This window comes from Ambystoma mexicanum, chromosome 1p, assembly GCF_040938575.1.
Source record: "Ambystoma mexicanum isolate Mex_15411 chromosome 1p, UKY_AmexF1_1, whole genome shotgun sequence".
NCBI classification, from domain to species: domain Eukaryota; kingdom Metazoa; phylum Chordata; class Amphibia; order Caudata; family Ambystomatidae; genus Ambystoma; species Ambystoma mexicanum.
The window spans coordinates 724773199-724917377 of NC_090921.1; positions in this window are offsets into that span (position 1 = coordinate 724773199).

The following is a 144179-nucleotide window of genomic DNA, read 5'->3' on the forward strand; positions in this document are numbered from 1 at the left end:
ATTTTGCAAGGCCCTTACCCCATTCCACTAGTGAAAAAAAAACAGTGTTCCTCTTCCCACAATAACCAGTTTAGATGAGATTTTAAAGGGACTTCATAGTAGGTGTGACTTATAGTTTTATTAACCCCCCCCAAAAATGTTATTCACATGCCGATGACGACAAAGAGGAGTCTTGTTAATGGTCAACATTGATTGACGCTCCCGTGGATGCAGAGTCGTAGTTCCCTTTTCATCAATGGGTGCAATCAGTTCTCACATAAAAACAGAAGGATATTTATTGAAGTTCCATTGAGCATAATGCAGTCTGCAATCTGCAACCACCTCTAACGAGTCCTCATTGCAATCGAGATAAACAACCATTGGCAAACGCAGTATATGTTGACTGTCATGTGTTTTATTATGGTATACATGTTTTCTGGCAAGCATTGTCTCAAGTTCCAAAGTAAACTGCATGACTAAGGGACAGAAATAAGGTGCACACCATTACAAGTGATAACAAATATTAAAGTACTTAATAATTGGCTCGGGAACTAAGCCATGCATGCACAAGTCTGACTTTGCGAAATGCAGCCGAGACCGTCCCTTACACCCCTGCCACCACCCTCACACCCCTGCCACCACCCTCACCCCGCAAGGTCTGTCCTTTGCCTCCTTCCTCCACATTCCTGTCAAATTTCAGGGGCAGCAGCATCTTGTTCCCTCTGTGCGGCGACACAGTCCCCTTCCCCCAAATCACCCAAACACCCTCCACCTACCTCGACCGGCCGCCAAAGTCTTCTGCTTTCCTGTAGGCCACGCCCCCTACCGGTCTGCATACAGGACACTGCCTTCTGCATGCAGCCTTGTATATGTTGGCCTGTAGGGAGGTACGGCCTACAGACCGTGAACTTATTAATTGGGTGCATCCCCTTTATACAGCGCTCTGATGCTGTCCAGCTAGTTTGGCACTTTATACACTCCTTACATATATACATGATCTGGTCCATCATGTTGTGTGGGTCTTTTTGCCACATTACTAAGGACAAAACGGGTGCACTTAAAACAAAAAAAAAAATAAACAAAACAAAGACTGTTCCAGCAAGCCTCAAACATGTGTGACTCTTTCCATTAAATAACAGCATGGAACCCCATGGCAAAGGCATACACAGAATGTTCACTTATCACCATATCAGACTGGCAGATCGTGGCACATCCCTAAGGGAGATGTGTTTTTGCACCCACTTGCTATCTACCACTATCAATACTAATCATTTGTGTTCCACTAGGTGTCACTAAAACATAAAAGCCAATACTTGAAAAGGTGCTTGCAAACAAATGTCGTCTCTATTGTGTAAAATCTAATGTGCAAAATTAACATCTGAGTGTGCGACTTATCGTCAGTTGCAAACGTTATTCAGGCAGAAGGACAGACTGCAAAGTGGACAACTTTCCAGCACACCCAGTCAAACTATGCACCTCTACCCTCACCCCTATTATCACCAACTTCCTGAATGCTTCATTCAAAACTAACACAGTACCAGCTAGTATAAAAGCAGCCTGGGTGACCCTTCTGCTAAAACAAACACTTGCTGTACCCCACAATACCCACAAACTATCGACCAATAACCACAGTCCCATTCCTGCTCAAGGTCACAGATAAATAGCATACACCTAAATTCAAAACCATCTAGAGCAAAACCAACTCTTAGGTGCTAGACAATCTGGTTTTAGGCCTAATCATAGCACTGAAACAGTACTCTTGGATCTGAAAATCCAGATGGACACCATCAGGGACACTGGCAAACTATGCATTCTGCTATTGTTAGATCTCTCAGCAGCTTTCGGTCTGGTGAACCATGATAAACTCTGCGCAACATTAGCCAGTGACTTCAGCTTCTCTAAAGATGCCACTCTGTGGGTGAAATCCTTTCTAGCTGATCGCACATCCAGAGTGTCTATTGGTAAAGAGGCAGCTGATCCCATCCCATTCCCAATTGGGGTTCCCCAGGGATCATGCGTTTCACCCACTCTGTACAACGCATACACTGAGCTACTCTTTTCTGCTTTGGATGCTCTGGGTGTCATCTACACTAATTTTGCAGATGACACTCAGATCCTCATCCCTATTACAGGGAACTATGACCAAGACATTATGATAATAAATAAAATATACAGACTTATTGAAAACTGGATGGCTCTAAACAGCCTATGGGCCTCATTATGAACCAGGCGCTAAGTGTTTAACGGCGCCGTAAAAGGCTGCGGCGCCGCTAAACACCTAGGGCCTAATTACGAGGTCCCTTTGCGGGACCCAACCTTAACGGCTGGTTTTACCAGCCGTTAAAGTAGGGGCCCGCAAAGGGACCTTGGTGCTAATTACGGTACCACAATTTGCGGTACCGTAATTAGCGCCTTCCCCATTCCCATTGAGCCCTATGGGGCAAAAATGGGAATGGGGAAGGGCCATGGCGGCATGGGGAATTACCGCTCCACCAACCTCGGAATGGGAGGGTAATTCCCCATTCCGCCATGGCGGACTCCGGCATGGACCATGGTGCTAATAGCACCATGGTTTAGCGCCGGAGTCCTAATGAGGCCCTATGTCTCAATGATGAGAAAACCGGAATCTAAAATCAATTCCCTACACGCAGACTACACAGCCATTAACATTGATGGTTCCTTGATTCCTATCTCTAAACAAGTAAAAACCTTAGGAATATACTTAGATGCCAAGCTCACCATGACGAAAACATATGAATGCATTATCTTCATCTACCTCTTATACATCTAAGTTAATTGCCCTCAGTCATCAGTTTCTCTCACTTACCAACTTTATCACCCTAGCCAGGGCTCTGATACTTTCTAAGTTGGACTACGGTAATATACTCCTACTAGGGACATACAAGGCCAACTTAGACAAACTGCAACTCATGCAAAATAAAGCCCTACGAGCTGCTCTAGGAGTAAGAAAATCAGACCACATTTCCAATATCTGAAGAGAAAACTACTGGCTACCTATCAAATCTAGAATCATTTTAAAATCTCTGTGCATCACAGACAAAGCACTGGACAAAAAAGCCCCTATCTATATCAACAATTCAATAATGAAAGAAACATCCAACAGAATGCTTAGATAAAACAAATAAAATCAAAAACGCTATTAGCTGTCCCCTGCTTCAAAAGCTCCAGAGCTGGCAGAAGCAGCTTCTTAGTCATGGCCCCCAAACACTGGAATGCCCTACCTTTAAGTATCAAAAATGTAGAATCCTTCCAGTGCTTCAAAAAATGCCTAAAAACCTGGCTGTTTAATCAAAGCTAGACAAGAAACTACTAATACAAGAAACAGGGCCTCATTACGAGTCCGGCGGTAACCGAGGCGGTAAAACCGCCTGGTTCCCGCTGGACTCGTATTAAAATCAATTCCCTACACGCAGACTACACAGCCATTAACATTGTCCTCTGGGACTCAATGGGAATGGGGATCATGGAAACACTGGCAGCATCTCGTAATGCTGCCGGTGTTTCCTCGTCCGCCTGCAGGCGGGTGGTGTTAAACCCGCCAGGTCAAACCTGGCGGGAACATCACCTCCCGCCTGCAGGAGTCGGGATCAGGCGGTCCGGAAACAACGGTGGCGGCGGGTTTACCGCCACCGTTATTTCCGGACCGCCTGATTTGTAATGAGGCCCACTCTTCCTTAGCCTAAATATTTTGTAAATTGTGAATTATGTATGCTTGTATTTAGCAGAGTAGAGTCTGCAATTTAGTAGAGTACTGAAGTACCGTTAGCATTGTAATTATTGTACTGTGCATGAGCCTTTTGAATAATGTCCAAATCATATTGAAGATGTCTGTAACTACGCCGTGATACCTATTGGTCTGTGGCGTATAACAAATGCAATAAATAAATAAATAGGCCCTTTGCCTCAAAGCGAGTGGAATACCCCTCAATAGGGCAATGGGCCTCACTATGAGTTTGGTGACATTTCTCTTGCAAATTTGGGTCATCATTATCTGATGAAGTCTTTCAGATTATGAGTAGCTGTACTGAGGATTTAGTCCCCATTCTTGGAGTCCATTGCACTCCATTGGGGATTTGGAGGATTTACCAAGGTGATAGTTTGGGCAGTGGTAAATCATCTATTTTTTAGAATTAAAGTGGCGCAGGCCTTCTTTCACTTAAGGTTACTTTTTGGCAGTGCTGTAAAAGTTATGGTAAATAATGAGTCCATATGTCTCTGAAAGAATTTACTCAACTAGGTTAGGAGCCGTTCCAAAATCAAACATACCTTTCACCTTGCGCCATACCATGTTCACATGAATAGTAAGGTATGCAATGACATTTATGAGGTTACTCATTAGTTTGGTGGCGTCAAAGTTCAACTATTTCTGAGATCTCCATTAATGGTGACAAACAGACTGGATATGGTATTTACGCTCTGCAAAACCCAGTTTACAGCCTGAACAGTGTATATTAACCGAAGAAACCCTCTCATAAAAAGTTGGGTGGACAGCTAGGGGTTGGTTGAAATTAATCCTCAGCCGCTGGCACGATTATTGATTATTGCCGCATTGACCGCGAAAGGTTATTGAACCAATATTTAATGTCTGAAATGTCAACTAACACCGGACCAAGTAAAGCCAAAGGGCCCAGCAATGATTGCAGCTAGTCTGGCATCACCAGTTAGGCACCGTGATTCCCTTGCAGAACATGTAGAGACCGCGCCACACACGCTCTATAGTTCCCACTAGCTGTGAATGCCCAGGATTTTTGTCAAACTGCGAAACCTGGAGATGGTTGACAAATGTAATTCACACTTTGCAATGCTTTGGAAATGTAAAACTAAGGTCTTCCATCGAGTACAACAATTAATAAATCCTTTAATGTGCACATTCATGAAATTGACTATTTTATGTAATCATCCTTTGTGATGGTGGATTGTTATATTATTTTGTATGTCAAGTTACCCAGCCCAAATAAATACATTTGACTGCTGGAAACTCTCTTTCAATTGTTTAGTTTCTACGGAATGAGTTATCGTATAAGGAGATGCAAGGTATAGATGGCTGCGGACTACGGCTCTCCTCCTAAAGAGTGTTTTCATAGTATCAACACAAAATAAATTTGAATACAGAAAATCTGAATAGTCGGGGGTTACCCCAAGGCCTGGCATGATTGCAGCTCTTGAGGACCGAATGTGGAGGCCTCATTTTAAGGCACTTTTTCCAGGATTGCCTCCTGGATCGGATCACAAATCACCAATTTACTTTGCCGCGTGTGCTCTGAAAAGATCAATTGGAATTAAATGCAGTCTACTGGATCATTTTTGGTTGCTTTTTCATATAAACGTGGGAATTACTTCGGCTCCTACAACAGTGATAGTTATTATTTTTGTAAGTCGCAAGGTTCATCCAGGCAGAAATGTTTTGAAACAGAATTTCAGCACATGATGGATCCAAGGGAAGACAAGTAATATTCAAAAGTGATAGTTTTTCAAAATAAGACATCTTAACAACTTTCAAGCCATGCAAAGTTGTTGGAGACCGCTGGCAGCTTGTTCTTTTTTCAAATAAAGTAGCCAAGCACCTTTATGTGGACTACATTCTTAATCACAGCTTACTTAAACTAGTGCGTTCTAGAAACTATTTTAGTTTTAGAAACTATCAAGAACAGTAACATTAAATTACATGAATGCAAATAATGCAAATTAGGTTGCATTAAAAAAATAGAAGAAATAATCAAAGAATGGATATGCAGATTATATTTTACTGGTGCAGATAAGGGCCAGAGGGCCTCATTACAACGAGTGCGGCCGCGGAATGAAAGGTGCCGGTAAAGGACCAGCACCGTTTATTCCGGGCCGCCATATTACGAGGTCTCCACGCGGGTGCAGCTAAGGACGTCTGGTCAGACCAGACGCCCTTAGCGGCACCCGCGAGCCGACCAGGATGCTAACTGGCCCTTCATTAACGGGCCCGTTGTTAGCATCCTCCCCATTCCCATTGAGTCCTATGGGGGCTCAAATGGGAATGGGGATGTATCGGGTCCTGGTCCCAAGAATGGGAATTATTGGGCCCGGCAAAGTCGGCATGGCCCGGTAATTCCCTATTTCCGGGACCCGGTACCCAGTTTGGGGGTAGCCATGCCGCTAAAACGGCGTGGGTACCTCCAAACTCGTAATGAGGCCCAGAGTGTTGGAGAATTAGAGCTCCATCTCAGCCAATCAGGAAACTTGGAATGAGGGCTCTCACCACCCGCGAAACCCTCCAATCCAAGCTTCCCTTTGTTCACTGTGCTCCTCTCCTCCATCCCATTATTCTACCTTTGTAGTCCTTACCTGTGTCCTCTTTCGGATTGGGCAATGTGGTTTGAAACTCCTCTGAATTTCCATCTATGTCTCCATCCCTGTGCTGGCTCCCTCTCCGTTTCATCTTTTTTACCCAAAATACGCACCATGATGTTCCGTAGTGGTCTAGTTTTCCATGTACCATGTGGCGATCTTGGTTATTCTGTGCCGATGCGCTGACTTGGGCAGGAAGTCCATGTGCCAGTAACATGGACCACCTCTGTGATGGGTAGCCCCAAGTAGGGTTTCACTTTTTAACTTCTGCAAACTCTCTAATAGCGTTATATTCTGCACCAGTAAGGCTCTAACGCAGAGGTCTTTATACTGTGGGGTGCGTGAGAGTCCAGCATGAAATGTTAAAAAACATATTTTTTTTAGATTGGAGGAAATGGGCAGGGGCGGCTCACATGGTCGGATTGGAGCATAAAACTGCCTCAGGCACAATGAAAAAGTGGCCTGAAGTTGCAAATGGAAATTAATTCCTTTAGTCACAGACTGTTTGAATCATACCCAAGGGTTTTTTGGTTTTGTTCAAATGTTAGCAAATTGTGATATTTATTCAGCAACGATGGTCAAAACTACTAGCTGCATAGTGAAGTAACTCATCAAAATGGCACATCTTGGCCAGAAAAGTGGCCCATTTTGACTGACCCACACTAGCATTTTGCATTATTGTTATGGGCATTGCCCTATTGCCCTATGGGTCAGTCCGAGCCTGGTGGCTCTTCCATAATGGGTGAGGGGCATCCACGCAGTGGACCCCTCACCCATTATAGAGGAGCCAAGGAGCCAGCCCTTGGAAACACTGAGCACTCCCTCAGCTGCTTTTTCCAGCTGAGGGAGTGCTCCTGGGCTGGCTGAACCGTCAAAGGGAAACACTGTTTCCCTTTGACAGTTCAGTTCCCCAGGTGCACATGGTCACTGGGCCATGCAAGGCTGAGAGTGTTTTGCTTCGCCAGCCTTGCAAAGCTCATTGGAAATGCTGGCTGGGGCATTGCATGTCAGTATGTGCGAGGGGGACGTCTTGCGCATCCTCGCACATACAGACAGAGCAGCCTGGAGCGGGGCATTTCAGCACCCATGCACAGGACCCTGAGAAGGTATGTTTATGTTCATTTATTTTTATTTCAATATGTCTATGGATGCTTGGGGTTATGATGATTGGTGCTCGTGTGAATGATAGAGTGATTGCTGTGTGAATGTGCGTGTGTGTCTGTGTGTGTTTGTTTTATTGAGCTGATTTTGGTGAGAGGGGGAAGAGAGGGGAAGGAGAGTTGTACAACAAAGGCATTTAAAAAATGCCTTTGTTGCACAATCCCCCTACCCACTTGCCAAAATAATCTCTCCTCTGAGGGGCTCTGGAGCCCAGGGGACAGGGATGGTATTTGTTTACTGGATATCTATCATAGATATCCAGTCAAAAATACCATGCTTTCTCCTTTGGGCCCCCAGCGCCTGGCATATACACATAATCACGTTAATTGTGTAAGGCACTGTGGGGCCCAGGGGACAGGGATGGTATAGTTTTACTCGACTTCTATCATAGGAAATCGAGTCCCTCTGACCTTCCGGAATGAGGAAAAGTGGCAACATATTAATATAGCAATAATACCCAAGAAGGCGGGCTGGACTGGGTGGTATAGACCTGAGGACCAAGCTAAAGGCAAGAGCGAAGAAAGGCCCTAACGATGGGGCAGTGCCTCTACCACCCCATCCATCCCACCGCCTCGAGTACTATTGTATTAGCATCCCAGGTTTTTAATCTGGCGTGCTGATAGCAATCTGTTTGAATGAACGGGTTGCACTGTCACAATGTCCCATTCATTCAAATAAATACTCCCCTAATATGGCCACCATGGCAATGGAAGGCGGGGCATCCAGCTATGGTGGTACAGGATGCAGGAGAAATCAAGAAAGTGGGATGGGGTGGGAAGGCAGGATGGAATATGTACCTGATAAACAGTGGTGTAGCAGGAAATCTGGGCCCCTCCACCCGAGCCATGCTGAGCCCACTGCCCAGGTCACGTCACACTCTGGGCGGGCTAGACTACCATCCTTGTGCAATACAAATGATCATGCTGCAGGGGCATGCGCCACACTGCAATAGGAGAAATATATACATATGTGTTTTAATGCATTAAACACCACACTTTTTAAAAAATTGACTAAAAACCCAATGTGTTTGAAATTGTTTTGTAGGATAACACCAATCCAAAAATCCAATATATACAAGTTATCAACAGTGCACAGGAACATTAATGTTTTAATTAATGTAATGCTTTGCTATTAAAAATGCCATGCTACAATGAAAACATGTCCAACTGGCTGCACAATGTAGACCAGTCTAGAAACGTAATAACATATTACAGTAAAACATGCCATGCCACATTAAGACATGCATAAACTGGTTTCACCAAAGTGCCAGTTTAAGCTATTACACTTATCATGTTATGTTATCACAGAGGGACAGAAAAATATGCAATGGCATAGTAAGAAGCGGCTAGACTGGCAGCAGTCAAATGCTTTATCAAAGATGGCCAGTCAACAAAAAGTCAAACCAAAGTAAGAAACTACTAGACTGGCTGCACCAAAATGTCTGTCTACCCAATAATAACACATATCATGCCTGCTTAGCCTGGACATGGATGACCATTAGGATTTAGCACACAACTCCTGCCCCAACACAATACATCTCCTCTGCCTCCCATCCCCAGCCATAACCCCACAATCAGCTCCTCTGCCCAAAATGACCTCCCTGTCACTCTTCCTCATCCCTGTGCTTACGTATGAGGCACTTGGCCTCATAGGTCAGTAATGGGACGAGGAAGAGTGGGACTAGGAGCAAAGAGGATTACGGGAAACTAAGCCAGGCATTACCTCCATGTCCCTCTACCTCATCCCAGTACTTGTGTATGAGCCAACGTGCATCATAGAGAACTTCTGGGACGAGAAAGAGTAGGGCTAGGAGTAATGAAGATTACAGATAAGTAATCCAGACATTAAACACAAGCACACACAGCATTCACCATACACGCACACACACCCCCACACATTTCCATGTGCACCCTTTCAACATACACTCACACACCCATACATCATAGACTCACACACATTATATGATATACATACACGCAGACATTTAAACAAAATACATTTTCTGAACTTTTTGAATATGTTGGTCCAGGGAACGAGGCCTCAGCTACCTGCAGCAGGCAGGAACACTTGTTCCTGTCATGTGCAGAGGGTCTGGTGGCATCCATGTCATTGGGTGGAGGAGAGCTCCTATGACTTCAATAAGAAATAGTTCGGTTTTGAAGTTACTCTGACTTCATAAAGAAATTATTTCCGTTACAGGACCAAACCTTAACGGATATAATTTATTTATGAATGCAGTGTGACTTCAAAAATAAACTATTTCTTTTTGATGTCCGACCGGGCCCCCTTCCAGGACATGTGACAGCAGGGCACCGCACAGCATGGGGGCTGCGAGGGTCCCGCCTATGCCAGTGCTGATGCAGGGGAAGGTTGGAGGAAGATGGTGGGGTGGGCACTCTCAGCTACCAGGTTGCTTGGAATGCAGGCTTGGATCATGGAATTCAGCTGTGAAGAGCAAGCTGTTTGGCTATCGCTGACACCCCGTTTGCTAATCAAAGATCGCTGCCTTTCTCAGGTTTATGTCGTCAATATTCATGCTATCAATAGACACTCCTGCTAAAGGTACATTATGACGCACTGTGCTGTGCATTTCTATGCTACGCTGTCCCACGTGATGTCATGTTATTTCTTTAGACGCCTGTTGACGCCCTGTGATCCCTATTGATGCTGGGTTGGCTTTGATGCCCTTCATGCTGTGATGTCTTGTGATGTCTCATTATTCCTTTCAATACCTTCCTTTTAATCACTTTGCTTCCTTTCAACACCCTGTGATATCTTGGCATGTCCTGCTATTTATTGCGATACTCATAGACCTCTTGTGATATTTATAGATCCCTGGATTGCAGTCTTGTCCATTTTATATTTTCTTGGGCTATTTTATGCAATTATTTAGCTATGTCATGGTATGTTAGGTTACACTATGACAGGACACAAACTAGGACCTGCTATTTGATGGTAATTTGCAAGGACTTCCCTCTGACTGCCAAATGACAGCTCACATCAAACAATACAGTCTGACAAACAAAATGCATTAGTAACTGACTTAGCCAACCACACTCTACACGCCAACCTCACTCATCATAACTTAGCATTATCTTGCAAACAAGGAGCAATACATGATATTCTACTGTGCTCTGCCAATTTGTTAAGCTATTTTGCAATGTCTTCTGCAATGGCATTTATCCAGCAATGTCAGACATCAGTCCGCCGAATACATTGGGCCTCATTACGACCCAGGAGGAGGATCATGGTGCTATTAGCACCATGGTCCATGCTGGTGTCCGCCATGGCGGAATGGGGGATTACCACCCCATTCCAAGGTTGGTGGGGCGGTAATTCCCCATGCCGCCATGGCCCTTCCCCATTCACATTTTTGCCCCATAGGGCTCAATGGGAATGTGGAAGGCGCTAATAACGGTACCGCAAATTGCGGTACTGTTTTTAGCACCAAAGTCCCTTTGCGGGTCCCAACTTTAACGGCTGGAAAAACCAGCCATTAAGGTCGGGTCCCGCAAAGGGACCTCGTTATCAGGCGTTAAGGATTTAACGGCGCCGACACCTTTTACAGCGCCGTTAAACCCTTAACGCCAGGGTCGTAATGAGGCCTATTGCCTGGTACTCCCAGGCTTCCTGAGAGCAATGGAAGATGAGTGCAGCCAAAGTGACGCGCAACTTAACATAACATTTCTGCATCATCAAATCCCAGACCTTCTGATGAATAAGCCTTGTGTTTATAGCATAAAATATCATTACAATAATGTCACAAATTGCATTGATCATAAAGGTGAGACTGCACAGGTAAACTAAAATCAGTGGAAACTATAACTTTTGTAAAGGTGAAACATTAGGTGATGAGTGATATTATGCCCCTTAAATAAAACTGTATAAACCCGCCTTCAGCACCGCCTATCAGTGTTCCAAGACTACCACTACTCATAGCAGATTTTAAGGTTTGTTTTTGCTTTTCAGAGTTCTGCTTAAAGTCCTGCATAGCCAGTATCGATTTTCAGTCAGTCAGTCGTCAGATTTATTTCGGTAAAAGACTGTTACCATAAAATCAAACCAAAAAATCAATCATCAAAAATAATATGTCCCCAGCTGATGGTGCATTACAATTGATAACACTACCTTAAAATCACATTGCATCTCATTAAACGCTCAAAAACCTATATATAAAGTTAAAATCAATGTTTTGTGTTCATAACATGTGTATACAGTCTTTATAACGAAAAATAAATAAATGGAAATTATAAATAAAAATAAATAACGAAATAAATTACGAAAATACATGTGGGGGTGGGGTAAAGGTTTGAATCATGCAGGGAAGCAGCAGGGGTGGGTTTATAGCCAGGGTAAATGGAGGTTTGGCGGGGACCCCTAAAAAATATGTTATTTGTTGTTGTTATTTATTTAGTTATAGATTTATTCATTATTAATGGATTCCTTAAGACATGTAACCATCTACATGGAACATTCCCATTAAGCTTATCCAGGGCTGTTAGTTCTTTTCGATTTGTATCCAGGAGCTCTTTAGGAATTGTGGTATACCCCATAGTGATAGTTCAGAGTTAGATTGATAACAGTACCTCAGCGCTTGCTCAATTGTTCTAATGATATTAGATATAAACATTGGAAAGAGATATTTGGTCCAGAGTGGACTATAAAGAGGGCAGAAGAAGAGTAAATGCACACATTTTCATCAGCATGTTGAAAAAAAGGGTCTACTTCCTCTTCTCATCACTTTTCCAACTACTCACAAAAGCCTCCAAGAGCAGAATCCCTTGACAGAACCTACGATAGAGTAATCTTGTTTCACCATCCTCTATTAAGGATAGGTACAATTCTTGACCCATCGATATACCTACTTATAAGACCTGCATTAGAGACTGCCACCAACTGGCACGCTATAAACTCTGCAGGCTACCTTCATAGCCATTCTAGATGGCAACCAAACACATCTGCTGGTATATGCACATTCCCAAAAAATATTCATATCAAGATCTATTGTTAAATTGTGAAGATATTTAAACCTAGGGAGGTTCAAAGAACCGTATTGCGTCAATAGATCATGGCAAGCTTTCCGGAATGGTCTTAAACAATCTCTCGCCCATGCCTTGTGCCAGAGGAGCAATGGGCGCACCTTAGCATTGTGTGCTATTGCATTAACCCTGAGTTCGGGTCAGAGAGGTAAGCTGGGCGTACTCACTGAGAGAGTTATCAATGTTTTCAACAATTTAATTATTTTCTTTCTAAAGAATGGATGTTGTTATGACCCCATCTCTCTGCCCCATAAACGTGCAGCAGATTGAACGTTGGCATGATCCAGGTCTATATTGCAGTTTTACCTTCATAGAGTTTGGAGAACGTATTAAGTGTCTCCTCCATATCTTGAAAGGGTTGTCTCACTTTTGGAGATGTGCTTGTTTCAAAGGCTTTTCTCATCAATTCACACCCCAATATATTCAGAATGATCGGCTCTATCTAGCCTCCTCACTCTAAGTTGAATATTGATAATATTGATTTTCTAGAGCTTACATTTGGACCATATTACAAACTTGGTTTGGGAGATATTTAGTTCTAATCCCAGCCTGTTACAAAAGGTTTCGAAGGTTAGCAGGCCTTTCTAGAGGCCTGTTGGTGGTTTTACTGATTAGTACTGTGTCATCCACGAAAATCAGCATACCAACTAGCCCCCCTCCGAGATGTGGTGCAGCCATGTCTAAATCTTTAAGGATATTGGCTATTTTGTTGATATATTAACACAATAGAAGTGGAGCCAGTGCACAGACCTGTCTAATGCCCCTTGTTACAAGAAAGGTTGGGGTACATTTGCCTCTAATTCCATATCTCACCAGGGCATAATTGTCACTGTAAAGAATATCTATTGCTATGATCAAGTTTGTCGGAACTCACAAATCCTGGAGGCTGAGCCATAGCTCCTTTCTCTGTACAATATCAAATGCTGTGTGAAGTGTTGTCAGTGTGTGCACCACTAGCCATTGTTGGGAGAGGCTTCTGCTAGGTTGTCCATAGCTATATGTAATGAACTATTGAATTGCTAATGCAAAGTGTCAAGATGTAGTTGTAACATCTTACAAACTCTGCACCTTCTTCTTAAAATACATTTGCCTTTCCTTTCTTTCCAATGTTCATTCAAGATGGGTTGGCAAGCATCCTTGCAGCTTAGTAAGTACTGGTAGTTCTTCATGTGGGTTTCAGTAGTAGGTGTTCTTGCCTTCAGTACATAACTGTTGATTTCTGAACGCTTTGCTTGGATGGGTTGAAAAACCCAAGTATTATAATGGATGTTGTTAGAGCTCAGCCACCACTGGGTAGACATATGATAAGAGAGATGTCAAGAAATAAAGGCAGAGAGCTCAAAGAATGGTACTGTACTACCTATCTGTAATTCTAGTTTTTGTTTAAGACTGTAAGAGGATTCAATTCAGCACTACAGCTAAATTAACGCCTAGTCTAGAATACTGAATGAAAACCCTTATTGATATATCTTTATGTCCAGTTCATGCGTTCTGGATGACTACCCCTATATAACACCCCTCTCTTGGAATCCCCCTGACCCCACTGAGCCAAGAAGTAGTTCTGTTTTGCAAGTTAAAAGGTTTATTTGAAACTTTAAACAATATAGATATATATATCACACTTTATAATAAATTAATAATTGAATATCACACTTAATCTGATATGATAAAGATTAACAACGGAGAATCTGGCACTAGCACACTTCTTTATAATCAATGATGAGTGGTTATAGGATGGATAAGATAGCAACAATACTTTTATGGTTTCCAATGGATGCAAGGTGGAATGAAATGCAGTACAGAAAATACTCAATATGATTTCAACAAAACAATGTAATCACTTTTCTCTGGCAATCCCCTCCCCCCTTTTATGCAATGCAAGGAAGTGGAAGGAAGGCACACAATTCTCAGAAATGCAATTCAATGTAATTCAGTTCAATCCCCAGCAAGCTTACACTACAGAAAACAGATAGGAGTTTTGAAAACACAGGCAAAATGCTTTGATATGTGCTAGCAATGGATGAGAAATATGCTGGAAATGCTTTTAATTCCCTTTCAGAGGTTCAGGGTGAGTGGTATCTAGTTAATATTAGTCCAGGCTCACACTAGCAATGATGCAGGGATAGTTAGCAGGTTAAACGAATTTCTGGCAAATGGAAGGCAAGCAGCAGCAGTTTTTACATGTGAAGAAATTTGCAAATCGTGGTAAAATTCGCGAATGCGTGTTCCGCGATTGCGGTAAAACTATAAGGGGTAGGAATGCAGTTCTAGGTTCACAGGAAAGCCACGATTCTAACCTTTCAGATGAAAGTTATTGCAAGTCTCTAGCACAAACGGTTGCGGTGATATGAGCGATTTTGTGAAGGTCGTTTTTCAGATTTGAAATGTTAAAGTTCAAAAAGACAAGTGCAGCTTGCAACTAGGAAATGACAAGTGACAAATTTTGCAGCTAGAATGACAGGTGACAGATTCGGAGCTATCAGGCAGTTCTACTTAGGTTAAATAGATTGAATTAGATGAATTTAAACTAAGAGATTGGTTCTACACAGTTCAGCTGGGTACTCACACTATATTCTTGAATTAAATGGGCCTCATCACGGATCTGGTCAGGGTTTTAGACTGGGCTCGGGTCTCTCTCTGGGCACAGCACTGCTTTCTCTCTGGGTACAGCACTGCTTTCTCTCTGGGTACAGCACTGCTTTCTCTCTCTGGTCTGGTCTCTAGTTTGGCTTTCTGGAGGTTGATGAATTTGAAGTCTGGATCTCTGGATGTTGTATGGTCCGGCAGAGCTTCCAGCGGCAGATGGATTTGAAAGTCCCTATCTGTCCTGTCTGTCTGCTTTTATGTGTTTAGAATGTGGGTGTGTTCTAGCATCACTGACCCTACCTCTCTCTCCGCTTCTAATTGGTCAAACTTCCATTTATCATTTGATTGGGGAATGAACTGTGAGTCAGAGGGATGTCATTTTATGGCTTGCAGATAGGACACTCCTCTGTCAGATTGCACACATTCTATATTTGATAATAAAAGACATATTTCACAGTTACACAGTTGCTTGAAATTACATATACATGGTGTGGCTGAATTTAGCCATGTCTCTGTCCAAATCTGCTGTTTCTAAGAGCTTGCATTCAGAAATGGCACATAATTGACTTTTTAACTGATTTTTCAATTTCTGACATTGACCCAACTTTACATACATGTGCGCAGGGAGTATGGACATTAACTGATGAAGTTTCAGATTTTTAACATGCATACATTTAGAGTAATATCCACTTTTCCGCTAACACCCCCCTGAACATGCCACCGGGTCGAAAAACCTCTTAAAATGTGGGCAGAAAAATCACAAGAATTATGGTATCATTTATAAAATTTTCACATGTCCGCTCTATGAATGATCCATCTTTTTAAAGTTATGTTCTGGCTCCAAAGGGGTGTGGTTTCCTCTCAGCACAAGGTAGAAATACTGGTTTATCCAGTTCTGCCAAGCCAGCTTGCTCTCACAGGCAGTGCTCCTCCCAGCTTCTGCCAAGAGGAAGCTACATTTTACGACTGCTGTAATAAAACCTTTGCCTGAGTCAGGAGAGGCTCATTGTTCAAGAGGAAGCCATTTATGATCCTCTCAATAAACCCTCTGCCTGGGTGAAGGGAGTTGCATTGTTCACTCTCCTGCAGAGCACAGGTAATTCAATTATCAGATAGATGGCATATCCTTAGTGTGAGCAGCAAAAGGGCAGCTAGGCCTGGGAACACAGCTGTGACTCAAGTTTCACTCCTGATGGGGGTAGTTGCCAGGCAAATTGGAATCTCTTTAAGCTGTCATTTCTGTTCCCCAGTTTCTGCATTCAAATAAAACTAAACATTTTCACATATGCAGCTAGAAGGCTGCTTCTAAGTTTAAAACTATGACATTTAAACAGTTACAAAGGCATGTGACACCAAACATAGGTCACTCATTTAATCTAAACATTTTCGATTTTAGTGTCTTTAAATCCAGTGCAACTTAAACTGCTGACTCCATAGCTCAGCCAGTTTTGTTATAAGCATTGTTCTGGGCTCTTCATTTCCCAGATTTTGTAGGCACACAAAACTCCATTCTACCAAATGTCTGCTGGTGTCCAGTGAGTTTTTAGATGTGTTGCAATGTTTAAAATAGACAGTTTGAGCCTGCCTTCAGAGAAACACAGGGTGGTTTTAAACTGCCGGCTTTTGGATAGTGGTGAGTACTGGTACTGCACCCATTTTTGGGATTTAAGAAAATGAATTCCCAACAATTCTAGGTTGCATTTGGCAATCAGCATTGCCATTCCCAATGGTTTCAGACTACTGTGCGGGTAGTCCAATGGTGATTTTAAAGCGCTTTGAAGCTAACCGGCGCTACTGTTTTTCCTTTGGCAACCCATTTCCCTCATGGCAACCCGGCCTTTCATTCTCGCACTGGTGGGTGGCAAGTGAGGCAACCCTTTTGGTGTGCGCACAAACTGCGCAGCTTTCCTGGATTTCGGCGCACATGTGGGTTTTCCGCCATCTTGAATTTTCTAAGCCCACAGCACCAAATGTTGTGGCATGATAGCTTAAACGTGGGTCAGGACACCCAACAAGCCCCCCCACGCGACTGCACTTTGAATTTGAGTCGATGGGGAGTCGCGTGCCCAAGGGTTTTGACCCACGCACCGGTCTGTCCGCATAATCTTCTTCCTACTCTGTAGATGGCACAGTTCAGCATCTTCTTCTCCATCCGGTACTGATCGATCGGTTCTCCTCGCCGGTCCTGATGGGAATATTGGGCGGTACACTGGGCCCATTGGATCTTCGTTCCCGGTCTCCGGATCGTCCTCCTTGGCCAGTCTCAAGGTCTTCTTTCTCCTAGGACGACAAAGGAAGAGCGGCAATACCTACTCATAGACGTTTTTCCACCACTGTTGAGATGGTGGGACAGCATATGCATTTCATCATGACGAAACATTACATTCTTATTTTGATAAAAAAACAGTATAACTAAGAGACAGTTTCATGCAAATCACAATATTTTAGAGACTAGATGTGGTATGTTTTATGATTGGAACTGAATTAGTCTGAGACAGTACCCGCTAGGATTCCAGAGGATTCCTCCAGTTGTTGCAGAGTGTGCCTGGGATGGCAACATTTCAACTGGTTTATGTGGACCCACTTGTCTTCCCCCTCTGCCGAACCGCCTTTGGGGATGTGGATTTTGTAGGCCACAGGTGAGATCTTGTCGATGATCTCAAAGGGTCCTTTCCATGTAGGCAAAAATTTGCGCTGCTTGGCCTGGTTCCTTTGGAAGTTGTATAGATAGACCCGGTCCCCCACCTGATATTCCTTCCTGGAAGTTTTCAGGTCATAGTGGGTCTTCATGCTATCAGCTGATCTTTCTAGATTCCGCTGAGCATAAGCAAAAGCATGTTGGAGGTGTTTCCTTAAATTCTCCACATACTCATGAGTAGTGGAGGCATTTATCAGTGTCTGCTCTTGGGTCCTGTAGAGTAAATGCTGAGGAAGCACCATCTTGCGCCCAGTCATCAACTCAAATGGTGACATTTTGGTTGCAGATGAAGGGGTAGATCTGATAGCCATTAGGACCAGAGGTAATCGGATATCCCAACTTGGCCCAGAATCTGCCACAAACTTTTTTAAGATGCTCACAATTGTCCGGTTATATCTCTCTACTGCCCCAGAAGAAGCTGGTCTATAAGCAATATGCAGCTTTCTCTTGACCCCCAGTATCTCCCACATCTTTGTCATTACTTCACTGGTGAAGTGGCTACCTCTGTCTGACTCAATCCTTTGAGGTAGACCAAAACGGGAAAAGATGTGGTTAATCATCAAGGCAGCTGCAGTTTCTGCCTTGCAGTTTGGGGCTGGGAGACATTCCACCCACTTGGTAAACAAGCATGTCACAGTCAACATGTACTTATTCCCCCTAGCCGAGCGAATCACAGGGCCTACAAAGTCGATTTGTAAATCTGACCATGGCAGTGTCATCCCCCGCTTTTGTAAAGGTGCCCGGTGTGTGAGGGATGTCGGCTGAAATTGTGCACACACAAGACAACCCTTCAAATATTGGTTGAGGTCCTGGCCCATGTGTGGCCAGTATGCAACCTCTCTTAAGATTTCCAGTGTTGTGTGAAACCCCCTATGACCGGCGGTGGCCGCATCATGGGCGTGACTTAACATCAGGCTTTGGAATGAGGTAGGAACCACCCACTGATCGTGGCCAGCTTTGGATTTCCTTACCAGCAAACCGTCTTGGATCCGGAACATTTTTGGACATTTCATCAACACTCTTAGGTCCTCTTTCCCAATGTAATCGGTATCCGTCAGGGGAAAGTTCTCAGGGTCCTCAAGGTGCTGGTAAAATTTACCAATAATTGGATCCCCCTTCTGAGCAGTAATCAAATCAGCATCAGGGGTCTCCTTACTCCATTGTGCAATTGAAAGGTCGTTGTGAGCATTTGTCTGGGACCTAGTGATGGCAGTGACCTGGATTTCCCCCAACAGGCACTCAATCTCAATTAGATCCCCTTGGATGGCCCCGGTTTTGGCCAGCTGATCAGCTAAGTCATTTCCCGTTTTGTCTGGTCCCTCTACTTTGGAATGACCCTTGATCTTTTTCCAATAGATGGTCATCTCATTCGATGTGACCAGATCATCAATGTTTTGGATCAACTTCCCATGTTTCAAGGGTTTGTTGTTAGCACATAACATGCCTCTGGTTTTCCAATTAACCAGGTGCTCCACGAACCCGTTCCGTACATAATCCGAATCTGTGATTATGACCAGTTCGTGGAGTTGATGCTGGACAGCAGTGAGGATGGCCTGATGCACAGCCATCAATTCTGCCACCTGACTACTTCGGGGACCAATTTTGTATCCAGCGGAGGGTTCTGGGGACTCATTCACCCATGCATTCCCTACGCCAGCCACCAGTTCTTTCTCCCCGTTGTTGTCAACATGGTAAGAGCATCCATCCACATAGACAGTGGGCATTCCCTCACACTTGTCCTCTTCAAAGACTTTGTGTGGGGAATTAAGGTATGCCTCCGTGTTGTCCTTGATTTTTAGACTTTCGTCCTCGAGACAGTTTTCTCTAGCACAATCATGCAAGTCAGCCAGACCTTGCGCGAGTGGACTTTTCTTGTTTTGGCCATATCTGACCTCCACAGGAAAGCCTTGCATTGACAGAATCCAGGAAGTAATTCGGGAATTACTCACATTTCCGGCCCGGATTCTGTCACTTTGGAGATATTGCAGAGGCTGGTGTGGAGTCTCCACTATTATGTGTTCCCCCTGGATAAACGGGCGGTAATTCTTCAATGCCCACACCGTTGCCAGGAGTGCCTTCTCACAATCGTTGAATTTTTCCTCCACAGAGGATAAAGTTTTGCTCGCATAGGAGATTACTTTATTGACCTTGTCATGCTTTTGGTATAATACTGCCGTCAAGCACGTATTAGAGAACCCCGTCTCCAGGAAGAACTCCTTGTTTCTGACAGGGTAAGCTAGGCAAGGCGCTTGTGAGAGGCTTCTTTTGAGTTGTTTTACTGCCTCGGCTTGTTCTGGACCCCATTCCCACTTGACCCCCCCCTTCAGGAGATGAATCAGGGGTCTGGTAATCTCTGCGTAGCCCTCAATGAACTTTCTGCTGTAATTAGTCAGTCCAAGGAGGCTCCTTAGTTCCCGCAGAGTTGTGGGGTCTTTCAGTTTCTGAAGTGCTTCCACTTTCTTTTCCTGGGGACAGAGGCCCTGAGGAGTAATCTCATGCCCCAAGAAATTAACACGGGTTCTACACCACTGTGCTTTCTGAAAGGAAAGTTTTGCTCCGGCGGCCCTCAACTGTGTCAGAACATAACGGATCTCCGCTATGTGTTCCTCCACAGATGAACTTTTGATGAGGACATCATCTACATAAGCCAGGTTACCCCTTGCACCCAAGTCAGGCATGGCCTTGTGTAGAAAAATGTTGAATTCATTGCCGGAGTTGAGGTATCCGAAGGGAGTCCGGGTCCAGGTGTACTGCTGGCCCCCAAAGGTAAAAGCCAGCTTGTATTGGTCCTCCCTACTGACAGGCACAGTCCAGTATCCATTGGTCAGGTCTATTGCAGTGAATACCTGTGACCCCTGGATCTGGGCCAGCCCTTGGTCAATGTAGGGCAGAGGCCATCGGGAAGTATGGACCCGTTTGTTGAGCTCCCTGAGGTCGGCACAGAGTCTCCACTGGCCGTTTGGCTTCAATATTCCCAGCACCGGATTATTGAAGGTGCTGTGGACTGAACTGATTATTCCCCGGGACTCAAGGTTCTTAATTATTTCAGTAAGGGACTCCATTGATGCGAGAGGCAAACGATATTGCTTCACAAATACAGGAGTCATGCCAGGGTCCGTGGGGATTGTTGTTGTGTGGATGTCAGTGCGACCACAGTCATATGAGTCTACCGCAAAGAGATCTTGGAAATCCAAGAAAACTTGTTTCAACTTTTGCTTCTGTTCCAGAGTCACACAGGCATCAGCTAGGTTTACTCTCTCTTCCACCATCTGCCTGAAGCCTGGAAAGACTTCTGGTTTGGCTATCTCAGCGGCCTCCTCCAGCTGGGTGGAGAAGTCCCTGGTCAGAGTGCTGATCTGGACCGGAGGCTTCAGGTGGGAAAGGCAGCCCTCAAGGACCTGGAAAATCACCTCATCCCTCCTGAAGTCACAAGTCACATCTTCCTTACCATAGGGGCAGGAAGTGTACACCAGGAAGTTCCCCCCATGCCGGGTAAAAATCCTGTCTGGTGTTGCGTGGTCCTCACTGTCACTGTCAACGCAGTCCTTGGGGATTGGTCCTAACAGTTCGTTACCTAAATCAATGGAAAAATGTCGGTCATCAACCGCCATTCCAATAATGGTGCCTGCGGCTAGAGTAATACTCTTTAAGTCGCTGTTATCCACCTCTATTGGAATGGTGTCATGTTCTATGTTGACTAATGGAGTTGGGTTTACCCCCAACCCTTGCTGTTGGAGAGAAGCATTTAGATGTATGTAAGCATCAGGGTTTTTCAACTCTTGTCCCCTTTTAGCTTTCACTTCCAGGGAGAATTGTCGGATCCTTTCTGGGATGGTGACTTCCTCTTTAACCTGAATTTCAACCGCATAAGGTAGCAATTGAGCTGACCTAAATGCTTTTTCTGGATCATCAAAGCCCATGGGATTATCCGCTAATCGGGACCAAGCTTTGAAGTTTATTAGGTCCAAACTAATGGCAAAGCGATTGAGAATGTCACTGCCTAAGTAAAAGGCGGCAGTGACGTCTCGCACGACCCAACAATTATGGACTATGCTCTTGTTGCCAATGGAGATTTTGAGCATACACCTGCTTGGCAGGAGATGTTTGGAATTAGGTGCTTCCAGGTCCATTTCCCATTTGTCTATCAGTTTGAAGGTGGGAATGGCTGGATCTTTTGGGAGTTGGCGGAACATGGCTTCGCTGATGAAGCTCTTACCGTTGTTCACACATACTCGAGCGAGAACAGAGTCCTTCCCATCATTTAACTGAACAGGGATGAACAACTGCTCTCCAATTTGCTGAATATCAGCCAGGCTCTGAGCTGATTTCACCTCTTTCTGGACTATAGGAGTGGGAGTTTCAGATTGTGGATTGGTATAGAATTTCAGAGTGTTTCCTTCCAGCGTGGAATACCACTTTAGACTGGAAGGAAGGTTGATTTTCAGAAATAGAGAGGACCCCCCATCACCAGTCTGTTGTCCTACTGCTATTACTGTCACGTCTGGAATCTGGTTGTTCTGGAAGTGAAATTCTACTTGGTCAGATTTTTGTTCAACCATGTGGCAGGTGCCGTTTAAACTAACATGGTTGACACTCTGTTTTAATTTTATTGGTCGGCTAGTCTGGGTCCAGAGGACCTTGTTTACGCAATCTATTAGGGGTGACAACCTTCTCAGGAGGTCATTCCCTAGTAAACAAGGGGTGCCCTCTGGGGTCACAACTATGACCGGGTGCTTCAACTTATGTCGCCCAATTTTTATGTCCAAATCTGCGGTCCCCTCAACGGGAATTTCCTTCCCGTCAAAGTTCTGCAGTTGTCCAGGAAGAGAGGTGAGAGGAATTTGGTAATTCTCTCCCCTTCCTGCATTCAGTTCGTCAAAGGCCCTTCTGGGCAGAAGGGTAGCTTGAGATCCAGTGTCCACCAGTGCCGAGATTGTACCCTGCCCCTGTACTTGTACCGGGGCATAATATCTTCCCTCCTTCTCCTCAAGGGGGCACAGATAATGTACATTTTTGGACAACTGGTGGGCTAATTTTCTGGTTTTGGACATCGCGAGAGAAGAATTTTGGGCAGAATTCTGTGGAGAGCCTTGGGAATCTGAAAGAAAAAGTTGGCAACTGGAGATCAGAGCCATTGTGGGTTCCCCTGGCTCCGGTTCCGGGCCGCCCCCCCCTTTTTGGAGGCAGTCACCAGGATGGGTTTGAACCAGGGGATTTTCTTGCTGTTGGTTCTGGGATGAGATGGTGGGCGGCGGTAGCTCAGTCTCCACATCTCCCCAGTCTGGATTTGCATCCCTAGGGACCCATTTTTCTTTGGGAGGAGTTCCCCCCTCTCTGAAGGAGAAGATCCTTTTCCCAGGATCCTCTGAGGATCCCTCTCCCTCAAATTGGAAGATCTGTACCTCCTCCTCAAACTGAGTCTGTTTGGGTCTTTTGTTTCTCCTACCCCCCCTCTGCTCCTTAGGGGGCAGACTTTCAGGGGCAAGAGATTTCGTTTCCGGTTCCTGGGTTTCCAGGGGCTGTTTACAAGTGAGGAAGGAAGCTTCCTCCAAGGCTTTACACCCCCCTTCCCTTTGTGCCTCCTCCCTGGGAACCGGTGTGTTATCGGGGTGCTGCCCCCGTCATTGTTCTGGAGCACCAGGTCCAGAGTTGGGTGCGTTCTGCGCCGGCACGCCCATCTGAGGGTTCTGCTGAGCCCTCAGTATGTGACCCAGGTCCCGCGCCATGTTTTGAACCTGGCGCTCTAACTGGGAAACCCGCTCAGGCTGATACGGGGCCCTGTTTTCTCCCCTGGGCTGATCCCGGGAAGGGTAGCTGTCCCTCCTCTGGTAATACCCCGGGTTGGGAAGATTTGGGTACCCCTCCACCCTTGGCCTCCCCTCTCCCGGATTCAGTGGTCTGGGCTCAGGGAATTGGGGAAAGAAGGATGGATGGTTTTGGGGCTGAAAGTCGGGTGGATATCTGGGGAAAAAGTTCTGCCCAGGGTTTGGTAAATTTCTGCCCTCCTGTGGGAAGTTTGGAGGGAAGTTCCCTGGGTTAGGTGCTTGTCTGGATCCCCCCCCTTGGGCTGGAGGAGTCCACACATAACCCAGGATGGGTCGATTTCCCTTGTAACGGGGACTTACATAATCAGGAGAGCGAGGGACCCCATTTGTGGGGCTGCCTCCTTGGCTCCCTGTCTGTGACTGACCCGAGGACCTCCTGGGCCTAGCATTATTAGGTGCAGGCAGGTTTTTAGGCCCCCCCATCTCCAGATCCAAAACGGGGGTGACCTTTACCTCTGCCACCTTGGCAGCAGCAGGGGTGCTGTTGGCTTTGGGGTTTTTCTGGGCATTACTTTTGCTATCTATCGGTTTCTGCACCTCATAGATCCGGGTAGCCTGTTCAATGACCCAGTCTAAAGATCTTTTCTCGTGAAAATCCCTCACGAGCTGGGTCATGATATATTTGGGCAAGGCATGGAAAAACGTATTTATAAATTCCCTGCTATCCGTGCGCACCCTTCTTGTGGTCTGTGCAAAAGCCCGCTTTAACTCCTGCACAAATTCTTGTGGGGCCTGATCCTCCCCACATTGCAAATTGTAGGCTGCCTTGCGAGCCTCTTGAGGATTTCTGTGAACAGAAAAATGTTTCAAGATGGCCGCCTTATAGGTGGACCATCTTAAATGATTTTGGTCCTCCAGCCCCGCAAAGAAACTGGAGTATTCCGGGGAGAAGGTCCACTTTACATATTGAATACAGATTTGGCTGTCCTTCAAATGGAAAGTCTCCATCATTTGTTCAAACAACTCTAAGTGCTCCCAAACAGAATACTTAGCGTTCTTATGGTAAGGCGTGATGACGCTCCTGATCGCCTTAATCTGCTTTAAGGGGTCCTTAAGCAAGGCCCTTTTTGCCTTATTGGCCTTTTTGGTTCGGTAACCCTTGTCCATTCATCCTCGGACTCAGAGGCACTGCTCCCAGAGGTTCCCGTCTGTTCTTCCAGGTTTTCCCGGATTCTGCGAGCCTGGGAATGGCTGGCAGAATGTGGGGACCTGGTCTCCTGTGTCCTGCGCAGTTCAGAGGAGTCTTCAGATTCCTCCTTGCTGCCAGGATTTGATGGGTACCCCCTCCACTGACCTAACTGGGCAGAGGTTTTCAGGATGCCCTTAATGGGCCTACTCTCCTGGGGTTCCCCATCGAACTGTACTGTACTTGGGTGCCCATACCCGGATGCCCACCCCTCCATTCCTGAGTGGTACTGGCCTATGAGCCCCATACTCTTAGCTGGATAGTAATCTGCCATCCCTGCAGCCCTGTGCTCATGTGCGCCAGGGGACATGGGGGTGGCAGAGTCCAGGGACTGAGAGGTATGAGGGCCTCTGGTACTAGGGCTCCTGAGGTTATGCTCCGGAGTTTCCCTTTCCCAGCGAACCTCATCTCTATCCGCCCCTGCTCCCTGTTGCAATGCAAGAGCCTGCATTTGTGCTTTCAGTTCCTCTGTTAAGGCCTTACTCGACTCTATCAGTCTCTCCTGCATCGCTACCTGTTGTTGGAGCCTATCATTGTGTTGGCAGAGAGCCTCATTCTCTCTCTGTGCTTCCTGATTGGTCCTGGAGTACTGGGCCAGTCTTTGCTGCAGGAGGGTTACCTCCTGGGCAATGTCCCTATTGGCCTGCTCCTTTCTTGCCAAAGCCTCTTCCACCCTCCTGGTGTGCTCTAACAAGTTCTGGTTTTCTTTTTGGAGGTCACCCAGCCCCTGGAGGGACAGGTGATTTTCTTCCATTTTCCTTTTTAAATGGCAGACTTCCTGGCCTATGGCGTCTCTTTCCTGACTAAGAGCCTGCATTTGTGCCGCCAGGTCGTCCCTCTGCCTTTGGAAGGCACCAGCATTCTGGCGCTCCTGATCAAACTCTGCCTGGGTATCCAGGTCTTTCAGAATTAGTTTGTTGCTCTCTGCCTTCACTCTATCTAGGTGGCCTTGCAGGGTGACTACCTGCTCAGCACATACCCTGTTGAAGTCCAGTTGTTGCTCCAGCTTTTTCTGGTTTTGCAGTAGGGAGTCCAAACCTTCTTGGTATTCCTTCTGCAAGGCCAGAAATCTGGTATCCTGTTCTACCTTTTCCTGTTGCAGCACATCCATATCCTTCTTTATTTTAATGATGTGCTGCCTACTATCATCTTCTGACTCCTGGCTCCTCTGCAGCCTCTGCTCAGAAGAGACCAGGTCAGATTGGACCTTCTCTAACGCCATCTGTTGCCTATTTGCCAGATTTTGGCTTTCAGCACATCTATCCTGCATGTCTCCCATATATAGGTACAGGTATGCCGCTATCCTAACAATCTTGTCGTGTTCATCTTTGGCCTTAGGAGCCATATATTGTTCACTCAGGGCCACATGTAATGGACCCTGATCTCTCCATAAGTCTGACCCTGTTTCAGTGACCTGTCGCGTGATGGCCTGCAACCAGGCATCCTGGCCCTGTTCGGTCCATTCACCTCTCACAAATAGCTTATGCAAGAGGTGCTCTCTGGCTATTTTCATATCTACCAAGGTCGTCATTCTAGTGATTGGTCTCTGTCCTGACTTACAGAAGTTTGTATTTTATTTTTGCAGAACAGAACTTTTCTTGGAGTGTCCCTTTTGAGGAATGCTTCACAGCGTAATGCAGCGTGGTGATCCGACTGGATATGTGTATCTGGTCAGCTGGCACGCTGTATTAAGCTGCACAAGTGGTAAATCTAACCCAACGTCTCGGCTCGAGCCCCCAATTTGTAAGAGGATTCAATTCAGCACTACAGCTAAGTTAACGCCTAGTCTAGAATACTGAATGAAAACCCTTATTGATATATCTTTATGTCCAGTTCATGCGTTCTGGATGACTACCCCTATATAACACCCCTCTCTTGGAATCCCCCTGACCCCACTGAGCCAAGAAGTAGTTCTGTTTTGCAAGTTAAAAGGTTTATTTGAAACTTTAAACAATATAGATATATATATCACACTTTATAATAAATTAATAATTGAATATCACACTTAATCTGATATGATAAAGATTAACAACGGAGAATCTGGCACTAGCACACTTCTTTATAATCAATGATGAGTGGTTATAGGATGGATAAGATAGCAACAATACTTTTATGGTTTCCAATGGATGCAAGGTGGAATGAAATGCAGTACAGAAAATACTCAATATGATTTCAACAAAACAATGTAATCACTTTTCTCTGGCAATCCCCTCCCCCCTTTTATGCAATGCAAGGAAGTGGAAGGAAGGCACACAATTCTCAGAAATGCAATTCAATGTAATTCAGTTCAATCCCCAGCAAGCTTACACTACAGAAAACAGATAGGAGTTTTGAAAACACAGGCAAAATGCTTTGATATGTGCTAGCAATGGATGAGAAATATGCTGGAAATGCTTTTAATTCCCTTTCAGAGGTTCAGGGTGAGTGGTATCTAGTTAATATTAGTCCAGGCTCACACTAGCAATGATGCAGGGATAGTTAGCAGGTTAAACGAATTTCTGGCAAATGGAAGGCAAGCAGCAGCAGTTTTTACATGTGAAGAAATTTGCAAATCGCGGTAAAATTCGCGAATGCGTGTTCCGCGATCGCGGTAAAACTATAAGGGGTAGGAATGCGGCTCTAGGTTCGTAGGAAAGCCACGATTCTAACCTTTCAGATGAAAGTTATTGCAAGTCTCTAGCACAAACGGTTGCGGAGATATGAGCGATTTTGTGAAGGTCGTTTTTCAGATTTGAAATTTTAAAGTTCAAAAAGACAAGTGCAGCTTGCAACTAGGAAATGACAAGTGACAAATTTTGCAGCTAGAATGACAGGTGACAGATTCGGAGCTATCAGGCAGTTCTACTTAGGTTAAATAGATTGAATTAGATGAATTTAAACTAAGAGATTGGTTCTACACAGTTCAGCTGGGTACTCACACTATATTCTTGAATTAAATGGGCCTCATCACGGATCTGGTCAGGGTTTTAGACTGGGCTCGGGTCTCTCTCTGGGCACAGCACTGCTTTCTCTCTGGGTACAGCACTGCTTTCTCTCTGGGTACAGCACTGCTTTCTCTCTCTGGTCTGGTCTCTAGTTTGGCTTTCTGGAGGTTGATGAATTTGAAGTCTGGATCTCTGGATGTTGTATGGTCCGGCAGAGCTTCCAGCGGCAGATGGATTTGAAAGTCCCTATCTGTCCTGTCTGTCTGCTTTTATGTGTTTAGAATGTGGGTGTGTTCTAGCATCACTGACCCTACCTCTCTCTCCGCTTCTAATTGGTCAAACTTCCATTTATCATTTGATTGGGGAATGAACTGTGAGTCAGAGGGATGTCATTTTATGGCTTGCAGATAGGACACTCCTCTGTCAGATTGCACACATTCTATATTTGATAATAAAAGACATATTTCACAGTTACACAGTTGCTTGAAATTACATATACATGGTGTGGCTGAATTTAGCCATGTCTCTGTCCAAATCTGCTGTTTCTAAGAGCTTGCATTCAGAAATGGCACATAATTGACTTTTTAACTGATTTTTCAATTTCTGACATTGACCCAACTTTACATACATGTGCGCAGGGAGTATGGACATTAACTGATGAAGTTTCAGATTTTTAACATGCATACATTTAGAGTAATATCCACTTTTCCGCTAACACCCCCCTGAACATGCCACCGGGTCGAAAAACCTCTTAAAATGTGGGCAGAAAAATCACAAGAATTATGGTATCATTTATAAAATTTTCACATGTCCGCTCTATGAATGATCCATCTTTTTAAAGTTATGTTCTGGCTCCAAAGGGGTGTGGTTTCCTCTCAGCACAAGGTAGAAATACTGGTTTATCCAGTTCTGCCAAGCCAGCTTGCTCTCACAGGCAGTGCTCCTCCCAGCTTCTGCCAAGAGGAAGCTACATTTTACGACTGCTGTAATAAAACCTTTGCCTGAGTCAGGAGAGGCTCATTGTTCAAGAGGAAGCCATTTATGATCCTCTCAATAAACCCTCTGCCTGGGTGAAGGGAGTTGCATTGTTCACTCTCCTGCAGAGCACAGGTAATTCAATTATCAGATAGATGGCATATCCTTAGTGTGAGCAGCAAAAGGGCAGCTAGGCCTGGGAACACAGCTGTGACTCAAGTTTCACTCCTGATGGGGGTAGTTGCCAGGCAAATTGGAATCTCTTTAAGCTGTCATTTCTGTTCCCCAGTTTCTGCATTCAAATAAAACTAAACATTTTCACATATGCAGCTAGAAGGCTGCTTCTAAGTTTAAAACTATGACATTTAAACAGTTACAAAGGCATGTGACACCAAACATAGGTCACTCATTTAATCTAAACATTTTCGATTTCAGTGTCTTTAAATCCAGTGCAACTTAAACTGCTGACTCCATAGCTCAGCCAGTTTTGTTATAAGCATTGTTCTGGGCTCTTCATTTTCCAGATTTTGTAGGCACACAAAACTCCATTCTACCAAATGTCTGCTGGTGTCCAGTGAGTTTTTAGATGTGTTGCAATGTTTAAAATAGACAGTTTGAGCCTGCCTTCAGAGAAACACAGGGTGGTTTTAAACTGCCGGCTTTTGGATAGTGGTGAGTACTGGTACTGCACCCATTTTTGGGATTTAAGAAAATGAATTCCCAACAATTCTAGGTTGCATTTGGCAATCAGCATTGCCATTCCCAATGGTTTCAGACTACTGTGCGGGTAGTCCAATGGTGATTTTAAAGCGCTTTGAAGCTAACCGGCGCTACTGTTTTTCCTTTGGCAACCCATTTCCCTCATGGCAACCCGGCCTTTCATTCTCGCACTGGTGGGTGGCAAGTGAGGCAACCATTTTGGTGTGCGCACAAACTGTGCAGCTTTCCTGGATTTCGGCGCACATGTGGGTTTTCCGCCATCTTGAATTTTCTAAGCCCACAGCACCAAATGTTGTGGCATGATAGCTTAAACGTGGGTCAGGACACCCAACAAGCCCCCCCACGTGACTGCACTTTGAATTTGAGTCGATGGGGAGTCGCGTGCCCAAGGGTTTAGACCCACGCACCGGTCTGTCCGCATAATCTTCTTCCTACTCTGTAGATGGCACAGTTCAGCATCTTCTTCTCCATCCGGTACTGATCGATCGGTTCTCCTCGCCGGTCCTGATGGGAATATTGGGCGGTACACTGGGCCCATTGGATCTTCGTTCCCGGTCTCCGGATCGTCCTCCTTGGCCAGTCTCAAGGTCTTCTTTCTCCTAGGACGACAAAGGAAGAGCGGCAATACCTACTCATAGACGTTTTTCCACCACTGTTGAGATGGTGGGACAGCATATGCATTTCATCATGACGAAACATTACATTCTTATTTTGATAAAAAAACAGTATAACTAAGAGACAGTTTCATGCAAATCACAATATTTTAGAGACTAGATGTGGTATGTTTTATGATTGGAACTGAATTAGTCTGAGACAGTACCCGCTAGGATTCCAGAGGATTCCTCCAGTTGTTGCAGAGTGTGCCTGGGATGGCAACATTTCAACTGGTTTATGTGGACCCACTTGTCTTCCCCCTCTGCCGAACCGCCTTTGGGGATGTGGATTTTGTAGGCCACAGGTGAGATCTTGTCGATGATCTCAAAGGGTCCTTTCCATGTAGGCAAAAATTTGCGCTGCTTGGCCTGGTTCCTTTGGAAGTTGTATAGATAGACCCGGTCCCCCACCTGATATTCCTTCCTGGAAGTTTTCAGGTCATAGTGGGTCTTCATGCTATCAGCTGATCTTTCTAGATTCCGCTGAGCATAAGCAAAAGCATGTTGGAGGTGTTTCCTTAAATTCTCCACATACTCATGAGTAGTGGAGGCATTTATCAGTGTCTGCTCTTGGGTCCTGTAGAGTAAATGCTGAGGAAGCACCATCTTGCGCCCAGTCATCAACTCAAATGGTGACATTTTGGTTGCAGATGAAGGGGTAGATCTGATAGCCATTAGGACCAGAGGTAATCGGATATCCCAACTTGGCCCAGAATCTGCCACAAACTTTTTTAAGATGCTCACAATTGTCCGGTTATATCTCTCTACTGCCCCAGAAGAAGCTGGTCTATAAGCAATATGCAGCTTTCTCTTGACCCCCAGTATCTCCCACATCTTTGTCATTACTTCACTGGTGAAGTGGCTACCTCTGTCTGACTCAATCCTTTGAGGTAGACCAAAACGGGAAAAGATGTGGTTAATCATCAAGGCAGCTGCAGTTTCTGCCTTGCAGTTTGGGGCTGGGAGACATTCCACCCACTTGGTAAACAAGCATGTCACAGTCAACATGTACTTATTCCCCCTAGCCGAGCGAATCACAGGGCCTACAAAGTCGATTTGTAAATCTGACCATGGCAGTGTCATCCCCCGCTTTTGTAAAGGTGCCCGGTGTGTGAGGGATGTCGGCTGAAATTGTGCACACACAGGACAACCCTTCAAATATTGGTTGAGGTCCTGGCCCATGTGTGGCCAGTATGCAACCTCTCTTAAGATTTCCAGTGTTGTGTGAAACCCCCTATGACCGGCGGTGGCCGCATCATGGGCGTGACTTAACATCAGGCTTTGGAATGAGGTAGGAACCACCCACTGATCGTGGCCAGCTTTGGATTTCCTTACCAGCAAACCGTCTTGGATCCGGAACATTTTTGGACATTTCATCAACACTCTTAGGTCCTCTTTCCCAATGTATTCGGTATCCGTCAGGGGAAAGTTCTCAGGGTCCTCAAGGTGCTGGTAAAATTTACCAATAATTGGATCCCCCTTCTGAGCAGTAATCAAATCAGCATCAGGGGTCTCCTTACTCCATTGTGCAATTGAAAGGTCGTTGTGAGCATTTGTCTGGGACCTAGTGATGGCAGTGACCTGGATTTCCCCCAACAGGGACTCAATCTCAATTAGATCCCCTTGGATGGCCCCGGTTTTGGCCAGCTGATCAGCTAAGTCATTTCCCGTTTTGTCTGGTCCCTCTACTTTGGAATGACCCTTGATCTTTTTCCAATAGATGGTCATCTCATTCGATGTGACCAGATCATCAATGTTTTGGATCAACTTCCCATGTTTCAAGGGTTTGTTGTTAGCACATAACATGCCTCTGGTTTTCCAATTAACCAGGTGCTCCACGAACCCGTTCCGTACATAATCCGAATCTGTGATTATGACCAGTTCGTGGAGTTGATGCTGGACAGCAGTGAGGATGGCCTGATGCACAGCCATCAATTCTGCCACCTGACTACTTCGGGGACCAATTTTGTATCCAGCGGAGGGTTCTGGGGACTCATTCACCCATGCATTCCCTACGCCAGCCACCAGTTCTTTCTCCCCGTTGTTGTCAACATGGTAAGAGCATCCATCCACATAGACAGTGGGCATTCCCTCACACTTGTCCTCTTCAAAGACTTTGTGTGGGGAATTAAGGTATGCCTCCGTGTTGTCCTTGATTTTTAGACTTTCGTCCTCGAGACAGTTTTCTCTGGCACAATCATGCAAGTCAGCCAGACCTTGCGCGAGTGGACTTTTCTTGTTTTGGCCATATCTGACCTCCACAGGAAAGCCTTGCATTGACAGAATCCAGGAAGTAATTCGGGAATTACTCACATTTCCGGCCCGGATTCTGTCACTTTGGAGATATTGCAGAGGCTGGTGTGGAGTCTCCACTATTATGTGTTCCCCCTGGATAAACGGGCGGTAATTCTTCAATGCCCACACCGTTGCCAGGAGTGCCTTCTCACAATCGTTGAATTTTTCCTCCACAGAGGATAAAGTTTTGCTCGCATAGGAGATTACTTTATTGACCTTGTCATGCTTTTGGTATAATACTGCCGTCAAGCACGTATTAGAGAACCCCGTCTCCAGGAAGAACTCCTTGTTTCTGACAGGGTAAGCTAGGCAAGGCGCTTGTGAGAGGTTTCTTTTGAGTTGTTTTACTGCCTCGGCTTGTTCTGGACCCCATTCCCACTTGACCCCCCCCTTCAGGAGATGAATCAGGGGTCTGGTAATCTCTGCGTAGCCCTCAATGAACTTTCTGCTGTAATTAGTCAGTCCAAGGAGGCTCCTTAGTTCCCACAGAGTTGTGGGGTCTTTCAGTTTCTGAAGTGCTTCCACTTTCTTTTCCTGGGGACAGAGGCCCTGAGGAGTAATCTCATGCCCCAAGAAATTAACACGGGTTCTACACCACTGTGCTTTCTGAAAGGAAAGTTTTGCTCCGGCGGCCCTCAACTGTGTCAGAACATAACGGATCTCCGCTATGTGTTCCTCCACAGATGAACTTTTGATGAGGACATCATCTACATAAGCCAGGTTACCCCTTGCACCCAAGTCAGGCATGGCCTTGTGTAGAAAAATGTTGAATTCATTGCCGTAGTTGAGGTATCCGAAGGGAGTCCGGGTCCAGGTGTACTGCTGGCCCCCAAAGGTAAAAGCCAGCTTGTATTGGTCCTCCCTACTGACAGGCACAGTCCAGTATCCATTGGTCAGGTCTATTGCAGTGAATACCTGTGACCCCTGGATCTGGGCCAGCCCTTGGTCAATGTAGGGCAGAGGCCATCGGGAAGTATGGACCCGTTTGTTGAGCTCCCTGAGGTCGGCACAGAGTCTCCACTGGCGGTTTGGCTTCAATATTCCCATCACCGGATTATTGAAGGTGCTGTGGACTGAACGGATTATTCCCCGGGACTCAAGGTTCTTAATTATTTCAGTAAGGGACTCCATTGATGCGAGAGGCAAACGATATTGCTTCACAAATACAGGAGTCATGCCAGGGTCAGTGGGGATTGTTGTTGTGTGGATGTCAGTGCGACCACAGTCATATGAGTCTACCGCAAAGAGATCTTGGAAATCCAAGAAAACTTGTTTCAACTTTTGCTTCTGTTCCAGAGTCACACAGGCATCAGCTAGGTTGACTCTCTCTTCCACCATCTGCCTGAAGCCTGGAAAGACTTCTGGTTTGGCTATCTCAGCGGCCTCCTCCAGCTGGGTGGAGAAGTCCCTGGTCAGAGTGCTGATCTGGACCGGAGGCTTCAGGTGGGAAAGGCAGCCCTCATGGACCTGGAAAATCACCTCATCCCTCCTGAAGTCACAAGTCACATCTTCCTTACCATAGGGGCAGGAAGTGTACACCAGGAAGTTCCCCCCATGCCGGGTAAAAATCCTGTCTGGTGTTGCGTGGTCCTCACTGTCACTGTCAACGCAGTCCTTGGGGATTGGTCCTAACAGTTCGTTACCTAAATCAATGGAAAAATGTCAGTCATCAACCGCCATTCCAATAATGGTGCCTGCGGCTAGAGTAATACTCTTTAAGTCGCTGTTATCCACCTCTATTGGAATGGTGTCATGTTCTATGTTGACTAATGGAGTTGGGTTTACCCCCAACCCTTGCTGTTGGAGAGAAGCATTTAGATGTATGTAAGCATCAGGGTTTTTCAACTCTTGTCCCCTTTTAGCTTTCACTTCCAGGGAGAATTGTCGGATCCTTTCTGGGATGGTGACTTCCTCTTTAACCTGAATTTCAACCGCATAAGGTAGCAATTGAGCTGACCTAAATGCTTTTTCTGGATCATCAAAGCCCATGGGATTATCCGCTAATCGGGACCAAGCTTTGAAGTTTATTAGGTCCAAACTAATGGCAAAGCGATTGAGAATGTCACTGCCTAAGTAAAAGGCGGCAGTGACGTCTCGCACGACCCAACAATTATGGACTATGCTCTTGTTGCCAATGGAGATTTTGAGCATACACCTGCTTGGCAGGAGATGTTTGGAATTAGGTGCTTCCAGGTCCATTTCCCATTTGTCTATCAGTTTGAAGGTGGGAATGGCTGGATCTTTTGGGAGTTGGCGGAACATGGCTTCGCTGATGAAGCTCTTACCGTTGTTCACACACACTCGAGCGAGAACAGAGTCCTTCCCATCATTTAACTGAACAGGGATGAACAACTGCTCTCCAATTTGCTGAATATCAGCCAGGCTCTGAGCTGATTTCACCTCTTTCTGGACTATAGGAGTGGGAGTTTCAGATTGTGGATTGGTATAGAATTTCAGAGTGTTTCCTTCCAGCGTGGAATACCACTTTAGACTGGAAGGAAGGTTGATTTTCAGAAATAGAGAGGACCCCCCATCACCAGTCTGTTGTCCTACTGCTATTACTGTCACGTCTGGAATCTGGTTGTTCTGGAAGTGAAATTCTACTTGGTCAGATTTTTGTTCAACCATGTGGCAGGTGCCGTTTAAACTAACATGGTTGACACTCTGTTTTAATTTTATTGGTCGGCTAGTCTGGGTCCAGAGGACCTTGTTTACGCAATCTATTAGGGGTGACAACCTTCTCAGGAGGTCATTCCCTAGTAAACAAGGGGTGCCCCCTGGGGTCACAACTATGACCGGGTGCTTCAACTTATGTCGCCCAATTTTTATGTCCAAATCTGCGGTCCCCTCAACGGGAATTTCCTTCCCGTCAAAGTTCTGCAGTTGTCCAGGAAGAGAGGTGAGAGGAATTTGGTAATTCTCTCCCCTTCCTGCATTCAGTTCGTCAAAGGCCCTTCTGGGCAGAAGGGTAGCTTGAGATCCAGTGTCCACCAGTGCCGAGATTGTACCCTGCCCCTGTACTTGTACCGGGGCATAATATCTTCCCTCCTTCTCCTCAAGGGGGCACAGATAATGTACATTTTTGGACAACTGGTGGGCTAATTTTCTGGTTTTGGACATCGCGAGAGAAGAATTTTGGGCAGAATTCTGTGGAGAGCCTTGGGAATCTGAAAGAAAAAGTTGGCAACTGGAGATCAGAGCCATTGTGGGTTCCCCTGGCTCCGGTTCCGGGCCGCCCCCCCCTTTTTGGAGGCAGTCACCAGGATGGGTTTGAACCAGGGGATTTTCTTGCTGTTGGTTCTGGGATGAGATGGTGGGCGGCGGTAGCTCAGTCTCCACATCTCCCCAGTCTGGATTTGCATCCCTAGGGACCCATTTTTCTTTGGGAGGAGTTCCCCCCTCTCTGAAGGAGAAGATCCTTTTCCCAGGATCCTCTGAGGATCCCTCGCCCTCAAATTGGAAGATCTGTACCTCCTCCTCAAACTGAGTCTGTTTGGGTCTTTTGTTTCTCCTACCCCCCCTCTGCTCCTTAGGGGGCAGACTTTCAGGGGCAAGAGATTTCGTTTCCGGTTCCTGGGTTTCCAGGGGCTGTTTACAAGTGAGGAAGGAAGCTTCCTCCAAGGCTTTACACCCCCCTTCCCTTTGTGCCTCCTCCCTGGGAACCGGTGTGTTATCGGGGTGCTGCCCCCGTCATTGTTCTGGAGCACCAGGTCCAGAGTTGGGTGCGTTCTGCGCCGGCACGCCCATCTGAGGGTTCTGCTGAGCCCTCAGTATGTGACCCAGGTCCCGCGCCATGTTTTGAACCTGGCGCTCTAACTGGGAAACCCGCTCAGGCTGATACGGGGCCCTGTTTTCTCCCCTGGGCTGATCCCGGGAAGGGTAGCTGTCCCTCCTCTGGTAATACCCCGGGTTGGGAAGATTTGGGTACCCCTCCACCCTTGGCCTCCCCTCTCCCGGATTCAGTGGTCTGGGCTCAGGGAATTGGGGAAAGAAGGATGGATGGTTTTGGGGCTGAAAGTCGGGTGGATATCTGGGGAAAAAGTTCTGCCCAGGGTTTGGTAAATTTCTGCCCTCCTGTGGGAAGTTTGGAGGGAAGTTCCTTGGGTTAGGTGCTTGTCTGGATCCCCCCCCTTGGGCTGGAGGAGTCCACACATAACCCAGGATGGGTCGATTTCCCTTGTAACGGGGACTTACATAATCAGGAGAGCGAGGGACCCCATTTGTGGGGCTGCCTCCTTGGCTCCCTGTCTGTGACTGACCCGAGGACCTCCTGGGCCTAGCATTATTAGGTGCAGGCAGGTTTTTAGGCCCCCCCATCTCCAGATCCAAAACGGGGGTGACCTTTACCTCTGCCACCTTGGCAGCAGCAGGGGTGCTGTTGGCTTTGGGGTTTTTCTGGGCATTACTTTTGCTATCTATCGGTTTCTGCACCTCATAGATCCGGGTAGCCTGTTCAATGACCCAGTCTAAAGATCTTTTCTCGTGAAAATCCCTCACGAGCTGGGTCATGATATATTTGGGCAAGGCATGGAAAAACGTATTTATAAATTCCCTGCTATCCGTGCGCACCCTTCTTGTGGTCTGTGCAAAAGCCCGCTTTAACTCCTGCACAAATTCTTGTGGGGCCTGATCCTCCCCACATTGCAAATTGTAGGCTGCCTTGTGAGCCTCTTGAGGATTTCTGTGAACAGAAAAATGTTTCAAGATGGCCGCCTTATAGGTGGATTATCTTAAATGATTTTGGTCCTCCAGCCCCGCAAAGAAACTGGAGTATTCCGGGGAGAAGGTCCACTTTACATATTGAATACAGCTTTGGCTGTCCTTCAAATGGAAAGTCTCCATCATTTGTTCAAACAACTCTAAGTGCTCCCAAACAGAATACTTAGCGTTCTTATGGTAAGGCGTGATGACGCTCCTGATCGCCTTAATCTGCTTTAAGGGGTCCTTAAGCAAGGCCCTTTTTGCCTTATTGGCCTTTTTGGTTCGGTAACCCTTGTCCATTCATCCTCGGACTCAGAGGCACTGCTCCCAGAGGTTCCCGTCTGTTCTTCCAGGTTTTCCCGGATTCTGCGAGCCTGGGAATGGCTGGCAGAATGTGGGGACCTGGTCTCCTGTGTCCTGCGCAGTTCAGAGGAGTCTTCAGATTCCTCCTTGCTGCCAGGATTTGATGGGTACCCCCTCCACTGACCTAACTGGGCAGAGGTTTTCAGGATGCCCTTAATGGGCCTACTCTCCTGGGGTTCCCCATCGAACTGTACTGTACTTGGGTGCCCATACCCGGATGCCCACCCCTCCATTCCTGAGTGGTACTGGCCTATGAGCCCCATACTCTTAGCTGGATAGTAATCTGCCATCCCTGCAGCCCTGTGCTCATGTGCGCCAGGGGACATGGGGGTGGCAGAGTCCAGGGACTGAGAGGTATGAGGGCCTCTGGTACTAGGGCTCCTGAGGTTATGCTCCGGAGTTTCCCTTTCCCAGCGAACCTCATCTCTATCCGCCCCTGCTCCCTGTTGCAATGCAAGAGCCTGCATTTGTGCTTTCAGTTCCTCTGTTAAGGCCTTACTCGACTCTATCAGTCTCTCCTGCATCGCTACCTGTTGTTGGAGCCTATCATTGTGTTGGCAGAGAGCCTCATTCTCTCTCTGTGCTTCCTGATTGGTCCTGGAGTACTGGGCCAGTCTTTGCTGCAGGAGGGTTACCTCCTGGGCAATGTCCCTATTGGCCTGCTCCTTTCTTGCCAAAGCCTCTTCCACCCTCCTGGTGTGCTCTAACAAGTTCTGGTTTTCTTTTTGGAGGTCACCCAGCCCCTGGAGGGACAGGTGATTTTCTTCCATTTTCCTTTTTAAATGGCAGACTTCCTGGCCTATGGCGTCTCTTTCCTGACTAAGAGCCTGCATTTGTGCCGCCAGGTCGTCCCTCTGCCTTTGGAAGGCACCAGCATTCTGGCGCTCCTGATCAAACTCTGCCTGGGTATCCAGGTCTTTCAGAATTAGTTTGTTGCTCTCTGCCTTCACTCTATCTAGGTGGCCTTGCAGGGTGACTACCTGCTCAGCACATACCCTGTTGAAGTCCAGTTGTTGCTCCAGCTTTTTCTGGTTTTGCAGTAGGGAGTCCAAACCTTCTTGGTATTCCTTCTGCAAGGCCAGAAATCTGGTATCCTGTTCTACCTTTTCCTGTTGCAGCACATCCATATCCTTCTTTATTTTAATGATGTGCTGCCTACTATCATCTTCTGACTCCTGGCTCCTCTGCAGCCTCTGCTCAGAAGAGACCAGGTCAGATTGGACCTTCTCTAACGCCATCTGTTGCCTATTTGCCAGATTTTGGCTTTCAGCACATCTATCCTGCATGTCTCCCATATATAGGTACAGGTATGCCGCTATCCTAACAATCTTGTCGTGTTCATCTTTGGCCTTAGGAGCCATATATTGTTCACTCAGGGCCACATGTAATAGACCCTGATCTCTCCATTAGTCTGACCCTGTTTCAGTGACCTGTCGCGTGATGGCCTGCAACCAGGCATCCTGGCCCTGTTCGGTCCATTCACCTCTCACAAATAGCTTATGCAAGAGGTGCTCTCTGGCTATTTTCATATCTACCAAGGTCGTCATTCTAGAGATTGGTCTCTGTCCTGACTTACAGAAGTTTGTATTTTATTTTTGCAGAACAGAACTTTTCTTGGAGTGTCCCTTTTGAGGAATGCTTCACAGCGTAATGCAGCGTGGTGATCCGACTGGATATGTGTATCTGGTCAGCTGGCACGCTGTATTAAGCTGCACAAGTGGTAAATCTAACCCAACGTCTCGGCTCGAGCCCCCAATTTGTAAGAGGATTCAATTCAGCACTACAGCTAAGTTAACGCCTAGTCTAGAATACTGAATGAAAACCCTTATTGATATATCTTTATGTCCAGTTCATGCGTTCTGGATGACTACCCCTATATAACACCCCTCTCTTGGAATCCCCCTGACCCCACTGAGCCAAGAAGTAGTTCTGTTTTGCAAGTTAAAAGGTTTATTTGAAACTTTAAACAATATAGATATATATATCACACTTTATAATAAATTAATAATTGAATATCACACTTAATCTGATATGATAAAGATTAACAACGGAGAATCTGGCACTAGCACACTTCTTTATAATCAATGATGAGTGGTTATAGGATGGATAAGATAGCAACAATACTTTTATGGTTTCCAATGGATGCAAGGTGGAATGAAATGCAGTACAGAAAATACTCAATATGATTTCAACAAAACAATGTAATCACTTTTCTCTGGCAATCCCCTCCCCCCTTTTATGCAATGCAAGGAAGTGGAAGGAAGGCACACAATTCTCAGAAATGCAATTCAATGTAATTCAGTTCAATCCCCAGCAAGCTTACACTACAGAAAACAGATAGGAGTTTTGAAAACACAGGCAAAATGCTTTGATATGTGCTAGCAATGGATGAGAAATATGCTGGAAATGCTTTTAATTCCCTTTCAGAGGTTCAGGGTGAGTGGTATCTAGTTAATATTAGTCCAGGCTCACACTAGCAATGATGCAGGTATAGTTAGCAGGTTAAACGAATTTCTGGCAAATGGAAGGCAAGCAGCAGCAGTTTTTACATGTGAAGAAATTTGCAAATCGCGGTAAAATTCGCGAATGCGTGTTCCGCGATCGCGGTAAAACTATAAGGGGTAGGAATGCGGTTCTAGGTTCGTAGGAAAGCCACGATTCTAACCTTTCAGATGAAAGTTATTGCAAGTCTCTAGCACAAACGGTTGCGGAGATATGAGCGATTTTGTGAAGGTCGTTTTTCAGATTTGAAATTTTAAAGTTCAAAAAGACAAGTGCAGCTTGCAACTAGGAAATGACAAGTGACAAATTTTGCAGCTAGAATGACAGGTGACAGATTCGGAGCTATCAGGCAGTTCTACTTAGGTTAAATAGATTGAATTAGATGAATTTAAACTAAGAGATTGGTTCTACACAGTTCAGCTGGGTACTCACACTATATTCTTGAATTAAATGGGCCTCATCACGGATCTGGTCAGGGTTTTAGACTGGGCTCGGGTCTCTCTCTGGGCACAGCACTGCTTTCTCTCTGGGTACAGCACTGCTTTCTCTCTGGGTACAGCACTGCTTTCTCTCTCTGGTCTGGTCTCTAGTTTGGCTTTCTGGAGGTTGATGAATTTGAAGTCTGGATCTCTGGATGTTGTATGGTCCGGCAGAGCTTCCAGCGGCAGATGGATTTGAAAGTCCCTATCTGTCCTGTCTGTCTGCTTTTATGTGTTTAGAATGTGGGTGTGTTCTAGCATCACTGACCCTACCTCTCTCTCCGCTTCTAATTGGTCAAACTTCCATTTATCATTTGATTGGGGAATGAACTGTGAGTCAGAGGGATGTCATTTTATGGCTTGCAGATAGGACACTCCTCTGTCAGATTGCACACATTCTATATTTGATAATAAAAGACATATTTCACAGTTACACAGTTGCTTGAAGTTACATATACATGGTGTGGCTGAATTTAGCCATGTCTCTGTCCAAATCTGCTGTTTCTAAGAGCTTGCATTCAGAAATGGCACATAATTGACTTTTTAACTGATTTTTCAATTTCTGACATTGACCCAACTTTACATACATGTGCGCAGGGAGTATGGACATTAACTGATGAAGTTTCAGATTTTTAACATGCATACATTTAGAGTAATATCCACTTTTCCGCTAACACCCCCCTGAACATGCCACCGGGTCGAAAAACCTCTTAAAATGTGGGCAGAAAAATCACAAGAATTATGGTATCATTTATAAAATTTTCACATGTCCGCTCTATGAATGATCCATCTTTTTAAAGTTATGTTCTGGCTCCAAAGGGGTGTGGTTTCCTCTCAGCACAAGGTAGAAATACTGGTTTATCCAGTTCTGCCAAGCCAGCTTGCTCTCACAGGCAGTGCTCCTCCCAGCTTCTGCCAAGAGGAAGCTACATTTTACGACTGCTGTAATAAAACCTTTGCCTGAGTCAGGAGAGGCTCATTGTTCAAGAGGAAGCCATTTATGATCCTCTCAATAAACCCTCTGCCTGGGTGAAGGGAGTTGCATTGTTCACTCTCCTGCAGAGCACAGGTAATTCAATTATCAGATAGATGGCATATCCTTAGTGTGAGCAGCAAAAGGGCAGCTAGGCCTGGGAACACAGCTGTGACTCAAGTTTCACTCCTGATGGGGGTAGTTGCCAGGCAAATTGGAATCTCTTTAAGCTGTCATTTCTGTTCCCCAGTTTCTGCATTCAAATAAAACTAAACATTTTCACATATGCAGCTAGAAGGCTGCTCTTAAGTTTAAAACTATGACATTTAAACAGTTACAAAGGCATGTGACACCAAACATAGGTCACTCATTTAATCTAAACATTTTCGATTTTAGTGTCTTTAAATCCAGTGCAACTTAAACTGCTGACTCCATAGCTCAGCCAGTTTTGTTATAAGCATTGTTCTGGGCTCTTCATTTCCCAGATTTTGTAGGCACACAAAACTCCATTCTACCAAATGTCTGCTGGTGTCCAGTGAGTTTTTAGATGTGTTGCAATGTTTAAAATAGACAGTTTGAGCCTGCCTTCAGAGAAACACAGGGTGGTTTTAAACTGCCGGCTTTTGGATAGTGGTGAGTACTGGTACTGCACCCATTTTTGGGATTTAAGAAAATGAATTCCCAACAATTCTAGGTTGCATTTGGCAATCAGCATTGCCATTCCCAATGGTTTCAGACTACTGTGCGGGTAGTCCAATGGTGATTTTAAAGCGCTTTGAAGCTAACCGGCGCTACTGTTTTTCCTTTGGCAACCCATTTCCCTCATGGCAACCCGGCCTTTCATTCTCGCACTGGTGGGTGGCAAGTGAGGCAACCATTTTGGTGTGCGCACAAACTGCGCAGCTTTCCTGGATTTCGGCGCACATGTGGGTTTTCCGCCATCTTGAATTTTCTAAGCCCACATCACCAAATGTTGTGGCATGATAGCTTAAACGTGGGTCAGGACACCCAACAAGCCCCCCCACGCGACTGCACTTTGAATTTGAGTCGATGGGGAGTCGCGTGCCCAAGGGTTTTGACCCACGCACCAGTCTGTCCGCATAATCTTCTTCCTACTCTGTAGATGGCACAGTTCAGCATCTTCTTCTCCATCCGGTACTGATCGATCGGTTCTCCTCGCCGGTCCTGATGGGAATATTGGGCGGTACACTGGGCCCATTGGATCTTCGTTCCCGGTCTCCGGATCGTCCTCCTTGGCCAGTCTCAAGGTCTTCTTTCTCCTAGGACGACAAAGGAAGAGCGGCAATACCTACTCATAGACGTTTTTCCACCACTGTTGAGATGGTGGGACAGCATATGCATTTCATCATGACGAAACATTACATTCTTATTTTGATAAAAAAACAGTATAACTAAGAGACAGTTTCATGCAAATCACAATATTTTAGAGACTAGATGTGGTATGTTTTATGATTGGAACTGAATTAGTCTGAGACAGTACCCGCTAGGATTCCAGAGGATTCCTCCAGTTGTTGCAGAGTGTGCCTGGGATGGCAACATTTCAACTGGTTTATGTGGACCCACTTGTCTTCCCCCTCTGCCGAACCGCCTTTGGGGATGTGGATTTTGTAGGCCACAGGTGAGATCTTCTCGATGATCTCAAAGGGTCCTTTCCATGTAGGCAAAAATTTGCGCTGCTTGGCCTGGTTCCTTTGGAAGTTGTATAGATAGACCCGGTCCCCCACCTGATATTCCTTCCTGGAAGTTTTCAGGTCATAGTGGGTCTTCATGCTATCAGCTGATCTTTCTAGATTCCGCTGAGCATAAGCAAAAGCATGTTGGAGGTGTTTCCTTAAATTCTCCACATACTCATGAGTAGTGGAGGCATTTATCAGTGTCTGCTCTTGGGTCCTGTAGAGTAAATGCTGAGGAAGCACCATCTTGCGCCCAGTCATCAACTCAAATGGTGACATTTTGGTTGCAGATGAAGGGGTAGATCTGATAGCCATTAGGACCAGAGGTAATCGGATATCCCAACTTGGCCCAGAATCTGCCACAAACTTTTTTAAGATGCTCACAATTGTCCGGTTATATCTCTCTACTGCCCCAGAAGAAGCTGGTCTATAAGCAATATGCAGCTTTCTCTTGACCCCCAGTATCTCCCACATCTTTGTCATTACTTCACTGGTGAAGTGGCTACCTCTGTCTGACTCAATCCTTTGAGGTAGACCAAAACGGGAAAAGATGTGGTTAATCATCAAGGCAGCTGCAGTTTCTGCCTTGCAGTTTGGGGCTGGGAGACATTCCACCCACTTGGTAAACAAGCATGTCACAGTCAACATGTACTTATTCCCCCTAGCCGAGCGAATCACAGGGCCTACAAAGTTGATTTGTAAATCTGACCATGGCAGTGTCATCCCCCGCTTTTGTAAAGGTGCCCGGTGTGTGAGGGATGTCGGCTGAAATTGTGCACACACAGGACAACCCTTCAAATATTGGTTGAGGTCCTGGCCCATGTGTGGCCAGTATGCAACCTCTCTTAAGATTTCCAGTGTTGTGTGAAACCCCCTATGACCGGCGGTGGCCGCATCATGGGCGTGACTTAACATCAGGCTTTGGAATGAGGTAGGAACCACCCACTGATCGTGGCCAGCTTTGGATTTCCTTACCAGCAAACCGTCTTGGATCCGGAACATTTTTGGACATTTCATCAACACTCTTAGGTCCTCTTTCCCAATGTAATCGGTATCCGTCAGGGGAAAGTTCTCAGGGTCCTCAAGGTGCTGGTAAAATTTACCAATAATTGGATCCCCCTTCTGAGCAGTAATCAAATCAGCATCAGGGGTCTCCTTACTCCATTGTGCAATTGAAAGGTCGTTGTGAGCATTTGTCTGGGACCTAGTGATGGCAGTGACCTGGATTTCCCCCAACAGGGACTCAATCTCAATTAGATCCCCTTGGATGGCCCCGGTTTTGGCCAGCTGATCAGCTAAGTCATTTCCCGTTTTGTCTGGTCCCTCTACTTTGGAATGACCCTTGATCTTTTTCCAATAGATGGTCATCTCATTCGATGTGACCAGATCATCAATGTTTTGGATCAACTTCCCATGTTTCAAGGGTTTGTTGTTAGCACATAACATGCCTCTTGATGCTGGACAGCAGTGAGGATGGCCTGATGCACAGCCATCAATTCTGCCACCTGACTACTTCGGGGACCAATTTTGTATCCAGCGGAGGGTTCTGGGGACTCATTCACCCATGCATTCCCTACGCCAGCCACCAGTTCTTTCTCCCCGTTGTTGTCAACATGGTAAGAGCATCCATCCACATAGACAGTGGGCATTCCCTCACACTTGTCCTCTTCAAAGACTTTGTGTGGGGAATTAAGGTATGCCTCCGTGTTGTCCTTGATTTTTAGACTTTCGTCCTCGAGACAGTTTTCTCTGGCACAATCATGCAAGTCAGCCAGACCTTGCGCGAGTGGACTTTTCTTGTTTTGGCCATATCTGACCTCCACAGGAAAGCCTTGCATTGACAGAATCCAGGAAGTAATTCGGGAATTACTCACATTTCCGGCCCGGATTCTGTCACTTTGGAGATATTGCAGAGGCTGGTGTGGAGTCTCCACTATTATGTGTTCCCCCTGGATAAACGGGCGGTAATTCTTCAATGCCCACACCGTTGCCAGGAGTGCCTTCTCACAATCGTTGAATTTTTCCTCCACAGAGGATAAAGTTTTGCTCGCATAGGAGATTACTTTATTGACCTTGTCATGCTTTTGGTATAATACTGCCGTCAAGCACGTATTAGAGAACCCCGTCTCCAGGAAGAACTCCTTGTTTCTGACAGGGTAAGCTAGGCAAGGTGCTTGTGAGAGGCTTCTTTTGAGTTGTTTTACTGCCTCGGCTTGTTCTGGACCCCATTCCCACTTGACCCCCCCCTTCAGGAGATGAATCAGGGGTCTGGTAATCTCTGCGTAGCCCTCAATGAATTTTCTGCTGTAATTAGTCAGTCCAAGGAGGCTCCTTAGTTCCCGCAGAGTTGTGGGGTCTTTCAGTTTCTGAAGTGCTTCCACTTTCTTTTCCTGGGGACAGAGGCCCTGAGGAGTAATCTCATGCCCCAAGAAATTAACACGGGTTCTACACCACTGTGCTTTCTGAAAGGAAAGTTTTGCTCCGGCGGCCCTCAACTGTGTCAGAACATAACGGATCTCCGCTATGTGTTCCTCCACAGATGAACTTTTGATGAGGACATCATCTACATAAGCCAGGTTACCCCTTGCACCCAAGTCAGGCATGGCCTTGTGTAGAAAAATGTTGAATTCATTGCCGGAGTTGAGGTATCCGAAGGGAGTCCGGGTCCAGGTGTACTGCTGGCCCCCAAAGGTAAAAGCCAGCTTGTATTGGTCCTCCCTACTGACAGGCACAGTCCAGTATCCATTGGTCAGGTCTATTGCAGTGAATACCTGTGACCCCTGGATCTGGGCCAGCCCTTGGTCAATGTAGGGCAGAGGCCATCGGGAAGTATGGACCCGTTTGTTGAGCTCCCTGAGGTCGGCACAGAGTCTCCACTGGCGGTTTGGCTTCAATATTCCCAGCACCGGATTATTGAAGGTGCTGTGGACTGAACGGATTATTCCCCGGGACTCAAGGTTCTTAATTATTTCAGTAAGGGACTCCATTGATGCGAGAGGCAAACGATATTGCTTCACAAATACAGGAGTCATGCCAGGGTCCGTGGGGATTGTTGTTGTGTGGATGTCAGTGCGACCACAGTCATATGAGTCTACCGCAAAGAGATCTTGGAAATCCAAGAAAACTTGTTTCAACTTTTGCTTCTGTTCCAGAGTCACACAGGCATCAGCTAGGTTGACTCTCTCTTCCACCATCTGCCTGAAGCCTGGAAAGACTTCTGGTTTGGCTATCTCAGCGGCCTCCTCCAGCTGGGTGGAGAAGTCCCTGGTCAGAGTGCTGATCTGGACCGGAGGCTTCAGGTGGGAAAGGCAGCCCTCATGGACCTGGAAAATCACCTCATCCCTCCTGAAGTCACAAGTCACATCTTCCTTACCATAGGGGCAGGAAGTGTACACCAGGAAGTTCCCCCCATGCCGGGTAAAAATCCTGTCTGGTGTTGCGTGGTCCTCACTGTCACTGTCAACGCAGTCCTTGGGGATTGGTCCTAACAGTTCGTTACCTAAATCAATGGAAAAATGTCGGTCATCAACCGCCATTCCAATAATGGTGCCTGCGGCTAGAGTAATACTCTTTAAGTCGCTGTTATCCACCTCTATTGGAATGGTGTCATGTTCTATGTTGACTAATGGAGTTGGGTTTACCCCCAACCCTTGCTGTTGGAGAGAAGCATTTAGATGTATGTAAGCATCAGGGTTTTTCAACTCTTGTCCCCTTTTAGCTTTCACTTCCAGGGAGAATTGTCGGATCCTTTCTGGGATGGTGACTTCCTCTTTAACCTGAATTTCAACCGCATAAGGTAGCAATTGAGCTGACCTAAATGCTTTTTCTGGATCATCAAAGCCCATGGGATTATCCGCTAATCGGGACCAAGCTTTGAAGTTTATTAGGTCCAAACTAATGGCAAAGCGATTGAGAATGTCACTGCCTAAGTAAAAGGCGGCAGTGACGTCTCGCACGACCCAACAATTATGGACTATGCTCTTGTTGCCAATGGAGATTTTGAGCATACACCTGCTTGGCAGGAGATGTTTGGAATTAGGTGCTTCCAGGTCCATTTCCCATTTGTCTATCAGTTTGAAGGTGGGAATGGCTGGATCTTTTGGGAGTTGGCGGAACATGGCTTCGCTGATGAAGCTCTTACCGTTGTTCACACACACTCGAGCGAGAACAGAGTCCTTCCCATCATTTAACTGAACAGGGATGAACAACTGCTCTCCAATTTGCTGAATATCAGCCAGGCTCTGAGCTGATTTCACCTCTTTCTGGACTATAGGAGTGGGAGTTTCAGATTGTGGATTGGTATAGAATTTCAGAGTGTTTCCTTCCAGCGTGGAATACCACTTTAGACTGGAAGGAAGGTTGATTTTCAGAAATAGAGAGGACCCCCCATCACCAGTCTGTTGTCCTACTGCTATTACTGTCACGTCTGGAATCTGGTTGTTCTGGAAGTGAAATTCTACTTGGTCAGATTTTTGTTCAACCATGTGGCAGGTGCCGTTTAAACTAACATGGTTGACACTCTGTTTTAATTTTATTGGTCGGCTAGTCTGGGTCCAGAGGACCTTGTTTACGCAATCTATTAGGGGTGACAACCTTCTCAGGAGGTCATTCCCTAGTAAACAAGGGGTGCCCTCTGGGGTCACAACTATGACCGGGTGCTTCAACTTATGTCGCCCAATTTTTATGTCCAAATCTGCGGTCCCCTCAACGGGAATTTCCTTCCCGTCAAAGTTCTGCAGTTGTCCAGGAAGAGAGGTGAGAGGAATTTGGTAATTCTCTCCCCTTCCTGCATTCAGTTCGTCAAAGGCCCTTCTGGGCAGAAGGGTAGCTTGAGATCCAGTGTCCACCAGTGCCGAGATTGTACCCTGCCCCTGTACTTGTACCGGGGCATAATATCTTCCCTCCTTCTCCTCAAGGGGGCACAGATAATGTACATTTTTGGACAACTGGTGGGCTAATTTTCTGGTTTTGGACATCGCGAGAGAAGAATTTTGGGCAGAATTCTGTGGAGAGCCTTGGGAATCTGAAAGAAAAAGTTGGCAACTGGAGATCAGAGCCATTGTGGGTTCCCCTGGCTCCGGTTCCGGGCCGCCCCCCCCTTTTTGGAGGCAGTCACCAGGATGGGTTTGAACCAGGGGATTTTCTTGCTGTTGGTTCTGGGATGAGATGGTGGGCGGCGGTAGCTCAGTCTCCACATCTCCCCAGTCTGGATTTGCATCCCTAGGGACCCATTTTTCTTTGGGAGGAGTTCCCCCCTCTCTGAAGGAGAAGATCCTTTTCCCAGGATCCTCTGAGGATCCCTCTCCCTCAAATTGGAAGATCTGTACCTCCTCCTCAAACTGAGTCTGTTTGGGTCTTTTGTTTCTCCTACCCCCCCTCTGCTCCTTAGGGGGCAGACTTTCAGGGGCAAGAGATTTCGTTTCCGGTTCCTGGGTTTCCAGGGGCTGTTTACAAGTGAGGAAGGAAGCTTCCTCCAAGGCTTTACACCCCCCTTCCCTTTGTGCCTCCTCCCTGGGAACCGGTGTGTTATCGGGGTGCTGCCCCCGTCATTGTTCTGGAGCACCAGGTCTAGAGTTGGGTGCGTTCTGCGCCGGCACGCCCATCTGAGGGTTCTGCTGAGCCCTCAGTATGTGACCCAGGTCCCGCGCCATGTTTTGAACCTGGCGCTCTAACTGGGAAACCCGCTCAGGCTGATACGGGGCCCTGTTTTCTCCCCTGGGCTGATCCCGGGAAGGGTAGCTGTCCCTCCTCTGGTAATACCCCGGGTTGGGAAGATTTGGGTACCCCTCCACCCTTGGCCTCCCCTCTCCCGGATTCAGTGGTCTGGGCTCAGGGAATTGGGGAAAGAAGGATGGATGGTTTTGGGGCTGAAAGTCGGGTGGATATCTGGGGAAAAAGTTCTGCCCAGGGTTTGGTAAATTTCTGCCCTCCTGTGGGAAGTTTGGAGGGAAGTTCCCTGGGTTAGGTGCTTGTCTGGATCCCCCCCCTTGGGCTGGAGGAGTCCACACATAACCCAGGATGGGTCGATTTCCCTTGTAACGGGGACTTACATAATCAGGAGAGCGAGGGACCCCATTTGTGGGGCTGCCTCCTTGGCTCCCTGTCTGTGACTGACCCGAGGACCTCCTGGGCCTAGCATTATTAGGTGCAGGCAGGTTTTTAGGCCCCCCCATCTCCAGATCCAAAACGGGGGTGACCTTTACCTCTGCCACCTTGGCAGCAGCAGGGGTGCTGTTGGCTTTGGGGTTTTTCTGGGCATTACTTTTGCTATCTATCGGTTTCTGCACCTCATAGATCCGGGTAGCCTGTTCAATGACCCAGTCTAAAGATCTTTTCTCGTGAAAATCCCTCACGAGCTGGGTCATGATATATTTGGGCAAGGCATGGAAAAACGTATTTATAAATTCCCTGCTATCCGTGCGCACCCTTCTTGTGGTCTGTGCAAAAGCCCGCTTTAACTCCTGCACAAATTCTTGTGGGGCCTGATCCTCCCCACATTGCAAATTGTAGGCTGCCTTGAGAGCCTCTTGAGGATTTCTGTGAACAGAAAAATGTTTCAAGATGGCCGCCTTATAGGTGGACCATCTTAAATGATTTTGGTCCTCCAGCCCCGCAAAGAAACTGGAGTATTCCGGGGAGAAGGTCCACTTTACATATTGAATAGAGCTTTGGCTGTCCTTCAAATGGAAAGTCTCCATCATTTGTTCAAACAACTCTAAGTGCTCCCAAACAGAATACTTAGCGTTCTTATGGTAAGGCGTGATGACGCTCCTGATCGCCTTAATCTGCTTTAAGGGGTCCTTAAGCAAGGCCCTTTTTGCCTTATTGGCCTTTTTGGTTCGGTAACCCTTGTCCATTCATCCTCGGACTCAGAGGCACTGCTCCCAGAGGTTCCCGTCTGTTCTTCCAGGTTTTCCCGGATTCTGCGAGCCTGGGAATGGCTGGCAGAATGTGGGGACCTGGTCTCCTGTGTCCTGCGCAGTTCAGAGGAGTCTTCAGATTCCTCCTTGCTGCCAGGATTTGATGGGTACCCCCTCCACTGACCTAACTGGGCAGAGGTTTTCAGGATGCCCTTAATGGGCCTACTCTCCTGGGGTTCCCCATCGAACTGTACTGTACTTGGGTGCCCATACCCGGATGCCCACCCCTCCATTCCTGAGTGGTACTGGCCTATGAGCCCCATACTCTTAGCTGGATAGTAATCTGCCATCCCTGCAGCCCTGTGCTCATGTGCGCCAGGGGACATGGGGGTGGCAGAGTCCAGGGACTGAGAGGTATGAGGGCCTCTGGTACTAGGGCTCCTGAGGTTATGCTCCGGAGTTTCCCTTTCCCAGCGAACCTCATCTCTATCCGCCCCTGCTCCCTGTTGCAATGCAAGAGCCTGCATTTGTGCTTTCAGTTCCTCTGTTAAGGCCTTACTCGACTCTATCAGTCTCTCCTGCATCGCTACCTGTTGTTGGAGCCTATCATTGTGTTGGCAGAGAGCCTCATTCTCTCTCTGTGCTTCCTGATTGGTCCTGGAGTACTGGGCCAGTCTTTGCTGCAGGAGGGTTACCTCCTGGGCAATGTCCCTATTGGCCTGCTCCTTTCTTGCCAAAGCCTCTTCCACCCTCCTGGTGTGCTCTAACAAGTTCTGGTTTTCTTTTTGGAGGTCACCCAGCCCCTGGAGGGACAGGTGATTTTCTTCCATTTTCCTTTTTAAATGGCAGACTTCCTGGCCTATGGCGTCTCTTTCCTGACTAAGAGCCTGCATTTGTGCCGCCAGGTCGTCCCTCTGCCTTTGGAAGGCACCAGCATTCTGGCGCTCCTGATCAAACTCTGCCTGGGTATCCAGGTCTTTCAGAATTAGTTTGTTGCTCTCTGCCTTCACTCTATCTAGGTGGCCTTGCAGGGTGACTACCTGCTCAGCACATACCCTGTTGAAGTCCAGTTGTTGCTCCAGCTTTTTCTGGTTTTGCAGTAGGGAGTCCAAACCTTCTTGGTATTCCTTCTGCAAGGCCAGAAATCTGGTATCCTGTTCTACCTTTTCCTGTTGCAGCACATCCATATCCTTCTTTATTTTAATGATGTGCTGCCTACTATCATCTTCTGACTCCTGGCTCCTCTGCAGCCTCTGCTCAGAAGAGACCAGGTCAGATTGGACCTTCTCTAACGCCATCTGTTGCCTATTTGCCAGATTTTGGCTTTCAGCACATCTATCCTGCATGTCTCCCATATATAGGTACAGGTATGCCGCTATCCTAACAATCTTGTCGTGTTCATCTTTGGCCTTAGGAGCCATATATTGTTCACTCAGGGCCACATGTAATGGACCCTGATCTCTCCATAAGTCTGACCCTGTTTCAGTGACCTGTCGCGTGATGGCCTGCAACCAGGCATCCTGGCCCTGTTCGGTCCATTCACCTCTCACAAATAGCTTATGCAAGAGGTGCTCTCTGGCTATTTTCATATCTACCAAGGTCGTCATTCTAGAGATTGGTCTCTGTCCTGACTTACAGAAGTTTGTATTTTATTTTTGCAGAACAGAACTTTTCTTGGAGTGTCCCTTTTGAGGAATGCTTCACAGCGTAATGCAGCGTGGTGATCCGACTGGATATGTGTATCTGGTCAGCTGGCACGCTGTATTAAGCTGCACAAGTGGTAAATCTAACCCAACGTCTCGGCTCGAGCCCCCAATTTGTAAGAGGATTCAATTCAGCACTACAGCTAAGTTAACGCCTAGTCTAGAATACTGAATGAAAACCCTTATTGATATATCTTTATGTCCAGTTCATGCGTTCTGGATGACTACCCCTATATAACACCCCTCTCTTGGAATCCCCCTGACCCCACTGAGCCAAGAAGTAGTTCTGTTTTGCAAGTTAAAAGGTTTATTTGAAACTTTAAACAATATAGATATATATATCACACTTTATAATAAATTAATAATTGAATATCACACTTAATCTGATATGATAAAGATTAACAACGGAGAATCTGGCACTAGCACACTTCTTTATAATCAATGATGAGTGGTTATAGGATGGATAAGATAGCAACAATACTTTTATGGTTTCCAATGGATGCAAGGTGGAATGAAATGCAGTACAGAAAATACTCAATATGATTTCAACAAAACAATGTAATCACTTTTCTCTGGCAATCCCCTCCCCCCTTTTATGCAATGCAAGGAAGTGGAAGGAAGGCACACAATTCTCAGAAATGCAATTCAATGTAATTCAGTTCAATCCCCAGCAAGCTTACACTACAGAAAACAGATAGGAGTTTTGAAAACACAGGCAAAATGCTTTGATATGTGCTAGCAATGGATGAGAAATATGCTGGAAATGCTTTTAATTCCCTTTCAGAGGTTCAGGGTGAGTGGTATCTAGTTAATATTAGTCCAGGCTCACACTAGCAATGATGCAGGGATAGTTAGCAGGTTAAACGAATTTCTGGCAAATGGAAGGCAAGCAGCAGCAGTTTTTACATGTGAAGAAATTTGCAAATCGCGGTAAAATTCGCGAATGCGTGTTCCGCGATTGCGGTAAAACTATAAGGGGAATGCGGTTCTAGGTTCGTAGGAAAGCCACGATTCTAACCTTTCAGATGAAAGTTATTGCAAGTCTCTAGCACAAACGGTTGCGGAGATATGAGCGATTTTGTGAAGGTCGTTTTTCAGATTTGAAATTTTAAAGTTCAAAAAGACAAGTGCCGCTTGCAACTAGGAAATGACAAGTGACAAATTTTGCAGCTAGAATGACAGGTGACAGATTCGGAGCTATCAGGCAGTTCTACTTAGGTTAAATAGATTGAATTAGATGAATTTAAACTAAGAGATTGGTTCTACACAGTTCAGCTGGGTACTCACACTATATTCTTGAATTAAATGGGCCTCATCACGGATCTGGTCAGGGTTTTAGACTGGGCTCGGGTCTCTCTCTGGGCACAGCACTGCTTTCTCTCTGGGTACAGCACTGCTTTCTATCTGGGTACAGCACTGCTTTCTCTCTCTGGTCTGGTCTCTAGTTTGGCTTTCTGGAGGTTGATGAATTTGAAGTCTGGATCTCTGGATGTTGTATGGTCCGGCAGAGCTTCCAGCGGCAGATGGATTTGAAAGTCCCTATCTGTCCTGTCTGTCTGCTTTTATGTGTTTAGAATGTGGGTGTGTTCTAGCATCACTGACCCTACCTCTCTCTCCGCTTCTAATTGGTCAAACTTCCATTTATCATTTGATTGGGGAATGAACTGTGAGTCAGAGGGATGTCATTTTATGGCTTGCAGATAGGACACTCCTCTGTCAGATTGCACACATTCTATATTTGATAATAAAAGACATATTTCACAGTTACACAGTTGCTTGAAATTACATATACATGGTGTGGCTGAATTTAGCCATGTCTCTGTCCAAATCTGCTGTTTCTAAGAGCTTGCATTCAGAAATGGCACATAATTGACTTTTTAACTGATTTTTCAATTTCTGACATTGACCCAACTTTACATACATGTGCGCAGGGAGTATGGACATTAACTGATGAAGTTTCAGATTTTTAACATGCATACATTTAGAGTAATATCCACTTTTCCGCTAACACCCCCCTGAACATGCCACCGGGTCGAAAAACCTCTTAAAATGTGGGCAGAAAAATCACAAGAAATATGGTATCATTTATAAAATTTTCACATGTCCGCTCTATGAATGATCCATCTTTTTAAAGTTATGTTCTGGCTCCAAAGGGGTGTGGTTTCCTCTCAGCACAAGGTAGAAATACTGGTTTATCCAGTTCTGCCAAGCCAGCTTGCTCTCACAGGCAGTGCTCCTCCCAGCTTCTGCCAAGAGGAAGCTACATTTTACGACTGCTGTAATAAAACCTTTGCCTGAGTCAGGAGAGGCTCATTGTTCAAGAGGAAGCCATTTATGATCCTCTCAATAAACCCTCTGCCTGGGTGAAGGGAGTTGCATTGTTCACTCTCCTGCAGAGCACAGGTAATTCAATTATCAGATAGATGGCATATCCTTAGTGTGAGCAGCAAAAGGGCAGCTAGGCCTGGGAACACAGCTGTGACTCAAGTTTCACTCCTGATGGGGGTAGTTGCCAGGCAAATTGGAATCTCTTTAAGCTGTCATTTCTGTTCCCCAGTTTCTGCATTCAAATAAAACTAAACATTTTCACATATGCAGCTAGAAGGCTGATTCTAAGTTTAAAACTATGACATTTAAACAGTTACAAAGGCATGTGACACCAAACATAGGTCACTCATTTAATCTAAACATTTTCGATTTTAGTGTCTTTAAATCCAGTGCAACTTAAACTGCTGACTCCATAGCTCAGCCAGTTTTGTTATAAGCATTGTTCTGGGCTCTTCATTTCCCAGATTTTGTAGGCACACAAAACTCCATTCTACCAAATGTCTGCTGGTGTCCAGTGAGTTTTTAGATGTGTTGCAATGTTTAAAATAGACAGTTTGAGCCTGCCTTCAGAGAAACACAGGGTGGTTTTAAACTGCCGGCTTTTGGATAGTGGTGAGTACTGGTACTGCACCCATTTTTGGGATTTAAGAAAATGAATTCCCAACAATTCTAGGTTGCATTTGGCAATCAGCATTGCCATTCCCAATGGTTTCAGACTACTGTGCGGGTAGTCCAATGGTGATTTTAAAGCGCTTTGAAGCTAACCGGCGCTACTGTTTTTCCTTTGGCAACCCGGCCTTTCATTCTCGCACTGGTGGGTGGCAAGTGAGGCAACCATTTTGGTGTGCGCACAAACTGCGCAGCTTTCCTGGATTTCGGCGCACATGTGGGTTTTCCGCCATCTTGAATTTTCTAAGCCCACAGCACCAAATGTTGTGGCATGATAGCTTAAACGTGGGTCAGGACACCCAACAAGACAGGGTATACAGACATAATATTAGCTCTCATCATTGAGCCCATAAAGTTTACCGGCTTCCAATTTGTAAACCCAAAACCTTAATGCCAGCATAGAGCATCAACCAACTCTCCACTAATAAGTTCTGATTCATCTGCACAGGTACCAGAGATCGCAAACCTTGAATTGTGTCCTTATACCGAACAGAACCTCGCACTCGATTGGGCATTCTCAATCTTAACAGATGTTGTTCATTGATAGATATTTTTCAGTGTAATTTAATGCCATAACTAAGGGCCACATTACGAGTACAGTGGCAAGGAAAAACAGCTGTACAATAGAAGTAAAGGAATTACTGCCACTTTACCACCAGTTTCCTTCACCACTGTACTACATGTTTTGGAGGTGAATTGAAGGATTTACCTCTGGCATATTGCTAGATGTAAACTCCTCACTTTGCCTAAAAAAATAACAGATTCTATGTGGCAGAATTATTGCTCGAGGCAAAGCCTAAAAACTCCCCACAGAGATTTATGGACTAAAAAAATGGGGATTAACATTTCCTTGCTACCACTTTTAAACCTCTGATAAGTCCACATCTGTATCCAAACGTGACTTTTTTTAGTAGTATTTTCATAACTATTAGTGTACTGTTATTATTTCAGATTTGTATTGGTTAGAATGAACAATTTATATATATCATAAAATTAATTACAACAGCTTTGTTAATTTGTAATTGTTGATTATGGATTTTAGCTAATTATATTTTAAATTAATAAATGTGTTAATATTTTGTCTCAATATTTTCATTTTAATGTGTTAGTAATTTGTTTAATTGTTAATTGTTTTATTAAATTCAATTACTACTTTTGATTAATATCAATGTTTATTTTGTATTGTAATCGTACATGTAATTTATACTATTTTTAATTTGTTTTTTATTAATCTTGCATAATTCAATTGATCATTTATTTTGTATTACTTTTTAGTTTTCACGTATTTATGTTATGTTTTCTTTATTAACTTTTATTATTACTTCAATTCATTGTACATTTTATCTTGTGTTAATATTGTATTTTCCATTGACTTTTACTATGTTTTACCAGTAATTTCAACAAACATGTTATTTTGTTTTCATATTTTATTTGTATGTATTGCTTTTTTTATTTATGGTTACAATTTGTGGACTTGACAAGACATAGTAAAAGGAATTAAAAGGGAGGATGGCAGAGGAGAACGGCTATGGATAATAGAATGATAAATCCAAAGTGAGAATGTGCGGCAATTTTTTACTGCACATTTCCAGGAATTTCGTACTCTCCGTATTGTGTCCTTTTTCATCTCCCACACAACCTTTAAACTAGCAATGTCCCGCATCTCAGTGGGATTTGAATGCAGTCAGATTTAACACATGTATAAACACAAATGGCAATCTGAATATGTTCCTCAAAATTAGTATTTCCTAATGAACCCTGAGTACTGTATTGTGCATTCATAATTATTTCTTTCTCTTCTATGGAGTTCAACAAATCAATAAAGATGAAATGTGCTGAGATGCTTAACTGAAGCATGATACCTAAAAAACAAGATGAAGCAAGCAAATAGGTGCGCACATCTAAGAAAACAAGAATTGTGCCTTAGTTTGGGATCAAGATATCCAAGTTCTTTAAGAGTAGTATACCGCATCAGTCACCATCTGGTGTACATCGTTCAACCACTACTATTGGACCCAGCAGTGAACATGGTCAAAGTGCTCTTGAGCCCAACACCTCATCCAATTTGAATCATGGGGAAATATGTCATCTCTTTTGTCATGCTAAAGTGCTCGAGGGGAGCTCAGGTGTTGAGGTACAGTTACAAAAGGAGGAGCAAGTGCTTGAAAAAAGCAAGAAGATCTAGTTGTGGTTGCATGCACGGAAAATTCTTCAGATGAAGGTGAGAATGGTTGTGAAGATGAAAAAAAAGTCAAGGGCGGCTATTCCTCACCACCATTCATTTCAGGCAAAAATGCCAGCAACTCGCTATGGGCCACTTTAGGCCCCAGTGAGAGGTAGATTATAGAACTTATTGCAGACTCTAGTGATTATGATGATAATAGTACAGCTATTACCACTGAATATTTGAGTTAAAATGCAAGTGAGAAATGGTCCCACCCCACAAATAAAAGTTTCTGCATGGCCTACCAGCGCTAGAGGCCCATGGTTATTCTATGTCCAGTGAATCGGCCAGCACCACCCCAAAATAAGACGCTCCTTTACTGACTTTGCTAGTGTGAATAATGCCACACGTCAGATCGGGGCTTTTTTCATGATTGATTAGAACAACAACCACATTGCCATCTACACACTGTCTTGAAAAGTGGTGCATTGTGTGAAGCTGAGCACACATAATGACAACAGAAGAAAGTGGAGTCATTTGTAAAAAATAACTATCAAAGGGATTTGAGTGTTCACTAGCAAAAGAGTTCAGCTGTTGGAACTTCTTCTCACGGAAAGGTGTTTATGGACAAGGAAAATGGTGAAGATGGTGTAGGAGCTGTAAGAACACATCAGATCCACAGCATTGGAAATCAAGCCCCAAGACCCCTGCGCATGCCTCCAGGTGGCCCACATCTGGTGATTATGTAGTGAGCAGGCACCCCTATAGCAAGCACACAGTCTTGATTTCCTAGATAATGAACGACCAGAAGTCGTTCATCTCCACCTCCTGACAAGGCTATGATGAATAATTTCTGGTCATTAGTCATTCATGCCTAAAGCAAGCCAAACTGATGCCAGTGCTTTGCATCTTGGGGCCTAGTTACTGTGCCTTTGGCATGATCATCAAACACAAACTTGGTTCAAAACCCACTTGGAGATGGCAGCTCTGAATTGTTGCGGTAGTAGCGCTACCGCCGGATTGAAGGGTTACCGCCAAAGTTGTGATGAGGCCCTATATTTTTAATTTGCTAACATAAAATGGCTGCTAGTAAGTTAGAATATCTAAATGTCCATCCTTAGAAGTCATTAGGCCATATATTCCACTCTGTATTAGAGTTAAGGTGTTTTTAACTTCCAATCAAGTCTCACGTGATGCCATCCGTAAAGTCCTGTTACACAGGGAAGTTTTAGAATTTCAGCTCTTCTGCTCAGTTTTATTATTGGGAGCTCCGCAGCCAAAAAAAGTCAGTTACTAATATTGTAACTCATGTTGTCGAAACCCAATGTCTGTTGTCTGAGAAAGACTCCAAATCAGGAAACTGACTGTTGCAGACTTCTGTTCTGTTCAGGAAGCAGTTTGTATGTCCACCTCTGTTTGTTTAGCGGTAGAACATTGAATTGTTAAAGGTTAGAAACTAGTGCATTAAGCTTTTGAACTGAGTTCCTGCAGCAGTTATGAAATTCATATTTTCACTTCCCAGAAAGCCTACATGGAGCTGTACATTGTGATAACAGAGATTTTGTACTTCAGTGGTGGGCCATGTCCATTGCAATACGTTGTTCTGATGCCAATTTTATAAATCATGTAACATGCCCCTTATGCACATTCTGCAGTCTGTTACAGCTGCCTTAAACACATTGCTTTGCATAGATGACATCATTATGAATGAGGTCATAACCATAAGGGCAGGTATCAGGTCACCCCCCACCAGGCAGTTGTAATAGACCATGAATTCTGCAATACAAATCATTTTCCTTAAGGTAAAAACCAGATTTGAGCTGTAACACTCAGAAACCACTATTGACAATGTTGAAACTACATGTGTTAGACAAGTTGCCTATATTGCTGGCAAAAATAAAGCATGAACCTTTGGAGCACCTGTGTCATAAGTAATTACTGCATATACAATTATGTAAATGTTTTTCACCATTCATACTTAAGCACCTATAATTGTACGTGTATGTGCTAAGAAAAACCTAAATGAATAAATGCATTTAATAAGAAGCATTCAGATGAAGTCCTACCACTGGTCATGGCCCAATATATAAAGGCAGAGATTTGGAAAACCCATTCCTATTCAGTATCCAGCACAAAGTGGCCCCTGATTTCATGAAGCAATGAACCTTGGACTTAGTGATCCTAACCCTTTGATTGCACTTGTAAATCATCCAAAGTTTAAACTGGTCCTTCAGGTAGACCAATATGTGCGTTCCTTTGTCACCCACCGTGATGTGCAGGTTAAGATCCTCCAGCGCGTATGTTTGATTTGTGCTCACACTTGGGACTTGAGGTAAAGTGCAGTACAATTGCAGTTCACTAGAAGCACATTGTTGTCCAAATATAGGCGGATTCAGCAATATCTCAGGCTCTCTGACCTCAGTATTAGCTGAAAATGTTTGCTTGAGGTGCCAAAAAACACAGTGGTGATGAAAACAAAATATGAGTTTCAGGTTTCTGCAAGCTAATGGGATAGCTGTGTGCTCCTCTTCTGCGTTTGATGGGGGTCATTAGTTGGTTACCCCATGTATTCATGGAACCAGACATAACTGTATTCCCCAATGAAACTGTTGGCTCAAAAGTCGAAGGGTTAGAAAGGAAGCAGATGTGTTCCTGTGTTCGGCTTGAATCAAGCTTTGCGCACTGGGCATCTGTTTCACATGGCTTTGCAATGGTGCAGACGGAGCCACCTGGACCTATTCTTCATTTTCTTCCTGTGGGCGATTTGTTGTCCCCAGACAAGCTACCATAGCGAGCCTCAGTGTCTGGTGGAATGTCTATAAAGTCACAGTAAAACAATTAAGGAAAAAACCTCTGGATCCCACACATGTCTCTGTGCTCGGACAGAGTTTTAGAGAATTGATCTTGCCAAGACGGACCTGTGTCATGTGTGACTCTGCACCCAAGTTCTTGGTCACACATCCGGCAATGGCTTTGACTCTCGATTTGTTGCTAATTAAGGAAAAATAATATGTTGTTCAAATTGAGAACACTGCTCAAAGCCAAGACATCTGCAGAGATCAGCTCTGAAAGGAAATTGATCATCTTCAAGGTACAGGATGCAGTGATCACCCATGATTCAGTGTTTAGCATGGCACTGTAAGGGAATTCCAAGTTTTGCAAATATCATAATCAGCCAAATGGTTGACGTAATGTCAATGTTCTAATGAATGCATCAAACGCTTCCCTGCCCTTTTTAGGGCTTTGTAAGTCAACAAAGCAACTGCAGTGAAAGATAAACATATGACTGTTAGCCGTGAACTGTCAGTTAAGATGTGACTGGCCCCTTCCATTGTGTCTTGACAGACCAGGAGAGATACATTCTGCTTAACCGCTTTGGAGTGTACTTCAAGATAAAACTCCCCATGCTGCATACTGTTATGTGAATGTTCTGTAAGGGTGAAAAATACAAACTTAGTTTTGGAAATTGTAAAGGCCTTACATTGAGGGATGGCAAGGGTAGGATTATTAATTTTGATTGCATAGGTGTATTTAGTATCAATCCACAACATTTAACTTGTGCACTACAGTGATAAGGGTTGGTAGCCAAACTTCAAGATGACAACATGAGGATTGGGTGGAAACAACACAGTAAACATTTGGAGCAGGTTTGAGGTGATCCACATAAAGTTGCCTGGTGCCTCGCTTGGGTGGTATTGTGGGCAGTACAGCGGTTATGGAACCCTTCAATCTGATTACTTGCACTGCCAGTCTGCAGGAAAGGCCAGATGGTGTCTTGCCATGGATCGTTTCCAGGACACAGTCTGCAGCCTTAAGGGCGGCATCAGGAGTAGTCTCTGGCAGCTTCCACCTGGAGGGATTTCCTCAGCAACGTTATTTCCGGCAGTTTTTCCTGGTCTGAGAAAGGACAGGGGACAGTGTGTAGATCAGGGATAAACATTTGACTCCCAAACAAGAGCTCAAATGGTGCCTTACCCCTGCAGAAAGATTGGCATGATAACCTATTTAAGCGTCTAAATACAAGCGTCCCATGGTCCACCCAATTGCCCGCCGACCCCATTGAAAGGATGTATTTAATCAGGCACAACTTTATGAACTGATTTTGCCTTTGTTTGACCCCATTGGCCTATAACGATTTTCTCAGGGCCGGCCCTGTGAAAGCTGGACAATGGAATGCCTGAGTTGCTGTCATGGATACTACACCCCGAAGTGCCGGTATGACTGATTTGCAGTCTGCTCTCTTCTAAGGGATCATGCAAGTGAACCTTGTTCAAGAATCCACTATTACTGGTATATATTTGTACTTATGTACTGCTGTTAGTGGGACTTTGTTATCCAAGTATTGAATCTCAAAAGGAGAGTTTGCCTTCCTTAGAGGAGCCTCCTTTTATTTTTCATTTTTACTGTGATCTACAGTCGTCTTCAGACATGTGTCATTGTTTGCAATGTATACCTTATTTTGTTGCCTCAAACCTGCTTTGTTATTCTCTATGTCATAAATATAATGACATGGAAAGCCTTTCGGCCTGGGAACGATACCCAAACATGCTTCATTTAATTGCCTCATAAATTGCAATAGCTGAACAAGTTATGGATGCTACTTTTTTCACAATGTGTACTCTTTGGCAAAGTTTTCTGCAATGCATTGCCAATGCTATGAATGTGCCCTTGTGTATGTGTTCTTGTGTGAATCGCCCATAATAAAGGGTGAGCCTCTTTAAGGTCCCAGACTTGTTTCCAAAGCTGTCTGGATTAGACTGCTTTATGTCTGTTGTCTCTGAAATCATTCTGAATCCACCACTGTAATTGAGTGTTATAAGCCCAGACAATGTACTGGGCTGACATGTCTTCTAGGTGTTGTGTTGCAATTTCAGAATGTATAAAATGTTTATCATGTGTAAAATGCCCTGTGATAGTTGCACATGCAGCTGCATACTTGGAACATGTACCAACAGATGCAATTGCAGATCCATTACAATAAATTACTTGGTGAAAGACAAATAATGGGATTACAGGTATTGTGGCATGCTTTGTCGCTGCCCACTGGACCCATCTAGAGTGTAATGCTTTTGCATTTGGCACACTAGCTTGTGTGGCAGACTTAATTTGAACTAAAAGTGTGTTTATGTGCATAGTTCTATTCATGGCTAGGGGGACTCTTTCTGAATAATGATCTGGACTGCCATGAGGATTTTTTAACTTCAGGAGTAGAAAATACATGTGATTCACAAGCATTTGGTTTAGTTTTCCCTAAATTGCAAACAGGATACATGAATGTATGATCACCCGTCATCAGGTGTATATCTAGATTGTTATCTGTGCTTCTGACTTGCAAAGGACCGGTTTGTGTCTTCAATGAGTACACATGGTGCAAAATATCAGTGGGCTCTGGCAAACAATGAGCAGCTTTGAAATTTGGTTTTATCAAAGCATACAATGTTTCACTGGCTCAGTGGAATTAGCCACGTATGATATGCCAAAATTTAATAGACTCAGAATGGCGTGCAATTGTGTACGTGTGTTAGGATGGCATATTATGGCACACTTCTCAAATAAATCAGCCGACAATGCTTGCACTCCTCAGTGAGAGTGAATCCCTGGAAGGTGACCTCACTGTGAGCTATTTTAGATTTTTTGAAGTTAAACAAATACCCTTTGGCAATCAGCGTGCAAATGACTAAATCCACTTGCTGCTAGGGTTCAAGTCAGTCCTCATGCGTGACATAAATATCATCAACATATTGGCAGCAGTTAGGAATGTCTACTAACAAACTCTTTATTCTAGTTGAAAAGGTGCTGGGTGAATTTGTATACCGCTGCATTACTCTTTTGAACACAAAATGGGTCCCCTTAAAAGTGAATGTGATGTATTTCCGGCTTTCCTCACTAAAGGTTGTGTAAAATATCCATTACTTAGATAAAGATTTGTTTTGTATTTGCATCTGTGTATGATGGCTTAAAGCCATGTGTTATGTTGATTTTGGACTGCCTCTGTTTTGGAATGTGCATTTAAAACTCGGTAATCTAAGAACATACTATAAGTACCATCCAATTTCAAAATATGCAAAATCAGAGTATTATGTGGGCTTGCTTGCTTCATAATTACCCTTTGGTGCATTACTTGGTAGACTATGGTCTTTTATGTGTACCATTGCTTGTGGCATAATGGGATACTGTTTATGCAGTGGTGGGGTGTCAGCACAGGGATTAAATGTGCTGGATTTATTTATTTTACATTTATAAAGCGCTCACACAGCCCGTGGGCATCGAGGCGCTGTTACAGGAATTGTTTTTTTTTTCTTAGTTACGTATTTATAACGCGCTTAAACACCCAGAGGTATCTAAGCGCGGACCCGGGGATCGAACCTGTGTTGCTTCGTGTCGTCTTGCTTCCAAGACGCGTACGCTGCCGCTGAGCTATCCTCCCGGGACGATTCTAGACCATGTCCTACATGTATTTCTAAATAGTTGCACTGCTCCCAGGACTGCCCTTTCTGTGCATACTTTCGTTCTACGGCCCCACTCACTTCCTTTGAAAAGGCGGGTATCACTACTTCTTCACCTCTAGGTGTTTGCCTCATATACAATGGTGGCAAATCACAGTGTGCCAATAGACCTTTATATTGAATGTGTAACTGTGGGCAAAACAGTGCTTCAATCCCTTTGGGATTTTCACCTTCCAGCTGAATGGCTACACAATACACTTCATTATTTGCTATCATTTGCCCAGTGGGTGTAGTTATTCCTGCATTTGTATTTGCCTTGGTGAACTCCAACAATGCATTGTGGCTTCATTCAAAAATAAAAATGTCAGACCTAGAATCTAAAAGGACTTCTATCCAGTCAGTGTGATGCTTTGTCTTGGGAAAGATTCAATGAGTGTGCAGATGCTGCATTGTGTTGCAATTGAAGGGCTGTAGTATGCTTCCTTTCAACTTTCACCTCTTTCCCTCAGCTTAGAATGGTCTAATGTCTTTGTCGGTGGGGTAGTAAAATTACAATTAGCAGTACCATTTTTCTGTGGACTTTTCATTTGTATTCTCTCTATGAAATCATAGTCTGTTAGCATAAAGTGGGGCTGCCATCTAGTTTTACCCCAATACCTTCTACCCCTGTAAGTGCCTTATCACCAAGGGGAATTCCTGTCTCCTGCAGTTTTCTCATTCTTTGGTTCATGCTCTGGGTATTTTTCCTCTTCTGTTGGAGGAAGCTAAGGGCAGGTGTTCTACCACCCCTTCTCCCTTGAAAGGATCACCTACCTCTTGAGAGTCTCTGTCATTGATGCACTTCTGTCTGGCTTACTATCCTTTGCTAGCCTTTTTCTGCGCTTCTGCATGCCACCTGCCTAGGTGATCTCTGATGAGTGGACATCACTATGTCCCCACATTTCTACCTTTTTCCTTGCTCATTTCGTAGGGACAGCTTCTGATGAACTTCTAATCTTGCAAGCTCTCCTTTCAATAAAGGTAGAATTATGCTTTCAACCATTTGATAATCATTACATGCTATGGGCACACCTAGATTCATGGTTGCAGCAGCACCCTGTGTTCCTATTATGTCTGCCAACATTGACAATATGGATGCGATGGAGAGAGTGCCTCTTTGTCTGGCTTACTATCCTTCTTAGTCTTCCAAGTACACCTAGCCATAGATTGAAATCCAGCTGTCCCAGCTTGCTAAAGGGGGTGTGCAGCCAGATGGAAGAAACATGGCTAAAGCCCTGTGTCTTTGTCGAGGTGTAACTACTGGGTAGGCAGCTTGCAGCTGTCCCAGTTTCTCTGAATACCATTTGGGTATGTCCTCATTTTTGGAAGGGCAAGACCCCAATAGGATTCTCAATGTCCGTAACTGCACCCCTCCTGTGTCTCTCTGTCCTTGTAGTTGCTGAGCAGGCATTATGCAATGCTGTGCAAAATATTGTAAAGCAAGTAGGAAAGAAAACAAAATGGATCCCTATACATGCGCTGACATCTGACAATAAAGATTTAGAAATTGATAGAAGATCAGAAAACCAAAGAATTGTTTTAATTGTGGTCGCAGTTATTGAAAAGACCAGCAGTCCCAACATGTGTTTCCACCTAATAGGTCCTTTTCAAGGCACAATAAAATGTTCAGTTAGATTCAATTCAAAAAAGAAAATGACAATAGCAATTGCTCATGAGCACACCAACATGAAGCGAATGTAACACAACACAAAATATCATATTCCATATGTTCCATCACATTAATGAGGAACGAGTGTCAAGGGAGAGAGCAAAACAGAATGAATGATAATAAAAAAGATAAACAAAAGACATATGACAACAAACAAAAAAGAGAAAAAAAAACAACACACCATTAGAATCATGTATTGTAGCACAATTACTGTATATTGCTTATATCATGAATTGAAATATTGGCTAATTGTTGCTAGCAAAATTAAATTAATGATGAGATAAAAAAGGAGAGTCAAAATCAATAAGTAGAGGTACTATTTTAAAATGTGTTGATTAAGCTTCCAAGCAATGCATTAGAATAGTCTCGTTCATGTACGTTCATTCTGAATACATATGCATTCTGAGATAGATTGCCAAATACAATAAAGACATAAGTAATCAGGTAGTTCAGTTTGATTGAATTTCACAAAAAATAAGCCATACAGGAGAGTGGAGAGCCCTCAAATGGGTGTTTTAGCAAGCATTGCACCCCATAAGGAAAAAGGGATTGTAACATGTATACCATAATGAATATTAATTCTTACCTATATAACACAGAAAGGGTCCTGGCTTGTAAGCCTTGAAGATGAATTTGGCAGGTGATTTCTACGAACTGACAAGTATTGTAGAGGCTACAATGAAAACACAGAAAGAATTCAATCGGTAAAGCTCTGATCACTTGTAACAAATCTGGAAGCTATATATCAAGCTCATGGGGTTAGAGAGCTGTAAAAAGTAAAAAGCGCCTATGTCCCCCCAAAGTCGGAGGAGGGAAGATCTTTCTTATTCGAACACACACATAGCTCAAGCCCCAAGGGCTGCTCGATTCCAGCAACCACTTAACATCTCTTGCCATATTGACCCTTCCCAGGGAATCCAGAATAAAAAGGATTATGATTTGTCCTGGCTCCCTGCGGCATTAGAAGGGAAGAGTCAGAGTTTTTTAGAATAACTCGCAGTTATAAAAGAAGTCTAAAAATTGCAGTTTGGAATACTAGAGGCTTTAAACACCTCCTCTTGGAAAAAGATAATCCACTGATGGGCCTAGACATTATCGTGCTTCAGGAGAAATGGCTCCTGAACCTCCCTGTTTGGAATGGCTATATGATTTCCCTGGTGAAGCAACTAAAGCGGCAAGAGGGCGCCCTGCGGCTGGCATTTTAACAGTGTAGAGGAGGAGCAAAAAGCCTCTACAGGAAGTCCCACCCCGAAATTGCCTACATGTTGGGAACTGGAAATAGTGACAAGCAAGACACCTGTAATGATGCTTATAAGATGAGCAGCCTTTGAAGCAAAGTATTAATTAAGGAAACCATTCTTTACGGAAAACTGACAGCCTCTTGGGAAAGATCACAGAAGTGCATGTGAAGAAGGATGAAATACGAGACTGGTGATGTCACATGAAGCAAAGTGATACACCTCAGAGGAGATGACAGAAAAGAAGATGAATTTACCATATAGAATCTGATGACGAAGTAAGAATCGAGTAAACTTTCATATATGGGATGATGATCACACATGTTGTCAGGACTTGCAACTGTAGGTCCCCTCCTTTCCAACTCCTCCTCACCTGAGTCTTCGGCGGGGTCTTCTTGAGTTTCTGTCTTCTTTTTTCTTCTAGTCTTTCTGGACTCTTTACTCTTCTTTTGATGTAAATAAGAACGTGACTCCCCAGAAGCCACCATGACCGGATGGGAACCAAATCCAGGTGCCTCCCAGGAGTCAGTCCCCAAATCCAGGGAAAAAGCCGTACGGCTGAAAAAACCCTGTAAAATGGTCTCGCTTCCTTGTAGAGATGCAGAGAGTAAACGATGCAGACCAATATTTCAGTGTAGTAAGAACTCTGAATTCAAATGTCCATTCTGAGAAACTTCCTCTAATGTTGCAGCAGGAAGGTTCAGACAGCAGAAGCCGGTAGTGATAAACAATGAGAGAAAGTCCAAAAGTTAGATTCCACCAGGAAGAGGCGCCGAAGGATGGAAGGCGCTTACACAGCAGGTAAGTAGCTGTAAACGGTAAGATCCACACAGGAATCTGGGTAGCAAGAACTGGAAGGTAGAGGAACACCAAGAACGGTGAACCGAATAACCCAGCCGGTCCGCAGAATAGGAAGAAAAGAGATAATAGGAAGGCTGAGTAAATAGAACAGGGTAAAAATAGGTAAGGAAACGAAGACAGGGTAAAAGGTAAGCAAGCGAAAGAACGATAGGAACAGAGACTAAGGAGTACTAGAAAAACCTCAATGTACGATTAACAGAGAATACAACCTCAATAAAGAAAGATACCTGTAAGTAAGCAAACGCGCGGTGACAAGGAAGACGAGGAAGAGTAATAGAACAATAAGCTGGAGAGATAACTAGAACAAGCTAAGAGCTCAGTAAACAGCGCTGGGAAGAAAAACAAAAGTACTTCTATACAACGCATCGGGACACTGGTGCGTCGTACATAAATACGTGCTGGCAGCCATATTGGATGAGGCATAGACCGCCAAAAGAGGTTCCTGACCGCCATGTTAAGTGTGCATCCTTCGGTACCAGACCTTCCAGTGCTGGTGCATGACACATGTGAAGAGAATGCAAGAAACAGGCAACCATTTTACAATTGTACAAATGCAGTAACACAAGTAGACAAAGTAATCATAAGGCTGGCCATGTAGTGAATAGATTGTAGCGATGCACTAAGGTATATAGATGCATAGGAATCTGAAAGTTCCACAATCGTATTTGGGCAAACTGGAGCCCATGAATAGAAGGGCTGGAAAAGCCTGGCTGTGGATGGAAGAAGAATCAAAGAGGCCTGCCTGGCCCAATGTCAAGGGTGAGGCAGCCAAGAAACTAGTTAATTATAATGAAAAGATACAATGGACAAGAAGGCGAGAGCCAAGCTCCTATTAAGGTACGACGGAAGGACATTGATTACCAAGTTTTATTCATTTAATATTATTAAATACAACAAGGAAGCTCAATACATTATCTCCAGTCACATGATCAGATGAAAATAGAATGTTGGCAGGGTACACCGAGACCAGAAGATAAGGTCATGCTCACACTCCCTTTTATTCTCAGGAGCAGTGATACTTTGCAAGGCCGAGTTCAAAGACTAGTCTCATGGCAGACAGCTTGAGTGATGATGGATGATGATCAAGAGCAGCATATCTCGGTACTTAGCTTATTTAGTGAACACAAGCAATTGGGGTTTAAACCAATTTTTAACCACAGGCATGTCTTTGACATTCAAATAATGCACATGAAACGATCAGATTTCTAAAAGGCTAATGCTACAAAAACTAAGGTTAACGTATATGAATTGGCTAAAATGTCTTTGGGCAGCAATGTATAAGCAAGATGGTGAGAACATGCTTAGAGCTATGGCATCAAAAAACAGTGCTCAAATATGGTCTTTATTAAGGCTGGGGTCTAACCAACCTCAGCTCCCACTGCACTAACCCAATTCAAGAGCAAGTTTGAAACCATTATTTTTCAAAATTATATGCCTCTCTAACCCTGTGGGTTTTTAAGGGAATTTACAACTGGAATTCGGTGGACACCTTGCATTTTGATCTTGATTACATTTTGTGCCTTATAAACAAATTGAGTACATCTAGAGCTCCAGGTCCAGTTGGCCTCACAAATTCAATGTTGAAAGCCCACAAGAAGCTTGGTCTATGATCCTTTTTACTATTTTTGATCAGGTCATAAACACAAAGACAATTCTGCGAGTTTGGAAAAAGTCTGTAATTATTCCAATTTTTAAAAAGGGAGACCGGAAATTGCTGGAGAATTATCAGCAAATAGCCCTTTTAGATGCCCCTGGGAAAATCTTTGCCTAATTGTTACTAAGGGAAATAAAGTGAGGCTAGGTACCTCTGTAAATCTTTTGGCAAAAACCCTGGTGAAGAAAAGAGTTATTCAATCAAAACAGTTTGTCTATATGGCCTTCATTAATTGCGCTGAAAATTCCCAATTAGGTCCAATGGTCCAATGGACCCAATGGGCAATGTGGAGTAACGTTTAGCACCCAACCCGTGATCCGGCGGTATTAGACAGATGGGCACAAATGCAAATAAAATTGGCCGGTATCCCAGTCGAGATACCGCCCAACTCGTGATGAGGCCCTTAGATCGAAGTCACGCCACATGCACAAACCGCACATTGATGTAATCTTGACACGTTTTGGACGTTCTACAAAATCTAGGGCAGGTATTTCTTGTGAGCGCTACATACCAGCAGGTGGTTGAAAGGTCTTTTTCTTGTGCACAGAAAGGAGGCGATTTGTCCGGGCTGGTTTATTTATATCAAAGGAGCAGGAAGGGAAAAAGAAAAGGATGTTGTATCGTGGAATAGAGAGAGTAGGATTAGGCTATCGAGAGCACGCAGTCCATCTTTTTAAAACCACACCATTCCCAGGGATTTCTGGGAAGTGTAGGTGCGCGCAGTTTCAGTGAAGGGTAATGCGCTTTTCCATGTCTTTTAGAGAATTGTCACACTGTCTATGCAGCGGTATGGGGAATCGTTCCATATCACTTGGACAAAGCAGGAAACACATTGAAGAGGTCTTTTCTACAAGAATTTAGCACTTATATTCACAAAGGATTCCCATAAAACAGGGTGAAATGTTATTTTTTAAATACATTTCAGCCACATTATTTAATTAAACTGGGATGCATTTTAAAGAAGAAAATACTAAGATGCATCAAAAGTAGCAGACTGTCACACACTGAAAACAGCTTCACAAAAAAACATCATAATAATCCATGAAAATTCAACACTTTGCCATCCAACAATGCCCAGAGGTCATCAGAACACATACGTGTGAAATATTCCTTTTGGCGGTGCATAAGCAATACAGAAATTCAAACTACCACCCTTAAAATACATCATATATCAACATGGAAGTCCCCCATGAAATAATGAAGCTGTACAATTATCAGCCGGAAGTCCTGTGATTTCCCAACATAAGCCACTTAACCATAAAATAGTCCCTATAGGAGCCATGACATTGTCTCACTGCCACTGAGTATTGTCCATCCACTCATTAAAGCCTAAAGGAAAGTGGTACATGGTATGTCCTTTCACATGCCAGCAGACGAGTCACAAAGATCACATCTGCAATAAGTCTAAATTCGTGGTAGGGCCAGAAATATCTTCACATAATGTGTGTGTGTGTGTGCATGTGTGTGCGTGTGTGTGTGTAAAGGTTTGTGTGATCACTCTAGCTAAAATGATCGTACTCTGTGCACACTTTTGAGCATAAAACATGCAAGACAACTTGCTAAATCTCGTTAGATATAAACATGTTTTTTAATCCAAAAATAAATAAAAAGTTTCTCAATACTTTCAATCAATGTATCTGTTTGATTGAGTTAATTCTCCAAAATAAACATTTTAACAAACATTTTATTCATGCAATCTTGTATTTTCAGATTGTATACAGTGTTTTTAACATATAAACAATATAAATTTTTTGTCGAGTTGTTTTTAAACCAAGGTCACTTGATTTCTTTGATAATTGATTTCCCGTTGGGTCTTTATAGTTCAAAAATTGTCCCAAGTTCACAATCGACTCATTTTATAAATTATCTTTTTACTCTTTAATGCATAACGCGTTTCGGGCTATCTGAGCCCTTCATCAGGTGCGACCAAATTCTATTCTTCAAAAGTGTTGTATCTGTAAATAGATATATATTTTTGTTTAGTTCTTATATCCTTATTTTCAGTATATTGTTAATTTAAAAGAATTCCATATTCAACAAAATGGGTCATTGTACCTGCAACACTGTGGATCACTCCCGTCTTCAAATATCTAAGCCTCGTCAGTTAAACTTCACTGTTGTATCTTCATCAATTTTTATCCTCCATGTGTGTTCTGCCCGATCTGCGTGTGTGTGTGTCTGTGTATGTGTGTCACAGCATGATATCACACATGGGTAACACGGTGGCTGCTCATTATTGGCCGGCATTCCGGATGGGAGACTGTAAAGTAAATGAGGGGAAAGTTGAGTAGATTAACAAGCGGGCACTTTTAGTTTGGCAGCTAAAGATCATGGTGCACCAAACAAACTTCGATTTTATTTTGTTATCGGGTGAGGTGAAAAATACTTTTTAAAAGTCTGTTAAGGGAAGGCATGATCAAGTTTCTAAGCTCACAGGATACTCAGGCAGATGAAGCTTGGTTGCTCGCTATGTTTTTTACAACCTTGTTGCGCAGTTGTTTCATCGAGCCTCATTACGGGTCCGGCAGTAGCCGTGCCTGTAAAACTGGCAGATAGCCGCCAGACTCATAATGAATTACAAGAGCCTGACTTCCCGGTTACACTAGGGCATTCCGACCCCGGCACCAGTAATTTTGTAAGTCCCCATTCCCATGGAGTCCTGTAGCCAGGGAAGCACTGGCACTGTTAACAACGCTGCCTGTGCTTCCGTGAAACTCTGCGGGTGGGTGCTGTTCTGCCCGCCAGTTCTGACCCTGGCAGACAGGACAGCACGTGTCTGCAGAGTCGTAGTGTGCCGGTCCGGAAACAACGGTGCCGGTAGGCTTACCACCACCGTTGTTTCCGGACTGGCACACTCATAATGAGGCCAATTGTGTTTATTTCCCTTCCCTAAAACCTCCCTTGATGTTGTTTGTTTAATCTCTGTGGGGACATTATTTTATCTTAGCCATCAGACACTCGCCTGGCCCCCATGTAGGGTTTTTGAACACTTCGCTGGATTTGGTGGCAGAACTTCAGGTGAAGTTGTAGAGGAGGAGCCAAGTCCCTCAGGTACCGCCCATATCCTGCCTATATGTTGGCAACTGGAAATTGCGACATGTGCAAAGCCAATAATGGTACCTATATCGCGAAAAATCCTTGAAACAAGGTATTAATTGAGAAAACCCTATGTCTATTTGCAAAGAAATGACGGTCTCTTGAAGGAAACTCCAGAAGAAGTGTGAAAATGATTGAAGAGAAGAATGGTGCTGTCACAGAAAGCAGAAGTGACACACCTAAAAGAGATGCGAAGGAAGAAAGAATATAGAACTTATAGAATCTGATGACGAAGTAACGAAGTGAGCAACATTTCGGGATCAAGATGAGATTGCACGTGCGGAGAAGCACTGAAGAAAATGCACAACCATTTTAAAAATGTGCAGACACAGTAATGCAAGTAGACGAAGTAATCATAAGGCTGGCTACGTAGTGAATAGATTGCATGTAATGCAGCAATGTATATATATAGGAATGTGTAGAATCTGGATGTTCCACAACACATTTTAGCAAACTTGGACCCCGTGAATGAAAGGGATGGCAGTGTGGCACAGAAGAAGAAGAATAGCTGCCGACGCAGGAAGATTTGAGAAAGATTGCCTGGCCCAGTGTCAAGAGTCGGGCTGCTGAGAGCCTAGTTATCTACTCGAGAAGATACATGAGCGTGAGATGCAGGCTGAGCTCCTGTGTGATGTGTGATGGAAAACCACTAGAAGCGCCAATATTTCTTCATTTAATAGTACTAAATACAACAAAGGAGCTCAAAAACGTGGTCTCCAGACACATGGTTAGATGAAAATAGACTTTGGGGTGAGCTACACCGAGACCAGAAGATAAGGCCATGCTCACACTCCATTTTATTCTCAGGCATAATGAGCCTCTGCAAGGCCGAGTTCAAACAGATTTAATTGAATGGCAGACCGCAGGAGTGATGATGGATGTTGGGCTAATTGGGTGGGGAGGCCTGACCAGGCCAACCCACCAGCACCTGGGGTACCAGCGTGTGTGCTGCTAATGAGTGGAATATTCCAGAAGTGTACAAGCGTGCCAACCAATTATAGAGGGCCACGTAGTAAAGAGCCCTATAGTTTGAGAAGCAAATAGTACATTGTGTATTAGTCTGACACAGAAGATGACTTGTACTTGGGGTGGGCTTAATAGTCCACCTGATCTTATAGACCCAATCACGACCCTGTATCCCATAGAAAGTATATGTAGATGTTGCCCGTAGACCAACCACAATCCCTAGTAGGTTTTCTTATTTTGCCACATAGCAAGACATCACTTATGATGATTTTTTAGCATAAAAGAATGTTTTTATGATATGTTTTCGATAACTCGTTGAGCGAGCTGTGCAGCGTCCTTTGTTGTCCGTTGTACTCCCTGTTTTAAAGACTTGCTATTAAAACAACTTTGATTTTGCCAACTTCCTGAGTCGGTCTGATTATTGATGTATGAGTAAGGTCTGCATCTCCATCCATCTGAGATACTGTTACCTCGTCTTACAGGACCCATCCCGGGGTTCACTTGGAAGCAGAGAGAGGATGGTTTCTGAAAGACCCATCAACCCAGTAGGCTTTTAGAAGTTTGGATTATCGTGCATCCTCTGCCATTTAGCTGTAGGATCGCGAGGCTTCCTGTGGAGAGCGGCCGATATAGAAATCTTGCAAGTAAGGAAGATACAGGTGGGACAGGACCCTTTTCCACGAAATCCCTCCTGGTTTCTACAGGCCGAAGGCAACAGTGGCTGGTTGGAGGAGACGATCCCGAGTGTCAAGAACCAAAAGGAAAATGGTGAGTGGTTTGAGGGGAATGGCAAATAATGTGGGAACAAGGGATTGTGGTAATAGTGAAAAGTAACAGTGGGTTGTTTGAGTAAATATATGATGAGGAACGTTGAGGCGAGGAGTGTCTAGATAAGCCCAGAGTCCTACGCTCAAGGAGCATCTAGAATGGGTTATTCAAGAATCCAAAGTGGGTACTTAGGTGGAACACGGACAAGGTCTGTGAGAGGGAATAACTCAAACTCCTATCACAGTAGTTTAGGGGCTAAGGAAGTACATGTTGAAGTCAACTAGTTTGTCTGTGTATTTTATGTATTGAAAATGTGAAGTGTCGAAGAGTGACAAAGATAGGTTGTGCTGAGTAGAGATCGAAAGTTATTATATATTTGTTCAGTCATTGTCGGCGCCAGCTGAAAAAAGTAGATTAGAGTAAATTGTGAAGTAGAGGCTTTGAGCTGAGACTGTTGGTGCACACTCATATTTTTTATTTTTCTGAAATGTATTTTGTGTAAAGAAATGCTAAGTATCGACAGTCAATTAAGACTTGTTGCAATGGGGGATGTTACTCCACTGATGCATCTTTGCTACTAACTGCCAAAACATGCTCAAACAGTATAGTGCGGAATGGGATAAGGGTACCACAGACAAAATGTTCATGCCATGGCCACAAGGGGGATCACTGTCAAAAGCGGTTTTGCAACATATGATCACATCCCTGCATGCTGCGTAGACAGGGAAGAAATTGGAGAAAAGGTTAGCTAGCTTAGAGCTTTGGAAGGCGTACCAGGAGGAACAAGAAGATATGCCTCCCAAGGATTGGTTGCTTAATCAGTGCAGGGAGGTGTTGAGCCTTATGCTCCCCCTACAGCACCTGAAGTAAATGACGATCGTGCAAAAGATGAAGGATTGTATCCATTAAGAGAATTAAAAGCAGCAACAGGATATTGTATTCCGATCCATGAACCGCCTGCTTATAGCAGTGAACAGAGCCCAGAAAGGGAAAGGACGAAAGAAAAGGAGGAGATCTTTTAGGTCTTACAAGACAAAGAGGAGAAAAGCGAACAACTGAATGTGTCGTTTGATATAGAACGGGAGATTAAGAGATGGAACTGAGAAAAGGATAAAGCTGGTGTGGTCACGCTCCTACACAATGAATGGATGGGTGTGCAGATATTGCTCAAACTCGATGGGAAAATTATCACGGAAGTGAGGTAAGGGGGAGATCAAAACGAACAGGATAGAAAAGACAGGGATCGAGAGAAACGATTGAAAGAGGATGAGCATAAAAGGAAGAGTAGAAAATGACGAGAGCAGATGTATCAGGAGGAGCAACTAAGAAAGGAAGAAAGGGTAGTGAAAGTATGACAACAGGCAGAGAGCAATAGAACAACGGGACAGGCTAGAAAAAAAGAGAAAGGGGAAAAAGAACAGAAATTACGAGATAAAAAATACAAAGACAAAGAGACAAAGAAGTGCGTAGAGTAAACAAAAGAAGGGAAGAGAAAATACAAGAGGAGGATAGAATTAGATGGAAACCGAAGAAGCAAAGGGAATTAGTTAAAGAAATGGAGCAAAAAAGGAGACAGAGGTCACGCAACATTAATCGCATTCAGAAAGAGCTGATGGAACCGAGTCCAGTAATATCATGGGGTGACATAGAGGACTTTCTCCTGTCGCAAGGAGCAATGCCAAGACCGTCTAGAGTAAATCTAGATGAGAAAATTGAGATAGGAAGCATCAGAGATAGGATCAATAAAGCTTATCAAGAGATGAGGACAAAAAGTGAATCGAGAAGCAAGGGAAAAGAAGATCGATCCATAGGTGTCCAGTCACGAGGCAAAGAAGAAAGCTTGTTTAGTCTTGAGCATAGAACCTTGTCTTTAGACAGGCTGACTTTAAACAGATATGAGAAAGATGAAAGCCATTCTTGTTGGGAACTAGATATGTCAGACCAAGACAGAGAAACCTTCTGTGGGGAAGAGGGAGAAAGTGCATGCGGTCCAGAGAAATCTTTGCAGACAGACAAGGAAGAGAGAGAGTCAGATCTAGAGCAACCTAAAGATAGAAAGCCAGACCCCATGGCATACACAGAGTGACCTAAAGGACAATAGCATAGTGAGAGGGGGGAATCGCCACCGTATGTGAACAGGTTGAGGTCATTGCCAGGTAGAAGGCAATCAGGAACCATTGTCCCCACTGTGGTTAGGCAGACGATGGGAGCGATTGCAGATTTGGGTTCATGCAATTCCCCTTATTGGAGAAAGGATAGCCAGACCACAGTATGTCCCTTGGCCCCAAATGGATAAGGATAATTTAAGATGCAAAGTCCCTAGTTTAACAGTGGGTGCGGGAAAATTGATTTTTGAGCTAGAAAAGATGACAGGAGGAAATACATTAGTTATAGGGGACATTAAGGGTCTCCTAGCAGCCATTCTTGGGGAAAGAGTTGATGACATTTGTACGAGAGCAGTGTCACGACACATAGCAGAGCTCATGATGGAGCACCATTTAATAATTGCAGGGCGGCTATTTGGAAAGTGCTCAGGGTACAGTATCCTGATATGTAAGATATGGGTGTAATTATGGCACATAAGATGAAGGATTACGAGGATCCGCTTGCTTACATTCAAAGCATTCAGGAACAGTAGACCTTGGAAACTCGAGAGCCAAGGGGAAATCAGTGCCAGTATTTTACCACATTTTGTGTCAGGGCTTGCCAGAATAGGTACAAAGACAGCTCAAGAAACTAGTGTAATGGAAACGGAGCCATGGGCAGAAATACAGTTGACTATTGTGCATCATTGCCGATTGCTGCACGAGAAAAATAAGAAGAAGGAGGATGCTAGGAAGCTTGAGGAGGCTAAGTTAGTCCAGAAGAAATTGTCAAAGTACGCCATAGAAGGGGCGGTACTGACAAGCAGAGAAGGGCTGGGAATGCAGCAAGCAGTGGGTATGCCACAGGCGAATAATCAATGCCAATTGGGTAAAGGAGGAAATGGGTTTTTGCTGAGAGGCATAGGATCGGGTTTTAGAGGAAGAGGTGGTTTCTAGAATAATCAGGGTGGTGTTCAAAATAATTAAGGTGGGTTTCAGAATATGCAGAATGACAATCAAAATATGCAAATAGGGCAAATGAGAAGACTTCCTCTTATACGTTGGACATGTGGTATGACAAGGCACATTGTGCTAACATGTGGAAGCCAAGGCTATGTACAGAATGGGCAATTTTCAAAAGGGCGGGCAGCTTATCCTCCAGCATTTAGCTCACAAAATAGGGACAGATTTGCCCAAGATCAGACAGTATATCAAGCACAAGCGCCGCAAACGCAACAGGCTTTACAACCACAGCAAGCACCATTGAATCTGATGCAAGGGCAGTCACAGCATGCACCCATGCAGATACAGCAGACTGCAAACACTGGACAGTTATTGACTCCTAGAGTAGGGGGTGTCGATGTCGTGGGAGGAAGACCTTTTACAGGCACGGAAATATGCATGTATACACAATAAGACAGCTCACAGGGCAACTTGATGTGTTCAGTACTATCGGTGACAACAAATCCTCAAGAGGAACCAAGGGATGATGTTACCATAGGAGGCAAATCTTATTCTTTTTTAGGAGACACTGGGGCAACTCGCTCATGTAAAGGAGAGGGAACGTTTTCATTATCAGGAAATGCCATGAATGTGCAAGGCTTCTCTGGAGCTACAAGTAGAGTTCATTTTACCGTTAAATTACCAGTCTCTATAGGAGAATGTGATATGTATGTACCTTTATTGTATTCAAGGCAGACACCAGTTATTATTCGGCCGGGACTTAATGACGAAGCTAAATATGCCAATTTCTTTTACTAATTAAGGCATAGTGTGTTCAACTCCAGGGTTATATTATTTAAATGTGGGTGAATTTATCATGGCGTTTACAGGGCAGACAGCTCTGTGAGGAATGCCATTAGAGCCAGAAGCCATTCTTTATGGGGTACGCATTTTGTTGACATCACTACCTGGCTTAGTGGGGAAGACTATGAGAATACCTGATGAATTTTTGTTCAGGCCACAGATACCTATGGACGAAGAGGAGGGACAGATTTGTCCCTTACAGCTGCAGGCAGCCATAGTGCGAGGGGAATTGGCCATGCTCAAAGGATTTGATGATGAGGGCAGGCCATGGAGATCAGTAATTGCCATTGGGGAAGGGTAAAGATTGACTGATGTTACAGGTGAAGATATGTTTAAGGATGACCAGTCAGACGATTAATTAACATTCAAAATGATTATTACATATTGGATCAGAATACAGAGAAGGGCATTCCTACGGTGAATGGTGATAGTGCAGCAGCACACCGCATTTTTTGATGAAGACATGGAAAAAGTGCCAACCTCTTTATGGACTACAGGCCCATTTGATGTAGGCCTATAGATGGGGATGGGAGAAGTTAAGATTTACTGAATCCAGGAGCAATTTCACCTCAAGCAAGGCAGTGCCCAATGTCTCAAGAGGCAGATGAGGGTATTTTTAAGACTATGGCCCTCATTCCGAGATTGGAGGAGCCATGGCGCTATTTGCACCATGGCTGCCTCCAATACCGGGTCTGGCACCAGTCTGGTTGAGTGGGGACTTACCGGGACATTCCAACCTGTGCAGACCCGGTAAGTCCCCATTCAACTAACCATTCCCCATTCCCATTTGAGCCCCCATAGGACTCAATGGGAATGGGGAAGGCGCTAATAACGGGCCCGCAAATATCAGGCCCGTTATTAGCGCCCTGGCCCCTTACCGGGAGCCGTAAAGGACGTGTGGTCAGACCACAGGTCCTTTACGGTTCCCGCTAAGGGACCTCGGAATTGGGTGGTAAGGGATTACCGGCACTGGTCTCCTTACTGGTGCCGGTATCCTTTACCGCCCAACTCATAATGACCCCCTATATCAGCTATGATGGAACAAGGTATTTTGGTGACGTCAGAGTCACTGTGTAATACTGCTGTGTACCCTGTAAAAAAATCAAAAGGGGGGTCATTGTGATTAATTCAGGACATGAGACCAATTAACCAGATTGTAGAGGCAGAGTTTCCTCTAGTTACGAATCCATTGATGATTTTATGTAGTATTCCGACAGAGGTCCAATATTTCACAGTTATTGTCTTGAAAAATGCCTTTTTCTCAATCCCGTTGCATAAGGACTCTCAAGACCTCACGTCATTTACGTTTCATCAGACTAAGTTGAAAAGCACTTTTTTGCCCCAAGGGTAATATGAGTCTCCGTCGATCTTTAATAGGGTCCTTCAGATGGACCTAAGCGATATTGATTTGCCAAGTGTTGTGCTGCAGTAAGTAGATGACATGTTAGTTTGTAATATGACAGAAGATGAGTGCCGACAATATTTGATTCGGCTAATGACTGTCCTAGCAGACAAGGGATACAAGATAGACAAGGAGACATTGCAATATTGGCAGGAGGAGGTGTTTTACGTAGGCCAGTTAATCTTGCATGAGGGAAATAAGGTTGCACCTGAACGAGCTGAGGTGATCATGAAAACACCAAAGCCGCACACGATAAAGCAAACGCAGCAATGTTTGGGATTGTCTAACTATGTTAGAGCATGGGTATTTGATTACAGTTCATACACAAGTCTCCTTTTGCAGGCTTCAAAGAAAGCCCAAGTGAACAATTAGAAAATAGAATGGACTGAAGAAATGGAGGAAGGTTTTAAGGAGTTGAAGAAAGCAATTCGTACAGCTCCAGTTTTAGGAATTCCCAATTATTCTGAACGGAACAGTTATGACAGCACTGCTTACACTGAGGACCAAACTTGGGTATAAACCTCTGGCATATTATAGTGGGATTCTAGATCCAGTTATGAGAGGACACTTTCCTTGCGAACAATCGCTGGCAGCAGCCACGTTCGCTATTGAGAAGTCTGCAAGTATCGTGGTGGGTTGACTTTATTTGTTGAGCATGCTTTGTTTGCTGTTTTGGAGAAACCTAAGGGTACACTGACATCTCAGAGGGCTTCTGCATATGAGGTAGTTATATCAAATCCAGCAATCAAAATAGTCAGGTGTAAAATAGTGTATCCTGCCACATTTGTAGCTGAGCCTTTGGCAGCAGATGAGCAATTGCATGATTGCTCTAACTATGAGGAGTATTATGACAAGATCCCAGGGGTAAAGGAGAATACTCTAGCAGGGAGGGTGGGGGAGGTTCTCTTTATTGATGGGTCATAAAAATGTATGGAACAGATGGGGAAAGGCATTCAAGTTCTGCTCTGGTAAGACCCAGAGCTAATGAGAATTTGAAGTGGTAGCAAGTGCAAGCCTCACTTTTCGGTACAGGCTGAATTGGTGGTGCTTATTGTCATGCTTGAGAAACACAGAGGACAGGAAGTGACGGTGTATAGTGACTCCACCTATCTGATGTCAACCGTGCACACAGGGCTAACACATTGGAAAAGGAGGGGCTACCTCCGGACGGACGGCACTCCAGTGCAACATGCTGCATTATTGGGCAGGCTTATTAAAAAACTACAACTCCCAGGAGCCATTGCAATAGTTAAATGTGCAGCACATACTAAGAGAACTAATTTTATCTCATGTGGGAACAAAGCCGCAGACGAAGAGGCCAAAAGGGTTGTCATGATGCCTACCTCCAAGGTGCCAGACAAGACCCAGCTACCCCAGAGGCAGACATCATGTCTTCAAGGGAAGTCACAACAGCCTCAAGTAGGGGCTCTTTGGACTCAGTCCTGGCGCCTTTGGCGCCAGGCTCATATCGGGCCACAGTCCTGGTGCCATAGGCGCCAGGCTCATAAAAGGGGACTTTGTGTTAAAGGTGCTTAGTGTTAACTTACCTGATGCAGACCATGCTGCACCATCCAGGCCTTCTGAGGCCTGAATGGGACTACTTTATCTTTGGAACTACTTAACCACACGGGTGTGGTCAGGGGAGGAATACATACCTGAGAGGAAGGATACATACCTGGAACTACTTTGAAGGCTATTTAAGCCACGCCCAAGCAGCAACTCACGCTTCGCGTTGTTCTGCATCTAGCAGCTGGACGCTCACCATGTTTGCTCCTGCATTCTGTCTTCTGCCACTCCTGCCAGCATCCTGGAACACCTGCAAAGAGAGAAGAGAAGAGAAAAGGGTAAAGAAGAGTCCTTACCTGCTAAATTTCCGCATTCCGGAGACATCTCGCCGATGGTCCTGAAAAGGAAGACATCCATTTAAAAGCACATCGCATCGATCGCTGCAGCGCCGCATCTCACTCACCTGTACAAGGTACCACCACGTTCTACGGCGACATCTGGACTCGCAGCCACATCACCGCGCCTAGGGAGAAAAAGACAAGAATAAAGGTGAGAGGGGAAAGAAAACAAGGAAACCTTAATTTCCATTACAAAGCTTACCTGTTGGGTTATTCCAACTTAATTTCGGGTCGGTGCCGCATCCTGGCATTTCCGGACCCCGGCCCCTAAGGGGAAAAAAAGACATCAGCGTTAGTGGGCGCATGAAAAGACATTGCCCAAACGCCCATTAAAGACTTACCTGATTTCTTCTGGATTGAGATTCGTTTCGGGTCGGTGCCGCATCCAGGCATTTCCGGACCCCGGCCCCTATGGGGAAAAAAGACATCAGCGTTAGTGAGCGCATTGATACAAGGACACTGAGAGAACTCTCATCAAGCTCACCAGAGTCTCATTCTTCGGAATAGTTTCCGCACCTGAAAAAGAGACAACGAACAATTATTATTGCGGAATCATACTCATTAACAGAATCCTTACGGTACTATACCGGGAAAACAAAACTTGAACCCTCTACAATCAAAATCCCAGTGAAGTAACTGGATACAACGCGCCCCTGCATGAGAAGCAGGATGGAGAGCTCAACCTTTCAAACCCTAAGGTGAGACTTCACGTGGGGGTCACAGGAGAGTTTCGTAGAGGGGTGAGAAGGGAGCGGGAGGCTTATACGTTCTCCCGCAGATTGTTAATACTCCCTTTTCACATACAGAAAGATATTCCTGCGAGCCAGACAAGCCAGATTGGAAGGTCCGGTCCAGTCCATCTTCCGGTCCTGCGCTTCACCATAGAAGAAGCAACAACACTCCAAACCAGACCTGTGCCTCCGTGGGAGTCAGGTGAGCGTAACAGAACGCGAAGCCTACCTACAATTTCCCACCCGGGCGCTATGGAACCTTCCGAGACAGACCAGCTGGCTCAGCTTTTGGGGGAATTAAGGGCAGAAGTACACTCCGCCCGCCAGGAAACTAATGCTCTCAAAAGAGAATTAATCTTATCCAAGGAAAGAACTGATGACCAGGCCAAACGTTGTTGCAGGGTCAAGCAGGACAAACTCCTTTACCTAGTTCTGGGGGTAATGCCTCGTGAATGGTTTCGAATAACCCGGTACAAATCAATCTACCTGGAAACATGCCTTTGGCCCCGCCTGAACGTTTTGCAGGGGACCCAAAGAAATATGCTGTTTTTATGAACCAATGTCGCCTACACTTTCTATGCAGACCTGGGGCCTTCCCTAATGATCAAACCAAGGTAGCCTTTGTATTATCTTATCTCAGTGGCTGTGCTGCCGATTGGTCTGTTCCGTTGGTAAGTCAGGATGACCCAATTCTCCAGGATTTTCAAAGCTTCCAGGCGAGCATGGAAAGATTATTCGCTCGACACTCTCAGGGACAGGCCCTTGACAACGAACTACTATCCTTACGACAAGGTAACCAAGATCTCTTATCTTATATTGCCACCTTTAATAGGCTGGTTGTAGAAACGGGGTGGCCCGAAAATGATCACACTATTTCATCGAGGCCTGCGCGGAGAATTTAAGGATGTTCTAGCTCAAATAGTCAATCCACCTCGAGCCTGTGCAGAATACATAGACTTAGTGGTCCAACTTGACCACAGACTGCAAACTAGAAAAGCAGATCGGTCCAAGTTCGAAACTCGAGTGCTGATCACAACTCATGCTAACCCTAAGAGTACTGACGTTTCAGAACCTATGCAGATCGGCGGTGTTAAAGGACAATTGACGCAGAAGGAACGAGAGAGAAGACGGCAAAAGTAACTATGTCTCTATTGCGGGGCTTCTGGTCACTTTCTACGAGACTGCCCGGTAAAGCCACCTAAGAAGGTGGCTGGAGCCACGGACAACAATTTAATAGAACCTGATTCGGGAAACGGTCAAGCCCGACAAGCGTAGAGGTCCGCTTGCCGAGCTTGAAAACAGACTCTTTGACCTCGCATTTTGTCATGCCAATGGTGCTCGTGGACCCGAAACAGCCTCAACGGTTGCATGCTATAAAAGCATACATCGACAGTGGAGCTATTGAAAACTACGTAGATCGTGAATTGGCCTCCAGGATTAATCTTCCTCTCCGTCTGAAAGTTAACAAGGATGTCATTACTACAGTAGATGGAACCGAAATAGCCTCAGGGCCGGTAACACATTCCACTACAGAAATGACACTAGTGGGACAGGATGGACATCGGGAAGCAATTGTGTTCGATGTAATCAAGGCCCCGCAATTTCAAGTAATTCTAGGAATCCCTTGGTTAGAAACACATAATCCTCGAATTGACTGGCGAGCAAAGAGAATAACCTTTCCTGATTGTGAACTGACGTGTTATCCAAGAGATCCAGATATGGGTCTGGCCACAGTAACTTCCACCACGATACAACTACCGGTTGAATACCAAGAGTTCCAAGACGTTTTTCAAAAAGAACAGGCGAACACGTTACCTCCCCACCGGTCGTACGATTGTCAAATCGACCTGGTACCCAATGCTCAACCGCCCTGTAGTAGGATTTATGCTCTTACTGAACCTGAGAACGTTCATTTGCGTCAGTATTTAGATCAGTATCTTGCCAACGGTTTTATTCGCCCGTCAAAATCTCCTGTTTCCTCAGCTCTGTTCTTCGTGCCGAAAAAAGAAGGCGACCTTAGAACATGTATTGACTACCGTGCCCTAAATCAAATAACGATTAAGAATCGTTATCCTCTGCCTCTGATCCCTGAACTTCTTGACCAGGTAAAAGATGCTTGTATATACAGCAAGTTAGATCTCCGAGGAGCTTATCACCTGGTACGTATAAAAGAAGGCGACGAATGGAAGACTGCATTCCGCACCAAATATGGGCTCTTTGAATATCAGGTGATGCCCTTCGGATTATGCAACGCACCTGCCGCCTTTCAATACTTTATGAATTATGTTCTTCGGGAACTTATCGATGTTTGTGTCATCGTATATATCGATGACATCCTGGTATACTCCTCCTCGGAATCCGAACACAGAAAACATGTCAGGGCAGTTCTTGAGAAATTGCGCCAGCACAACCTGCTTGCGAAACTCAAAAAATGCGTTTTTCATACCACAGAAGTCGAGTTTCTCGGATTCATCCTGACACCTAAAGGAGTCCGAATGGACTCGCGAAAGGTGGACGCTATCCTCAAATGGCCATCTCCTAACTCTGTTAAGGGGGTTCAGAGTATGCTTGGCTTTGCCAATTTCTATCGAAGATTCATCCCGGAATTTTCTCGAGTGGTTGAACCCATAACAGCCCTCTTACGGAAGAATAAACGTTTCGAATGGACTCTTGAGGCAGAACAGGCCTTTCAAGACCTAAAGACCAAATTCACCTCCGCCCCTGTATTGAAGCATCCGCGCCCAGATCTCCCTTACATTGTTGAAACCGACGCTTCCAGTTTGGCCATGGCTGCTGTCTTGTCTCACAGGAATCCAGAAACTAACCAGATGCACCCTGTAGCCTTTTGATCCAGGAAATTCACGGCTCCTGAAATCAATTACGCAATCACCGACAAAGAATTACTAGCTATTAAGTCCGCCTTCAAGGCTTGGCATCATTACCTCCTCGGCGCAAGACACACCATTACGGTGATTACAGATCACAGGAATTTGCAATATCTAAAAACGGCCAAAGCCCAATCATCCCGCCAACTCCGATGGGCTTTATTCTTTGCAGAATTTGATTTTATAATCACCTACCCCCCTGGTTGCAAGAATGGCAAAGCGGACGCTTTATCCCGGATTGGAATGGATGAAACAAATTCAAACTTAGAACCAGTACCAATTATACCCGAACAAAGAATTTTAGGCTTGACCTCTTTACAAACTATAGAGGACGTTCAAACTCGAGTTAAACAACTTTTAAATTCCACAGCCTTGCAAGAATGGACTCAAAAGGGGTCATACTTTTCCGTTAATAACGATTTACCATACTTCCAGGGGCGGTTATTTCTGCCCAACAAAGAACTGCAAGAATTGGTCATTGCTCACTATCATGATACATTAATGGAAGGACATCCTGGTATCGCAAAAACTGAGGAAAAGATCAAACGACAATTCTGGTGGCCATCCTGGAGAAAAGACATAAAATCTTTTGTGATGTCTTGCCGAGTTTGCGCTCAAAATAAACGTCAAAAGAAGAGACCAGCCGGTCTCCTACAACCCTTGGATATTCCACCGGCCCCTTGGCACACCTTGTCAATGGACTTTATTACCGACCTGCCTCCTTGCTATGGATATAACACTATCTTGTTAATCGTGGATCTGTTCTCCAAGATGGCCCACTTTATCCCTTTAAAAGGGGTACCTTCAGCCTCCATCTTGGCCAAGGAATTTCTGGAAAACATAGTTCGTATGCATGGTTTTCCATCCATATTAATCTCAGACCGAGGAAGCCAATTTATTTCCCATTTTTGGAGGAAATGTTGCCAACTGGCACAAATTGATGTACGCTTATCCACTAGTCACCACCCCCATTCTGGAACAGGACAAACCCCTTTTTAAACCTTTATGGTCATCATCCTAGAACCTCAGACCTAGACCCTCCTCAAAACCTGGAAATGCCTGCAGTTGATCATTTGCATTCTACTATAACCCGAGCCTTCAAGGAAGCTACAACTCATTTGCAACAAGCCAAGAAAAAATACAAAGAAAATGCTGATCTACATCGGAGTGAAGCACCTTCGTACCAGATTGGAGACCAGGTGTGGCTGGCAACCAAGCATTTGCCTCTCAAAGGACCGCAGACTTTTAATCCCAGATACATTGGACCCTATCCCATCAAAGCTATAATTAACCCGGTGGCCTTTAAACTCGATCTACCAGCCAACATGCGAATTCATCCCGTTTTTCATGCATCACTGTTAAAACCGGTGCAGCCTGGAACCAGACTAAGCAAACCACCTGAACCGATTCCAATCGATGGGGAATTAGAATTTGAAGTTAAGGACATATTGGATTCCAAAATGTTAAAATCAAAACTCTTCTATCTAGTTGATTGGAAGGGGTACGGACCTCAGGAAAGATCTTGGGAACCAAGTGACCATGTGCACGCCCCGCGATTAGTGCAAAGATTCCACTGAAAATTCCCAAGCAAGCTGAAACCCCCGGAAAGGACGACCTTGGGAGGGGCCTTGGGAGGGGGTACTGTCATGATGCCTACCTCCAAGGTGCCAGACAAGACCCAGCTACCCCAGAGGCAGACATCATGTCTTCAAGGGAAGTCACAACAGCCTCAAGTAGGGGCTCTTTGGACTCAGTCCTGGCGCCTTTGGCGCCAGGCTCATATCGGGCCACAGTCCTGGCGCCATAGGCGCCAGGCTCATAAAAGGGGACTTTGTGTTAAAGGTGCTTAGTGTTAACTTACCTGATGCAGACTATGCTGCAACATCCAGGCCTTCTGAGGCCTGAATGGGACTACTTTATCTTTGGAACTACTTAACCACACGGGTGTGGTCAGGGGAGGAATACATACCTGAGAGGAAGGATACATACCTGGAACTACTTTGAAGGCTATTTAAGCCACGCCCAAGCAGCAACTCACGCTTCGCGTTGTTCTGCATCTAGCAGCTGGACGCTCACCGTGTTTGCTCCTGCATTCTGTCTTCTGCCACTCCTGCCAGCATCCTGGAACACCTGCAAAGAGAGAAGAGAAGAGAAAAGGGTAAAGAAGAGTCCTTACCTGCTAAATTTCCGCATTCCGGAGACATCTCGCCGACGGTCCTGAAAAGGAAGACATCCATTTAAAAGCACATCGCATCGATCGCTGCAGCGCCGCATCTCCCTCACCTGTATAAGGTACCACCACGTTCTACGGCGACATCTGGACTTGCAGCCACATCACCGCGCCTAGGGAGAAAAAGACAAGAATAAAGGTGAGAGGGGAAAGAAAACAAGGAAACCTTAATTTCTATTACAAAGCTTACCTGTTGGGTTATTCCAACTTCATTTCGGGTCGGTGCCGCATCCTGGCATTTCCGGACCCCGGCCCCTAAGGGGAAAAAAAGACATCAGCGTTAGTGGGCGCATGAAAAGACATTGCCCAAACGCCCATTAAAGACTTACCTGATTTCTTCTGGATTGAGATTCGTTTCGGGTCGGTGCCGCATCCAGGCATTTCCGGACCCCGGCCCCTATGGGGAAAAAAGACATCAGCGTTAGTGAGCGCATTGATACAAGGACACTGAGAGAACTCTCATCAAGCTCACCAGAGTCTCATTCTTCGGAATAGTTTCCGCACCTGAAAAAGAGACAACGAACAATTATTATTGCGGAATCATACTCATTAACAGAATCATTACGGTACTATACCGGGAAAACAAAACTTGAACCCTCTACAATCAAAATCCCAGTGAAGTAACTGGATACAACGCGCCCCTGCATGAGAAGCAGGATGGAGAGCTCAACCTTTCAAACCCTAAGGTGAGACTTCACGTGGGGGTCGCAGGAGAGTTTCGTAGAGGGGTGAGAAGGGAGCGGGAGGCTTATACTTTCTCCCGCAGATTGTTAATACTCCCTTTTCACAAACAGAAAGATATTCCTGCGAGCCAGACAAGCCAGATTCGAAGGTCCGGTCCAGTCCATCTTCCGGGTCCTGCGCTTCACCATAGAAGAAGCAACAACACTCCAAACCAGATCTGCACCTCCGTGGGAGTCAGGTGAGCGTAACAAGGGTTGCATATTCACATGATATTTCTAGTTTTGATACTCCTAATGTAAACAATAAATTGTTATGATTATGATTGTAAATGAAGGATTTAATCATTTATCTAGAATGCAATTGATGGAGGTTCAAGGCAGTGCCCCACAGGAAGAAAAGGAGCTATAGAGACAGAGGGGGTGTTCTTTATCCCCCTCTGAAGCATTATGGTGACAGGACAGCACTGGTAAACCGGTGATGCCTATAGCCTTATTAAGGGTAGCTTTAGAACAACTACACTACCCTGTGCATGTAACTAGGGGAAGCCTCACAGTAACTATTGTGGAGGATTGGTTTGTACCAAACCTGTTAGAACATGTTGCTTTTTATGTAGTAAATTGCATCGTATGTCAAAAGTTTACCACTGGACACACATTTCAAACAATTAGAGGAGTGATTCCTCGACCTAATGGTCCTTTTCAGCATTTACATATCGACTATGTTGATATGCTCAAAGTATATAGTGGATATAGGTATATGATAGTGGTGGTGTGGCCCTTTTCGAGATGGATCGAAACTGCTCCATGTACACACCCTGGTGCCACTTGCACTGCAATGTTTTTAGTCCGAGAAGTCTTTCACAGATGGGGAGTATGTGGGGTGCTCAGATTCGACAATGGGCCCCATTTTGTTAATGACGTATTTGAACAAATTAGTTTATTGATTAGTATTAAACACAAGTTTTCTTTTGCTTATCACCTGCAAGCGAACAGATATGTGATATACTCAACGGTCTTCTGAATCAAATAATAACCAAACTTAAACTGACACTGGAGAAGGGGTGGCTGTATTGCCTGCCCCTTTCATTATATGCATTAAGGAATCAGCCAGGGTCGGACCACCACCTTACACCCCATGAGCTGGTCACAGGAAGGCGAATGAGACTACCCCTGTCACCTCCAATGAGGAGTAGAAGTGATGCCCATATGACTGCAGAATTGTTAGGAAATGAGCTGTGTGCGTATTTAATATGTATCACCGCTAGTATCTCAGTCATTTCAGAATCAACTCAAGCGTAAGGGTTGTCGGTCTCAGGACACAGATGAAGACCATTCAGCAACCAGATACAAAGAACTATCTGTACCCAAACTATTTATTGGTGATTCTATTCTAATTCGCAACTTCACTAGGAAGTGGCAAGAGCCCCGATTTAGTGGGCCGTTCATTGTGGAGAATATTACTCTATCTGCAGTAAAAGTTCAAGAAAGGCACGCCTAGATCTACTTGGGCGACGTGAAGCTGTATGTAGGTGAGACCGGAACACACCCACCCAATTCGGTAGCGAGTCATGAAGAAGCAGTTCAGCACGTGCAGACTCGATCGATGAAGAGGAAGAAGGATGCTAAGATTGCTGATTCAATAGATGCAAGTGTGCATTTGGACTGTGGCTTTTCCCAGACACTCTTTATAGATATTTTGGCAGGAGTGCAAAAAGTAACTGTTCTCAAACCACAGGGATTGTGTCAAATTGAACTTTGGAAAGTACTGATGTGATGAAAAATGCCAGCCCTTGACTTTATTTTTGACAATTGGAAAAGTGAGCACTTACCTGATTCATCTATCACTGAATTTCTCTTTGGTCAGACACATGGTCCTGCCTGATGTCAATGTCCATATACTCCTTCTTGCTGTCTTCGTTTTTATACTCAGAGCTTACCCTGCTCTTGTTAGGCATAGCACTGATGTTCACACTTTTGTGCAGGAGCCTAAAAAAAGCCCTATGATTAGAAGATTATTGGCAGCGATAAGTGAGCAAATTCAACAGCTATCTGAGCATTTAAAGAGGCTGTCTGATTAAAAAGGTGTTTTCCTTCCTTAAAAATAGTGCAGCAGGCACAATGTGGTCTATTGAGCATTATGCAGTTCCAGAAAGTGAGCAGACTCACGTGTCGAAAGACACCAATGGTGGGTTTCATGTATTGGTGCATAATTTATATGTGCACAGCATCTGTCATTGTTTTTCTATTTCTGCTAATTCATGCTGCTTACCTTGTTGGTTCAAAAAAAGGTAGAAGTCCCTTTGATTTTTCCCACTCCAGTGACCTATGCAGAGTTAGATGTTGTAAGGAGGCTGAGGCCTTATGTGGTTTTCCCTACACCAGTGACACATGTGAAGTCACTCATTTCTCTGACAAGTGTTCCTATGATTCCCCCTGTAGGAAGGATGTACACCGATGTATTTCATGAGTTTCTTATGAGAGGTAACTTGGCAAGAAAAAGGCCCAAGAGAAGATGATTATGAGTGAAGTGAGTGAGGGAAGGAGGTAGGAAAGAGAACCTCTGAGGAAAATTGCTATGTTTGTGTTCTCCTACCTTATATTATGGGGAAGTCCTAGATATTCATAGCTTTCGAGATAGACGTCGAGACAGCTCATTGCTTGACTCACCTTGTACTCTGCCATACAAGAGGTCAATTTCAGGGTCAAACAGCATCTTTGGTATGGGCAGTATGGGCAACTGAACGGACAGCACCAGAAGAAGATGATTACGTTCAAAATGTAAAGACAAGAGAGAGACTGCACACGAGAGATCATGTAATAAGATACGAACAGCCTGGCATGAAGGGAGCAGGAATCCGATGGGAAATAAATTGAAAGCTCAATTGCCAAAGAAAGACTGATGAAGAAATATGAAGATGCAAGGAAAGATGCCAGATGCAGATCTGGGGAAAAGTACTTTCTCCATATGGCTGGGAAGAAGGCATAGTCATATGCAGAGCTGTTGCAATAACTGGACATCATAAACCAGTTATAGTTCATGCGGAAAAGGGATGCAAACCTCTCTGGCCGAGGCTTGCAAAGTTGCTGACAGGGGTCAAAGACAGAGGAGGCCCGTTGACGATAGTGCCTCTGGTTAGTACAGAACTATGCTTTAGAAACAATGGCACACGAAAAGTTAGAGAAAATCAGCAGTGTGGTTGAATCTTCGATGTACCATGAATGAAGGATGGGACAGTAGTGATAATGGACTACTACTGGGCCTGCGGATCCAGAGCATACATTAAGCTGCACAGAGATTGGGGAGGGATATGTTCTATGGAGATTGTCCATGTTCCAGCATTAGTAATTCCAAAGAGTGATTTGAACATTGGTGAGTTTCCAAAAGCACATGCTCACCTGAGAAAGATGAGATCTATTGGATTCCTCAATCAAATAAAGAGAGAGAATTACTTCTCAGCTAAATCAATAGAAGCCTTCAATTTTATTCTGTATGAACACAAGTTGTTCAACCATACTTCAGCAGTGCTTGCCTACAATCTTTATGCCAGGGATTGAGACGATGGCAAATGCCAAATGGTTACAGATAACCAGATGGGAGCTCCTGCAGACGATCAATACTACCATAAAGGGATTCAATGATATAAAGGAAGAGCTGAGAGCCATACGACTGATGACTCTTCACAACAGATATGTCCTGGACATGATTACAGCCATGGATGGAGGGGTTTGTGCCAAAATTGGAGAATCATGTTGCACATTCATACCTTCTCATGATGATGATAATGGCACCTTGACAGAGGCCATAACGATGTTGACAAACTTGCACGTCAAGATCGAAGATGAAGTGGGAGACATTTCTGATGACAGCTGGTTTGCTTCAATCTTCTCATGGGTTCCACAATGGATGGCGAATATCTTCAAGTTCCTTGGAGCCCTGTTAGTGATGATCATGTTTGGATTCTGTGTGGTCAGAAAAATAATCACACGGTGCAAAAAGACTGCAAAGAAAGCAACAGGAATGAAGATCATGCTAGATTTCGAGTCTGGGTTTGGACCAAAAGAGCTGATAGATGAAGAAATCAGAGACTATGTTAATGCTAGTATCCATGCACCAGAGGGAACAAAATTCCTGCATCCAAGAAACCACAAGAAGTATGTGGGAAGATGGATTTACTGCATTCCGAATGGACAATGCAGTCTTATGACCTGGAGTGTTGATGAACATGTGAAACCGGCAGGATGCTTGAAGGGAGTAGTAATGATATGGGGCCTCATTACGACCCTGGAGGTAACCATGCCACTTTTTGTGGCATGGCTACCCCCATTCTGGGTACGGGGTCCGGGTTCCCTGAATGGGGAAATACCGGGCCATTCCGACCTTGGAGGGCCTGGTATTTCCCCATTCATGGAACCCGTACTCGGTACATCCCCATTCCCATTTGAGCCCCCATAGGGCTCAATGGGAATGGGGAGGATGCAAACAATGGGCCCGTTAATGACAGGCCCGTTGTTTGCATCCGGGTCTGCTCGCGGGACCCGCTAAGGACACCTGGTTTTACTTATGATGAATTTTTAGTATAAAAAAATCTTTTAACAGGCGTTCTTAGCGGGTCCAGAGAGGAGACCTTGTAATGAGGCGGTAGGGGGTTAACGGGGCCGGCAGCTCTACCTATATGTCTTTGTGAGAAATTACGGTCTTCTGAAGGAAATTCCAGAAGAAGTGTGAAAATTAATAAAGAGAAGAATGGTCATGTAACATATAGCAGAAGTGATGCACTCAGAATAGATGCAAATAAAGAAACAATATAGACCTTATAGAATCTGACGACAAAGTTATGAAGTGAACAACATTTCGGGAGCGAGATGAAGGTTGCACGTGCAGAGAAGCACTGAAGAAAATGCAAAACCATTTTGCAAATGTACAGACACAGTAACGCAAGTAGATAAAGTAATCATAAGGCTGCTTACTTGCAGGTGATGCGCCAATGTATATTTATATAGGAATGTATAGAATCTGGATGTTCCACAACGCATTTGAGCAAACTTGGACCCCGTGAATGAAAGGCCTGGAAGTGTGGCACACCAGAAAAAAAACAGCTGACGACGAAGTAAGATTTGTGAAAGCTTGCCTGGCCCAGTGTCAAGAGTCGGGGCGCTGAGAGCCTAGTTATCTACTCGAGAAGATACATGAGCGTGAGACGCAGGCTGAGCTCCTGTTTGAGGTGTAATGGAAAACCACTGCAAGTGCCAAGATTTCTCCATTTAATAGTATTAACCCTTTAACTGCCATGGGTTTTTCCACCCTATGCAAAGGCCTTTTTTGGTGATTTTGGTATGCTGCCATTCAATGCCTTGTAACTTTTTTGTTACATGAGATATTTCAGCCAAATCTGGCCCCTTTTTTCCCACATGTAGGCGGTCGTAACACCACCCAAGAATCCTAGGTTGCTGAAGGGGGGCGAGAGAAAATAAGCAAAAAGGGCGAAAATGTTGTGTTTTTTCAAAAAATGCCAATAAAATGATGTACAAAGAAGCCTGTGTTTTTTTCCCTTGTAAGAGCTAGGAGCAAATGGTTTGCTGTGCTGAATTTCCCAATTTCCTGGCTTTCAAGAACAGGTTGAGTGGAAACGAAAAAAAATAAATATTTTGATGTGATTATCAACCGTTTTGTGAGAAGTAGGTGATTTTGGCCATTTTTGACAATTGGACATGCATGGACGGAATGGAAGAAAAGTGTAGGAAAGCCGAATTGGTAGACAGAAAGGCATACATTTCTGAAAAGTAGACAAAATTCCAAGTTTAGGAAGGGGTGATTTGCATAGGTCGGGCAACAACTAGGTAGGGGAAAAGGCCATAGATTGGGGGAAAAGCGGGAAAATGACTGAAAAAAAAGGTATGTGGTGGACATGGTTGGCTTCGTACGGCAATGGCTTCTATGAATTTTCAGAAAAGCAATGCTCTGCTACATTTCCCCAACTCCTGCAGTTAGGAAAGCACACATTTTTTGTAGTGTTTTACAAAACAAGCAATACCACAAGCCAAACACTGTGCCATGGTAAACAGGAGTTTTATGCTTACGGCCTGAACAGACGTACTTAGCATGTGTAAATCAGGAAAACCAATGTGGTGAGGAATGGCAAACATAGATTTTTTGAAAGAGCACAAGCAGACCTTTTCAAGGGTAGGTGACTTGTGCAGGTTACAAAAGTGTATGGTGCCTAAAGCAGCGACTAAATGTAGGGCACATTTGGGAAATTAAAGTGTTGTGTGGCAAAGGGCACCCGCAAATGGGTCAAAACATTATGAAAACCACACAAACGCAACAAATGTTATACCTTCCCACATTCCCACATGTGTACCGATGAAAACCGTACATCACATGTGTGGGTGCACCTACCTGGGCGCCAAGGGGAAAGCTGAGCACACCCCTAACCCTAAGTCTTTTCAGACATCTGAATTTTTCCGATTTTTCTAGACGGGCACACCATACAGATATGGGCCTCGGGTGTCCAAGCCACCAAGGAAAACAGGGAACCCCATGCATTTCTGTAAAGAGGCCACCCGTGGGAATCCACAGAGGTCTGACTTGCTCAAATCAGCCCATAATGTATTACCCAGACACCCCCACAAAGTCCGAAATATGGGAAAAAAAACACATTTTCCGTACATTTCACTCGGGTCATCCACCGAAACACGCCACCAACAACACATGGCCTACTGTCCCGTATTCCCACATGTGTCCCGATGAAAACAGTACATCACATGTGTGGGTGCACCTACCTGGGCGCCAAGGGGAAAGCCTAAAACACAGGTAACCCCAACTCTGTTTTGGTAGCTGAATGTCACACTTTTTCCAGACAGGCACACCATACAGATATGGGCCTCGGGTGTCCAATCCACCAAGGAAAACAGGGAACCCCATGCATTTCTGAAAATAGAACACCTGTGGGAATCCGCAGAGGTCTGACTTGCGCAAATCGGCCCAGAATTTATTACCCAGACACCCTAGCAAAGTCCGAAATGTGGCAAATAAAAACGCATTTTCCACACATTTCACTCGGCTCACCCACCTAAACACACCACCAACATTGCATGGCCTACCATCCCGCGTTCCCACAGGTATCCCGATGAAAACGATACCTCACATGTGTGGGTGCACCTACCTGGGCGCCAAGGGGAAAGCCTAAAACCCAGGCAATCCCAAGTCTGTTATGGCAGCTGAATTTCACACTTTTTCCAGACAGGCACACCATAGAGATATGGGCCTCGGGTGTCCAAGCCACCAAGGAAAACAGGGAACCCCATGCATTTCCTAAAAGAGGACACCCGTGGGAATCCGCAGAGGTCTGACTTGCACAAATCGGCCCAGAATGTATTACCCAGACACCCCGGCAAAGTCTGAAATGTGGCAAATAAAAACGCATTTTCTGCACATTTCACTTGGCTCACCCACTGAAACACACCACCAACAATGCATGGCCTACCATCCCGCGTTCCCATGGGTATCTCGGTGAAAGCTGTACCTCACATGTGTGGGTGCACCTACCTGGGCGCCAAGGGGAAAGCCTAAAACACAGGTAACCCCAAGTCTGTTCTGGCAGCTGAATTTCACACTTTTTTCAGACAGGCACACCATACAGATATGGGCTTCGGGTGTCCAAACCACCAAGGAAAACAGAAAACCCCATGTACTTCCGAAAAGAGGACACCTGTGGGAATCCACAGAGGTATGACTTGCACAAATCGGCCCAGAATTTATTACCCAGACACCCCTGTAAATCCAAAATGTGGGGGAAAAAATGCATTTTCCGCACATTTCACTCGGCTCACCCACCGAAACACGTTGCCAACAACACATGGCCTACCGCCCCGCGTTCCCCCACGTGTCCTGATGAAAACGGTACATCACATGTGTGGGTGCACCTACCTTGGCGCCAAGGGGAAAGCCTAAAACACAGGTAACCGCAAGTCTGTTATGACAGCTGAATTTCACACTTTTTCCAGACAGGCACACCATACAGATATGGGCCTCGGGTGTCCAAGCCACCAAGGAAAACAGTGAACCCCATGCATTTCCGAAAAGAGGACACCCGTGGGAATCCGCAGAGGTCTGAATTGCACAAATCGGCCCACAATTTATTACCCAGACACCCTAGCAAAAACCCGAAACGTGGGGGAAAAAAAGCATTTTCCGCACATTTCACTCGGCTCACCTACCGAAACACATCGCCCACAAAACATGGTCTATGTCCCGCATTCCCACAGGTTTCACAATGAAAATGGTACCTCACATGTGTGGGTGCACCTACCTGGGCACCAAGGGGAAAGCCTAAAACAAAGGTAACCCCAAGTCTGTTCTGACAGCTGAATTTCACACTTTTTCCAGACGGGCACACCATACAGATATGGGCCTCGGGTGTCCAAGCCACCGAGAAAAACAGAGAACCCCATGCATTTTTGAAAGAGGACACCTGTGGGAATCCACAGAGGTCTCACTTGTGCAAATCGGCCCAGAATTGATTACCCAGACACCCTAGCAAAAACCCGAAACGTGGGGGAAAAAAAGCATTTTCCGCACATTTCACTCGGCTCACCCACCGAAACATACCGCCAACAACACATGGCCTACTGGCCAGTATTCCCACAGGTGTCCCAATGAAAATGGTACCTCACATGTGTGGGTGCACCTACCTGGGCACCAAGGGGAATGCCTAAAACACAGGTAACGCCCAGTCTGTTCTGACAGCTGAATTTCACTTTTTCCGGACAGGCACACCATACAGATATGGGCCTCAGGTGTCCAAGCCACCAAGGAAAACAGAGAACCCCATGCATTTCTGAAAAGAGGACACCCGTGGGAATCTGCAGAGGTCTGCCTTGCGCAAATTGGCCCAGAATTTATTACCCAGACAGCCCCGTAAAGTCCAAAATGGGGGGGAAAAAAACGTATTTTCTGCAAATTTCACTAGGCTCACCTACCGAAACACACCCCCATAAACACATGGCCTACCGTCCCGCGTTCCCACAGGTGTCCTGATGAAAATGGTACCTCACATGCGTGGGCGCACCTACCTGGGCACCAAGGGGAAAGCCTAAAACACAGGTAACCCCAAGTGTGTTATGACAGCTGAATTTCACACTTTTTCAGATGGACATAGCATACAGATATGGGCCTCGGGTGTCCAAGCCACCAAGGAAAACAGGGAATCCCATGCATTTCCTATAAGAGGACTCCCGTGGGAATCCGCAGAGGTCTGACTTGTGCAAATCGGCCCACAATTTATTACCCAGACACCTCGGCAAAGTCCGAAATGTGGCGAAAGAAATGCATTTTCCGCATATTTCACTCGGCTCACCCACGGAAACACGCCGCCATGATCACATGGCCTACCGTCCCGCGTTCTCACAGGTGTTCCGATGAAAATGGTACCTCACATGTGTGGGTGCACCTACCTGGGCGCCAAGGGGAAAGCCTAAAGCACTGGTAACCCCAACTCTTTTCGCACAGCAGGCTTGCAGGATTTTGACTAATCTGCATACCATACAGATTTGGGCCTATGGTGTCCAAGCCACCAAGGAAAACTCGGAACACCATGCATTTCTGAAAAGAGGACACCCATGGGAATGCACTGAGGTCTGACTTGCACGAAGCAGCCTAGAATTTATTGGCCACAAAAAAATTGTGGAAAAAACACAATTTTCACTTTGTCGGGGATTCTGGGTAATAAATTGTGGGCCGATTTGCACAAGTCAGACCTCTGCGGATTCCCAAGGGTGTCCTCTCTTTGGAAATGCATGGGATTCCCTGTTTTCCTTGGTGGCTTGGACACCCTAGGCCCAACTCTGTAGGTCGTCTCCCCAAACCCTTTGAGGGTTACAAGTGGTGTAGCCTTTTTCCTTTTGTGTCCCGGTAGGTGCACCCATACATATGAGGTACCGTTTTCATCTGGGCACCTGTGGGAATGCTGGAAGGTATGATATCTGTTGTTGGCAGCGTGTTTCGGTGGGTGAGCAGAGTGAAATGTCTGAAATTTGTGTTTTTTACACACAAATTTGGACTTTGCTGGGGGTTCTGGGTATTAGATTCTGGGCCGCTTCGTGCAAGTCAGACCTCTGTGCATTCCCAAAGGTGTCCTCTTTTGGGAAATGCATGGGGTTCCCTGTTTTCCTTGCTGGCTTCGACACCCTAGGCCCAAATCTGTAGGTTGCCCACATGAACAAAATGTGCTGTGCCGAAAGGCTTGGGGTTACCAGTTGGTTACCCTTTCCCTTTTGTGCCCCGGTAGGTGCACCCACACATGTGAGTTACCGTTTTCGTCCTTGAAACAAGGTATTTTATTGAGAAAACCCTATTTGTCTTATAACGCTATATATCGTCAAGTTTAGTAAACAAAGAAAATAATTCAAAATGGCAGGCTGCCCTTTAGCGGTGGGGCTGAGGGGCACCCTACACCGCCGGGGAATTTTCTAATGTGAAGGCGGGTACACCTCTCCACCCCCACCCCAATTGGAGGGGTGGCACATCTCATGTAGCCCTCCCTGGGGGCAGATAAGGGGGGGCGGCTGTCCTGCACTCCTCCCTGGACTCAGGTGTCCCTTCCTAGGAGCAGATATCTGGTCCCAGGGAGGGCTGCATGACATGGCACCCACTTCATTGCAGGTGGGGGATCGGAGGGGTCAATGCCCCATCCCATTAAAAAATTCCCTGTCTCTTTGGGGTGCGCCACAGCCCCCCCCCTAAAATGCGTTCCACCATTTTCACTTTTTTCCTTTGGTAACCCAACTCCCCTTGGCACAGAGGGGCAGATTGTTGTGCCAATCTGGCCCCAGGGTGCCCAAACCTTACTGCCCCACCCACTGGGGGGCCTGTCCCACAATATTTGAAACCCTCTCCCCTCTCACCCCAAATGGGTGGCGGGGGCACCTCATGTAGGCCTCCCTGGGCCTCCTACAAATGGCTGCGTGAGGTACACCCCCCCTTCATTTGGGGAGGGGGGAAGAGGGCCCCCAGAAAATTGTTGGACAGGTCCCCCAGTGGGTGGGGCAGTAAGGTTTGGGCACCCCGGGGCCAGATTGGCACACCTATGTGCCCCTCTACGCCAAGGCAAGTTTCATAAACAAAGAAAAAAATGGAAAATTATACACTACACTTTAGGGCGGGCTAAGGGGCACCCTTAACCACCAGGTAATTTTCTAATGTAATGGGGGGTGACCCTCTGCCCCCCACACCAAATGCAGGGGGGCATCTCATTCAGCCCTCCCTGGGGGCAGATAAGAGGGGGCATCTCATGCAGCCCTCCCTGGGGTCAGATGCCCCTTCCTAGGAGCAGATATCTGCCCCCAGGGTGGGCTACAAGGGGTATCCCCATTTCCCCTTGGGTGAGGGGGAGAGGGCCACCCCCATTTTTCTGTAAAATAAGTCCCGGGTGACTAGTAGCCCTCCCACTCCCACCCAAAATTCCATTTTGTTTTTTTATCATTTATTTTTTATTTTGCCCCCTTCCCCTTCCTTTGGGGGGCCTGCACACTTATTCCTGATGGCCCTCCCCCCCATTTGGATAGGGGGCCACCTCATGTACTCCTGCCTCGGGACATAAATCTGCCCCCAGGGAGGGCTACAAGGGGTGGCCCCCCTTTCCACTCTGTGTGGGAGGGGGAGGGCCACCACCCTTTCATGGGGGGCAAAAAATATCCCACCCACCCCAATGCCCCATCACAGTTGTTTCTTTTTATTTTATTTTTTATTTTGCTTCCTTCCCTGGGGGCAGATGATCAGCCATCTGCCCCCAGGGTTGTGCACATATGTGCCCCCATGCTTTGGGGGCCAGGGGGGGAGAGGGCTGCTTACTGTAAGCAGCCTCTCTCTCCCCCCACGTCACAAACGTATCCCTCTTGGTCAAGTGGCATTGCTGGGCGCGGATCGAGCACTCTGCGCCTGATCCGCACCCAGCAATGCTGTCACAAAGGGTATCATTGGAAAGGGGAGAATCTCCCCTTTCCAACGACATCTCCCTCGATCTCTGGCATGAAATACATCCAGAGATCGAAGGGGAGAAAGGTGAAGACTCATCCTCTATTTTCACCCCAGCAACCCAAAATGGCTGCTGTGGTGAAAATTACTTTCACTTTCACATAGGCGTGCTTAACGCACGCCGACGTGAAGCTGAAGGTAATACAGCCCCCTGGCAGTGAGGGAGGACCTCCCCCTCACATAGCCCGGGGTTGGATTACAGTTTTGTGCGATCCCTGCCTTGCAGGGATCGCACAATGCAGAGTGCCGAAAAGGACGAGCTATCTCGTCCTTGGCAACAGGGAGGGAATTCCAAGGACGAGATACCTCGCCCTTGGCACTAATGAGGTTAAATACTACAAAGGAGCTCAAAACATGGTCTCCACTCACATGGTCCGATGAAAAGAGACTTTGGGGTGAGCTACTCTGAGACCAGAAGATAAGGCCATGTGCACACTTCCTTTTATTTTCAGGCATAGTGAGCCTCTACAAGGCCAAGTTCAAACAGATTTAATTGAATGGCAGACCACAGGAGCGATGATGGACATTGGGCTAATTGGGTGGGGAGGCCTGACAGGCCAACCCCCCAGCACCTGGGGTCCCAGCTTCTGTGCTGCTAGCCGGTGGAATATTCCAGAAGGGTAAAAGCGTGCCAACCAATTATAGAGGGCCAAGTAGTAAAGATCACTTTAATTTGAGAAGCCAATAGTCCATCGTATATTAGTCTGACAAGGAAGATGTTTTGCACTTGCGGTGGGCTTAATTGTCCACCTGATCTTAGAGACCAAATAACGACCCCGTATCCCATAGAAAGTATATGTAGATGTTACCCGTAGACCAACCAAAATCCCTAGTAGGTTTTTCTTATTTTTCCAGGTAGTATGACGTCACTTATGATGAATATTTAGTATAAAAGAATGTTTTTTATGATATTTTTTCGAGAACTCATTGAGCTGTGCCGCATACGTTGATGGCTGTTGTACACCCTGATTTAAAGACTTATTATTAAAACATCCTTGATTTTGCCAACTTCCTAAGTCGGTCTGATTACTGATGTATGAGTAAGATCTGCATCCCATTCCATCTCAGATACTGGTTCCTCGTCTCAACTGGTGGTTTTGAGAGATTTCAATAATGAGTTTAATCTCCCACATGTCCCTAGTGTAGCCCCGTTTTTTTAGGCTCTTACTGATTTGGGTCCGTATTATTCTGTGTTTGAGCCCATTCATGTCTTAGGAAATATCCTTGATTTAGTATTCTTCAACAAATCCAGAATCAATGTTCTTCCTGTGGAGTCAGTACTCTGGTCTGACCACCACTTATTGCGTTTTGTGCTGATGTTCCCCGTGTCCTGGTGTCTGTTGCTGATGACATGGCCAGGCTGGTGGACGGTGGGGGAGTGGCTGCCCTGATTAGAGCTCTCAGCGGCTTTCAACACTGTCGACCACTCTATCCTGCAGTCCCGCCTGGTCCTGGCGGTCTCTCTAGGCCTGTCCTAGCATGTTTACCTCCTTCCTGACAGATAAAGGGTCCTTTTTCTTCCCCTTCCCACTCTCTGTCCTGCACTGTTTCTCAGGGCTCTGCCTTGTCCCCTATGCATTTTAACATCTTTATTCAGCCTCTTGTTTGTCTTGTCTGCCCCTTCAACCCTCCAGTGCTATTCATATGACGATGACACTCAAATCCTGGTTTGCTTAGATCGTAACCAGGCTGAGGAGTGTATGTGCCTGTGTCAGTGCCTGATGGCCATGGCGGGGTGGATGAACAGCAATAGGCAGAAGCTGAACAGGAACATGACAGAGGTCTTGGTGGTGGGCTCTCCTAACCCCACTTTTTGGACCCCATCTTTTTGGCCATCTGTTCTATTGTGATTTTCCTATGCCAGTGACAGTGGTCAAGAACTTAGGGGTTCTTTTGTCCTCGACTCTTTCAATGGACGCTCTGGTTGGTGCGGTCTGTAAGGCTGGTTACTTCCATATCAGGATACTGCATTAGGTTTTAGCATTTTTACCAGGTCACCTATGTCCTTTGGTCGTGGCCAAATGAGTCCTTAGCAGAATAGATTTCTGCAATGCCCTGTTCCCGTCCCAACCAGTGGGCCTTATTCATCGGTTGCAACTGCTGCAGAATTGGGCTGCCCGAGTGCCCACTAATTCACCCTGCGGTAATCATATTACCTCTGTTCTGGGTTCCCTCCTTTGGCTCCCAGTGTCCCGGCGAGTGGAGTTCAAAGCCCTCTGCCCTATCTGCATCCGGCCTATTATTATCTGGGGGCAGACTATCTTTGTGAGACATTTTCTCCCTACATTCCAGACCGAGCCCTCGATTCTGGTGATGCCTGTTTAGTCTTGGTTCCTAGGATTCGTCTTTCTAGGGTAGGTCGATAAGTATTCTCGATTGCTGCTGGCAAGTTGTGGAATGTGCTGCCTCTCGCCCTTGGACACACCCAAAATAACCTGGAATTCAGACATCTTATGAAAACGATGCTCTTTTAGGTCAAAGTGCTGGCTAGCATTTGTGTGTGTTTCAGTGCTAAGATGCCCCCGGGTGTACGAGTGCTTTATACGTTTAGCTAACATAACATAACAGTTGATGTGAGAGGTCCCCCAGAAAACATTAGCCTACATGGCCATTTGACATTAGGAATGACCTTGTTTGAAGTTGGACAGGCACAGCAGAGAATGACAGGACCACCAACATGTTGACAATGTGGTGTACAAGGGCCATGGGGTTCAGCAGGAGCAAAGACCTGGTCATCAGGCATGATGTGTGGTCAGAAAGGGTGAGAGACGTAAGGTACGGGGTGGCGAGTAGTGTTAGGGGAGGGGATACAAGAGTCAATGCGGCTCGGGAGGATGGAAGACTTGGTCATCAGTGATGACATATTGTCAGCAAGGGTGAGGCACATTAGGTCCAGGGTGGTTAGTAGTGTTAGGGGAGGATATATACAGGCCATGAGGTTCAGGAGGATTGAAGGTTCAGGCATTAGTGATGACACATGGTCATACAGGGTGGGAGACGTTGGGTCCAGGGTGACGAGTAGGGTTAGGGGAGGATATAAGGAAGCCAATCTGGCACAGGAGTAGCAAAGGCTCGGTCATCAGTGATGACCTAAGGTCAGGCAGGGAGTGGGACGTTAGGCCTTGGATGGTGTGCAGTGTTAGAGGAGGTGAAGTGGACGTTTAATGGATTTGTTGACAATCAGGTATTGTTTGTGAGGGGGTAGAGACACAGTGTAATCATGCTTTGTGACCCTGGGCAGGCTCACATTAAAGGGCCATTTTCAATACACCGTGTCTGTCATTTGTCATGCTCCGTCAGCCAGTAAGGATGCAGAGCTTGGGGCACTGGCAGGCACTGCAGGCCTCATTCACTTAAGTGAATCAAGAGTAGGGCGTGCTGCCTGTGTTTGAAGCTACCAGTATACTGAAGAAGTGGAACAGGGGATCAGCTGAAAGAGGGAAGGGAGGGCAACACCTTTCTGGGAGAGATCAGCGTGGAGAGGAGAGAAAGGGACCCGAAGAGCACAGATTACAGGGAGATTGAGGAAAGACCAACTCCAGGCGAGAGAGAGAAAGTAAGATGGTGCAGCAGAGTCAGGCACTCTAGGAGACCTGCTCCTAGGAAGGGAGAGAAGATGGTGGAAGGAGTCTAAATGAAACAGAGTAGAGAGCGATGAGCAGGTCAGCAGGTGAAAAAAGGTACCAGCCCTGAACAAATAGATGTATACAATTATAACAAATGCAATGGACGCGTGTGTGTGTGTGTGTGTGTGTGTGTGTGTGTACGTGCGTCCGTGCGTTCGCGCGCGCGCGGCAGGAGGGGAACTGGGAATCCTGCTCTTATCATTATTAAAGCTACAATCACGCAGCTGTGAGAGGTCTATGCACTCCTCCATTCCATGTAAGCATTTTTAGAAACTGCTTTGTGTCCAGGACGGACAAACCATGCACTCGTAGACTCCTCAGACTTCACACATAATTATGCCTGAAAATGTACCCACTATCACTATCGATGATGTTCTCTTAGAAGACATAACTAATTACGTTTTGAAACAGGGATGACCTTTTCAACCTAAAGGGGATGACGAGTGAAGATGTAGGCTCATGCTTCCACGCTTCCCCTGGAAATAAAAACCACAGCATCTTCTCGCCATTTTCATAGCCCAGCCAGCTCCAGGAGATCCTAGTGTACCATGAAATTGGAAAGTAATGACACCATTAACTTTGGCAAGAGCCCGGGCCCGTCACCTACTTAAAATGCCCCGTCATCTTCAATCCGCCATTAACTGAGCTTCATTTTTCAGATGAGAACATTCTAATTTGATCTGTTCAGGCTGCTTCGCGCCGGTCCCGGGAGATGAAAACGCCGGGCGAACCCGTCGGAATCACTGCTGAAAATGTTTCCTTCTCCCTTTTCACATTGATGGCCTTCCAAGAGACACCATGCTACCCAGCTCGCCTGAACTCTTTCTCCATCTGAAGGGGTCCACATAAGGGAAATATGCAATTAGGGCAAGACGGGAGGCAGACGTTGGCAAGAGCACCGCAAACTCCCACTATGGACCGTCCTTATTGCTCGGCTAAGCGGCATCTGTCAACTAGGCAATTCCTGCCCCTGGATTAGATTCTAAAAGATCTTAAAAGATGAGCGGGCCTAAATGGTGAGGTTCTCAAATACTAGTAAAAGGCTAGAGTCAAGACTACCGGGCAGCTGTTCCACAATTCTGCTGCGGGTGAGTTCTGTCCCTCACCAATGAGTCAATCCCTGATATAAAAACCTGAGGGCATTACTGATGTCGTTGGTGCTTACTCCAGTCTTAAGGATCTACCCTCGTGCGCTGAGGCCTGTCTGCATTGGGCAGCTCTGTCTATACATTCTATTGTGTTCAGCGATATTTCATGCTTAATCACGCAAAGGTGAGGTCGTGGCTAATGCTGTTGGGGCCTGTCCTCCGCTGGGAGGGGGTCTGTTCTCATGTTATGAGATATGCCTGGAATGATCTATTCCACGTGTGTTTTCAATTGGTTTCATTTGCATTTGTTGCTCACAAACACAAGAGTTTGTTTCTAATATGTCATGAGATGTGATGGGCTGTTTCCTTCTCTGTCCCAATGGGAAACTCCAAACCCCCTTCACTTGCCTCCCCTGAAATCTCCATACTTAACCCCTTCTCTTTCCCACACCTTCAATGTCTTCTTCAGAGTTCAGCTCACCCATCTCGCCCAGCAATGCTGCTATTTGCAAGCTCAACATAACAGCTATGCACGTATTCATCTATGCATTGGACACAGTATTGGTGAACGGAGGATAGCACAGGGGCAACGCACTGGTCTTAGAAGCAAGACCACGCAGAGCAACAGAGGTTTGAATCCCGGATACGTGCTTAGAAACCAAACTCAGGTATGGGGTTAGGCACCTTATAAAAAGACAATCACATGGAAATTAAAGCACAGTAAGTGCTTCTCTGTTTGGACCCCTTTTTCTTTTGATGATTGGCAACCAAAATGTATTGAAAATCAAAGTAAGTGACTATAATCAGAAGGGTGGAATCCTGGAGAGAAAAACAAACATTTAATTGTGAGTTGCTGCCTAAATCCAGTAAATGTCAGCATAGAAAAAGGCTGGAAGAATGTGGGAGGAGCTGTTTAATGGGGACTTTCTCTGGGTGTTTAAATGGAACACACTTGCTTTTCTCATAGCAGAAGAAGGCAAGGGAAGGGACCAGTGGTGCAGAAACAGGAACTCAACAAAACACCCAGAAAGGTCCAATTGGATGAAACTCTCAGGAGTGTAGCTCAACCAGTGCGCAGCTGCAGACCCACCAACAAAGTAGTCATCCCTCGGTCTGCCTTGCCCTTCCTAACATCTATCTCATGCCTGTTACCCTTTGTGTCCCCATCCCCAGAGCCTTCAATGTACACCTTTAACGGTCTGTCCTTGGAACTGTATCCATACTACTGTACTGTAGTCCCTTGGTATAAAGTGCTCAGTTGTTTCAAAGATAGGTTTGCGCTATGAAATCCAGAACATAGTTTCAAACAAGAGACTAATCATGGGGTAGACCCCCATCCGGCCCTGACCTGAGTAGTCATGGATTCAACCAGCACGGTTTCCCCAGATAACTGCAGTGCTGCGCCCAATAATTAATGGGATCTCTGTTTCTGAGATAGAGTGGTGCATCACCAATGACCCTTTTGTGGACACATTTTAGGATCTTAAATGAAATCCTTGCAATGTCCAGCAACCAGTGGAGTCTTCTAAAAGTCAGAGTTCTGTGATCTCTCATGAAAATGCCTGTCAGAACTTGTGTAGAGAAAGATCCATGTCAACCAATTAGATTATTCTCTGCTCCTCCATCCTCCAAATAGAATGGGTAATTAGGTGCTGAGCTGATGAATGCTATTAAAATGGAAGCTAAAGAGTTCTCAAATACAAAATGACAAATGTGCCTCAACAATTTTAGACAATAGCGGGTGTTGGCATTACCGTTATTCCTATTGGATTTGAAAGGTATAGTCGATGTAGTAAATACATATGATATACAGGACTTTAAGTAGTTGCTAAAGTCTCATAGGAAACGTCTATAAATGAACATATATTGTTTGATAACTCCCCTCTTGAGGTGGTCTTTATAGAGTGGGAGGGGCTCGTGGGGCATGCATAGATGCCAAGGAGTAAACTGCAGGTTATCTCTCACACCTCAAGACAAAACTAGCAGGTTTCACACCGCCACTCTCCCTTCAGGACATGATAACTTTAATGAAGCTTCTGCCACACGCGACAAGACCAGTCCCATAAAGGAAAATCATCACCTGGAGGGGGGGGGGGGGAGAGGGTTGTGGGTGGGGCGACTGTACTGTCAATGATAAACCTGTGTGTCCAGTTCTACGAATCTGGATTTCTTTTCACAACCATTCATTTTTACAAAAACGAAGGACTTACCTGCAAACATGACTCACCAGCATTTTATTTTTTATGTTTTCATGTATTTTGTCAAATATTCATTGACATCACCCTGGGCATATCCAGGACCTTTATGAAAGTAATGTCACTTTAGTAGCCCGTCCAGCAATTCAGCCAATATCTTCAGTCCTTAGAGCTCTTTTATTATGAGCCAAAGGGTGTGGGGACTGACCTAGTCCCGCCATTTGATTTCATCTTTTTAATATGCCAAGGCATGCACATTGTACATGAGTAGTGAGCTTCCTCACATGGCAAGTAGTTCAGGCCACATGTGAATCTATACAAGAGGGTTCATAATGATGTCTCCCAGAAACATCTGCCATAGCGGTGTCACTCTCATGACCAGACAATCCCTCTGATTGTTCTCAAGTTTAAAAATCAACCTTGTCATCTTTCTAGCAATTCTGAAGAGCAAAACCAAGTAGTATAATCATGAAAGTGCCTTCAAAAGAGTAATCATGTGATGAAACGTACCATGAAATGAAAACAATGATTTGCTTTTAATGGTCATATTCTCTGTAAAGCTACGAGGAAAAATGTAGCGTAGACATTGTCAAATTGATGGTTCATAAGGCTGAACTGAAATTACTTGCTTACATATGTTACTAAATTAAACAAAATGTTCCAATCTAAACAATACTCTCATTCTGTAATTTCAAATGGTGTCAAACGTAATTCTCATTTCTATGTGTTTCGGGTCTGAACCCTTCTTCAGGGGAAACTATGTCAAAACATATACAATAACAAAAAACGTATGTTTCATCTCGGAGGTGGATCTTCATAAATCTCCAACAAAGAGATGCTTAGTAATTGAGTACCCACTTAGGATAATGACCCTTCCACGACTTGAAGGCGACCTCTCCTTCAGTCTGTAAGGGTATCGTAGATGGATTAATTGAACTTTCTTTATTCTTCCTTTTTACATTTTACTTGGATCTCTATGATAGATTGTATTTTAATCACAAACTAATGGGAAAGACATTCATTCTAGCCTGGCAGGTGCTTCAAATCCCGGTGGGAGGTTTACCCTAAAGTCAGAAAAGGGAACCAGTCAAATGCAGACCATTGTGAGAGCCTCAAGCAAACTTGTACAATTGAACAAAGGGAAAAGACTTTGCTGCCTTTGGATGAAGGTGGGTGATGTGTAATAGACTGGCCCCGGGAACAGAAATTAAAGATACTTATTTTTCTACACTTTCTCCCTTCTTACCCTTCTTTCTTTTTTCATTATTCTTTCTGGGGAGTCACTTACCTGTGGGCCAGCAGGACTATTATGTTGGGTTCTAATATTTAGTCCAACCGTTAGTCATCTGCCTCCCCTGAGTGTGAAGATTCCTCCAGAGGATCGGACATGACTTAACCCGATAGTGTGTCTATTGGGTGGATTCTCAAACACGCAACGTCTATGCTTTCCATGGTGGATGTGGAAGCATAGTGTGGGAACCCCTCTATGCCTAGCAGAGAGGGGGTAGTAGGCCATTCCATATTGAGAAAGCTCCAGTCAATGGTTGCGTAATGCCCCTGAATTGGAAACCACAGGAAGAGTGCAATGTGGCCTCTCTCTGTCCAGAATCCTCTGGGAACCTCCAATCCTCAAACTAATCACACCTTAATTACACCCCCATCACCAAAGGCCTCCCCTGGGCTGGGACTCCACTTGGATTCTGGGTACTCTCATGTCTACAATGCAACAGTCCTTCCTGAAGTGGCCTCTGCCATCTTCAGGCTGTTACCCGGGGAACCATGCCACCAATCCGATGTAGTGCAGAAAGTACCTGGTGATCATGGTTTGCTATGGTCCTGCAAGCAGACCTGGCTCTCGCTTTCAAGTCAACAGATTACATGAGTTACACAAATTCAGAATGCACATAAAGGGTCATTCTGTATGTCCACAGAGTATAAAGGTAAGGTGGAAGATCAAGCGCTAGCTACATGGTTTACACCAAGCTTTTACATTATAAGGTGTTTTCATTCTGTTGGGAGGCAGAGTGGGGCATGCAACAGGATGTACTTTCCTGCTGTGCATTCCCGCTACACTCTCAAATAAGACATGGTTTCATGCCAGAATGTCATTCCATGCTGTTGTAAATTCAATGGATTGATTCCTGTGAAATCCATTGCAAATACTACCTGCCAAGCGTAAATGGCAGGCAGCAGTTACACCTTCTGCAAAACAGATTGCAAACACATGCTGTAGAGGTGATTCCACCTGTATGTACACTTACATCTTGAACCGCATGTTCCAATGATTAAAATTGCATGGAGGGGACACAACATCCTTAAAGCGGTAATGTTGCTGGTGCCATCCATGCAATTACCACTTTTCTTTCAAAATGGGCCTATTTGTGATCTCCGTGAGAGAGGTTTCACCCTCTGGCTTGACATGATAAAAAACGTAACTCGGGAGAATAAATTGTATCCTCTAAATCGTTTCACATGACACTGTGCTTCAAATGGTGCGACATATAATTAAGTATATGGAGGGTAACATCAGTTCTAATAACCACATTATTTCAATTCTTTGTTGGTTGTAAGCTGTCCTTTGAGACCTTCAAGATCATGTCTACGTGGGCTGTGAGCTTATATTCCAGCCCTTTATTATCAAATTGTTCAAACGTGGATCTCTATAACGTTCTTGAATTGGTTGGTGACCTTCTACACTAGATATAAACTAGACGGTTCTTTCAACTTTCTCAATTTCAGGCAACTTTCATCTCTTTTAGGTGTATACCGCCACAAGCCTTTGGCAAAAACGATCACTTCATACAACCATATCCAATGAAAAAGGGGCACAGCCGTTTAAGTTCTATTCATGGGGCAATTCTGAGCCTCAGATTCTAGTCGGACCCTCCTTACTGTCTACTCTCCCTGATTCCCTGATGTCCTTCCAAGCACACTAGTCACAAAAAAGCCTCTCCAATACACTCATTTGATTTGTCAATCATCTTTCAACTTCCTGTTATCGCCTTGAGCTTTAACACCACGACAGCCACACACATTGCCTCGCCAGCAGTGTCAATCTTGGGTTGGCACACTCTTTTAAATTGATACGCTTTTAAATAATTTATATAATTTGCTTTATAGCCGCCCTTACCATGTTCTCGGAATCTCAGGTTGAAGCCTTGACTTGGGCATTGCGGTCCACAAATCATAAATGGGTGCCAATTTAACCTTTACATTATCTGGTTTAATCCTGAGCAAATGAATTTTAGAGTTGTTAAACTGGTAGGCGGTAGTGCTTTTTGCCCCATGGTTGTCTGTAGTTCCCTAAGCACAGCGCAAGGGCCACAAACCATCAAAGTGTTAGGGCAGGAGCTCTGGAAATGACACGTTTTATTTTTAAAACCTGTACTTTGTGCACCTATTTAGCATTTTAAAAACTTACATTTTGGGGATTTAACATGGTCAGTGTTGCAAGTGCTTGCTTCATGTGGCAGTGAAACATTGTACATGATGTGCTGCACAACCAAAGGACTCCATGACTTTAAGGGGCCGATTCATGGAACAAACGTGCGCCGAAAATCTTCGCGCAAGCAGGCGCAAGCAGGCGCAAGCAGGCGCAAGCGGAAAAAAACAGGCGATACATGGAAGTCCCTGCGCGTGTTTACCACGGGATGTGCGCCAAACCCGTGCATGGCGCACACGTCACTGCAACATCCCAAAAGACGTGCGCGATGCGCACAGTGAAAGCGCACAACCTCGGCGCATACACCAGAAAGTGGGCGGAACACGGGGCGTAACGCGCGGAATGGGGAACAACTCGCGAAAACAAGGGCGTAACTGGGGATGTACTGCAGGGAAGCAGACGGAACGCCCACACGCACCCGAACCACACGTATTCATGGAATCGAATAGGGCAAAGCCACGCACATCGAAAGACACGCACAAGCCGATACACGTCCGCCACACGAAGGCAGGCGGTAGCGTCCCTGCGCATTACAAAAGTGGCAACATACAGCAATTGTGCGAGCGGGGCACGTGTATTTCGGGGATGCGCGGGAAGTTACACATGCGATTGAGCGGGATACGTGTATTCCGGGGGTTCACGGGAAGTCACACACGCGATCGGGCCTGGGGGAGCGGGCTACGTGTATTTCAGGGGTTCGCGTGAACTTTCTCACGCGATCGGGCCTGGGGGAGCAGGCTACGTGTATTTCAGGGGTCCACGTGAACTTTCTCACGTGATCGGGCCTGGGGGAGCGTGCTACGTGTATTTCAGGGGTTCGCGTGAACTTTCTCACGCGATCGGGCCTGGGGGAGCGGGCTACGTGTATTTCAGGGGTTCGCGTGAAGTTTCACACGCGATCGGGCCTGGGGGAGCGGGCTACGTGTATTTCAGGGGTTCGCGTGAACTTTCTCACGCGATCGGGCCTGTGGGAGCGTGCTACGTGTATTTCAGGGGTTCGCGTGAACTTTCTCACACGATCGGGCCTGGGGGAGCGTGCTACGTGTATTTCAGGGGTTCGCGTGAAGTTTCTCACGCGATCGGGCCTGGGGGAGCGGGCTACGTGTATTTCAGGGGTTCGCGTGAACTTTCTCACGCGATCGGGCCTGGGGGAGCGTGCTACGTGTATTTCAGGGGTTCGCGTGAACTTTCTCACGCGATCGGGCCTGGGGGAGCGGGGTACCACTCACCGTCTGCCTTGCGTGTAGAAGAACGCGTAGCCAACACCCGCTGTGAAGTAATAGCGTGTGAAGCCCAACGGATGGAAAACACACGCACCGCACGAAAAGCACGTACAGAACATAAATGCACGCGGGATCACCAAGCCCTGCCAGGGCAACGCCCGTGCGCAAAACGTCACAGACGCGCTTACGCTGCAAGGGCCTTGGGTCCAATGAAATCGCGTACGCGTGCTGACGCGCTTACGCGCTAAGGGCCTTTCCTCGATTTTCACGCTGACGTGCAGGATTTTCACGTGCCAAATCACTCCGTATCAAGCTGGCCACGCGAAAACACACGGAAGACCACACTCCTGCCCAGAAGGCCGAATCACTGCCCCCCAGTGCCCCGAGCAGCCTCCCACGTGCCATCTGCTGCTGCCTGCCTGCCTGCCTGCCTGCTGCCACCGTGCCCTGCCATTTGGTGCCTGCACATCAGCCATCTGCAGGGGTCCAGTTGCTGTGTCCACCCCTGCTGGAACAGAAGACTCCCGACTCGGATAACATCGCTCCACAGCCCAGCCCCAGGACCCAGTTGCCCACCCGCTCCTGCCCCTGGGGTTGCCATGTCGGGCACATCAACATCTGGCACCAGTGGCAACCCCCAGCCAGAGGGGCAGAGGGACACCAGCTTCACTGCCACCGAAGTTGGTGTCCTGGTGGAGCAAGTCCTGGGGCAGTATGATGCCCTCTTCGGATCGTCCCGCGCCAACAAGGAAGGACGGGACAGGATCTGGGCCGACTGTGTGGTTGCCATCAACGCGGAGGGGGTGGCAACCCGCACCATCCAGAAGGTCAAGAAGCGCTGGGAAGACTTGAGGTCCAGGACCCTCATGAAGGCCCGGCGCCTCGTGGAGGGGGGCCGGGGCCGCATGAGTTCCATCCAGTTGAGGGTCCTGGAACGCGCACACCCAGCGCTCCACGCCCAGGTCCTTGAGAGGGAGACCCGTCTGGAGTTGAGCGGTAAGTGGCCAAGCATTGCTGTGTGAGACAGGGCATGTTGCAGTGTGCTGGTTGTCTGATACTTGCCTGCATGTGTGACATAGGCCATGTACGCATGTATGTGTGCAGGGACATCATGGGAATGCATGTGCGACCTGTAATGTGTGAACCGCACGGTTGTTGCATGTGTTTGAATGCGACATGGGGAGCCCTGTGCAGATTGCACACATGAGAGCATGGCAGTCTCTGTTCCTGGACATGGGTGGGGGCGAGGGATGGGTGCTGATGCCAGATACATATGTGGTATCCATGTGTGTGTGCCTGACCTGCGTGTCTGTGACTTGTGAGTGCCATGGATGCATGACACATGTCTGTGACAATGTACAGATTCACTGATGCAGCCTAGTCATCCTTGTATGCACTGTGATTGGGGTGTACGGGGCCAGATGGATGTGACTGAGGTGAAGTGTGTGCATGTGATAGGCATGACCCATGATGCATGTGAGTCCCATTACATTGTATGATTCGAGAGTCCATTGGACATGCATTGAAATGTCCATGGCACGCACCATGACTGTCACTGTGTGTGTTTTGCCTGGACTGACACATGTGTTGTGGTGTGACATGATGGAAGTGTACTTTGACAGTGGCACTCATCTGCTATTGCTTCCTGTCTAGGGGACCATTGTACAGTACCCTGATGCTTGTGTTCTATGTCTCCCTCTATGCAGCGGCTAGTGAAGGAGAGGGCGGAGACGGCGCTGTGGAGCAAGGCGGCGGGGATGCCCCCACGGCTGCAGCGGAAGGGGTGGGTGAGCCCCCACAGGGGCCTGCTACGGCGGTAGACGGCGAGGAGCCATCCAGGTTGGTGGTTTCCACAGAGGAGGAGGAGGCCGCCACTGAGGCGCACATGGGGCCTGGTGGGGGCATCCCTGCTGGTGCAAGTGGTGCAGTCCAGGGGCAGGGGCAGGAGGCAGCACAGGTCACCGTGGAGGGGCCTGTGCATGTCGCTGTCCCTGAACCTGTGGGTGCACCACCTTGCACCAGCAGGGATGCCCCGTCCCAGGCCCGTCCGCAGGTAGAGGGGATGTCCATGTCATCTGACTCCCCTCCACCTGCGGACGAGGGGACCCCTGGCCGTGTGGAGAAGGTCCTGATTGGGGTCGCGATGCGCACGGCTGTGATTCGTGATGCCGTGCGTGCTTTCCAGGAGGAGCACGCACGTCATCACGAAGAGCACCGTGCCGACGTGGCCCAATTGGGATCGGCCATGTTCGGGGGTTTCCTGCATGTGTCGGCCAATCTGGCGGCCCTCTCCTCCTCTGTGGAGACCATACGCCAGTCGTTCTCCTTGCCGTCTTCCGGCCCAGATGCCACCAGGGCCCCCTGTGGACCTGCCCTGACCAATGCAGCCAGCTCGGTGGGGATCCCATCCCTGCCACAGTCGGGAGTCAGAGGTCCAGCAGGGGTGGACAACACAGCAACTGGACCCCAGCAGATGGAGGATGTGACGGCATCATCGGGCAGGGCACGTGCACGACGGCGTCGGTGGTTTCCATCATCCTGGATGCCGTCGTGCTGGCAGAGGCAGTGGCGTCGGAGGCAGCAGCAGGCTCGACGTGGGAGGCATCATGGCTCGGGGCCATCACGATCAGAGGGGCAGGCATCGGCCGGAGGGCAGGAGAACCCTGGGATGGTAGTGTCTTCCGTGTGGGAGCAGTTGGTCCAGCGGATAGGTGCGGAGCGGCAGCGGGCGGAAGAGGAGCGGCTCACCATGGTCAGGGCGGAGTTCTCCATGCGTCGGGCATTGAGGCGGGCTGAGTGCCTCGAGGAAGCTCGCAGGGAGTTTGAGGTGGACATGGGGTTATCCCTGCGAGACCTTGGGGCCAGGACAGAGTCCCGCCTCCAGGACATCGACATGGAGTTCGATGATGCCCTGGCCGGCAACATCACAGAGTGAGCCGCAGGACTTGCCCGCTGCCATTGTATATAGTTATATAGTTAGTGGTAGGTTTCCTTTAGAATTTGATTTTTTTTTTATTTGGTTGCGATTGGACAATGCGCCACTTTTTTGTATATAGTTCAGTTTTTAGTTAGTTGACATAGTTAGGTTTCATTTGGTTGGGCTCATGGACCCGGATTGTCTTGTATATAGTTCTTCTATGGATTTTTGGATTTTTTGGATTTTTTTCATGGACATTCATCTTCTTTTTGTTGTTTTGCTTTGTGGTTTTTCTAATTTCATTTCCATTCTTGTTGATTTTCAATACATTTTTATTTTCATCCTTCAATGTGTCGTATCATCTCATTACTTTCATGCATGTCATGTTGGGTGTTTTAACATTCACTTGCAGCCATTGTGTGTGACAGACATGTGTTCATTTGCATTATTTACATTGGGTGTGTAACATGTAATTGCCTTTGATATGTGGGTGGATGTGATAGTTGGTTGGGCCTTTTGGCAGGGGAGGATGGCCATTACGGACATGATTGGGGATTGTTGGGACCCAGGTGCAGGGGGGCATGGATGGGACATGGGTGGGGGCCTGCTGGCAGGTGCCCCACAGTGCTGGGGGGTGGGGGGTTGGGGCATGGATCGGACATGGGCGAGGGCCTGCTGGCAGGTGCCCCGCAATGCTGGGGGGTGGGTGGGGTGGGGGACATGAGTTGGACATGGGTGGGGGCCTGCTGGCAGGTGCCCCACAGTGCTGGGGGGTGGGGGGGGGGGGGTGGGGGACATGAGTTGGTGTTCATTAGTTCAAAGAGACATGTGCCTTTGCTGGGGGGCATGCCCATGTTGGGTGGGCTGCCTGCGGGACATGACCAGGGATGCAGGGTAGTCCCCTGTGGTGTGGGCTGCCTGCAGGGGCTGTGGAGGGTGTACAGGGAACACCTGGGAGGACCCACACTGTCAAATCACATGTAGGACTCCCCGGCACCCCTGAAATACACGTACCCTGCTGAAATCGCGTGTGGAACTTCCCGCGCACCCCTGAAATACACTCGCCCAGGCTATTCGCGTGTACAACTTCCCGCGAACCCCTGAAATACACGCGGCCAGGCTATTCGCTTGTGGAACTTCCCGCGCACCCCTGAAATACACGCGCCCAGGCTATTCGCGTGTAAAACTTCCCGCGAACCCCTGAAATACACGCGCCCAGGCTATTCGCGTGTGGAACTTCCCGCGCACCCCTGAAATACACGCGCCCAGGCTATTCGCGTGTGGAACTTCCCGCGCACCCCTGAAATACACGCGCCCAGGCTATTCGCGTGTAAAACTTCTCGCGAACCCCTGGAATACACGTAGCCCGCTCCCCCAGGCCCGATCGCGTGAGAAAGTTCACGTGAACCCCTGAAATACACGTAGCCCGCTCCCCCAGGCCCGATCGCGTGAGAATGTTCACGCGAACCCCTGAAATACACATAGCACGCTCCCCCAGGCCCGATCGCGTGAGAAACTTCACGCGAACCCCTGAAATACACGTAGCCCGCTCCCCCAGGCCCGATCGCGTGAAAAAATTCACGCGAACCCCCGGAGTACACGTAGCCCGCTCCCCCAGGCCCGATCGCGTGAGAAAGTTCACGCGAACCCCCGAAGTACACGTAGCACGCTCCCCCAGGCCCGATCGCGTGAGAAACTTCACGCGAACCCCCGAAGTACACGTAGCCCGCTCCCCCAGGCCCGATCGCGTGAAAAAATTCACGCGAACCCCTGGAGTACACGTAGCCCGCTCCCCCAGGCCCGATCGCGTGAGAAAGTTCACGCGAACCCCTGAAATACACGTAGCACGCTCCCCCAGGCCGGATCGCGTGTAAAAGTTCACGCGAACCCCTGAAGTACACGTAGCCCGCTCCCCCAGGCCCGATCGCGTGAGAAAGTTCACGCGAACCCCTGAAATACACGTAGCCCGCTCCCCCAGGCCCGATCGCGTGAGAAAGTTCACGCGAACCCCTGAAATACACGTAGCCCGCTCCCCCAGGCCCGATCGTGTGAAAAAATTCACGCGAACCCCTGGAGTACACGTAGCCGGCTCCCCCAGGCCCGATCGCGTGAGAAAGTTCACGCGAACCCCTGAAGTACACGTAGCCCGCTCCCCCAGGCCCGATCGCGTGAGAAAGTTCACGCGAACCCCTGAAATACACGTAGCACGCTCCCCCAGGCCCGATCGCGTGAGAAACTTCACGCGAACCCCTGAAGTACACGTAGCCCGCTCCCCCAGGCCCGATCGCGTGAAAAAATTCACGCGAACCTCTGGAGTACACGTAGCCCGCTCCCCCAGGCCCGATCGCGTGAGAAAGTTCACGTGAACCCCTGAAATACACGTAGCCCGCTTGCCGTGCTGGTACAGGGTTAGCGCAGCCCTTTGCGCTGGATTGGGGATTTTGATGGCTTTTCCCTGCGCGGAAGGCGTTCTTGGGGGCGTAACTGGCGCTGCTGCAAGGTCGCTGCGCCACTGTGCGCCACGGCTGGTTTTGGTGGCTGGAATCCATGAATACGCTGTGCGCGGAAATGGGTTTTGGCGCACGCGGCTGGTGCAGGGATTCGCACGCGCACACTGTGCGCCAGCCGCGTGCGCCACTTGTGCGCTGAATTCTATGAATTAGCCCCTAAATCCCTCCCCTTCCTGCGCGCCTTTTCTACTTAAATTATCCGCTCTCAGTCTCCCAGAGCCAGCAAGACGGGACGGTATGTGCCTTAGAAAAATACAGTGATGTCTTCCTTTGCTTCTTAAATTGACCCTCTTTTAATTATGCTGTATAAGCTGCCTTCAAACCACTTCTCCCCCACCAGTTTCTCTGCAAATCAGCGTGAAGCCTTGTTGTCAAAAAAAATCATACATTGTGCCGATTCAATACTTATAATATTATGTCCTGCAAATGCATTTGTATATTTTATTCTCTTGAAATCCTACCAGGAATAATCACCCTCTACACCCCCCATACTGATTTGTTATCACTTTGCGTTCCTATACTCATTTTTGCTCTATTATTTCTTCCCTGGTTCCTGTACAGGTGCTTTGGGCAGAAGCGCTACAAAAATTCAGCAAATAAATAAATAAATAAACCCTGGCGCGATGCTGATGAGCGCGGCCATCCTCCGAGTCAATGTTTTAAAGCAAGAGCAGCAATGCATCCATAATGTGGGATAGACCCCCCTCTGTGACTGAGAATGCTGCTCCATGTCCGAAAATGGGGTGTGACAATGAAAATGACTTGTTAGAGATATTACTGTACACCAAATAGCTCTTAAATAGCACTTACTGGTATCAAGCTTAAAGTTTGCAGTCACATGGTGGAAAGAAAATAGACATCATAAAACAAGAGAAGTCATGGGATTTAGCCCTCTTTCGAAAACCCAGCACCAAAGTGCCAGGCCTCCAATATTGGAGAGTTGCTGAGTGCTTTCTACGGTCCTTCTCAATACTGGAGGCCTGTATTCTTGTTCTGGGCTTTAAAAAAGAGGCCTATCTACCTTGACTTGTCCTGAACCTGCCCAGAGTTGGTCTAGGGTAGATGTCAAAAGAATCCCTGCTAAATTAAACCAACTGAGCTTTTGGGGGACCTGGCGAATATAGTGGTGCCGGCTCCACCTAATTCTTATTGGCCAGGACTAGGAACGATCCCCAATTTAGCATGTGTATACAGAACAGCAGTAGTCACGCAGTATGCACATACATAGCCATGGTTAAAGTGAATTCTCAGTCAGCCAATAGAGGTTCCTGTATCCACATGTACATAAACAACTTAATGTGGGTAACCAGTGGGGAAACAAGGGTGAGAATTATTGATCGCATGACCTGTACACTCCCCTAATCTTTTCCCCTTCAGCAAAGTACCTCCCCAGGCTTTCTTTTTCTTTCTCTAGTGAACCGTATCCAAATAGAAGGAGGGCAGGGCAACCCTAGTTCGTGGCAAGAGCATGAGTTTGTTGAAAACATGAACGGCTGATCAGGAAAAGAATCCATCAGGGCTGCAGTGTGTGACAGGACAAGAAAGCAAAACATTTAACTAGGGACATGGACAATATATGAAAGAAAATCCAGCAAACATGAGATAGTCACTACTTCCTAAGTTTGGTTGGTGAATAATCTTTAATCAACTTGAGTCATTCTTATGTGTAAGACTGTTCATGTTTAATTTCCATCAAATAAGGCCTGTGTGGTCCATGGTCCAGTCACTTCTCTGCTTCCTTGGAATTCTTTTCTTACAGATCTCCCTTTTCTTGCGGTACAACACTCTCAACTTCAGCAGGTTCAGTTCCATTGTTGACTCTCCTTCCGCAGGTACGAGTGCATCTGCTCAGAGTCATAGCTGTGCTAATTAACAGTCTATGCATGCTTTGTGACTTTTCCATGCTTTCTATTTATGTATGTGTGTATGTGTGGTATTTATGAAGTGCAAAGCTAGCTGGGAAGCAACAGCATGATGTAGAAAGAGGACGCACCAATGGGTTACAAGTAGGATACAGAGGTAGGAGAGGATCTGGGAAGAGTAAGGGGAATCACTGGTGGGAATGCCAGATAAAGGGAAATGGTTGAGTGGAGCTATCTGTGATTGGTGATATGTTCTTTGAAGAGTTGGGTCTCTCAGATCCTTCCTGAAGTGAAGCATGGAGGGAGCCAGTCTTACCTAATTTGGTAACTTGTTCCAGAGAAAGGGTCTATAGAAGTAAATGGCCTGTTTCATGGTTTTTGCCATTCGTTGTTTCCAGCCTGGGAATGTTGTGGCTTCTGGTGGTGCATGGCACCTGCGATTGTGGGTTTCTCAGCCATGTAGAGTGGTGTTTTGGTTGTGGCTGCTTTGTAGGTGATGCAGGCAGTGGTGAGCATGATGCATGCTTGAAAGGGTAGTCAGTTCAAATCCTTGAGGATGCGGGTGATGTCAAATCTTCTTAGTCCTATGCTAAGGTGGGCTTCAGTGGACTGGATGGCTTGCAGAGGGTTCAAGGTGACTTCTGGGATTCCTGCAAGATGGGTGTTGACATTGTTCAGGTCAGAGATGACCAGGGCTTGGACAACTGTTCTAAGAAAACAATGTACAGAAGATGAGGTGTGGGTGCACACCTTCTAAATGATGTTAATTAAAAAATATTCAATTATGATCAAGGGAATTTAGGTGCAGAGGAGTTCACCTAACCTTGACACAAGGTTGGAAATTCAACTGCAACTGAAAAGTATCCAAAAGTATCAGATACTCCCATCCCCTGCACACTTTAGAGCTGAACAAATCAGCGAAGATTAGTAGCAGATGTATATAATTTTTCAAATATGTATAAAACATCCACTGATTTCAGTGAAATGACAATAATTCAATTCCACAGTAGTCCAATGGATAACATTTTCTTTATGTTTGATATCATCAGCACAACACATTTCAGGATTCAGGCTCACTTCATCAGGTGCAATTCAACAATCTACAATATAACATGTCACTCTGTCAGTATCATATATAACCATACTCTTTAAATCTTGTATGAACAGAAATATATTGCAGTGCAATTACAATTTGTATACCCTTTTCTGGTCACAGAATGTCCATATTCTAGTAGGATGTGTGTTGTGCCTTATATTAGACATTTGTCAATGTGAGAAATAGTGAAATTTCTCTGAGGTCTGTGATTACAGATGATCCTATGTGCAAGAAAAAATCATGTCTGTGTGTTTGTTTGTTTTTTAGAGTAAAAGAAAATCCCATAGTCAGAATGGTATCTATGTGCTGAATACGTATCCATTGGTGTAGAGCATGCATGATTCACAATCTAAGATTCAAGCAAGGCAGTGAAGAAAAAGTTAAAACGACACCAAATTTGCATCTGTAAAACTCTCTTATTGGTAAATCTCAAATTGCTTGGGGGTCAAGTTGTTAGGGCAATCACTGGGGATAATAAAAAGTACCAAAAACCAGTTACAAAAATGGATATTTGAAAATCCGTTTTAGACCCAAGGAGGAAGGAATAAAAGAAACAAAGCTGGGTTACCTAAACATAACCATAGACTCTGTGACTATGTACCAAAGAAATGCACTTGCCGGCTGCAAAGAAAATGGAGAGCGTATTGTACCCTTACATTACCTAATTACATTATTATACAATACAATGTATAATAGATAAAGGAAGAGTGGTTATCTTACCCGCGTTCAGAATGGAATTATCATTCTGAGCAGGTCCGCGCATGCAGTTTCTCGTGTCTTGCCATATGCATTTATAAAGGCCCTCATTATGAGGCTACTGGTAGACTCACGGTACTGTTACTGGCCCCCGATATCCTGGTGTTACCTGGCTATTACAAGTGCTAGCAACGGCGCTAAGTTCCCATTTCATGGAGTCCCTTGGGACTCTGTGGGATGGGAACTACTGACGCACCAGCACTGTTGCTAACAGTGCATGTGATTCAGTGATTACTCTGCCAGTAGGCACCTGCTCACTACAGCTCAGGCCTGTTGGTAGTTTACTCCCCTACCAGAAAACTCGGAAAGAGCCGGTGTGGAAAAAATGCTGGATCCGGTAGTATGGACCATTATACTGCCATTTTTTCCAGGATTGGCTTACTCCTAATGAAGCTCTTAATTTCCGTAGTAATGGCATGTGTCATAGAAGAAGGACTTCTCTGTATTATGCTATGTGTTAATGTAGTTGCCGTACTAATGGCAGAAGTCATAGAAGATGGACTTGTCCGTATAAACAGAGGTACAGTGTAACCTAACGTGCAATTTGAGAACTCATTATTACGAGCACCCTTATATTATGGTTTTAAAATAACAGTATCAAATGGAGTAAAGAACTTAATAAGAAGTGGTGAAAATTAAAAAAATGGCGCCATTTATTGAATTGCTAAAAGCAAAGCACTGGAACTACACGAGCGTTGCAAAGTGTAGTTTCAATAAATTCTAAAGCGCTCCTATAGTGAGGACTTACCAGCAAAGTATGGAAATGTACCATAGTGGTATTTGAAATAATAGGTGATGATAAATTGGATGACCTGTATACAAATATTAGATACCAACACAATGCTAAAAGAATAAATAAAAGGATAAAGGTGCCTAATTATGATCTACAGAGCATCAAGCCACCCATGTGTGCAGTAGGGACCGCAGCCGGCCCATCGGACTGGGTTCCCAGACAGCACTTTAAGATGAGCAGCAGCACCCTTGAGATGGATGGGATGCAGACTAATACTCTTGCATCAAATCAATAATGACAACTCAATAGTTTGGCAAAGGGAGTCCGTTTAATGACAAGTACAAAAAACGGGGAGTTCATGAATATCAGCAATCGCTCGATCTTCCTTCACTCTTCAACTCCAATTAAAAAAGAAAAAACACATCACCAAAAACTCGTCATCACTGACGTGTAAGGCACACAACATAGCATGCAACTTGATCGGTTCCAGGAAGGTAACTTTAATATAGGTACTACATCTGTATGTGGTAACGGAGAGAGCGGATTGGATAAACAATGTCAGGTGGGGCATCTGAGCCCTTCCTTCAAAATGGCTACTGTAAATGTCACTAAAAGTATGACTTCTCATTGGTTCTACTAACTATAGGACCCTATATTACATGGTCCACTATGATTGGGTTGGCATCAACCCCACTCATACTTTTCCACTTGCTTAGCAGCATGCAGAATAGCCGGCCAGGTGCAGGGAGTTCGCCTGCAACCCCAGCTTCCCTCCAATTATTGCTACAATCACTCATCACTTCAGTGCTCATGTGTCAATTATTTCTTTGTGATTGGCCTCGAGTCTGCTTCTTGGTCTGGGAAAGTTAAGGCATCTGTGCATGGCAAAGGTACATGCGTAGATGTGAAAGTTTCATCCCTTCCTGCTCGTCTGGTCATGTGATTTCAACACCGTGAAATTGTCTTCTTCCTCATGCAATTTTGTGTATTTGATTAAATTCTGCCAGTCGTCTGCCATCTGTGGCCTATCTTGACCTTTCTGAACAGGATACTCTGTTCTTCTTCTCATTGATTGTATGCAATGTTGGTCTATTTCAGCCGATACAACCTTGGCTTCTTGGCATGATTACCTTCATTTGAGTTTCTCTCCGTCTTTATTTCTCGATTTGCTTGCTGCAAAACTTTCATCTTGAGACCTTTATTAACCTTTGGTTGGTCATGTCCTTGTGCATAGTGGAAGTATGCTTATATAAAGTGCTTCTTTGAGGTAGATATGTATAGGTGGGGTATTACCCGAATTGTTTGTTTACAATTGTTCGAATGACACAATTGTTCGAATAATAGGGGTCCTAATTGACCTTCTGCACAATTGACCATATGGTCATTTTAATATATATTATGGGTTGGGTTGGTGTAATAATAATATAAGGGGATTGGAAGGGGGGTTGGGGTGGGGGTTGGATTGGTTGAGGGGCTGCGGGGGGTTTCCCCCCGCATATATATCCTGATTGACCATTTAAATTCGGTCAATTGTGCAGAAGGTCAATTGTTATCCGAACAATTGACATTCAAACAATTCGTATACAGCCATAGGTGGTGCTTGCCGCAATCTATCTTAGTACTAAGCATAAGCAAGCCTCACGGTTTCTATGCTTCTAGCGGTTACTTTGCATATGTACACGTTTAAACTGACTGAATATCTTCATTGCGCATATGGCATAATTTCTGACATCTTGGCATCAATTATTTCACGAGGCTCAGGATGTCACTTATCCATGGTGTTTCGTCTCTTTTCATCATTCACAAGTCGTCATATCTTCTATATGTGAGTCAGTCCGGGTTCTTGTGATGTCACCATTTGTATTCCTTTAGTATCTTTTTAGCTTCTTCAGGAATTGTATTCTGACAATCGTCATTCTGTCTCATGTGTCGAAATGGTTTTCTCAATGGGTACCTAACTGTCCAGGTTTTCTTAGGTGTCAGTACTTCAACAGGTGCTGTTCTTCTGATAGGTACTGGACAGAGCCCAACCGTGGCTCTCTGCGGGTTTATTTGATCATCATTCGTCACATATTTCAGCATGAATGTTCCTGGTACTTCAAAATGGGTGGTTGGAGTGTGACTGGAGCTTGGAACCTCCTCTACACATGTGAAAAGGAAGATATATATGACTTATATCACAAAAGCTCGCCTTATGCCCAGATTTTATTAATAGCTTCTATCGTGTATGGTAATGTGTAAATCTTTCCCAATAAAAACACTTTGCTTAATATTAAGGGATAACACCAGAGTGACCAATTTCTACTTACATTCAATAAAGAAGGAAAAGCTTACTGCTGTGAGTCTAGCTTGAGAGACAATATAGTTAAATGTTCATAATATATATTCACACTAAAGAATCAGACATCTCACTGAGCTATAAAAACATCATAATCGAACAGGGTTAAATGCAAAACAATCACATGCATCCACAACAGTATTTTATATAGGGCTTCCAACAAAGACATTAAAAAAGGTATGGCATACAGTATATACATACATACAATGCATTGAAAGATATAAACAGTAGACTCATAGGTATTTACAGAACACAATGTAAATTGAACTTCTTGTTCAGTCCTTTTGGATGCACTATAGCAAAAAGATGGATTGAGGTCATTTCTCGCTGCATCACTTTTTTAGATTCATCTCCTGCTCTGGCTGATATGTGGGCTATTTCTAAGATCATAAACCTAATTTGGGATAAATTGTGCCTATGTTCCTTGAAGTGTCTTGCCACTGGGGATTTTAAATTGTGAGTGAGGATATTAGATTTGTGTTCCAGCCACCTTTCTCTTACGGACCTTTTTGTGTGACCCACATATAGGACACCACATGGGCACTTTATTGCATATACAACTGCAGTTGTGAAATGCCTTAGTTCCATTTTTTCCAGCCTTTTTGAGGGTGTGGGATGGTGTTGCCCTTGATAATATTGTTACAATTACTACACCCCAAACATGGGAATGTTCCTTTCCTCCATATAGAGTTCTTTGTGTATCTGGGCAAACTCTTTCTGCTCTTACTAATCTGTCTCTGAAGTTAACCCCCCTTCTATAAAACCTCATGGGAGATCTTGGAAAAACATTTTGGAGTAGTGGATCATGGTGTAGGTATTTCCAGTTGTTACAAATTATCCTATGTAAATGTATGCTTTGCCTTGAAAAAACTGAGGTGTAGAGATGAGGAATCCTCTTATCTCTTGTTGTTGGATGTAATAATTCCATCCTGTCAACTGGATCTGTCCTCTGTTTGTTCAATTCCACAATTCCAGAGGGATATCCTCTTGACATGAATATTTCTTTCTGGTCTCTGTATTCTTTCTCAAGAGATTCTGTATTTGTGAGAATTATACGTAAGAAGATTTTGCATTATCGGTCTAGGGTGATGTATGATGATGTATGACGTAATTGGCATATGTCGGTTTATTATATATGTTGTTTTCTAAGCCAGTCTCTGATATTTTTAGCTGTACATCCAAAAAGTGTAATTTGGGCTCTCCTGTCTCCATAGTGAATGTGTTCCGAGGGTGAACCTCGTTGAGATAGTTATAAAAACCCATCAGCTGGGATTTGGTACTTGACCATATGCCAAAGATATCGTCAATGTACCTCTTCCAGATAATCAGGTTATTGGACCAGTTGGTGTTCTTCAGAATATATCTTCTCTCAAAATAGTACTTGAAGATGTTCGCGTAAGCAGGTGCCATCACTGAACCCATCGATGTACCTGACATGTGGGCTAATATTTATCATACATGATGTAGTTGTTATGTAGGATAATGTATAACAGTTCAATAGTTAACTGTTTGTTTTCCCTCACAGAGTCATCTCTTAGGATGAGCCATACAACTGCTTCCAAGATCTCATGTTGGGGTAATGATGTGCATGGGTTGCCCACATCTAAAGGAAACAGTGTGTGAGCAGTTGGAACAGACTCCAGACGTTCAAGATGATTCGGAAAGTGTGTTATGTCCCTCAAGTATGTATCTGTTGATTGAACTAGAGGTTGTAATACTTTGTCTATATAGAGGGCCAGAGCATCAAAAACACTCTTGGTGCCTGCCACAAATGGTCTGTAGGGTGCTTAGTAGCATGTTTGTGGATCTTTGGCAATGCGTATAAAACTGGAATTATTGGAAAGATATTCATGAGAAATCCCTTCGTTTTAGATGTAATCCAACCACTCTCTTCAGCACTTTCTAATGTGTTCTTATTAAGGACAACAATGTCTATTATGGGGTCTTTATCTAGTCTCAAATACATATTCTCATCTGACAAAAGCCTTAAACAGTTGGAATGGTAAAGCTCAAAGTTATTACAACTATAGCTCCTCCTTTGCCAGCAGGTTTGATAATCATGCTTACATCTTTTGCCAAATCCGCAATTAACTTGTGTTGATTAAATTTGATGCTACTAGGAAACTTTTTCATATAGTTGACATTTCTCATTTGTTTAATGACTTGATTTTCAAATATGTTGAGAGCTATGTTGTTAAAAGAGGGATTAAAGTTGCTTTTCAGCCAAAGCTCTAATAAGTCAAAAGACAATGATTCACTCTCAACTGGAGGTTGTAACTCAAAGACCATATGTAGGCATATCTTTCTCAATGGTTTGCTCAAATTCACCTACTCTGCAAATAATGTGGTGTTGAATGGTGACACAAAAGATAAGCCCATGTTCAATTATCTAAGCTGTTGTTAACTCAGTGATGTATTTGAGATGTTGTCAACAAGATTATTCTAAGAGTTCATTTTTGTCTTGACCTTAGTGGTCTTTTTCCCTCATCTGGTCATCTTTTTTGGTTCAAAAGATGAACCTGAACTGGGATTGGTGTGGTTTAGGTGGTTAGTGGAACTGAAACAGTGTTTGTTGTTGATTCTATGTCACTGTTTGTAGATGTGGTGGGAATATGGTCACCTCTTGTCCCTGAACTTCCACTTGAATGACTGTCCTCTCTTTTATCACTAGACTTATATGTTCCACTTTGTCTGTTTGAATTTCTATTGTTAGTTCCTACGAACTGTTGTGAATAATACTCCTGCCAATATATCTCTCACATAGTCAAAAGAATCTCTTTTGAATTGACGTATCTTCCTTTACTCTATATATTTTTGATCGTATGAAAGATTTGTGTGTTGATATAATCTAGGATGTCATGCAGTTCTTCAAATGCCTTAAATCGACTCAATTGGATCTTTAATTCTGTGATATCACTATCGATTGAAGTTAGTTTTTTGGACAGTTCCTTAATAGTCAGTAAGATCAGGTTGAGTGAGCATTTGTTTAGGATCTGGTGCCTCTTTTCACAAGCTCAACACTATCCTCACACAATGTAGGGCACAGGTAGACCCTTACTTCTCTTGGAATGCGTTTGGCTTTGTAATATTCCACTAGAGTGTATACATGACCCTTCAGTAAATTTCTCTCCTAATTTGTCTCTCAAGTATGATGATTCATTTATTCGGATCCCCAGTAGTGTCTGATGTATGCTGAACCTGAGAAATTAATGACAAAATTCTGGTGGAACTCCTCTGCAAAGAAGGCTAGGGTTGCCGCATGTCTGTCTGTAAGGTCATTGGTCCTGAAAAGGGGCACATGGGTGAACTGCATTGGAGTTAATTCATTAATTGAAAACTTTTGGATAGTTTTCAGTTGGAGTTGTCTTTCCAACCTCATGTCAAGGGTGAGTTACCTTGTGTGCACCCAAATTCATTCTCATAATCATATTTGAATAGTTTTTTAATTAACTCCATTTAGAAGGTGTGCACCCACGCTTCTTTTTCTGTACACTGTTTTAATAGCCCTTCTAGGTGTGATACAAAAGAGTGCATTGCACCCTTTTACCAGATATGTCCTTTTCTAGGATCAATGACCTTACAGACAGACATGCAACAACCCTACCCTTCTCTACAGAGGAGGACGCCAGGATTTTGTAATTAATTTCCTAAGATGACATGATTGAACTGTTATGCATTATCCTACATAACAGCTACTTTGAGAATGATAACAAAAATTATGCCCAAATTTACAGTTCATCGATAGGCTTAGTGATGGCACATGCATATGTGAATATCTTCATGTACTATTTTGAGAGACGGTATATTCTTGAGAACACCAACTGGTCCAATAACCTAATTATTTGGAAGGGGTACACTGACAATATCTTTGGCATATGGTCAGGAACCAAACCCCACATGATGGATTTTTATAAATATCTCGAGATTCACCCTTGTATCAAATTCACTGTGGAAATAAGAGACCCCTATTTACACTTTTTGGCTGTAAAGTTAAAAATAACAGAGACTGGCTCAGAAACCAACATACACCATAATCCTACAGATGCTAATAACTTCTTACAGTATGCAAGCTTTCACCCTAGACAGGTGATGCAAAATATTCCATACAGCCAATTCTTACATATCAAGAGAATGATCACCAATACAGAATCGCTTGAGAACACACAGAACACAAAAAATAAATTCATGTCAAGAGGATATCCCTATGAGATTCTGGAATTGGCCAAACAGAAGGCAGATGCAGTTGACAGGATGACATTATTACATCCAACACTAAGAGATAAGGGGATTCCTCTTCTCTGTAGCTCAGAGTTTTCAAGGCAAAGCATACATCTATGTAGGATAATTAGTAACTGGTGAAAATACCTACAGTATGCCCCACTACTCCAAAATCTGTTTCCAAGACCTTCCTTGATGTCTTATAGAAGGGGGATACATTTCAGAGACAGATTAGTGAGAGCAGAAAGAACTGCATTTCACGGTTTTGCTGCTTCCTATGGAGTTCTTTACTCCATTTGTTACGGTTATTTCAATAACATAAGATGAGGGTGCTCGTAACAATTAGTTCTTAAATTGAATTTTCTTGATACACCTGCTGGATGAATCCTTCCATGTAAACTAGGATTACGTTTGTTAGGTTACACTGTACCTCCGTTTATACAGACAAGTCTGTCTTCTATGACTCGTGTTGTTACTACGGCAACAACATAAACATGCAGAGCAACTATATATATATATATACATGCGGCGAGACACAGGTAACTTTTTGCATGTGCAGACCTGTTCAGAATAATTGTTCTATACTGAACGCAGGTAAGATAACCACTTTTCCTTTATCTATTATACATCGTGTTTTATAATCATGTAATTATGTAATATAGCGGTACAATATTGGTACAATATGCTCTCCATTGTCTTTGCAGCCGGCAAGTGCATTTCTTTGATACATGGTCACAAAGTCCATGGTAACGTTTATTTAATCCAGCTATATTTCTTTTATTCCTTCCGCCTTGGCTCTAAAATAGATTTTAAGATATACATTTTTGAAAATGATGTTTGGTTCTTTTGATTACCCCCAGTGATTTTCTTCATGACTTGACCCTCTAGCAATTTGAGACTTACCAATAAGAGAGTTTTAGAGATGCGAATTTGAGGTTGTTTTTACTATTTTCTTCACTCCCTTGCTTGAATCTTAGATTGTGAATCATCTACCCTCACATGTATCTAGTGCATGCTCTACACCAATGGATACGTATGCAGCACAGGGATTCTCTCTAAAGAACAAACAAACACAAACACACAGACATGATTTTCTCTTGCACATGGCAGTATCTGTAATCTCGTACCTCAGAGATATATCACAATTTCTCGCATTGGCAAATGCCTTATATAAGGCACAGCACACAACTAACTAGAATTTGGACATTCAGTGTCCAGAAACATGTATACATTTTGTAAATGCACTAAGAGATATATGTTTGTTTATACAAGATTTAACGAATATAGTTATATACTAAACTAACATATTATTTTGTAGATTGTTGAATTGCAACTCATCAATAGAGCCTGAATCCCAAAATGTGATGTGCTGATGATATCAAACATAAAGAAAATGTTATCTACAGGACTACTGAAAACCTCCGGTATTAAGTGCGTTATAAATAACCAATTATACAATACAATTATATGTACTGTGGATTTAAATTATTGTAATTTCACTGAAAAATGAATGGATGCTTTATATATATTTGTAAAATCATATTCATGTCCTACTAATCTCTGCTGACTTTGTCCGCACAAAGGTTTGGAGGGGACGGAGTATGCAATACATTTGGATAGTTTTCAGTTACAACTGTTCTAAAACTCAGGGCAGGGATGAAAGGGTTGAATTGTGGAGTAGCGCAAGCTGGTACCATGCTGCTGGGATCTTCTTGGTCATGTGTGTTTTGAATGAGAGGTCACAGTCGATTGAGGTTTTGCACTGAGGGAGTGTCCATTAACCTTCATGTCAGACAGCCAATTCTGGACTTGGGCATGCTTGCTAGGGTTTCCTCAGAATAAAATGTCAGCCTTTGTAAGGCTGAGCTTCAGGTAGGTACTTAACATCCAGGCATGGAGAGGGATTGACAGTGCGTGAGTCGAGGGATGTTGTCGATGCAATTGATCTTTAGGTAAAGCTGTGTGACATTCGCAAATTTGTGTATCTTAATGTCTTTGTTGATGATGAGTTCCCACAGAGGTTCTATGTACAGGTTGAAGATTAGAGGAGACAGATTGGAGCATTGTGGAAGTCTGCAGATTACTGGGCATTACTGTGTTACTGTGCTTTTTTTGGCTTGCCTCTGGATGTGACAGCCCTCTTTCCAAAGCTTGTTCCTGGTCTTGTCTATAAATAAGGTTTCTCTGGGTCTTTTCCAGGGATTGCAGCCACCTTTTGAGTTGGTCTTGTTGGTCTTGAACTGCAGGAACCATCCAGAGTGGAACAGCTCACTGTATTTCTTTATTTCTTGGATTTACAGAATCTGGTCTTAAATCAGTTTGTCTTTATTTTCTGCTTCACGTCTTTCGCCAATGGTGTCAGACCCTCCGATGGAGGTCTTGTGGCAGTGACAATGTGAGCTTGTGGGTTCCATTCAGATGGGTTCAGAAACTTCAACCTTTTCTGAAATCAGAAAGAATACACATGCTCTTAGGATGAGGAGTCAATGATAAGACAACTCACCCTTGGGTGGATTGCATGCAATACTCTGGAACCTCCAGTTTGTTCTGCTGGGTGGGGGTCCTTCTTTTGTCATGGATGCACATCTTTGTGTCAACTCTTTCTCCTTTAGGCCTGGCTATGCACTCTCAGTAGCTTCCGTGTAGGGCTAAAGTGAACACCAACCTCTGGCCTATTAGTTTTTACTTCTGCTTGTTTCCGTCAGTAGATTCCCTCCAGATATTCCTTTGGTTATGGTCTTGGTAACCTAAATTCCCTATCTCCGGACCTCTTTTCTATCAGTTTTTGTAGAGCCAGTACAAAGCCATTCTTTCTTCATGTACGGGGCTGTGCCAGAAAAGAAAAGAAATATGTGGTGGATTCTCTTCATGCAAATAATCGGAGGTCTCAACGCATTGGTGAGGAGTTATGGTTGAAATACCCAGTCCTTTGCTATCTTAGCATGAGCCATGTTAGGTGTATGACCAAATGTTGCTTAGTCATTAAACTTTTCCTTTCCACAACCACAGTTCCTTTTTCTCACATGAAACCAGTTATTTAGAAATTGTTTGAGTCTTTGGGAGATATTCAAGAGTTGCAGTCCACTTTCCCATTACCACCACAATGGCCCTCATCATAAGGTTGGCGGAATGAGTTTAACGGCACTGGGAAAGGCGCCGGTGCCGGTAAACCCATTCCGACCTACCACGAGGTCCTTGTTGGGTGTTCTGACCCACGTTTGGACTATTATGCTGCAACACTTGATGCTGTGGGCTTAGGAAATCCAAGAGGGCGGAAAAGCCCACATTTGCACCAGAATCCTGGAGAACCACGGAGTCTTTGCGCACAACAAAATGGTCGTCTGACCTGCCACCCACCAGTGTGAGTGTGAGGGGCCAGAAGCACCATGAGCGAAATCAGTGCTAAGGAATATGGTGCTGTTCAAAATCTGTTGTTATTAATGTCAAAAATAGGTGCAATACTGGTGCTCACCACTACTAGAAAGGCGGCGTTTTGAAACCACCAGACACTTGTGTAAAACTGAACAAATGAACCAAACCAGGCCAAAGAAAGACTTAGTAAAAGGTGTCAGGACTCTGTGGTATGTTCTGGGGAGTAGTAGCGGAAAATAAGGTTGTTACTCCAAATGTATGCATGTTAAAAATCTGACACTTTATCATGCACATTTGTGTAAAATCTGTTAAAGTTTAGAGGTCGTTATCTGGATGAAAAGGGCAGAAATCTGTCAAAAGTGGACACAACATCTTACAAAGGCAGGGATCGGATGGTTTGGTGCTACAGAAAATATGTTAACTGGACATATATTATTAGAAAAATGGTACATAGATAAATGGGTATTTGGATCAGAAACAGATTTGTGTGCAATTTGACAAGAGGAGGATCCTTTGACCATAAACCTACCTCATCGCTCTGATTCACTGTTCCCTTCTCAAATCAGGTCAAAGAGAAATCCTTGACCTATCAAATCGTGAGTGGGTTGGGCAAAGAAAGTTAGCATCCAGACCCATTTACAAAAGACATAAAAAGAGCCACTGGAAGCCAGACAGGGACATTCATTTTCCAACCTTCAACTGAATTCCTGCGCAGCACGCTGATGGAGACTCCAGACTTCAAATCCATCAATCTCCAGAGACCATAACTTTGAACCCAGACTCCAGAGCTTGTAGCAGAGAGGCCTGAATCCACAAGCTGAATCCTTTTTCAGCAGGCCTCAAAATCATTTGCAAACTATTAAACAGCCGGGCGAGCTGTTTGAATTCTTTGCCAAGAACTTTTGCCAGAACCGGTAGCAGACCCAGAAAGCAGTGCTGTATCCAGAGAGAACAGAGAACCAGAGAACCAGTACCCAGTGGCAAGAGAACCGCAGCCAAACCTGACCCGATCCGTGACAAAGTCGCATTCCTGTCCAAAATATAGTGTGAGTACTCAGTCAAAACCAATCTCTTAATTTAGAATAATCTAATTCAAACTATTTTAACCTATTGAGAACTGCATCATAGAAATTGTGTCCCTCCTGTTGATTCAAAGCTGCAAAACTGCCATCTGTCATTCTGAGCTTTACTTTTATTTTGAAAATCTACCTTCACAAAATCGTCCATATCTCTTGAACCGTAGAAGTGAGATTTAACTTTCATTTTAAAGCTAAGATTCTAGGCTTTCCAGGGAACCCTGAACCGACTTTCTATTCATTATAGTTGTTTTGTAATCACGCTTGACGCACTCGGAAAAAGTGCTGTGTCAAAATAGCAGCTTCTTGCTTTCCTTTGCTGAAATTCGTTTGCAACCTGACAATCATTCATAGAGCATTGCTAAAGTGATCCTGAACAAATTTGAAGTAGCTATCACCCACCCTGAATCTCTTATAGGGAATTAAAATAAATTTTAGCATATGTTTCCCTTCTTTGCATACCACCTTTAAAGTACTTTGCCTGTGTTTAAAATCATCCCTGTTTCTCTAAGCTTGCTAGGGGGGAACTGAATTCGTATTGTACTGTGATTGTATTCCTGAAGACTGTGTGTGTTACTTCCACCTCCTTACATTGCATAGAGGGGGGTGAATTGCCAAAAGGGGAAAAGTGATTATATTATGTTTTGCTGAAATCATATCAAGTTTATTCCTGTGTTGCTTCTTTTCCACCTTGCATTTCCTTGTACCATATAAAGCATTCTCAGCTACCTTATCCTCTATACTACTCCTAAGTAATTAAACCAGTGTGCTAGTATAACATCATCCATTGTTGATCACTCACTGTCATATGTCTAAGTGTGATATCAAATATACATTTATTATAAAAGTGTGATAGATATCTATTGTTTAATTTTTCAAATAAACCTCTTTAATTTGCAAAACAAACCTACTTCTTGGCTCAGTGGGGTCAGGGGGATTCTAAGAGAGGGGCGTTATATAAAGGATTATCATGCAGAGTATAACTTGTCATAAAAATATATAAATAAGGGCTTCCCTTGGGCGTCCCAGACGAGGCACTGACTTAGTGGGATTTCTGAATTGAAGTCGCTTAACATCGTCTATACCGGGTCGAGCGAGGACACGAGGGAGCTAACAACGGGCCAGTCATTAACGGGCCCGTTGTTAGCTCCATCCCCATTCCCATTTAGCCTTATGGGGGCTCGAATGGGAATTGGGATGGACCGGGTCCGGGTTCCTCGGACGGGGAATTACTGGGTCCACCAAGGTTGTGATGGCACGGTAAATCCTCATTCGAGGGACCCGGGCCCGGATTGCGGTAAGGAGGCAACCATGCCGCTAAAAGTGGCATGGTTACCTCCAACCTCCTGATGAGGGCCAATGACTGGTAGTAGCATGCTTCTGTATAAAGGATGCATTGCAGGTCAGCAACAGAGGTGCATGTTCTGAGTGTCAAAGAGAAGGAGGGGAGAAGTTGCCATCAAAAGCGCACCCAGTGCAGCCTCGTGGAACCACCCGGTGCAGCCTTGTGGAACCACATTCAGCATTTCTCCTGTGGAAAAGTAGATCCGGGAACATTTAGGTGATGGCCTACACTTTCTAGCTGTCTTCAACCCAACTGGAGGCTACAGGGCAGGCGTTGAAAAGCTGGATCATCAGGACTCACACCCCACCCTCCCCAGTGGAGCGGTTGCTTTCGTGGCAGGAACGCGGGCTTCTTCTGTCTATGTCTGGCCAGGGAACTAGAGTCAAGAACCAGATTGGACTGACAGGGTATGGAGGTTCATGTGTTTCTTTCTGAATCCCAATGGGGGAGTAAATACATACACGTCGAAATTAAGCTTTCTTTCCTGTAGTACGAACTCTATAGCATAATGTTCTTCCCAGGATTCAGAGCGTGACCTTCTTCAGCAGGCGGCGGTAATATGAATATCTGGGAATCTGGAGAAGGTTGCTTAATGGAAACTGTTCTGGCCACTTTATGGCCAAAGGACTCCTTATAGAGTCCAGATCCAGCATGCAAACTGTTTCCCTTTGTGCCCGCATTACTACCCGGTTTAGCCACATGCCTGGTTCATTATGGGGCAGGCAGTATTTACCACATGCAATATTCTTAACAATACTCCATACTCCAAATTGCTCACCTCCACCCACCCAAGAGTTAGAGGTAAAGACTGCAATTCAACCAGCCCCCTAAATACATTTTTAAATTTGCAGTGAAGGGTTTATGGCAGCCCATCACTTCAACTACAATACAATGGCTCCCCCAGCCCATCACTTCAAATTCAATACAAGGCTCACACCAGCCCTCTCAATTCAACCTCAATACAAGGGTTCTGCCAGCCCATCACTTCAAATTCAATACGAATGCTCTGTATTGGGACTCCAAAAAGGGGTGAAAAAGTGGGCATCACTGCTGCCCTCTTCACCCCATTCACAATATTATGCAGGGAAGGTCAATAATGATCCTTCTCTGCATTGTCAGTTAAAATAAATGCCCGGTAGCGGTATAATCAACTATTGTACAGATTATACCACCAGGATACCTGCAAGGTTGTAATGAGGCCCTATTTTGGGTATTCCTGTCAGTTCTGTGTGCACAACGTACAACACAAACTCTTTGGTTGAGAAAGAAGGGCTTCAAGGCACTAGGACATAGTTTTCATCCGAGGAGATGCAATGCATCCTGAGCGAGCCCGTGCAAGGAAATTCAAAAGCAGTTTGCTGGGATGGGGATTTCAGTGCTGGAGGACAAGAGGGCAAACGTCAGATGGATTCTTTGGGTATCAAAATGGCGCCCAAACCTTTCCCGGAAATGTATAGGGCGGATTCTGAAAGAATCACACAAGTAGGAAAAAAGCACCATGGAGGCACCTTTGTATAATGCTAATAAATGCACAGATCACCCTATTCACACAGGTCTGTGCTCCAGTTCTGCTGGCCAGCCCGTTTGCATGCATTAATGTCTGATGCATTCTTTAGACACTAATGCATGATAAACTGCACGTACCCAAGAGGTATGGGGTGAGCATTTCACAGTGGCTGTCCCTTCAGGGATCTGCTGTTGTGAAATGCTAACAAAAAAGAATAAAAAAAGAAATGCTATCCCTGTTTGAGGGATAGTAATGTAGGTGGGACAGTTGTGCTAACTCTAAAACAAAATACATTTAAGGACCAGAAACGACCTTCGCATGCGCTGCACCTTCACATGCAATTCCCTACAGCAGCTGGGCACAGTTTCTGTTTTCTGTGCATTTTAAGGTGCATCCATTTCTGAATTCGAAATGAGCTTTCAAGTGCACAGACACTCCCACTTCCACACTTTGCTTGGCTCGTGTCATCTGTGAACAGGGCCCACACATTTCTGGCACAACTGAGTGGAATGTGTTAGAGGATCCTTTCATTTGAGCCAAAAAACATGTTTCCATTCAACACAATTGAGTGTTGCGGGACATCCTTCACGCATGCGCTTGGCATGATATGATCTTGCGGGATACGACTGTGCTTTACTGAAAGGGCCTCTTTCCTAGTGTGGCAGTAATTCGGTGGGATTTCTGCCATATTACCAGCAGAATCGGTACCATTACCACCACTTGGTCCCATGGGTTTACCACGAGAGTACAAGTGGTGGTAGGGCGGTGTTAGTCCCTATTTCTGGAGTCCATATGACTCCATTAGGTTTTTTGTGGAATTACCACGAGGGTTAATATCGTTGTGGTAATTTTGCAGATGTTTGGAGGAAAAGTGGAGGATTTAAAACAAAAAGGTGATGGCTGGAAGATTTTAAATTAATCATAACCACGGGCATATCTCTGGGCAACCCTCCAGACCATTGTTTTTCAGCCAGCCAAGCCATTACAGAATGGGAAAAACCATATGCAAATCAGGCTTCGTCCTACCCCAAAAAGGGGTAAATCCTCCGCTTTTCCTCCAAACGTGGAATTCGGCAGCACAGCCAAAATGACAGTCATTCTGTTACTGACAAAAAAGTTGCGCTAACGGAAATTACCACCACTTTTTTACCGAACCACCAAACTCGTAATCAGTCCCAAAGTGTCCAGAGGACACCCAGTGGCTTTGTACATGGACCCTATACCCATGCTTGCCAAGCGTGCGGCAGCTGGCAGCCTCTAGTCTGGCTGTTGCCCTGCGGCTGCCATGCTGCCAGCTCCGGTTTGTCCATGCTGACAGTTCCTATCAGTTCTATCTCATCCTACTTTCCCCACTCCCGTCGCAGCAATTTGAAGAAGTGCGTCTTTCCTGCTCGCAATCTCAGAGAAGTTCTGCTTCTGCACTTCTTGACAACTGTGTAAATGCCTTTTCCCAGCCGTGAAGTTTCCTTCTGTTTTATCATTTTTCCATATTTTGTAAGAAATAAAATGGCTCATCATCTCCCCGCTATTCTGCAGCACAGATGGGCGCGAAAGGTCAACCCTGTCTGCGGCAACATATTTAATCTGTATAGAAATGGCAGGACATATGGATGCCCACTTCCACAAAAATAATATACTTCCTAAAATGGAAGTGGAACGGATGTCCCTGCGATGCTCAGTTATGAGGATAATGCTGCATGAGCACTGAGGCCAACTTGCATCTCACATGGAGCAGCAGTGATCGCCTGGGGTCAGTGATGGAAAACTCAGTTTTGAGGGTAGAGAAAAGGGAGGCGAGCAGATGGGAGGGAACAGTAAGCTCGTCTAGCCTCTACCTTTTTCGGTTTTGGCTCATACGTGTGACATTTGCAACAACAAGTGGAGCAACCACTAGCTGGCATAGTCACTGGTAGACGGCAAATGTGTATACACGCACTTATGCATTAGTGATGCGCAATATTCAGGTCTTTTGCATAGTCCTGGCATTGCGATTTGCTGCAGGCTGAACATTCTGTGTGTGCTCTTTCATTGTCATTGGAACCCCCGGCTGGCATGTTAATGGCAGGAGTGCCAGATGTTTGAGGCTTAACACAACAGTTTGTTCTCTGCTCTACTTTTTGGAGGTGTTTGACTATTGTTGTGTTGTCACTTGTCATCTTTATTTCTATACTTATGCCAAAGCATACATTTTGTTTGTTAGGGCATTTGAGGGGGTGATTCACATATGTGTGACAGAGAGGGAAGGAAGGAAAAGGCAAGAAGGAAGCATGGAAGAGCAGAGAGAGGACCTGCAGGACTGGTTTTACACTAATATGCATGCCTGTGGGTTTTTTGTGTGTCCCTTTACTGCACCTTCACACCCCTTGAAAGTGCTCCATGGCTAGGGTGACCAGATTTTGAAAATAAAAAACAGGAACAGGCCACTGACATGGAAGTAGGACTACAGCTTCAGCTGTGAAACTAGTCCATCTTCTATGTTGATGGCCTATCCCGTGTCATGTTGATCCAGTGAGGAGAGCGCCCGGGGTCCAGAGACTATAAAGTTTTAAAAAACCACATGGGATTTGCAGATCGGGTGGATATCAGCCAGTTTTTTGGCCAAACCGATGGAAAAATCAAGACATTTTGCCAAAAACTGGGATACTATCCTCCCAATCCCCAAACTCAGGGACGCGGTTTTTAAACTTAAAAAAGTCTTGGGACAGAGGCACAATACCTGGACAGTCCCGGCAAAACCTGGACATCTTGTCACCCTATCTATGCAGAGCGAGGGGAGATGTTGTAAAGATGGTCCGTAGACAAAAAGGATAAGAAGTAATTTATTTATGTAACTTTGATAGCAAGTGCGATTGTAAATACCTCATTCCACAATGGAGCTCCTGCAGCCGACTGGACACCCTCCAATAGGCAGTCCTGGAACCCACCTGCATAACACTCCACGCTGATATAGTGCGGTCCATGCACTTTCCAAATATCAGCAGAACGTGACAGAGGATGCAGCATCAACACAACAATACAACGTGTACCTGGGTGTGTGAATAGCGGAGGGAAGATTGCAAAGGAGAGAGAAGACGGGGGATGGAAGGGGATGAGGCCATGTTAGGCAGCTGCCTAGGGCGCCACAAGCACAGGGGCATCACAGCACCATTTTGATTCTAAACCCCTCAACTGTGGTCCCATTGTAAGCGTGAGGTGTGTCAAAAATGTCACCGTGACTGGGGCTGCTGGGACGAAATGACTACTGCTCTGATGGAGTGCAGGGATGAGTAGTGGGAAAAAGGCCTACTCCGCTCCTCACTACAACTAAACCAGCAGTCATGCCAAGCATAAAAGTGAAACAGGCACAGCCTAAAATGTATACCTCCAGGCTGCATCTTCAGGAGGCGTGTGAGCTGAAAACAGTAGAAATCCAAACAACTTAAGTAAAATGGTTCCATAATAAAAGCATGACTGCAATGATCTACAAAGAGATAGACCTTTAAACAAACCATAACATTCAATCCACTAATCAGGCAATAGTAGCAACACCCACTCCTGCAAAGGAAACACGGAGAATGAAGACATTTGGGGCACTCTGTGAGGATAAGCAGGGTGTTCAGGTAAAAGATTGGCAACAACGTCACTGTCACTGGTTATATCTTTGAAGAATAAGATAGAGAAGATCGGGACACAGCAGCACCATTGGCTAAGTGCTTGAGGGAGCTGGGGACAAGGTGTCAGTGTCCAGTTGTGGATGCTAGAAGACTTGCACGGTCTCGGCATCGAGTGACCTTTGAGATGTGTAGGTGTTCAAATGTAGAGGTCAAGGGTGACCACAGCGTTTCCCTTATAGCAGATTGGACGGCGATGAAGATACCCAAACTGACATTGGGGCAGTTTGGAGATGCAGGGAGAGCCAGCTTCACTTCCTTTTTTCTGTGGAGCTGGGAGTCCCAATTCAGGGGCTCCAGGACAAGGCGAGTCAATTGGTTTTGCACTCCCATTTCAGGGAGCTTGGCTGACACCTACAGGGTTTCCCCCAATGAACAGAATTCCAGTGCAGCCAATAGAGAGAGCTTAGTCCACAACAATTCGCCCTCACTGTTCCCTGAGCATGGTTAGGGGACAGAGCACTTCTCTTCCTTGGATGTCTCCTCTCTTACCCTCTCTGGCAGAGAATTGCAGAACAAGCTGTACTCCCAACAGAGGTCCAGTCAGGCCCATCTTGAGCACTGCAACGGCCTGGGGCATGATCACCTTAGCGGCCCCTTCCAAACCCCAAAGAAATTAGAGGATCCTGAATATATGTGTAGTCCGGTCAAATAGCACAGCGAGTAGATCGCTTGCTTTGACATCCGTGCAGAGCCTGCCGTTGCAGGTTCAAATCCCGGTAGGGCCAGACTCAGCCTTTCAACCTTCCCAGGTCGATAAATGAGCACCACGCACCGTGGGTAAGCAGTGCTCTGATGCCTGAGAGCTTGTAGCGCTATAGAAATGCAAAAAAAGAAGAAAAAAAGCTCAGACTGACCCTGGTTCCTAACCAACTACGGATAGGCAGAACATCCCTATGACTAAGCAACCTGTTGCTAAACAAAGAAACGGGCATGCACCTTACAGCCCAAAGAGTGTGCCCTGCGAATCCCGGGGATGCACTTGATAGCACCCAGCCTGGACCATAATGGGTGAACCAATCCCCCCACTGAGATCACAATAAACTGTTGAGAGTAATAAATAATACTGAAGTGCACCAAATAAATGTATTGTAACCTTCCGAAAGGGAAACATTTATTTAATACATATAGTAACATATGCGTGATGGATGAATTGATAAAGATTAGTGGTTACATACATTAGAAATTGGCCCGGTAACAGATGCCTGATGGATAAATACATAAATATAGAAGCAACTGGCCCTGGTAATAGAAGCCTCTTGGATAAATAGATAACCGTTAGTGTTTACATTCATTAGCTCATGGGCCTGGTAACAGATGCCTGATGGAGAAATAGATAAATATTAGTGCTTTAAATACAGTAGCTTCTGATTAAAAGAATTGAGTATACAGTATCTTGAATAATCCAAATGCACAACTTTAAATGCAGTGGCTTCACAGGTGTAAACACAGTGGCTTCTCAGTAATGAAATGGGTAAACAACATCATGGATAACCCACGTACATAGGTTTAAGTGCAGTGCCTTCACAACTTTTAATACATTTGACCTCATTACATGTTTGCCGGTTCAGAAACAAGGGTGTGGCTAAGCTCACCGGGAACACTTGTTTCAAACTACAAGTCGTCTGCCAGAGCCGCTGTGCCCAACAGGTCTGACTCTGTGGCCTCGGTAGGCAGACTTGTAATGGGAGCACCAGCACTGTTGCTAACGGTGCCGGTGCTCCCGTGTCCCCACTCCTACAGAGTCCAACAGGACTCTATGGGAATGGGGATTAACAAATGAACCAGGGGCTGACCTCCCGACCGCTGGACTTGTAATAGCCCGATGACACCGGGAAGTCAGGCACCATTAAATTATTACTGGTCCGGTGGCAACCCTTCAGTAGCACCGGCAGGGTTAGCGCCAGACCCATAATGAGGCAATTGTCTTCTCAATAACGAAAAGGGTAAACTGTTTCATGGCTAGCCCTAGTTCACAGCATTAAATGCAGTGGTTTTGCAGCTGTAAATACATTGGTTTCTCAGTAAATAAATTGGTAAACAACATCATGGATGACCCAAGATCACAGCTTTAAATGCATTGACTTATCATTTAAAAAACAGAGTAAACAGTATCATGGATACACCAAGTTCACAGCTTTAAATGCTGTGGCTTCTCAGTAATAGAAATGATTAAACAGAATCACGGATAACCCCAAATTACAACTTTAAGGGGTCGATTCATGGAACAAATGAGTGCCGAAAATCCCAGCGCAAGCAGGCGCAAGGAAGCGCAAGCGGGAGAAAGCAAGCGCACGCGCAGGTGTGCGATTCAAGGAAGGCGCTGAGCTACTTTCCCACTGGTTGTGCGCCAAATCCGTGCATGGCGCACGCTGGCGCACACGTCTCCAAACAGCGTGCGCTAAGCGCACATAGTGCAGCGCACACAACAAAAGTGGGCGGAACAGTGGATGTAACACGAGGAATGGGGAATAACACGTGAAAAAGAAGATGTAACTGGGGAAGTACTGCAGGGAATTACAAGGAACGCCCACACGCATGCGAACAACCCGTATTCATGGATTCGAATACGGGAAACCTGCGCACGGCAAAATACGTGCACAGGCGTCAACGCATCCGCCACACGAAGGCAGGCGGAAGTGTCCCCGTGCACAGCATAAAAGTGCGCGCAAACAACAAACACGTATATACAGCTACAATGAATGTCCATTTGTTGCAGCACTGATCGTGGACACCGCAGGAGGAGGAGAATAGACAGGGCACGCATTTTTTCACCACGGACAAGCCTTTTTGGGCTGCCTGAAGACCAGGTCTGTGGCAGGTATAGGTTTCCACTCCATATCATCGTAGACCTGGTCAGAGAGTGGGAAGATGACCTAACATCCCCCACCCTCTGCTCCCAAGCATTGAGCCCCTTGGAGAAGGTGCTCAATGTCCTGCATTTTTTGGCCACTGGGTCTTTTCAGCGGACTACTGCCATAGTGGGGGGGGGGTCTCACAGGCCACGCAGTCACGCTGCCTACACCAGGTATTGGCAATCATGACAGCACGCCCCTCAGTCCGCAGGCACATATACATGCCCAGAACACCCGCAGAAAGCCAGGCTGTTGTCCAGGACTTTTACAGGGTGGCACACTTCCCCAAAGTGATCGGAGCCATAGATTGCACCCATGTGGCCCTACGTCCACCTAGGGCCACTGAGCACATCTATTGAAACCGCAAGCACTGGCATTCCATCAACGTACAGGTGGTATGTGATGCAAAGGGAATCATCACCTCTGTCTTTGCAAACTACCCTGGCTCCACCCATGACAGTTTCATATACAGAATGTCCGCCCTGAGCCGGGCCCTGGAAGCTGGGCAGCATGGTGACACATGGCTCCTAGGTGAGTACAAATGCCCGTGCAGATGAATGAATGTCGCACACACACACAAATACACAAACCCCAATAACCACAACCATTATCATCTCTCCAGGGGACAGTGCTTACCCTCTGAGCAACCACATGATGACGGCAATCCGGAACCCCACCACACTACCCCAGGTAAGATACAACGCGGCCCATATTGCAACCAGGGCCATAGTGGAGCGCACATTCGGAGTGCTCAAGTCACGCTTCCGCTCCCTTGACCACTCTGGCGGGCAGCTACTCTATGCACCCCCAGTAATGTGCAGGATCATTGTGGCAGCATGTGTCCTGCACAATGTTGCAACACGGCAGGGGGTACCGGTGGACATGGTGGTGCCCCCACATCCCCAACCACAGGCACAGGCGCTACCCATGGGAGAGGATAGGGCGCGTGGCGAGGAAGCCCGGACCCAGCTTGTGGCCAGATTTTTCACCTAAACTCCCAACCCTGCGGATTGCACACAGTCCTGGCACATACCAGGTGACAATCGATGATGACAAAGAGACAGTCAACTGTCACAACCTTACCACCCTGAGATTGTTGCCATGGAATTGCCACATTGTGTGCATCACTAGCTGCTTAAACACAAGCAATCCTGTGTTACCAAAAGGCACACATGCAAGGTGTGAATCACACAGACCTGACCTGCAAAACAGGACATGACTATCACTGGTATGTCACTCAAACCCTCCAAAACCACAACATGACATGGCAAGCAATAGCCATACACCAACACAGTACCAAAAAGGTACACATTGCCATGTGAGAAATTTAAATGGGCATCAGACAATGATGACATACATGGAATTAGATGAAATGACTGACCAACAACCTCCCACCCAAAATAAGTCATACCCAAATGCATTCCAAATGTCGTATTTTAAACATAACAATGAATGCCTGTCCACATGCACAATGTGCATTGCAAAATCAACACTGCAGCTTCTGTGTGCCGTGTCCACCTCCTGCAACACACTGCTCAGCGCACAGCACATTGAACAGCCATTGTGTGTGATGCACACCCTGAGCATCACATCTAAGCGACAAACTACATTAAAAAAACCAAAATAGGCATGTACAGGATCCACAAATGGTCATATAACATGTGCTGCAGGGACTCAGTGGGCACCAGAAGGCAAACAGAGTGTACACTTGGACATGGAAGGGTGGTTGTACATGTAGTGGATCATAGTGCGAGTGTGTGGGTCAGCAGGGAAATGCACTCAACATATGCATGTGAAATCAAGTGACCATCAGTGTCCTCTACACATCACATGTGAACATTCACCATGTGTATACCCCAGAATGTCAAATCACAACTATCCCCTCACACCTGAAAGGTAAACACAACACATGAACAGGCATTGATCAGCAGAATACATCATGTATATAGGAAAGCACAACAAGGAAAGCATTACAATTTCCGGGTGCCCATCACACTGAAGGGCAAAGCAACGATCAACAACAACTCCCCCCCTCCCCTACAAATCACCATGACCCACTGAACAACTGCATCTGGGTCATTAATCGTATATCCTTGAACTCCACCTGGCCACAGGATCACTCTTCCCCTTTGTCACCATCTCCCACCTTGTGTGTAAAATGTTGCCAGCACCCTCAGAGTCCACCTCAATTTGCAAAAGCATAAAATCCAACAGAACTCAAAGCAGGGAATGCACCACAATGTAGTACACACATTAACACATACACAATTAGATCAAACTTGTTCACATGCACATAGCACCAAATTACTCAAATGTAAGTCAAAGAGAAACTTATCTCTGGGGTGAGTGCTGGCCTCCTGCCTGCGCACTCTCAGGTTGGTAACAGGAGCATTTCAATGCTGCAAAGAGAGCCACAGTTAATAATCTGTCTGTGCCCAAATCACACAAACACACTACCGAATATGCCCCAAAGTAACAAAATACACTACAAACAGACAAACTTGTGTGGATGCTTCATACCCATACGTAACATTACCTCTCTGATGGTTCATACGCAGTCAATGCAGTAAGTCAGGCACCGGTGGGTGCGTGGCAAATGGAACACCAATGTGTCACGATTCACACAACATGCAATGTTCCCTGTGTAAGCAGACAGACGCATATAGCAAGGTCTGACTTCAGAACAAGTCCTGTACCACCATGACCAAAACAAAGTAGCCAGTGGATGTATCAATTTCTACTTGGAAATAAAATGCACTGCACCCGAGTATGTCCCTTGCTGTCTGTCCCTGTGAGCTGCTTCATTCCATGTCTCGGAATGCTACATGGCTAATACAAGTGCCTCAATGGACCATGGTGGACTGGAGGGTATGTGCCACTACCCCTGCAGATGCCCCAGACAACTTTCACATCAACTAGCCATCAGTCCATTAACACATCTGAGCTGTATTGTGCGCTTCTACACCAATATTTGTCCAAGTTCACCGTCAGTGCTGCTACTAAGCATGCATGTTCAACTAGCCAGGTGGAAGGTTTGCTGTGTTGTGAACCCCCTGTGCTG